Source organism: Carettochelys insculpta, unplaced genomic scaffold (assembly GCF_033958435.1).
Source record: "Carettochelys insculpta isolate YL-2023 unplaced genomic scaffold, ASM3395843v1 scaffold_0040, whole genome shotgun sequence".
Classification (NCBI taxonomy): domain Eukaryota; kingdom Metazoa; phylum Chordata; order Testudines; family Carettochelyidae; genus Carettochelys; species Carettochelys insculpta.
Genome location: NW_027439077.1, coordinates 147,362 through 262,703, shown reverse-complemented (window position 1 = coordinate 262,703; position 115,342 = coordinate 147,362). Strand labels below are relative to the sequence as shown.

At 61.6% G+C, this 115,342-nt stretch overlaps 4 protein-coding genes across 8 annotated transcripts; 2 read left to right on the top strand and 2 right to left on the bottom strand.

The window, feature by feature from the left end:
• Positions 1-3,519: 3,519 nt before the first annotated feature.
• Positions 3,520-25,656, bottom strand: GUCY2D (guanylate cyclase 2D, retinal). The gene is made up of 20 exons (XM_074983164.1): positions 24,817-25,656; positions 24,184-24,763; positions 21,037-21,338; positions 19,588-19,942; positions 18,069-18,153; positions 16,072-16,168; positions 15,366-15,473; positions 14,383-14,466; positions 10,735-10,815; positions 9,845-10,021; positions 8,752-8,908; positions 8,488-8,637; positions 8,240-8,388; positions 6,930-7,093; positions 6,647-6,839; positions 6,286-6,460; positions 5,801-5,899; positions 5,574-5,668; positions 5,042-5,127; positions 3,520-3,607 (listed from the first exon to the last, which is right to left on the bottom strand). Exons 1-20 carry the CDS (start codon positions 25,654-25,656, stop codon positions 3,520-3,522), a joined length of 4,065 nt encoding a protein of 1,354 aa, XP_074839265.1.
• Positions 25,657-51,994: 26,338 nt separating this feature from the next.
• Positions 51,995-90,846, bottom strand: CNTROB (centrobin, centriole duplication and spindle assembly protein). 4 transcript variants are annotated; one of them, XM_074983169.1, is made up of 20 exons: positions 90,812-90,846; positions 70,568-70,648; positions 69,824-70,199; positions 68,748-68,826; positions 68,059-68,224; positions 67,308-67,424; positions 64,351-64,467; positions 62,914-63,012; positions 62,262-62,447; positions 60,934-61,080; positions 60,268-60,401; positions 60,065-60,190; positions 58,863-59,040; positions 56,942-57,272; positions 55,816-55,973; positions 55,604-55,697; positions 54,484-54,648; positions 54,235-54,370; positions 52,426-52,513; positions 51,995-52,303 (listed from the first exon to the last, which is right to left on the bottom strand). In XM_074983169.1, exons 3-20 carry the CDS (start codon positions 70,185-70,187, stop codon positions 52,166-52,168), a joined length of 2,823 nt encoding a protein of 940 aa, XP_074839270.1. In that variant the 5' UTR covers positions 70,188-70,199; positions 70,568-70,648; positions 90,812-90,846; the 3' UTR covers positions 51,995-52,165. The 4 variants fall into 4 exon arrangements, with proteins under 4 accessions (XP_074839270.1, XP_074839271.1, XP_074839267.1 ...); XM_074983170.1 differs by lacking the exon at positions 90,812-90,846 and adding an exon at positions 83,954-84,019; XM_074983166.1 differs by lacking the exon at positions 90,812-90,846 and adding an exon at positions 72,035-72,057.
• On the top strand, positions 72,106-76,184 carry TRAPPC1 (trafficking protein particle complex subunit 1). Of its 2 annotated transcripts, XR_012643221.1 has the most exons (6): positions 72,106-72,163; positions 73,284-73,382; positions 73,592-73,662; positions 73,951-74,089; positions 74,755-74,940; positions 76,043-76,184. XR_012643221.1 is itself a non-coding variant. In XM_074983171.1 (5 exons), the coding sequence occupies exons 2-5, from the start codon at positions 73,284-73,286 to the stop codon at positions 74,881-74,883; spliced, it is 438 nt and encodes a 145-aa protein (XP_074839272.1). In that variant the 5' UTR covers positions 72,106-72,163; the 3' UTR covers positions 74,884-75,391. The 2 variants fall into 2 exon arrangements, 1 of the variants encoding a protein (XP_074839272.1); XM_074983171.1 differs by lacking the exon at positions 76,043-76,184 and having other exon boundaries at positions 74,755-75,391.
• KCNAB3 (potassium voltage-gated channel subfamily A regulatory beta subunit 3) lies at positions 81,113-93,211 on the top strand. Its single transcript, XM_074983172.1, is given in 14 exon segments — positions 81,113-81,435; positions 82,455-82,498; positions 82,611-82,648; positions 82,759-82,838; positions 83,537-83,581; positions 83,685-83,729; positions 84,101-84,144; positions 84,318-84,404; positions 86,666-86,751; positions 86,947-87,067; positions 87,529-87,653; positions 90,806-90,926; positions 91,053-91,141; positions 91,536-93,211. Coding segments are annotated over 14 exon segments (1,257 nt in total). The 5' UTR covers positions 81,113-81,193; the 3' UTR covers positions 91,626-93,211.
• Positions 93,212-115,342: the final 22,131 nt, after the last annotated feature.

Sequence of the window (115,342 nt, the reverse complement as noted above, 5' to 3'; positions counted from 1 at the left end):
TCAATCAGCTCCCCAGGCCAGGCCGTTCCCTCCCCCGCGCCCCCGAGACAAGCGTCCCGGGCCTTTAAGAATTGGCCAAGTGTGAGTCATCCCTTTAAGACCAACGTTTTCTGGTCTGCAGACAAGTCGTGGCCCAGGGCCTCAACTATCATCAGAAATGCCAGTAAGATGAGGATGGATGCTCACCGGCCGCCCCTTTAAGAGATGGTTGCTCATCAGCCATCCCTTTAAGAAATGCAGGTGAGAAGATGGCCGCTCACCGGCCACCCCTTGAAGAGATGGTTGCTCATCAGCCATCCCTTTAAGAAATGCAGGTGAGAAGATGGCCGCTCACCGGCCGCCCCTTTAAGAGGTGGCTGCTCAACAGCCATCCCTTTAAGAAATGCAGGTGAGAAGAAGATGGCCGCTCACCAGCCTTCCCTTTAAGAGATGGATGATCACCAGCCATCCCTTTAAGAACCTTTCCTTTTTTCATCGGCGCACAAATATTCACCAAGTACATCAGAAATGCAGGTGTCATGAAGACGGCCACTCACCAGCCTCCCCTTTAAGAGCTGGCTGATCACCAGCCATCCCTTTAAGAGTCTTTCCTTTTCTGTCCACAGCCAAAATATTCAAGTACGTAAAAAAATGGCGGGCAAAGATAGCTGCTCACAGGCCCTCCCTTTAAGAGAGCCATGCTCACCAGCCAACCCTTTAAGAAACTTTCCTTTTTGTCAATCTATGGCCAAATATACACCAAGTACCTCACAAATGCGGCTGAGATAAAGATGCCGCCCCTTTAAGAGCTGGACGATCCCAAGAATCCCTTTAAGGAACCATTTTTCTTTTGTTTTGTTTTTTTTGGTCTGACTAGAAACAACTGTGTTCCAAGCAAATCAAATGACCATGAAAAATGCACCTGGGGACTGCAACGAGTCGCCGGCCATCCCTTTAACAGCAAAGCAAATCTTCAACTATAAAAATGACCATCCCTTTAAGAAATATTTTGCCTCCTGCCCCAGTAGATAATGCATCCAATCACAGGCTATCCCTTTAAGATTTTATTTTTGTCTGCACAAAAATATTCACACAGTCTATTAGAGCTGATCTGAAAGGCCATCCCTTTAAGATTTTTTTATTTGTCCACTGAAAAATACTCCCCCTGGTTTATCACAGCCAATTGGCAATGCCATCCCTTTAAGATTTTATTTTTGCCTGCAGAAAAATATTCACCCCATCTATCAGGGCTGATAGGAAAGGCCGTCCCTTTAAGATTTTATTTTGGTCTGCAGAAAAATATTCACCCCGTCTATCAGCACCCACCAGAAATGCAGCTCAGACCGCTGGCGGGAAAGGCCATCCCTTTAAGAATTTTTCCGGCCTGCAGCTAAATATTGACCGGTGCTTATGGCCCAACAGTGGCCACCCCTTTAAGAAACTGTTTCTGCTGCTAAATATGGCTCGAGTGCAAGGGCTGCTGGGATGGGAACTCCTTGACTGTCTGCCGAGAAATATGAGCAGAGTCGTTCCACGGCAGTCAATAGATATTTATTTTTGTCCACAGACAAATATGAACCAAGCCCGGCTGGGCTGGTGTTTTCTCCCCATGTCCTGGCCAGTGGCTAGCGAAACTGTGTGGGTCAGGGGATCCCTGGGTCTCAAGCGGGGCAGACAACATGGAGGGAGGGTGGGAGCTGGTGCCCCTAGAGGGGCCAGGCCCTGCCCCATTCCCTGCCCCCTGAGCCAACCAGTCCTGCCCTGGCCGGGGGGAGCCGGCGCCCCTAGAGGGGCCAGGCCCTGCCCCCTGAGCCAGTGGGGAGTGCGTGGAATGTCACCCCATCACTGCCCCCTGGGGGCATTAGTCCCAACTGACAACAATTGGGGGAGTGAAGAAATGACCTGCCCCGTTGCCTCCCCACTCATTTTTACCCTCCGTGGGTGGACTAAATTTTTACGTGCCCCAACGGGGCCACCCGAGATTCCAGCTTACAGGGGACACCACCACCTTCCCCCTGCCTCCTTGCAGAGGCTCAGTCTGTACCCCTTCCCTCCCTGCCCCACCAGAACGGTTGTGACTCGCTGGTCCCAGCAGCCCCTGCGCATTAGAAGGAAAGAATATGTATTCCCAGGCTGGCCAGAGTCCCACAATGCACTGCTTTCTCAAGGAGACGCCCAGAAGTTCCTCCACAATCCCACAATGCACCGCTTTCTCAAGGAGATGCCCAGAAGTTCCTCCAGAATCCCACAATGCACCGCTTTCTCAAGGAGATGCCCAGAAGTTCCTCCAGAATCCCACAATGCACCGCTTTCTCAAGGAGACGCCCAGAAGTTCCTCCAGAGTTCCACAATGCACCGCTTTCTCAAGGAGATGCCCAGAAGTTCCTCCAGAGTCCCACAATGCACTTCTTTCTCAAGGAGACGCCCAGAAGTTCCTCCAGAATCCCACAATGCACCCCTTTACCGAGGAGATGCCCAGAAGTTCCTCCAAAGTCCCATAATGCACCTCTTTCTCAAGAAGATGCTCAGAAGTTCCTCCGAAGTCCCACAATGCACCTCTTTCTCTAGTAGATGCACAGAAGTTTCTCCAACATCCCATAATGCACCTGGTTCTGTAATTGGAAGTGCCTGGAAGTTCCTGGGTTGGCCAGAGTCCCAGAATGCCCCTGGCTGTTTGGCGGCAAAGCAAACACTAATTCCCTGATCAGGGCCACAATCCCAGAATGCACCTGGGCAGGCGGGGCCAGCATCCAGGAGAGTCCATTTCTGATGACCAATGCCAGGTGTCCACCTGGCACGACCCCCATCCTTCTCCTGTGGGGTGGAAGACAAATTTGTGCCTGCCCCGTGGCAGAAAGGCCCACAGGGATTGGCCAGGACATGTCAGGTGGTGTCAGCCTCATCCCATTGGCTGTATGAGGGGAGGGGGAGGGGAGGCAGAATTAATCATGTCTCTCTGTCTCTCAAACCAGCATCCCACCATCGTGTTTTACTGGGGAGATGCTCTAGGCCACATCTCTATGGTTAAAAAGTGCTGGAGGACTCCAAATGCAACAGCCCTAGGTTAAGCCTAAGATGCTCCCCTGGGCCCCGCCCACCACCATAGAGACAGGGCCAAGGTTCTGGCTAATGTGTTGGGCAGAGTGGCTCCAGGTCGGTGGCTGCTCTAGGCCACGTCTCTATGGTTAAAGAGTGCTGGAGGACTCTCATTCCCATAAAGGCACAGCCCTTACCCCTCCCAGGATCACAGAGACAGGGCCAAGGCTCTGGGAAGCATGGTGGGCAGAGTGGCTCCAGGTCGGTGGCTGCTCTAGGCCACGTCTCTATGGTTAAAGAGCGCTGGAGGACTCCACATGCAAAAGTTGGGGACAACCCTGAGCTAACTGGGGACCATAGAGCTGAGCAGCTCAGTGCTCAGATGGTGAAGGGGAGGAGCCTTGGGTAGCCCCACCCTGTAAGGGGCGGGGCCAGAGCTCCCAGCCCGCCTGGTTTCAGCCTCACCTCTGCACAGCCCGGCTTCCCTCTCCCTGGCTGCCCCGACTACTTGTTCTGCCCGGACCGAGCCTTCTCCAGCTTCCTCCGCCGATCCTGCGGGATCTCGTCCAGGCTGAGGCCGTGGTTACTGGCCCTGTGGGAGCAATAGCATGAGCGCCCCCCTGCTCTAACCACCAGCCCCCACTGCCCTCCCAGCGCCGGGAGAGAACCCAGGAGTCCTGGCTCCCACCCCCTGCTCTAACCACCAGCCCCCACTGCCCTCCCAGCGCTGGAGAGAGAACCCAGGAGTCCTGGCTCCCACCCCCTGCTCTAACCACCAGCCCCCACTGCCCTCCCAGCACCAGGGAGAGAACCCAGGAGTCCTGGCTCCCGGCCCCTGCTCTAACCACCAGCCCCCACTGCCCTCCCAGCGCTGGAGAGAGAACCCAGGAGTCCTGGCTCCCAGCCCCTGCTCTAACCACCAGCCCCCACTGCCCTCCCAGCACCAGGGAGAGAACCCAGGAGTCCTGGCTCCCGGCCCCCTGCTCTAACCACCAGCCCCCACTGCCCCCCAGCGCCGGGGAGAGAACCCAGGAGTCCTGGCTCCAACCCCCTGCTCTAACCACCAGCCCCCACTGCCCTCCCAGCGCCGGGGAGAGAACCCAGGAGTCCTGGCTCCCGGCCCCTGCTCTAACCACCAGCCCCCACTGCCCTCCCAGCGCCAGGAGAGAACCCAGGAGTCCTGGCTCCCGGCCCCCTGCTCTAACCACCAGCCCCCACTGCCCCCCAGCGCCGGGGAGAGAACCCAGGAGTCCTGGCTCCAACCCCCTGCTCTAACCACCAGCCCCCACTGCCCTCCCAGCGCCGGGGAGAGAACCCAGGAGTCCTGGCTCCCGGCCCCTGCTCTAACCACCAGCCCCCACTGCCCTCCCAGCACCAGGGAGAGAACCCAGGAGTCCTGGCTCCCGGCCCCCTGCTCTAACCACCAGCCCCCACTGCCCCCCAGCGCCGGGGAGAGAACCCAGGAGTCCTGGCTCCAACCCCCTGCTCTAACCACCAGCCCCCACTGCCCTCCCAGCGCCGGGGAGAGAACCCAGGAGTCCTGGCTCCCAGCCCCTGCTCTAACCACCAGCCCCCACTGCCCTCCCAGCGCCGGGGAGAGAACCCAGGAGTCCTGGCTCCCACCCCCTGCTCTCACCACCAGCCCCCACTGCCCTCCCAGCACCGGGGAGAGAACCCAGGAGTCCTGGCTCCCACCCCCTGCTCTGACCACCAGCCCCCACTACCCTCCCAGCGCCGGGGAGAGAACCCAGGAGTCCTGGCTCCCAGCCCCTGCTCTAACCACCAGCCCCCACTGCCCTCCCAGCGCCGGGGAGAGAACCCAGGAGTCCTGGCTCCCACCCCCTGCTCTAACCACCAGCCCCCACTGCCCTCCCAGCGCCGGGGAGAGAACCCAGGAGTCCGGCTTCCTACCAGGGGACCGTCTCCCCCGAAGTCCCTGGCTGCTCGATTCCTCTCCCCTGGGGTCCCCTCTAGATATGCTGTCAGTGTCCAGGCGCGGGGGGCTCCAGGCCAGTGGGGTTCTTACCCTGGCTGCAGGTCGGGGGGCGTGGGGATGGGTTTATTGAATCCGTCTCGTCCCACCAGCCAGTACGTGTCTTCTACGCCTTTTCCCTGCGACAGAGTTGGTGAGCAGGGGGCTGTGGGGCCGGAGTGAGGGGCACCGGCAGGGCTGGGGGGTCAGAGTGTAGGGCTGTGGGTCAGGGCGTGGTGCTGGGGCCGTGGGTCGGGAGTGAGGGGCACCGGCAGAGCTATGGGGCAGGGGCTGTGGGATAGGAGTGAGGGGCCCCAGCAGGGCTGTGGGTCAGGAGTGAGCAGCAGTGGCCGGGCTGGGGGGCCGGAGTGAGGGGCACCGGCAGGGCTGTGGGGCAGGGGCCGTGGGTCAGGAATGAGCAGCTCCGGCCGGGCTGTGGGGCTGGAGTGAGAGACCCCAGCAGGGCTGTGGGTCGGGCTGTGGGGCTGGGGCCATGGGTTGGGAGTGAGCGGCTCCGGCCAGGCTGTGGGGCTGGAGTGAGGGGCACCGGCAGGGCTGTGGGGCAGGGGCTGTGGGTCGCCGGTACCTTAAGCTCCGTCTTGCCCCGAATGTCCAGCCTGAAGCCTTCCTTCAGCGCGTGGAGGATGTTGACCGTAGTGACGTTGACGTGGATGCGGTAAGCTGGGAGTGGGGCGAGGGGGTGAGCACCCCGAATCTCCAAGCCCCACCCCCACCCCTCCCCCTCGGACCGCACCCGGGGCCTCTCCCTCCCTCCCGCCCTCAGGCCACGCCCGCTGAGGGGCCCGGACTCACGAAGGCCGGTGGACTCCATGCGAGAGGCGGTGTTGACGGTATCCCCGAAGAGACAGTACCGGGGCATGGTGAGCCCCACAACGCCAGCCACGCAGGGCCCTGCCGGGAGAGGGTGAGTCACGGACGGACGGGGAGTGTGACAGGTACGGCCAAGGCACCGGAGTCTGCAGAGAGCCTGCGCCCATTGCTCTGACGGGGATGGAGAGGTGCCCTCTGCCTCCCAGTGGGGAGTTAACTCCCAGCCCCACTGTGGGGGGAGCCCCACCAGGTGGGTTTGTGGGGGTAGCACTGCAGCCCTGGGGATAGCACCCCTGTCCCCACTCAGTTGGGCAACCCAGGGGAAAGACTGAGATCCCACTGCTGACACCAAAAGTCGGGGGGGACTCCTTGTGGGAGGGATGCAGGACCCAGGGATGCTCCAGAAGGGGGCACGGAGGAATAAGGGACATGACCATGGTGAAAGGGCGGAGGCCCCACCCACTTACCGGAGTGGAGGCCGATACGGATGCGGACGGGCACCTCGGGCATATGTCGCATGCGGAAGGAGCCGACGGCGCTCAGGATGTCCAGGGACATGTTGGCGATCTCCCCCGCGTGGCGATTCCCGTTCCTCTTCGGCAGCCCCGAGGCCACCATGTAGGCGTCCCCGATGGTCTCCACCTGCCGGGGAGGGGTCAGAAATGGAGGCGGTTCCCCCGAACACCCCGAATCCCTGGATGGATCCTTGACCCCCCTCTTCCGCCGCCGCCGCCGGCTTGGGCAACCCTGCAGTGTCATCAAGAGCCCCGTCCCGCCAGCCGGCGCCCCCGTCCGCCCCCCAACTCGGTGACCCCCAACGGCCGGCACCTTGTAGACGTCGTGGGAGCCGATAATGGCGTCGAAGAGGGTGTAGAGGTCGTTCAGGAGGTCGACCACCTCGATGGGCTCGCTCATCGCCGAGATGGTGGTGAAGCCCACGATGTCGCTGAAGTACAGGGTCACCTCCTCGAAATATTCCGGCTCCACCGGCGTGCCCATCTTCAGCGCCTCCGCCACCGACCTGGGCCACCGGGAGGCGGCGTCAGTGGGGCTGGGAGGCCCGGGTTCCTGGCTGCCCCACCCCGCCCGGCAACCCCCGGCCCCGACTCACGGCGGCAGCATCTGGGTGAGGAGCCTGTCCGTCTTCTGCTTCTCGACCTCCAGCTCCTCCGTCCGCTCCCGGATGAGGTCCTCCAGGTTGCTGGAGTACTGCTCCAGCATACGCAGCATGGAGTCGATGATATTGGTCTTCCGGCCCTTGTTGATGTTCTTGAACTGCCGGGGACGGGAGCACCGCGTGAGACGGAGCCGCCCGGCTCCGGCGCCCCCTCGCCGCTGGCTCCGGCATCTCTGCTCTCCGGGGGGGAAGTGGTTCTGGTGAGCTCGCCCCCATCCCCACCGGCTCCGGCATCTCTGAGCCCCACCGGCCCTGCCTCCGGCACACCCAGGTCTTATCAGCTCTGGCTCCAGCCTCTCCACTACCCATGGGCTCCAGCATCTCTGAGCGCCATTGTCTGGCTCTGATCTGGGGACGCGGCTGGTCCCTTTGGGGCTCGAAGAGCCTGGGTGGATCTGGCGTGGGTCTGGGGTCAGATCTGAGGGATACATTGACCTGGGGATGGGGATGGGGCTGGTCCCTTTGGGGCTGGAAGAACCTGGGTGGATCTGGCGTGGGGTTTGGGGTCAGGTCTGAGGGACACGTTGACCTGGGGACGGGGCTGGTCCCTTTGGGACTGGAGGAACCTGGGTGGATCTGGCGTGGGGTTTGGGTCAGATCTGAGGGATACGTAGACCTGGGGACGGAGCTGGTACCTTTGGGACTGGAAGAACCTGGGTGGATCTGGCAGGGGTTTGGGGTCAGATCTGAGGGATACGTTGACCTGGGGATGTGGCTGGTCCCGTTGGGGCTGGAAGAACCTGGGTGGATCTGGCGTGGGGTTTGGGTCAGATCTGAGAGATACGTTGACTTGGGGACGGGGCTGGTCCCGTTGGGGCTGGAAGAACCTGGGTGGATCTGGCGTGGGTTTGGGTCAGATCTGAGGGATACGTTGACCTGGGGACGGGGCTGGTCCCGTTGGGGCTGGAAGAACCTGGGTGGATCTGGTGTGAGTTTGGGCTCAGATCTGAGGGATACGTTGACCTGGGGACGCGGCTGGTCCCTTTGGGGCTGGAAGAAGTTGGGCTGATGGGCTGAGATGGGTTTCCATAACCTCCCGCCTGGGTAAGGAGGGGACGGGAGGTGGCCCAGGAGAACCGGTGTGACTCTAGCTGGCCAGCACGCCCAGACGTGGTGCTTAGGACGGGTTTGGTGCCTGAGCGTTGGGGACCCCCAGGCTGGGCTGTCGGTGGCCCCGGTTTGGCCCTCCCAGCTGTGCCCAGGAACGCCCCGACCCGGCTCCGGCTCCCACCACCTCCCGGCACCTGGTCGAAGATCTGGTCGATGGTCGGCCGCCGCTCGGGCTGCTCCCCCCAGCACTGCTTCATCAGCTGGATGCACTCTATGGGCGCCTGGTCGACCGAGACGGAGGGCCGGCACAGCGGGGGCGGCTTCTCCACCTTCCGGATGATCTCTGCCCAACGGAGGGGGGAACCCGACGTCACCTCCGGCCTCCCCCCTAGGGGTCGGAAGTGGGGGGCCCGGTCCCGCCCCCCCCCGCCAGCCCCGGTACCTTCGGCCGGCATGTCCAGCATGCAGTAGGGGGCGTTACGGCAGATGACTTCTTGCATGATGATGGCAACGCTGAAGACGTCTCCGCGGAAGGTCCCCTTGCGCTCCAGGGCCGGGTCACGGAGCAGCTCGGGCGCCGTCCACAACCGCTCTGGGGCCGGGAGGAAGAGCCGGCTCAGGCCCCCTGAGGTTCTCCCCACGCCACGCAGCCTCCAGCCCGTGTTCCTCCCCGCCCACACCCCGGCCGCTCCCTCCCCGGCCTCACCCTCCGGCTTGAGGGCCTGGCGTGGTATCCTCTGGACTTCCAGCAGCTCGTTGTAGCCGTGGTCCGTCACCTTCAGCACAAAGCGCCCGTCCACCACGCAGTTGCGCGACTTCAGCCGCCCGTGCACCACCTCCCGGTGGTGGAGGTACTTCATGCCCTGGGGAGACGGGGGCCGCAAGGCTCAGCACCCCAGGGTTTGCAGGCAGAGGGGGAGGCGCTCAGCACGCCAGGGTTTGCAGGCTGGGGGAGGCGCTCAGCACCCCAGGGTTTGCAGGCAGAGGGGGAGGCGCTCAGCACCCCAGGGTTTGCAGGCGGGGGGGAGGCACTCAGCACCCCAGGGTTTGCAGCCTGGGGGGGCGCTCAGCACCCCAGGGTTTGCAGGCAGGGGGAGGTGCTCAGCACCCCAGGGTTTGCAGGCAGAGGGGGAGGCGCTCAGCACCCCAGGGTTTGCAGGCGGGGGGGAGGCACTCAGCACCCCAGGGTTTGCAGGCAGGAGGAGGCGCTCAGCACCCCAGGGTTTGCGGGCAGGGAGAGGCACTCAGCACCCCAGGATTTGCAGGCACAGGGGGAGGCGCTCAGCACCCCAGGGTTTGCAGGCAGGAGGAGGCGCTCAGCACCCCAGGGTTTGCGGGCAGGGAGAGGCGCTCAGCACCCCAGGATTTGCAGGCACAGGGGGAGGCACTCAGCACCCCTGGATTTGCAGGCACAGGAGGAGGCGCTCAGCACCCCAGGATTTGCAGGCACAGGGGGAGGCGCTCAGCACCTCAGGGTTTGCAGGCTGGGGGAGGTGCTCAGCACCCCAGGATTTGCAGGCACAGGGGGAGGTGCTCAGCACCCCAGGATTTGCAGGCACAGGGGGAGGTGCTCAGCACCCCAGGGTTTGCAGGCAGGAGGAGGCGCTCAGCACCCCAGGGTTTGCGGGCAGGGAGAGGCGCTCAGCACCCCAGGATTTGCAGGCTGGGGGAGGCGCTCAGCACCCCAGGATTTGCAGGCACAGGGGGAGGCGCTCAGCACCCCAGGGTTTGCAGGCTGGGGGAGGCGCTCAGCACCCCAGGGTTTGCAGGCTGGGGGGCAGCTCCCGCCCCGGCCTCACCTTGATGAGGTCGAGCAGCAGGGACGACTTGAACATCCAGTCCAGCTTCATGTCCTCGTTGCGGAGCAGGTCCTCCAGGCTGCCGCGGCTGCAATGCTCCGAGATGATGGCGAAGACCCCGCAGTCGTAGAAGAAGCCCAGGAAGAGGTTCACGTTCTCGTGCCGCAGGTCCCGGAGCTGGGAGGGAGAAGAGGCGAGAGCCCCATGGGCAGCCCAGGGCGTGAACCAGGTGTCACCTCCGGTGGCCGGGCAGGGGACTGCAGCTGGCGCGTCCCACACCGACCAGTGGTGACACCTGGTGGCCGGGCCGGGGACTGCAGGTGGCGCGTCCCACACCGGAGCAGTGGTGACACCTGGTGGCTGGGCAGAGGTGACACATGGAACATCCCACACCGGAGCAGTGGTGACACCTGGTGGCCAGGCAGGGGACTGCAGCTGGTGCGTCCCACACTGGAGCAGTGGTGACACCTGGTGGCCGGGGAGAAGGTGACATATGGCACATCCCACACCGGAGCAGTGGTGACACCTGGTGGCTGGGCAGAGGTGACACATGGAACATCCCACACCGGAGCAGTGGTGACACCTGGTGGCCGGGCAGGGGACTGCAGCTGGCGCGTCCCACACCAGAGCAGTGGTGACACCTGGTGGCCGGGCAGAGGGTGACACATGGCACATCCCACAAGGGAGCAGTGGTGACACCCAGTGGCCGGGCAGGGGACTGCAGCTGGCACATCCCACACCAGAACAGTGGTGACACCTGGTGGCCGGGCAGGGGACTGCAGGTGGCGCATCCCACACCAGAGCAGTGGTAACAGCCAGTGGCCAGGCAGGGGACTTCTCCCTGCATGTCAGAGCAGCCAGGACACCCACTGACCTCTGGTCACCCTCACCTTGCAGAAGGTGGTTTTGGTGGCTGGCTTGATGTCCGTGTGTTTCTCTCCAGGGAACTTCTTCAGCCACACCCAGTCGCCCTAGGGGAGGAGAGGGAACAGCAGCCCCGTAACACCACGGCCCAGGGAGACTGACGTTCCCACCGCCCGCCGGCGCAGGGAATGGACCGAAACTAGATTTACACTCCATCAGCTATTGTTTCAGAAGCTGGGGATGCACCAGTCTGGTCTCACGCCTCCCAGCAGGCCTCTGGAAGTGTCCAGCATGGAGGACGGGTCTTCCCTGTTCTCGACCCTAAAGATGCCTTAATTCCCACAGCTGGGGAGAGAACCTAGGAGTCCTGGCTCCCAGCCCAAACCACCAGCCCCTGCTGCCCTCCCAGAGCCAGGAGAGAACCCAGGAGTCCTGGCTCTTAGCTCTAACCACCCGCCCCCACTGCCCTCCGAGCGCCAGGGAGAGAACCCAAGAGTCCTGGCTCCCGGCCCCCTGCTCTAACCACCAGCCCCCACTGGCCTCCCAGCGCCGGGGAGAGAACCCAGGAGTCCTGGCTTGCTGCTCTCACCACCAAAGCCAAGGCTGGTCTGCATTCAGCACCAAAGCTTTCAGGAAAGACAATCCTCTCTTTTTCCACACCACAAGCAAAGATGGCACCGGGGTTGGAGGGGGAGGACACGGGGTGGGGCGAGGGATGGTGGAGAGGGAGGGTGCTCCCCAGCTGGCTGAGACCTCTCTGAATTCTCCCTCGGCTGTGGAAAGCCGAGCCCACAAATACCCCCCTGCAGCCAGTCGCTCCAGGGGGGTACGGTTTACATGGGGCTGTTTCCCATCTCTGGACCCCTCTGTTGGTCTCCCCCAGGGAGAGGAAGTGGGAAAATTGCTCCCCAAAGCAGCTTTCCATCCCCAGAGGCCGTTTCCACCACCCCAACATTTTGGGCCTCGATTCTGGTAAAGTTTCGTTCAAAAAACAAAGGAGGGCAGAAAGGTCCCGTTTCGGAGCCAGACGGGGGTGGGGGTGGGGGAAGGGGGGCGTGCGCTGTTTCAAAACTCCTTTTCGTGTTCGAAACGTACTTGAGCGCAAACGGGAATTCCGGGAAGGAAGGGACAGAGAGATTCAGATTGAGTGACATGGTTGTGAATGGCGCATTTACTTAAAAGGCTCTGTGATGGGGAGGACGAAGCCCCGAGGCCCTCTCCAGGGGGCCAGAAGTTTTACTGCACCCAGTGCCCGGGAGAGGAGCAGACAAGGAGGTCCTCCAGGGAGGATAGAGGGGCTGTTTTGGCAGAAGCAAATCACGCCAATATAAAAGAAGCTCCTGGGCTACACCCAGGCAGTTCCCTCAGGAGCTCAACCAAGGCAGATCCCTATTCTGAGCGAAAAGTTTAATTAAATGTCTCTGAATGAAATAGTTAAATGGTTCCGAACGTTTAATTAAACGGCTCTGAACAAAATGGTTACTTAATTAAATGTTTCATTCAGAGCCATTTAAGTAAACATTTCTTTCAGAGACATTTAATTAAACGTTTCATTCAGAGCCGTTTAATTAAACGTTTCGTTCAGAGCCATTTAAACGGCTCTGAACGAAACAGTTAAATGTCTCTGTCTGAAACATTTAATTAAATGGCTGTGAACGAAACGTTTAATTAAAACAGCTCTGAATGAAACGTTTAATTAAATGGCTCTGAACGAAACGTTTAATTAAATGGCTCTGAACTAAACGTTTAATTAAACGGCTCTGAACGAAATAGTTAAATGTCTCTGTCTGAAACGTTTAATTAAATGGCTGTGAACGAAACGTTTAATTAAAACAGCTCTGAACGAAACGTTTAATTAAAACAGCTCTGAACAAAACATTTAATTAAACAACTCTGAATGAAACGTTTAATTAAGCAGCTCTGAACAAAACGTTTAAACAAACGGCTCAGAACGAAACATTTAATTAAACGGCTCTGAACGAAACGTTTAATTAAACGACTCTCTGATGGGGTGGATGAAGCCCCGACGCCCCCTGCAGGAGGCCAAAGATCTCACCACATCCTGTGCCAGCAAGAGGAGCAGACAAGAGGTCCTCCAAGGACGATAGAGTGGCCATCTCAGTGGTAGAAATCAGAGCCCAACAGGCCGATATAAAAGAGACTGCTGGGGTAGTGCCAAGCATTTCCCTTCAGGAGCTCAGCCTGGACAGATCCCTATTCTGAATTAAACATTTAATTAAACGGCTGTGAACTGAATGTTTAATTAAACAGCTCGGAAGGAAACGTTTGAATGCCTCAAGATGGAAGACATACAGCCAAAGCCAAATCTTTTTTTGGAGTTGTGTTTGACAAACACACACAAACACACACCACAACCACCCCAAGTGCTGACTTTTTTGCAGGTTCACAATGTTCTCTGTCTTCCTCCAAATTTCAGGTCATTTCCCCCTCACCCCAAAAATACCTAAAAATAATATTTTTTTGGCTTGACAGAAAAATCCACCAGCATGATTTAAAACTCCCTGATTCACCAGAGTATTGTGTGAAGAATTTAGCTGCCAAAATACCCCTCGGACGGAGCTGGAACACCACCCTTCCTGCGACTGAATCCACGCAGGACAGATCCACCTGTTACATCAGGGCCTTGCGACCCCAACAACCAGACCCGCTTGTGGTGTGGGGGGTGAGGGAACGGGGCCGGGCCGGCAGCCTGAGCGAATCTGCATACTCACTCCAATTTCTTAACGAGGCATGTTGGGGGAAACCGAGTCATGGGCCAACTCACCCAGGGTCCCAACACAGAGCCAAGGAGAGGCCCCAGGAGTTTGCTAATAGAACCAAGAAAAGCTGATTTGTTTTGTGGTAAGAAAGGCCGAAATTCTAAACCCCCCTTAGAGCCGGTGGACAAGAGGCCGTGAAAATGGGGGGTGAAATTTTGTTACATTCAGGGGCTGGGACAAATCTCCCCCTCACCTGCTGAAATTTCTCCGGCAGCTGCCGGCTGGGGTGACGGGCTACTCTGTCCCGGGGGGGTGATTTTAAGTCGGGGGAAGCTCTGGCTGTAAAAACCCAGGACTTGCTGCGTCAGGAGCTGTACAATTCGGACGGAGGTGGTGGGAAATTCCCCAATCTGGCCACTAGCGGAAGACAAGGAATCTTCCCTCCCCAAGCCTCAGTGCGGCCTCCTAGAGAGGACATTGAGCAAGGAGGCCAGCGTTCTCACTAACTTTTTCCACCGGTGGGTGGAATAAATTTTGTTGTGTGTGTGTCAAGGCGGCGGTTCGAACCCTGGCGGAGACCCCGGCCCAGAGCTCGGGCAGAGTCCATCCAACGCCCATCCCAGCAGGACCAGCGTTCCCCATAAGAGATGGGGAAGATTTGCCCCGGGCTACACCCAGGTCCGTACAGCACCTAGCACGGCAGGGCCACGATCTCAGCACTCCACACGCCAATGGTGAGACCGGCTCCCACCCCTCTGCGGCGCCCCCTGCAGGGCGGCGCCGGGAGAAATTCTCAGCCCGTTCACCAACATCCACACACCCAGCTGGGAGGGGGGAAGGGGGTTTCCGCCCTCTGCAGGGCCAGGCGGGGAGGGAGGGGGCAGATCTGGGGCCGGGAGGGGGAGGGGACGTGGTAGCCCAAAGGCAGCCTCCCGGCCGCCTTTGGCCGCTTACCTGCATGGCCGCCACTAGCCCTTGGTTGTTAAACAAAAGGAGAAGGAAAGGAATATGCCTGTTGCGTTTGTGACTGTCATCTCCCTACGGAGAGCAGGAAGCAGCTGTCAATCACGCAAGGGGAGGGGGCTCCCCGAAAGCCGGCGGAACGGGGGGCAGAGCGGGGGGGAGGGGAGAAGGGCAGCGGGGGAGCTGGGGACGGGAAGGGAGCCAAGGTGCCCGGGGGAGGTGGCTGAATGTCTCGGGGTGATGGGCAGAGCCATCTTAGGCAGCAAAGCCCAGGCAGATACTTACCTGGGGTATTTATCCAGGGATGGGTATTTACCCAGAAAGGGGTATGTTCCTGGCAGAAGTTGCCCTGGGTTATCTACCCATTGGAGGTAACTCCCAGGGTATTTACCATGGGATGGGTATTTACCCAGAAAGGGGAATCTACCTGGCAGAGAGTGTCTTGGTTATCTACCCATTGGAGGCAACTCCCAGGGTATTTACCCAGGGATGGTAATTTACCCAGAAAGGGGAATCTACCTGGCAGAGAGCGCCCTGGGTTATTTACCCACTGGAGGCAATTCCCAGGGTATTTACCTGGCACGGGGTTCCCTGGGGTATTTAACCATTGGAAGCCATTCCCGCAGTATTTACCCAGGGATGGGTATTTACCCAAAAGGGGATATTTCCCTGGCAGAGATTGCCCTGAGGTATTTACCCATTGAAGGCAACCCCCATGGTATTAACCCAGAAAAGGTGCCTCCCCAGCAGAGGGAGCAGGCAGTGACTCCCAAGGGAGTATTTATGCAGGAAAGCATTTTTACCCAGAGAAGGGTATTTACCCAGCAGAGGGTGCTCTGGGTTATCCACCCAGTGGAGGCAATGCCCAGGGGTATTTGTCTGGCAGGGGTGGGAGCCCTGGGGCCCACCCTTTGCCCCGCGAGCCACCGGCCACGCCCAGCACAGAGCGGGGGGGGCACCAGGGGGCAGGTTACCTCGGCCACGGCCACATTTGTGTTGTCGGGGGCAGCGGCCACACTTTTGACGCTCCGCATGTCCGAGACGCTCTTCCCCGCCAGGCTGGTGCGGCTGTCGTCCATCCTCTGCCAGGGCCGACGGGCAGAGCGTTAGCAGGAGGGCCCCCCCCCTTCGGCACTTCTGGTCCTGAGACCTCTGACCCCAGACTCCTGGCTCCAGCCTGGCCACCCGCAGAGCCCCCATTGGCTTGCTGCCATCTCGGGTGTGACCTTTGACCCCCGACCTCTAGGGTGTGACCTCTGACCCCCCAAATCGGTGACCCTCTGACCTCCAGGGTGTGTCCTCTGACCCCCCCAGGCTGTGACCCTCTGACCTCTAGGGTGTGACCTTTGACCCCCCCAAGACTGTGACCTTCTGACCTCTAGGGTGTGACCTTTGACCCCCCCAAGACTGTGACCTTCTGACCTCTAGGGTGTTACCCCGGACCCCCAAGGCTGTGACCTCTGACCCTCACTCTCAAGGTGTGGTGTCTGACTCCAAGGATGTCTCCCCCAACCCTCAAAGTTGTGTCCCCCACCACCACCTCGGGTATGACCTCTGACCTTCCCACGTGTGACCCCCGACCTCTAGGTTGTGACCCAACGGGCATAACATCGACAGCTTTCTTCTACAGCTCCCACTCGGGGTCCCACCCTTCCCCCCCCAACCCCGAGAGCCTCTTACTTTCTTGCTGCTCTGGGTGTTGATGAAAGTCAAGTCCTCCATCGTCAGGATGATCTTGTTGGGTCCCTTCATGAGCTGGGCATGGAGGAGCCGGCGCCTGGGGGGTGTGGAAATAAAGACATGGGCTGCAGGGCCTTGGAGCTGCCCAATCCCAACGGCCGAGAGAGGCTGGTGGGGGGGACACATTAGAATCATAGAACTCTAGAGCAGGAAGGAACGTCAAGGGGTCATCCCCAGCCCTCATGGCAGGACCAGGCACCATCCAGACCATCCCCGATAGATGTCCATCCAACCTGCTCTTCAATATCTCCAGCAATGGAGATCCCACAACCTCCCCAGGCAATTTACTCCAGTGTTTAACACCCCCCCGCTCCCCGACAGATAGGAAGTTTTCTTCACCTCCAACCTCAACCTCCCTCGCTGCAGCTTAAACCCATTGCTTTGACCTGTCCTCAGAGGCCCAGGAGAACCATTTTTCCCCCGCCTCCTTGTGACCCTCTTTGAGATGCTTGAAAACCGCCATCACGTCCCCTCTCGGCCTTCTCTTTTCCCAACTAAACAAGCCCCGTTCCTTCAATCGTTCATCATCACTCATGTTCTCCAGAACTTCCATCCTTCTTCTTGCTCTTCTCTGGACCTGCTCTGGTTTCTCCCCATCTTTCCTAAAACACGGCGGGACGCGAGACTAACCATCGCGCAGCTGAGCAGAACGACTTCTCCCGAAATGTAGGGCTTGGCATTTGTCCTTATTAAACTTCGTCCTGCTGACTTCAGACCCTTTCTCCGCCTTGCCCAGATCTTTTTGAACTCTTGCCCCAGCCTACAAGGTGCATGCAACTCCCCTCAGCTTGGGCTATCCCCCTCCTCACTGGGCACAGGAGGGTGGAGACCCGGCAATGCCCTACAATCCATGAAATGGGGGAATTGAGGGAGTTAGTAGGGACAGCTGCCAATGACACCACTGGCTGACACCATTAGCCCCCAGCAGGAAGGGCCAGCATCCAGCATGGCCGCCAACAACACCACTAGCCCCCAGCAGGAAGGGCCAGCATCCAACATGGCCGCCAATGACGCCATTAGCCCCCAGCAGGAAAGGCCAGGATCCAACATGGCCGCCAGTGATGCCACTAGCCCCCAGCAGGAAGGGCCAGGATCCAACATGGCCGCCAGTGATGCCACTAGCCCCCAGCAGAAAGTTCCGGGATCCAAAATGGCCACCAATGACACCACTAGCCCCCAGCAGGAAAGGCCAGGATACAACATGGTCACCAATGACACCACTAGCCCCCAGCAGGAAGGGCCAGGATCCAACATGGCCGCCAATGACACCACTAGCCCCCAGCAGGAAGTGCCGGGATCCAACATGGCCACCAATGACACCATTAGCCCCTAGCAGGAAGTGCCGGGATCCAACATGGCCACCAATGACACCACTAGCCCCCAGCAGGAAGTGCCAGGATCCAACATTGCTGCCAACGACACCATTAGCCCCCCCAGGAAGTGCTGGGATCCAATATGGCTGCCAATGACACCACTAGCCCCCAGCAGGAAGTGCTGGGATACAACATGGCCGCCAATGACACCACTAGCCCCCAGCAGGACGGGCTGGGATACAACATGGCCACCAACGACACCATTAGCCCAGGATCCAACATGGCCGCCAACGACACCACTAGCCCCCAGCAGGAAGTGCCGGGATCCAACATGGCCACCAATGACACCACTAGCCCCCAGCAGGAAGTGCTGGGATCCAACATGGCCGCCAATGACACCACTAGCCCCCAGCAGGAAGGGCTGGGATACAACATGGCCACCAATGACACCATTAGCCCCCAGCAGGAAGTGCCAGGATCCAACATGGCCGCCAACGAGGCCATGATCTCACCACAGAATCAGCCAGGATCCAACATGGCGGCCAGCATGGCCAATAACCCCCAATGGGCCAGGCCAGGGGCTCTAACATGGCCGCCGGCGGCCCCGCCAGTCCCGGCACTCACCTGACGTAGTAAGCAAGAGCCGTCCCCGCCAGGACCAAGCCGGAAACCAAGACGAAAAGGAGGAGGATGGAGCTGGGGTCCACTCCTATGGGGCAGAGGGAGACAGTGGGGCAGGGAGTGTAGCAGCCCCAGCCCCACTCAGGATCCGCCCTCCTCCTGAAACCCACATGGGAGAGCCCCCATGCCCCCTTTCCCTCCACCCACCCCCTTCCCAAAAGGACACCCCTCCCTTTGCTCCACCCCACGGACGGAAGGCAGGTGGGGCAGGGGGAGGAGATTCTCTGCCGACTGGCCTCAGACTCAAGTGGTCGTGATAATTCAGGGTCGGGAGCCCAACCGGGATGTCCCATCGAGCATCGAACTGGGCAGATCCAGGACCCTCCTGGGGCGGGAACAGTATGGGGTCTATGACGCACAGGGGAGGGGGCTCTGCGCCCGGCCCCCAAAGATCACCTCGAAAGCAAAACAACCCGTCTGTGGCGTTCTTTGCATGGAAATGGACGGGCAGGCACGCCTGGGGCCAGCCGGATGGACGGACAAATGGGTAGATGAGACGGAGGGGTGGATGTGTGGGTGGATGCATGGACAGATGGACAGACAGGTGAGTGGATGGATGGATGGATGGACAGATGGACAGACAGGTGAGTGGATGGATGGACGGGTGTGTGGATGGATGGATGGATGGACAGATGGACAGACAGGTGAGTGGATGGATGGATGGATGGACAGATGGACAGACAGGTGGGTGGATGGATGGATGGATGGACAGATGGACAGACAGGTGTGTGGATGGATGGATGGGTGTGTGGATGGATGGACGGATGGACGGACGGGTGAGTGGATGGATGGACGGGTGTGTGGATGGATGGATGGACAGATGGACAGACAGGTGGGTGGAAGGATGGACGGACAGGTGAGTGGATGGATGGACAGGTGTGTGGATGGATGGATGGATGGACAGATGGACAGACAGGTGTGTGGATGGATGGACGGGTGTGTGGATGGATGGACAGATGGACAGACAGGTGAGTGTGTGGATGGATGGATGGATGGACCGACTGATGGACAGGTGAGTATGTGGATGGACAGACCAACGGACAGGTGATCGTGCATTGCAATGGGTGGATGGCTGGGTGGAAGGGCTTGCGTGGGAACAGAGGGACGGACAGATGGGTGGATAAGCATGCAGGGGGATGACTGGATGGACAGACATGTGTGTGGGGATGGATGGACGGACAGACAGATGTGTGGGTGCATGTGGGGACGGATGGATGGACAGAAGGACAAATGGGTGGGTAGATGGGGACAGATGGATGCACAGACAGCTGGGTGGATGGGGGGCAGGTGGGGACGGATGGACGGGTGTGTGCGGTGATGGGCAGGCGAACATGAGGACAGATAGATGGACAGGAGGGTGAGTGGGCAGGTGTGTGTGGGGCTAGGCGGACGGACAGGCGGACGGACAAGACACCTACAAGAAGGATACGTGGGGAGCCGGCAGACAGAGGCAATCGCTCACCCCCAGAGCAGATAGTAGTTGGGTCAAACCAGCAGCCTGAGTCAGTGCTGGGTCTGGCGCTGTGGGGCCAGTGGATGGCGTGGCCCACGAGGTGCAGCCCCTCGAGCCCCGTGGCCACAGTGTAGGTGGGCCAGAGCCGGTTCCCCTTGCCATCGGTGTCCAGGATAATGTAGCTCACCACGGGCTCGCCGTCCGGGTCGGCCGCCAGCGGTTGGCAGAAGCCCTCCAGCTGGAAGTCCCGGGCGTGCTCGGCAATGCTGGAACCCATCACCCAGCGGCCGGCCTGCCGCGTGCGCTCCACCGCGTGGGCCAGGTAGTAGATGGAGTTGTAGATGGTGCCGAAGAGTGGGTGCACCTGGGGGGCAAGTGGCGAGTGATGTTGGGGTGGTGGGAGTGGGGGGAGGGGGTCAAGTCTTGGCTCGCCCTCTCCAGTTGGCCACTGGTCTTGTATCCCCATTGGCCATGGCTGGGCACCAACTGACTCTCCCTTGGCCAACACTACTCTCTTCCTCTTCCCCATTGGCCAGGGTGTGCATCAGCTGACCCGTTGGCCAACACTGTTTTCCTTGTGACTCCCCATTGGCCAAGGACTGGCACCTCCATCTCACCTCCCCATTGGCCAGGGCCAAACAACTCCTTCCTACCTCCCCATTGGCCATGGATGGGCACCTCCATCCCACCATCCCATTGATCATGGCTAGAGACCTCCATCCCAACCTCCCCATTGGCCATGGCTGGGAACCAACCAACACTCCCTTGGCCAACTCTACCCCCTTCATCTTCCTTATTGGCCGTGGCTGGAGACCTCCATCCCAACCTCCCCTTCAGCCATGGATGGGCTGTTCCATCCCACCTCCACATTGGCCATAGCCAGACAACTCCCTCCTACCTCCCCATTGGCCATGGCTGGGTACCTCCATTCCACCATCCCATTGGTCATGGCTAAAGACCTCCAACCCGCCTCCACTTTGGCCATGGAAAGGCACCTCCTTCCCTTCATCTAAGCCATTGGCCGTGGCTAGGCACATCAACCCAGCTCCCCATTGGCTATGGACGGGCATCTTCATCCCCCCTCCCCATTGCACATGGCTGGGAACTAACCCACTCTATCTCGGCCAACTCTACTCCCTTCCTCTTCCCCATTGGCCATGGCTGGAGACCTCCATCCCAACCTCCCCGTTGGCCATGGCTGGAGACCGCCATCCCAACCTCCCCGTTGGTCATGGCTGGGAACCGACGCTACCTTGGCCAACTCTACTCCCTTCCTCTTCCCCATTGGCCATGGCTGGAGACCTCCATCCCAACCTCCCCATTGGCCCTTAGATGGGTACCTCCATCCCATGTTCCCGTTGGCCACAATTTTACTGCCCAGCTTCCCTGTGGGGCATGGCCCCATCCCCTCCACCTTTCCGCCCGGGTGAAGACCACCTCCCCGCAGCCGGGCCTCACCTGAGCGGGGTCCAGGTGAACCGGCAGCTCGTGCGCCTGCTGGGCCTCGCGGAAGGCCTCGCGGAAGTTGCGCCCGGGGGCGTCGACGGTGACGGTGAGCACGGCGTCGTAGGCCAGCCGCAGCTTGGTGTTGTTGGCCAGCACGGGGTAGGGGGTCCGGCGGTAGGGCAGGCTGTAGCTCAGGGCGTCGTAGGGGATGAAGACGAAGGAGCCGTCGGTCATGCGCAGGTCTTCTGCCTTCTCCAGCAGGACCTGCTGTTCCTGCCCCCCCAGCAGCACCGAGTGCATGCACATGACCACCACTGCGGGGGGTGGGGCAAGAGGAAGGCACCAAGACGGAGGTGAGAGTGGGGGGCAGAGTCAGCAGACCTCACCGCCCCTCCCCCCATGGCTGGAGATGGGGTTGCCTCCTTCCACCAGGACACCCTCCGCACCTCTCTATCACCCTCAGCTCCCATCCTTCCACTCACCCCCACACGCCACTCCCTACCTCTCCCTCCATTTACCCAGCCCCACACCTCTCTATCCACCCACCCCGCCACAGCTCCCTCTCTCTCCCTTCATCTATCTGTTCATGCCCCCAACCTCTCCGTCTGCACCCCCAACCCCCTTCCACCTCTGCATCCGCCCCCCATCTCTCACGCTGTGCATCCCTCCACACCCACCCTTCCACCCGCCCCCACACCGCTCCATCTGTCCATCCACCCACCCCCACACCTCTCCAGCCATCCACCTACTCCACACCTCTCCATCTGTCCATCCACCTACCCCCACACCTCTCCAGCCATCCACCCCCCGCCACACCTCTCCATCTGTCCATCCACCCACCCCCACACCTCTCCAGCCATCCACCCAAGCCCACACCACTCCATCTGTCCATCCACCCACCCCCACACCTCTCCAGCCGTCCACCCACCCCCACACCTCTCCATCTGTCCATCCACCCACCCCCACACCTCTCCATATGTCCATCCACCCACCCCCACACTGCTCCATCTGTCCAGACAGCCAGCCCCACACCGCTCCACCCATCCACCTACCCCCACACCACTCCATCTGTCCATCCCCTACCCCCACACTTCTCCATCTGTTCATCCACCCAGCCCCACACCGCTCCACCCATCCACCTACCCCTATTCATCTCCATCTGGCCATCCACCCACCCCCACACCTCTCCAGCCATCCACCCAGCCCCACACCGCTCCATCTGGCCATCTCCCTCCCCCACATCTCTCCATCTGTCCTTTCACCTTCCCCCACACCTGTCCATCCACCCACCCACCCCCACACCTCTTCACCCATCCACCCACCCAGACACCTCTCCATCTGTCCATCCACCCAGCCCCACACCTCCCCATCCATCCATACACCCCCCACACCCAGCCCCCTCACACACCGCTCTGTCTGTCCATCTACACCTCCCAGCCCTATCAATCCATCCCTCCATGGATAGAATCACAGACCCCCTGGGCGGGACGGGACCTCAGGAGGTCGTCGGGTCCAGCCCCCTGCCCAAAGTAGGACCAACCCGACTCCATCGTCCCAGCCAGGGCTTGGGCCAGCTGCACCTCTAGGGCTGGAGATCCCCCCACCGCTCTGGGGAACCCGTCCCAGTGCTTTGCCGCCCTCTTGGAGAAAGAGTTTTCGCTAATATCCAACCTCCACCTCCCCCACCGCGACGTGAGCCCATCGCTCCTCGTCCTGCCCCCCGGCACCCCCGAGAACAGCCTCCCCCTGGCCTCGTCAGAGCCCCTGCAGGGAGGTGAAGGCTGCCAGCAAACCCCCCTCGCTCTTCTCTTCTGCCAACTCACCACGCCCCAGTCCCTCGGCCTCTCCTCGCCGGCCACCTGCTCCAGCCCCCGGCGCATTTTGGTTGCCCTCCGCCGGCCCCTCTCCAACGCACCCACGTCCCTTCTGCACTGGGGGGCCCAGAACCGGACACAACCCTCCAGCCGGGGCCTCCCCAGTGCCGAGTAGAGGGGACCAATCACTTCTCTAGCGCTGCTGGAAATGCTCCGCCTGACGCAGCCCAATGCGCCGGTCGCCTTCTTGGCTACAAGGCCCCACTGGGGGCTCCTCTCCGGCCTCTCGCCCACTGCGACCCCCAGGGCCTTTTCTGCTGCCCGGCTCCTTAGCCAGCCTGGAACAAGGCTTGGGATTCTCCCGTCCCGCGGGCAGGGCTCTGCTGAACCTCATCCACTTTCTCTCGGCCCCATCCTCCAATTTCTCTCGGTCAATCTGGACCCTGTCCCGACCCTCCAAGGCATTTGCCGAGGGCGCCATCCATCCCCTCGTCCAGGTCGTTAATGAAGATGTTGAACAATACCAGCCCCAGGCCCAAGCCATGGGGCTCTCCGGTGGAAAATCGACCACCCAGCAGACACGGAGCCATTGACCAATACCCGTTGGGCCCGACCGTCTAGCTAGCTTCCGAGCCATCTTAGAGCCCCTGTACCCAATCCATACTTCCCTAACTTATGGGGAAGGGATCCCTAGCTCTGTGCACCCCCCATGCCTCCCCAGCCCTCCCACTACGCACCTATCTCCATCCGGGCCCCTGGCTGGCAGTTCGTTCACACCTCCCCAGCACAGATGGGCCCAGACCGGCACTCCGAGTTTTCCCCGTTCTCTAGCGCGCTGCCTCGGCCCTGGATGTCTCCCAGGGATGGGGCATTCTCCCACCTTTAGAGGGTGAGCCCCCCTGCCTCATCCACTCCCAGGGGTTTTTGGGGTCCCTGGAGATTCTGTCTGAATTTGTGCAGTTCAGCTACGCCCCTGCTCTAACCACCAGCCCCCACTGCCCTCCCAGCGCCGGGGAGAGAACCCAGGAGTCCTGGCTCCCACCCCCTGCTCTAACCACCAGCCCCCACTGCCCTCCAAGCGCCGGGGAGAGAACCCAGGAGTCCTGGCTCCCAGCCCCCCTGCTCTAACCACCAGCCCCCACTGCCCTCCCAGCACTGGGGAGAGAACCCAGGAGTCCTGGCTCCCAGCCCCGCTGCTCTAACCACCAGCCCCCACTGCCCTCCAAGCGCCGGGGAGAGAACCCAGGAGTCCTGGCTCCCGGCCCCTGCTCTAACCACCAGCCCCCACTGCCCTCCCAGCGCCAGGGAGAGAACCCAGGGGTCCTGGCTCCCCCTACCTCCGTACCTCTGACGTTATGAGCCCTCTGCACCCACCGCAGGGCTTTGCGAGCTCCTTCTTCCCCCTCTTCCACAGCGGTCACCACCCGGACGGGCAATCCCAGGCCGCTCAGGGCGCCGGCCAGCTCCCGCCCCGCCTCCACCCACAGCTCCTGCTGGGACGTAAGCACGGCCACGTGGGCCCAGTGGAAGTATTTCAGGATGGCGTAGAGCACGGCCGACGCCGGCGGCAGGGGCCGGATGAAGGTCTCCCATCTCTCCGTCTCCACCTCGCCGCCCGGGCAGGCCCAGGACGCGACCGGCTTGTTCCAGGCTTGGCCGAGAAGCCCAGCCGGCCCGCACAGAGCTGGGTTGAGCGGCCCCACCATGCCCAAGGCGTAGCGCTCGGCGTTCACCAATCCCACCAGCGCCTGGCTCGTGCGACACTCCTCGTGCAAGACAACGTAGTCGAACCAGTAGCCCCGGTTCACCGCCGGGTCCTTGTTGAGCCGCGCCACGGCCAGCTGGGCGGCCGTCTCCGGCAGAGCCCGGGCCAGCAGGGGGTCGCAGCTCCAGGGGCCCATCACCCCGACCTTGAAGGTGGTCCCCTGGACGCAGACCAGCCAGCAGAGCAGGAGAAGGCCGAGGAGAGGAAGCCAACGCGGCCGGCGGCCCCACCTGGGGTGGTGGGAAAAGTGGAAGAGGAACCGGAGAGGGGACATGGCGCCACGGAGGCGGGAGGGGACTGGCACAGCGTCCGGGGGCTCTTCAGTCCGTCGGGCTCCGGGGCGCAGATAGGCGAGGAGAAAGGAGGCCGGACGGCCGGACGGACATCACGGTGGGCCGGGCGCCGGAGCAGCCTGGGAACGGTGCGGCTGGAAGAGAGGGGAGACGGGGGGTCAGAGCGGGGTTGGGAGCCAGGACGCCTGGCCATATTGTCGCTAAGGGCCGCCGCGTTGTTAACCGGGGTGGCCATATTGTTGCTAAGGGCCACCCTGTTGTTAACTGTGGCAGCCATATTGTCGCTAAGGGCCGCCCTGTTGTTAACTGTGGCAGCCATATTGTCGCTAAGGGCCGCCGCGTTGTTAACTGTGGCAGCCATATTGTCGCTAAGGGCCACCCTGTTGTTAACTGTGGCAGCCATATTGTCCCTAAGGGCCGCCCTGTTGTTAACTGTGGCAGCCATATTGTCGCTAAGGGCCGCTGCATTGTTAACCGGGGTGGCCATATTGTCGCTAAGGGCCGCCCTGTTGTTAACTGTGGCAGCCATATTGTCGCTAAGGGCCGCCGCGTCGTTAACCGGGGCAGCCATATTGTCGCTAAGGGCCGCCGCGTCGTTAACTGGGGCAGCCATATTGTCGCTAAGGGCCACCCTGTTGTTAACTGTGGAGGCCATATTGTCCCTAAGGGCCACAATGTTGTTAACCGTGGTGGCCATATTGATGCTAAGGGCTGCCGTGTTGTTAACTGTGGCGGCCACATTGTTTCTAAGGGCCGCCATGTTGCCCACCATGGCAGCCATATTGTCAACATACCAGCCGTGACATCGCCAGCGGGAGCCATATTCTTAACTTAGGCCACAACATGGACGGGAAAGGGAGTTGTGCCATTTATGGCTAGGCCTTGCAGTGACGATACCTGTACCGTCTCCACGCCAGTGATAGAGCCACTATTAGTGGCCATGCTGGAAACAGTGGCGGCCATATTGTGAACCGTCACCCTGGTGTTAACAACAGCGGCCACATTGTCAAGCGTCAGCCTATCATTAACAACAGCGGCCATATTGAGAACCGGCGACCTATTGTTAACAACAGTGGTCAAATTGAGAACCGTCGACCTATTATTAACAACAGCTGACATATAGTGAACCTTCGACCTCTTGTTAACAGCGGCCATCATATGAGTTGTCGACCTATTGTTTACAACAGCGGCCATATTGTGAACCGTCGACCTATTGTTAACAGCTGCCATATAGGGAACCTTCAACCTATTGTTATCAACAGTGGCGATATTGCAAATTTTCGACCTATTGTCAACAAGGGCGGCCATATTGCGAACAGTCGACATTTGGTTAGCCGCGGTGGCTGTGCTGCCAGCCGTATTGCCAGTAAACAGGCACCATATCGCCAACCACAACCACCATGTCCGTGACCGTGGGCCCGACCGTGGGCCCAAGATGACACTGTCACCCAGACAGTTGTGATCCCACCATGTTTTCCAGCATGGGGGGGCCAGGACCAGGCTGCTGCGCCTTCCAAAGAGGCGTCCCATGACCGTGAACCCCCCCCCACCGTCGCCTTCCAGCCCCACAGCCGTGGGGCCCTGCAGAGCACAAGTTGACGGCAGTGGGGGAGGTCAGCTGTCCTGGCCTAAATCCATCCGATCTCCTCAGCTGGTATTAGCCCAATCACGGCTCTGTGTGCTGCCCGTCACCTCTGTAAACCTGCCCCCCGCCCCTCCCCGATGAACTAAGTGGGGATTAACCCTTTGGCCCCAGCTGCCCGGTTGCATTAAGGGGGGGGCCGTCCGAAGGCTCAGCCGCCACGTGTGGGGCTCACCTGCAGCAGCCCCAGCCTGCATGTGGTCGGCCCCACGTGGAGGGGCCTGGTTGGGTGGCAGTGGGCAAGCTGGGGCAGATGGGTGGAAGAGGGGGGCAGCTGGGGAGTTCAGTGGAGACTTGGGGCCCTGGGCAGCTCTGGGCCTAAGTATGGAGCAGCAAATTGCAGAGGGAGGGGCGGGCACCCGCCAGGGGGAGCTCTCCCCGGCAGGTAGGGCTGGCTCCAGAGCAGCGCCAGGGGGTGCTGTGGGGCAGGGAGTGGGGCAGGGGCCCAGCAGAAGACGTTCTTCCCTGGCAGGCAGGGCTGGCCCCAGGGGGTGCTGTGGGGGAGGGAGTGGGGTGGGGGCGTGTCAGGGGTCCTCTCCCCTGGCAGGCAGGGCTGGTCCCAGTGTGGCGCTGAGGGGTGCTGTGGGGCAGAGGCCCAGCGGGGGGAGGGGCTCTCCCCTGGCAAGTGAGGGGTGAAGTTGCTCCTTACAGCAGAAATCTGAAACCTGCCTAGAGAAACCCCACAGCCGAGCTGCCCCCTGTGCGACAGAGGAGGACATAACCCCATGTCTCCCCCACGGTCCCCACCCTGTTGACCTGGGGATGGCCCTTCCTTCCGAGCCCCCAACCAGCTGGCAAGAGGATTCTCAGCATCTTCTCCACCCTTTGGCCGCCCTGCCCAGTGTCCAAGACGCAAACCCACATGCACAAACAGGGCCGGGAACCACCCAGTTAAGAAACCTTCCTGACCCTTGTGGCTGTCAGGCCCTGAAGCATGAGCATGGGGAACACAAAACATTAAACTGGTGGGGGAAAAATACCCTGATCTGTTGTGTAAAACCACCGCTCAGTCCAGTCCAGTCCAGCTACCCTCCCTCAGCAAGGTGCTACCCCAGCAGCCAGGCACTGTACCCACCCACCCCCAGGGCCTCATTTGAGCTGCCGCTGGAGCTGGTCCTGCCGGAGTTGCACCACCCGGAGCTGTGTGAGCCCTGAGAGCTGTGCCTTCCAAGCCAGCTGCCCGAATGAGCATACTGGGCATGGAGGAATTAGAAAGAAATTGCTGATAGACACCACAAGCAGGTCAGAAGTCTTGGCTGTTCCTTGGCAAACAAAGGGACTTGCTCCTGCAGGGAGCTTGCCTTGGTGTGAGGGAAGAGTGTGTGAACGGGGTCGTGAACAACGGACTCAGTCCCTGAAGCTGGGCTGGCTGGGTGACCAGCAATGCCTGGATGGCCAGAGAATAATAGGAGCTGAGCCCCACAAAAGGATCCACCCGTCAAGAGACGATCAAAATCCCATCAACAGATAGCAGATGAATTATGGGTCATACAGCATCTTAGGGCAGTGGGACAGGACAAGGATGGGCTCTAGGACCAGGTTTGTTCAAGATCTTTATTAATGCCCTGGATGAGGGGCTGGATGGCACCCTCAGCAAATTTGCAGCTGACACTAAGCTAGGGGGAAGAGGCAGATATGTTGGAGGATTGGGAGAGGGTCCAAAGTGACTGAGATAAACTGGAGGATTGGGCCAAGAGAAATCAGATGAGGTTCAACAAGAACCAGTGCAGAGTCCTGCCTGGGGGACGGAAGAATCCCAAGCGTTGTTCCAAGCTGGGGCCTGACGGCAGAAAAGGACCTGGGGGTCGCGGCGGGTGAGAGGCTGGAGAGGAGCCACCAGTGGGGCCTTGTAGCCGAGAAGGCGACCGGCGCATTGGGCTGCGTCAGGCGAAGCATTTCCAGCAGCGCTAGAGAAGTGATTGGTCCCCTCTCCTCGGCACTGGGGAGGCCCCAGCTGGAGGGTTGTGTCCGGTTCTGGGCCCCCCAGTGCAGACGGGACGTGGGTGCGTTGGAGAGGGGCCGGCGGAGGGCAACCAAAATGCGCGGGGGGCTGGAGCAGGTGGCCGGCGAGGAGAGGCCGAGGGACTGGGGCGTGGTGAGTTGGCAGAAGAGAAGAGCGAGGGGGGTTTGATGGCCGCCTTCACCTCCCTGCAGGGGCTCTGACGAGGCCGGGGGGAGGCTGTTCTCGGGGGTGCCGGGGGGCAGGACAAGGAGCGATGGGCTCACGTCGCGGTGGGGGAGGTGGAGGTTGGAGATTAGAAGAAACTCTCCCCCCAGGAGGGCGGTGAGGCACTGGGACGGGTTCCCCAGGGTGGCGGTGGGATCTCCATTCCCCGACGTCCCAGCTTGCCCAAGTCCTGGCTGGGACGATGGAGCTGGGATTGACCCTGCTTTAGGCAGGGGGGCTGGACTCGAAGACCTCCTGAGGTCCCTCCCAGCCCTGGGATTTGATGATTGCAGCCAATGAGTTTGAAGAGGCATGAGGAGCTGGGTTTTGTCAGTAGCGATCCCATGCTCCGAACAGCTGCAGGACTGAACCTAGAGTTCCACAGCCAGACACCCCCCAGTCTACGGTTGGTTGTAAGTTTCCCCTTGTAGCCTGTGGCTTTTGCAGTGCCATGGTGTAGTCGTTAATCCTTAAATGGAGTTAATCAAGGGGGAGGGGAGGGGAGCGCCCTTATCCTTTATCATCAGGTGTTTCCTTGTTATCTCTTGCTTCTTTCACCTTTGCAGGTGTTCGCCTCTCTCCAAGGTCGTCAGCTCTGCTAATTTGTTTAGTCCTGGGTGCTGGGGGATAGCTTTGATTGTCTGCAAGTTTCTCGAGGCTTCCTGACCACTTGGGGATTCATGATAGCCGTCAGGCCTCTCCTGAACACCCCACACGGTAACCAGATGGGGTCCGGACGTCTGTTCTGCTCCCTTCGGCGTGGATAACCTTTGGCTGTGTGCGTGTGCTCTCTTTGGAATACAGCGTAGGCTCTGCGGTTAGCTCACTCCTCAGTCTTCCAAGAGGTACAAAGGCACCGGAACCAGGTTTACTGACACCGATGCGCGGCCTGTCGCCTCCCGGGTGCTTGGGTTAGGTGCCGGTGGTTTTACACTCGCGCACGCATAAGCCACAACGATGGACTCAGTAGGATCCGATGATGTTATGCAGAAAATACAGACAGGATCTTTTTAGGGGACAAGGCAGTATGCCACTTTTATTATAAGAGTAATTAATACCTATCTACATACCCTTTATCCACACCCCCCCCCCAAATGATCTGAAGCTGCTGCATAATTACGAGGCCTGAGTTGGCAGCTTGGGTTCGTCGCTTGTGGTGGCTAACTGGCCGAGAAAGCCAGGCACAAGGAAGAGCCGGTTCCCTGTTGGGCACGACCGATGCTCTTTGATGTTGCAGGCAGAATGTTACCCGGAGGTCCTCCCTCCTCACCCCTTCTTTTCTAGGACACAGGCTAGATGTCAGCCTATGGCTCCTGCTGTGGCAGGCTGCCTCAGAGTCACGTCCAGACATGACTTTCCCACTTGTCCTTAGTGGGACCTTGTTCTTTTGTCTTCGGGGTGAATCTTTTCTCACCTTCAGGGCGTTGTCTGCACTTCTTCAGCCACTGGCGTCTGATCTCCAGGACAAGCTGGCGTCCGAGGATCAATCGTACATACCATACATACCCCATCCACACATCTAACACGATGCTACAATTCACACCCTAGTCACTTAACTAGGCCAGGGTTCAGCCCCAAGAAAGCTTACGGAATTTGTACAAATATAAACAGATACAAATGAATAATCAAATATGACTAATTAACTTTCTCTAATTAACCCTACAATGAGCAGGAATGTCCCCGGACTGGACACCGCAGTCCCGACGGCGTACGCTTTTATACCCAGGTGCAAAGAAATGACTTGTGCATACGTATTCCAGGCGCCTCCCCTCGTTGTAATATGTCAACACACCTTGACGTTAAGTAGATACCATCCATTACCTCATACATCTCCATTCCTGTGAGCCACATCTGCCTACCTCACAGGAATGGAAATGTACAGGGTAATGGAGACGTTTTCAGTTAACCCAGGGTCGTTCAGGCCTCTTGTTATCACCCACACCATCCCGCCCTTCAACACCGAAGGGTTTTAAAGAGAGAAGACAACAGAATCTGACCCTACTTAGATTGCAACATGGCCAAGAAGCAAGACCTCAGCTACGTTTGTGCAAGCCTGGAAGATTGACCCGGAATATGGTGGCGCATCTGGTAGGGATACACAAAAATCAGCCACTCCCGGGGTCACAGTTGACCCCTGTACTCCTCATGAGACGCTCGGAGAAAGGGGGGTCAATGGGAGAAACTCTCCCGGCGACCTGGTTCAATAAGGACGGCCAAGAAAGCCGAATGCAGGTACGTTGATTCCAGTTATGCTCTTGCCTTAGCTAGAACTGCGTACCTGCAGTCGACTTACTTTGCCTAGTGTAGACACACCCCTAATTTGCAATGCCAACAGGAAGCAAGACCTTAGAGCAACGCTTGGGATGAAACCATGTCCTAAGAGACAAGAGATGACCAGAAGACGTCAATGACGTTCAAAGCCAGAGAAGAAAGTCAGGGACGGAAGAAGCAAGATCTAGGCTACGTCTATGCAAGCCTGGAAGATTGACCCGGAATATGGTCGTGCATCTGGCAGGGATCCACAAAATCAGCCTCCCAGGGTCACATTGTAGCTTCTATGATGAGGTAACAGGCTCTGTGGACATGGGGAAGGCAGTGGATGTGATATACCTTGACTTCAGCAAGGCTTTTGATACGGTCTCCCACAACATTCTTGTCCATAAGTTGAGGAAATACGGATTGGATCCTTGGACTATAAGATGGTTAGAAAGCTGGCTTGATGGTCGGGCCCAACGGCTAGTGGTCAATGGCTCAATGTCTGGGTGGCAGTCTGTTTCAAGCGGAGTGCTGCAAGGCTCAGTTCTGGGGCCGGTGTTATTCAGCATCTTTATTAATGACCTGGATGAGGGACTGGGTTGCACCCTCAGCAAGTTTGCGGATGACACAAAACTAGGGGGAGAGGAAGATACGTTGGAGGGTAGAGAGAGAATCCGGAGGGACCTGGATAAATTGGAGGATGGGGCCGAAAGAAATCTGATGCGGTTCAATAAGGAGAAGTGCAGAGTCCTGCACCTGGGGCGGAAGAATCCCAAACTTTGTTACAGGCTGGGGACCGACTGGCTCAGCAGCAGTACGACGGAAAGGGACCTGGTGGATGAAAGGCTGGATATGAGTAAACAGTGGGCCCTTGTAGCCAGGAAGGCTAACGGCGTATTGGGGCGCACCAGGAGGAGCATTTCGAGCAGATCTAGAGAAGTGGTTATTCCTCTTTATTCGGCACTGGGGAGGCCACATCTGGAATATTGTGTCCAGTTTTGGGCCACCCAGTATAAAAAGGACGTGGATTCGCTGGAGCAGGTTCAGCGAAGGGCAACAAAAATGATTCAGGGGCTGGAGCACAAGACCGATGAGGGGAGGCTGAGGGATTTGGGCTTGTTTAGTTTACAGAAGAGAAGACTGAGGGGTGATTTAATAGCAGCCTTCAACTTCCTGAAGGGGAGCTCTAAAGAGGATGGCGAGAGGCTGTTCTCAGTGGTGTCAGATGGCAGAATGTGATGGGGTTCTGGGGTCCCCCAAGCTCTGCACCCTGTCCGCAGGCAGGAGAGTCTCTCACTCAGCAGGAGAACAGCGGGTTTATTAGCTGACAGGACACAGCATCGTACAGAGGAGTCAGTGCAGCAGGCAGAGACAGCCAGTCCAATCCATGTTGGGGAGAGGAGGCGCCGAGGGGCCCCCAGAGCTGGGGCCTGGCCCCCTCCTTTGTCTCTCTCTCCCTCAGCCCAGACTCACCACTTCCCAACTCCCAGTTCCAGTTCAAACCCCTCAGGCTCCACCTCCTCCTTTGTCTGCAGTACAAAGGTGTTACCTGGTCGTCAGGGTTACCCTCAGCAGGAGCCTCACACCCTCTGTGAGTCACTCACATACACACAGGTATCCCCCACTCCATCACATCTCTCCCCCCTTCCAGACCGAACTGAGTGGGGTCACTCAACTGGTGACCTGGGGAAGTTCGGGGCTCTCCCCTTGTGACAGGGCATTGGCTGTACCCTCTGTTCTCCCCTCGATGTGCACCACCTCCACGTCATAGTCCTGCTGGGGGAGGCTCCAAGTCAGGAGCTTGGTCTTGGCCCTTTTCATGTGATGCAGCCGGGCAAGTCCCTTTAGTTCCCTTGGGTTGGTTGGTCTCGCTGCTTCGGCTCCGGTCCGTCAGCCACGTTCTCAAGTCGGGCGGGCAGAGCCCATACAGATGCTGCAGCACCAACAGATTAAACAGGTCTTTTGTGGTCTGGGTCCTGCCCCATCTGACCACCAGCCCATACAGCTGCTCCAGCCAATGTTTGGAATTCAGTTACAGTCCAGTAACGGAAGGTACAAATGCTTCCACCCTTGGCATTTAGCCAGACCACCACAATGGCTGTGTGCCTCAGTTTCCCCTTTCATGCCACACAATAGGTTTGGAATGTTTTTTCTTATGTCAGAGGTTGCAAGACTAGTTACAGGGAACAATGGTGACATTTTAGAGTTACAGACTCCTTCAACATACAATTTATGCTTCTACATTAATGTCATTATGTTACATGGCTCTTTCCAAACATTCAGTACATGGTACAATTCTACAGCTTCTGGTAGCAGCACCCCTTGGTTACAGCAGTCAGCGTGAGTAACAGAACAAACCCCATTGCAACTGTACATTTACGTTGCTCTTTGGTAGACCACAACTTTTGTGTAACCTTCTTGAGAATCTGGTATTTTGGGGATAAATGGCTGAGGCCTTTCTTAGCACCATCAAGTTCTAATCTTCTCCCTTGCTCCCTGGGGTGGAAATCTGATCTCTCTGGCTGTGCCCTCCCTTCTAACAAGAGCTGGGCCATTGATGATCTCAGGGAGACGGCCCCCTTCCAGCCAGTCTGGAAATTTGCAAACCAAAATGCTTTTTGAGAGTTGTTTTGTGAGTCCCAGACGCAGAATCCACATGAAGGAATTCCTGTTTATCCCTTACTGGCCCACCAGGCCCACAGCATTTTTGTCCTTTTATCTCCAACTTCTGCCTCCCCGTGGAATCAGAATTGGAGTTCAGTGTGAGAATATAAGTGTTTTTAGCATCTGGAGATGGGGAATTGCTGGCGCTCTCCTGCATCCTACAGAGACTGACTGTGCAGCTGTTTTATTTGGTTCTCACAGGGCTGCTCACATTCCCTGATAGTTTTTACTTTACTTGCACCAACTTCCAATTCCTGAGAAACTTTTACACTGCCTGCTTTGGACCCTTCCAGAGCACAGCCAGTGTTTCATACTCAGGCAGGTCCTGGCCATCAGGAGCTGAAACAAACTTCTCCCCAGTCAAAGGGCTGATCTGGCTCTTACAGACAAGCACCTTTCCTGTTCACTCTCCTTCACCTCACTCCCATTTTCTGCAGTCCCCACAGACGGGTCAGGAAAAGTTTCAGGGAAATTCTCTTCCTTAAGAGCTTCCCCAAACAATAACTCACCCCTGTCTGCCTCCACAGGGGCACTGTTCCCTTGAGCCACAACCAGCTCCTGGGTTTCACCTACACCCAGGATCACATCTGGCCCATCAGGCAGATTCCCACGTAATCCCCCTCCAGGCAGACAGCCAGTACCACCGGACAGAAGGTCAGGGTCCCTTTCCTCCCTTCTGCTACCAGCTCCTTTATCTTCATCACTCAGCGTAACTCCATTGCCCGTCTGTTCTTGTGTCCTGGCGAGAGGATGACTCTGGTAGGACAGAGTCCTCTCACCCCCTCCCAATAACACCTCAGCATCAGGCAAAGAACAAGTACCAGAATCGTCTGGTCTCTGGGATTCCCTGATGATCCTAACTGGATCAGACCGAGTTAAAGCATCATCCCCCCTGAGAGACACAGAGGTAGGCCCACTTCCCATCTGGGCTTCAGCTGCCCTCAGATCCAGCTCTGGGACCTTGGCTCCATCTCGAGCCCCCACAGGCTCAGGCAAAGGATTCACTTCCCCAGAAGCAGAAGCACTTTTCTTGCACCAAGGACCAGTGTCCTTAGCAGGGACACCACTGCCCATCCCAGAGCCATTCCCTCTGCTCCAGCCCCCATGGCTGGATTCAGAGACACACCTGGAATGCTCTTTCCTGGTGGATCCTTCTCCAGCCACCCCAGGATGGGGAATCTTCCTCAGACAATGGGCTAGTTTCCTCATTGGCACCTTTTCCAAACGCAGGCTCTGCTCTCTCCCCAGGCTGCTGCTGCTGCTGTTTAACACAGACAGACAATGGGAGACACTCTCTCCTTTGTCCCAGCCCCCGGGCTGGTCTCCACACACACACAGAAGGTGAAGCAGCTTCTCTCACAGACAACTTGCCATTCCCAGTGGATCAGCTGCTTTCCTGCACAGACACACAGGCACCTTCCTTGGCCCAGGCCTGGAAAACTCTTCGCAGGTCTGTCTTGGCCACTAGTAGATGATGGGTTGGAATCGCTCCTTCCCTCCTCGAGCTGTGGCAGGCCACTTGGTTCAGAGCTCCAGGCAGTCCAGGGTTCCCTGCCCCGATCCGGGCTCACCTCTGCAGGATTCTCCTTAACCCTCAGCTCCGCCACTGCACATCCACGCTGCCTTGTCCAGCTCCTTTAATCTCGATTCGGTTTCCAGGTGCTGCCACTTCACAGCGGAGTTGCTCAGCGTGGTTGCAGGCTCTTAGGCTGATGCCCTCTGCACCCCACGATTCCTGGAAGAATCCCTTCAGTGTGCCAGGCTCCTTGCGGGTCACAAGCTGCCCAGGGTTAGGCCGTAGGCCCCTCTGCCCTCTGGGACCGACTCCAACAGACTCTCAGAGGAACCCCTTCTTCAGTGTGACACCCGCTCTCAAGGACCATGAGCACACTGTCTTGGGAAGAACTCATTCAGCGTCAGCCTCCTCAGGGGTCACTTGTTCCTGGGGGTTGGGCTCTCGGCCCCTCCACCTTCTGGGACCGACTCCAACAGATTCCCAGGGGTAACCCCTCCTTGGGTGTGACACCCCCTCTCGAGGACCACGACCGCAGTTGCTTGGGTTCGGCCGCAGGCCCCTCCGCCTTGGGGAACTGCACCTCACTGCCCTTCAGCACACCTGGGTCTCGCAGGCCCCACTTCTTCCAGGGCCCCGGTCACTTACTGCTGGATGCTCCATCCTCGGGGTGCAGAACATCCCACTCCTGACACCAGTGTGATGGGGTTCTGGGGTCCCCCAAGCTCTGCACCCTGTCCGCAGGCAGGAGTGACTCTCACTCAGCAGGAGAACAGCGGGTTTATTAGCCGACAGGACACAGCATCGTACAGAGGAGTCAGTGCAGCAGGCAGAGACAGCCAATCCAATCCATGTTGGGGAGAGGAGGCGCCGAGGGGCCCCCAGAGCTGGGGCCTGGCCCCCTCCTTTGTCTCTCTCTCCCTCAGCCCAGACTCACCACTTCCCAACTCCCAGTTCCAGTTCAAACCCCTCAGGCTCCACCTCCTCCTTTGTCTGCAGTACAAAGGTGTTACCTGGTCGTCAGGGTTACCCTCAGCAGGAGCCTCACACCCTCTGTGAGTCACTCACATACACACAGGTATCCCCCACTCCATCACACAGAACAAGGAGCAATGGGCTGAAGTTGAAGAGTGAGAGGTGCAGGTTGGATATTAGGAAAAACTACTTCCCCAGGAGGGTGGTGAAGCACTGGAATGTGTTGCCTAGAGAGGTGGTGGATTCTCCATCCCTGGAGGTTTTTAAGTCCCAGCTGGACAAGGTCCTGGCTGGGATGACTAAGTGGGGTTTGATCCTGCTTGAAGCAAGGGGCTGGACTTGACGACCTCCTGAGGTCCCTTCCAGCCCTATGATTCTGTGATTCTGTGATGGCCAAGCCACCCTCTCCGAAAACCATCCTCCAGCAGAGCCCGTCACGCACTTCCATGGAGCCCCGCAGGAAAACACAAACGAGGAAGACCTCGACCAACGTGGAGATGATCTCCTGGGAAGGAAGGACAACTGGGGTGCTCCTGGGGTCAGCTAGAAGTTTTGTCCAGAAACAAAGTCGATGAGGCTCGTAGATGACCTATGCTCACCTGGAGTGCAAGGGTTTAAGTGAAGTCAGTCATAGTCTCTTCCTGCCGTAACAATGAGTTACACGCTTATCCACGTACCTGATGCGTATCTAACAATGGCACAGGCTGTTACTCTCTGCTAATCGTGAAGGGTGGCTATCAAGGGGGAACAGCCACATGCAGAACTCAGAAGCAAAACGTTACATGGGCCTTATGACCTTCATTTTCTTGTGAAAAACCTCTGGAATCCTAAATCGATGGGAACCCAGACTAACGTCAGGTTATTCAGCTCCAGTGTCAAAGCAGTCCTGCTCTATGGGGCAGAAACAACAAAAAGGACTGTCAAAAAAAAAAAAAAAATCCAGAGGCTGATCAATAACCCACCTCCGGAAAATCCTCCGTACCCACCAGCCGTACCTCAACAACAACCGAGACCCGTGGCGACCTGCTTGCCAACTTCCTGCCAAAGAAGGAATCAGGGAGAGAAAATGGGGATGGTTTGGCCGGTGCCTTTAGAAAACCAACCACCACCATCACAAGGCGAGGCTGAAGTTGGAACCCACCAGGAAAAGACGGTGCCCAAGGAACTTCTAGCAGAGAGACCTGAAGGCAGACACTTAAAAGATGGGATACGCCTGGAAAAGATCGCCCAGGATGGGACGTTGATGACACCTATACTCCAAGATGTGGGAGTAGGAGAGGGTTAACTACGACTACCTTTCTTGTAATTGTGTTCTTACATGAACGCTAAAATACCACAATTTCGGCGACACCACATCCTGACTCTCACGGGCAGATGTGGTTGCTGCATCTCAAAAACCACCTCTTGATGTAGGAAACAGTTCAGAAAAAGGCAACGGAAACGACAAGGGGTTGGGAACGGGTGTCCGAGGAGAAGAGGTTTCGGCTCAGAGAAGAGGAGGTGAAGAGGAGATAGGACAGAGGTCTATAAAATCGTGACCGGTGCGGAAAAAGTAAGGAAAAGTGATAGAGTTCTTCCCCTAATGTAAAAACGAGGGGTCACCCCATGAAATTAATGGGGAGTAGCTTTGAACCAAACAAAAAGAGGTATTTCTTCATGCAGTAGTAGGCATCCTTCAGTCTGCATAGACTATGGATCGTGCCCTTTAAAGTTTCAGTTGAGGGCTTCATTTACAGCGTCTACTGTGACTACGAAGACCCACACGAGAGTGACAGTCCTTGCTGCATCTCTTGCAGAGGTGCTGGGTGTCTGGCAAGTCCTTATTGTGGTTTCTGTGCGCTCGCTTCTCCTCTGCTAGCTGTCTGATCCTCACCTCGCCCTTCTGAAGGCCCTTGTGGAACCCCTGCCTCCATCTGCTGCGGTCGTCTGCTAGTTCTTCCCAGTTGTCCAGCTCGACGTCTACCTCTCTGAGGTCTCTCTTGCAGACATCTTTGTAGCGCAACTGGGGGCGTCCGGGAGGTCTTTTGCCAGAGGCTAGCTCACCATACAGGATGTCTTTTGGGATCCTTCCATCGTTCATCCTGTGGACATGGCCAAGCCAGCGGAGCCGACGCTGCCTGAGGAGGGTGTGCATGGTTGGGACTCCAGCTTGCTCGAGGACGCCGGTGTTGGTCACCCTGTCCTTCCACGATATTCCAAGGATGCGCCTGAGGCGGCGCAAGTGGAAGACGTTCAGCCTCTTTTCCTGGCGGGCATACAGGGTCCAAGTCTCGCTGCCGTAAAGGAGGGTGCTGAGGATGCAGGCTCTGTAGACTTGCATTTTGGTGTGAGTGTACAGCTTGTTGTTATTCCACACTCTTGCTGAGTCTGGACAGAGTTGTGGCCGCTTTTCCGATCCTCCTATTTAGCTCAGTGTCCAACGACAGCGTATCAGTGATGGTGGACCCGAGGTAAACGAACTCGTGGATGACCTCTAACGTATAGTTGTCAATGCTGATTGACGGGGATTCAGCAACATCCTGACCAAATACGTTCGTCTGCTTTAGGCTGATGGAAAGCCCAAAGTCCTTGCACGCTTTGGAGAACCGATCCAGCAGTTTTTGAAGCTGGTCTTCTGTGTGTGACACTACAGCAGCACCGTCTGCGAACAGCATGTCTCTGATGAGGACTTCTCGCACCTTAGAGTTAGCTTTCAGCCTTGCAAGGTTAAACAGTTTCCCATCATTCTTCACGCAACCCACAGTCAACCAGTGGAACTCCTCGCCAGAGGAGGCTGCGAACACCAGGACTTTTACAGGAAGAAGAGCGAGATAAATTCAAGGAGGACAGGTCCATCAGTAGCTCTGAGCCAAAATGGCCTGGGAGGGCGTCCCTAGCCTCTGTTTGCAGGTGCTGAGAATGGTAATGTGGGTATTACGTCTTACGCATCTGATAAAGAAGGGATTGACATCTGTATTACCCATAAATGTCTTATACGTCTCCACAGCTCCTTCCCTCCTCCACTCCTCACCCAGCACTAAGCCAACAGCAGAGGAGCCCTTTTTTTTTACAGCTGGTCTCCATTGGTTGTTCATTGGCTCCAGGGTATGTTGCAGACCGACTGCACTGGGGTTTGCCAGCACCAGCCCTGCGACAGCCAAGTGGGGAATAAGTGGGTTGCTCTGGGTTGACGTCGGACACGGTTATGGGGGCAGGGGTGGAGCTTGAGACCCTTCAACCAAGTTCCAGGGAGCTGGGCAGAGGGGTCCTCACAGGTGACATTAGCTCCCAATGGGTCGACTTGAAGAGGTGCTGACTGCCTCAAAACAGCTCTGGAGATGTCCAGATGAAGGGCCCTCCTGCGGTGACTTGTGAAGGGCCATCATCGATGGTCTGCCCCAGGATCCTGCACCCATACGTACCACCATGCGCGTTGGTCCATCCAGCCCAGGATGCGGTCTTCCGACAGAGCAGTGATCCATAACCCGTTGACCATTCTCATCACCTGCAAACAGAGGCTAGGGATGCCCTCCCAGCCCGTTCTGGCTCATAGCCACCGATGGACTTGTCCTCCAGGAATTTAGCTAGCTCTTTTTCGAACCCTGTTACAGCCCTGGTCTTCACAACCTCCTCCAGCGAGGAGTTCCCCAGGTTGACTGCACATTTCACGGAAAAATACGTCCTTAGCTGCGTCTACACGTGCACGCTACTTCGAAGTAGCGGCACCAACTTCGAAATAGCGCCCATCGCGTCTACACGCGTCGGGCGCTATTTCGAAGTTAACTTCGACGTTAGGCGGCGAGACGTCGAAGTCGCTAACCTCATGAGGAGATAGGAATAGCGCCCTACTTCGACGTTCAACGTCGAAGTAGGGACCGTGTAGACGATCCGCGTCCCGCAATGTCGAAATTGCTGGGTCCTCCATGGCGGCCATCAGCTGGGGGGTTGAGCGATGCTCTCTCTCCAGCCCCTGCGGGGCTCTATGGTCACCGTGGGCAGCAGCCCTTAGCCCAGGGCTTCTGGCTGCTTCTGCGGCAGCTGGGGATCTATGCTGCAGGCACAGGGTCTGCAACCAGTTGTCAGCTCTGTGTATCTTGTGTTGTTTAGTGCAACTGTGTCTGGGAGGGGCCCTTTAAGGGAGCGGCTGGCTGTTGAGTCCGCCCTGTGACCCTGTCTGCAGCTGTGCCTGGCATCCCTATTTCGATGTGTGCTACTTTGACGTGTAGACGTTCCCTCGCTGCGCCTATTTCGATGTTGGGCTGAGCAACATCGAAGTTGAACATCGACGTTGCCGGCCCTGGAGGACGTGTAGACGTTATTCATCGAAATAGTCTATTTCGATGTTGGCTGCACGTGTAGACGTAGCCCTTCTGTTTGTTTTTAACCTGCTGCCTACTCCTTTTAGTTGAGGAGCCCTCGTTCTTACGTTACGGGAATCACTTTTCCTTAGTCACTTTTTCCACACCCTTCATGATTTCCTACACCTCTAGCCTACCCTCCCTCCATCTCCCCTTGCCTAAGCTAGGGGGAGAGGTATATAGATTGGAGGGTAGAGATAGGGTCCAGAGTGACCTGGATAAATTGGAGGACGGGGCCAAAAGAAATCTGACGCGGTTCAACAAGGAGAAGTGCAGAGTCCTGCACCTGGGGCGGAAGAATCCCAAACATTGTTACAGGCTGGGGAGCGACTGGCTCAGCAGCGGTACGACGGAAAGGGACCGAGGGGTGCTGGAGGATGAAAGGCTGGATGTGAGTAAACAGTGGGCCCTTGTCGCCAAGAAGGCTAACGGCGTATTGGGGGGCATTAGGAGGAGCATTTTGTGCAGATCTAGAGAAGTGGTTGTTCCCCTCTATTCGGCACTGGGGAGGCCACAGCTGGAATACTGTGTCCAGTTCTGGGCCCCCCAGTATAAAAAGGACGTGGATTTGCTGGAGCAGGTTCAGCGAAGGGCAACAAAAATGATTCAGGGGCTGGAGCACAAGACCGATGAGGAGAAGCTGAGGGATTTGGGCTTGTTTAGTTTGCAGAAGAGAAGACTGAGGGGTGATTTAATAGCAGCCTTCAACTTCCTGAAGGGGAGCTCTAAAGAGACTGGCGAGAGGCTGTTCTCGGTGGTGACAGACGGCAGAACAAGGAGCAATGGGCTGAAGTTGAAGAGGGAGAGGTGCAGGTTGGGTATCAGGAAAAACTCCTTCCCCAGGCGGGTGGTGAAGCACTGGAATGCGTTGCCCAGAGAGGTGGTGGATTCTCCATCCCTGGCGGTGTTTAAGTCCCAGCTGGACAAGGCCCTGGCCGGGATGACTTAGTGGGGGTTGCTCCTGCTTGAAGCAGGGGCTGGACTAGACGACCTTCTGAGGTCCCTTCCGGCCCCGGGATGCTACAATAAGCTGCGAAGTCCCCATCTTTTTAACCTCTCTTCGTAACGGCTCGTTTGGACCCTATGCACGACCGCAGGGATGTTCTCAAGCATGGGCGAATGAACGCACCTTGCGTTTTCACCGGCCGTTTTGACCCTCCGTCCCCCAGTTGAAGGAGATCCGGGAGTTGCCCTCCACCTATGTTCTTAACAGTGGTCGCTCACCACAGCCACCGAGAAATCCCGGAGGGGTGCAGCTGATCGATCCCACTCCCAAGCTGCAGGGTGGGTCACCGTGCGGGCGTGGTAGCAACCCCGAGGGATGGGCTTTCACGGCCAAGACCGATGAAGGAACGCCAGACCTCCACGAAGGACGTAGGAGTCCCGTCCCGGCATCACCTCTCCCCCGAGAGCCTCCAAGTTACGGCATTTCCAGGGGGCCAGAGCTGGCCTGAGCTTTCCCTCGGTGAGGAATACCGGGCCAAGCCAGGCATTTCTACGGCCCTTCGGCTCTTGGGCAGGTCACTGGGCGTCCGCTCGGGAGCCCCTCAAGGCACAGCCAAGGCATTGGGAATTCAGGGGGCCGGGTGCGGAGGGCCAAGGAGCCCAGGAATGCCGTGGGCCCGGAGGGCAGAGAGGAGAAGGCGGGGCCGCAGGACAGAGCCTTTGCCGAGGCGGTATTGAGTGTTTCGGCTTCAGTGATTGATGGACGGACAGACGAAGAGGAGCAGGAGGAAGGCTGGACAGCCAGAGGGACAGAGAGACGGACGTACAAGAGAAACGCGGGGACAGACGGAGAACAAGAAGCGAGGGAGACGGCTGGACAGAGACGGGCGGAGAGAGAGGTCTGTGTGTGGCGGGGGTGGTTGGATGGATGGACGGACGGACGGATGGAGAAAGAGGTGTATGGAGACGGGCAGACGGGTGGAGACGGAGGCGTTGGGGGGCACGGAGGGACAGACTGGGGGATGGAGCAAGAGGTGGGGGGACAGGCGGATGGATGGATGGGGACAGTGGAGTGTGGGGGGTGGACAGACAGACAGACGGGTGGATGGAGAAAGAGGTAGTGGGGGGGCAGACAGGCGGCGTCTGGGGGGACGGAGTCTGTGGGGGACGGACAGGAGGTGTCTGGGGGTGGGACAGATGTGCCCGGCAGGCACATGGGGCACGGCCAGCCGGGCAGAGGGGGGTGTACAAGGCCGGCCGGGACGAGCAGGGGATGGATGGGGCGAGGTCGGCCCCATGGGGCACAGCTCACCCACCCCTGCTCCTTTGCCTTGGCCCCGATTAGAGCTGGGCCCTGTGGAGAACCAGCCCCTTGGGCCTCTTCCCCACCCCATGGCTGCCCCACTGCACCCAGCCCCCTGCAGCCAGGTGGGCGCCGGCTGCCCCATTCAGTCGCCATGCCCCTGGCCGCCAAGGGAGCAGGCCCCTCCCACCCCAACACAGCCCCCCAGGTGGGGGGTCCTGCCCCACGCACCCCGGCACCCCTCTGTCTGTGGGGGGGGCACAGAGGCACCCTAAGGGAAGGGAGATTGTACCTGTGGCAGCCACAGTGTGCGCCCATCCAGCCAAGGGACCCACACACACACCCCCTATCCAGCCAAGGGACCCACACACACACCCCCTATCCAGCCAAGGGACCCACACTCACACCCCCGTCCAGCCAGGGGACCCACACTCACACCCCCGTCCAGCCAGGGGACCCACACAACCCCATCCAGCCAGGGGACCCCTGCCACTCACAGACCCTACAGAGCCAGGAGAGACCCCCCCCCCCCACACACACACAATCGAACCAGGACAGACAACACACACCCCCTACAGAGCCAGGACAGAAACACACACACACACACACCCTACAGAGCCAGGACAGAAACACACACACACACACACACCCTACAGAGCCAAGACAGACAGACAGACAGACACACACCCCCTACAGAGCCAGGGCAGAGACACAAACACACACACACACGCGCGTGCCCACATCTCTTTGCCAAGTCAGACACCTCCCCCCACAGAGCCAGGACACACACACATACACACACACACACACAACCTACAGAGCCAGGGCAAAGACACACACACACACACGCTCACACCTCTTTGCCAAGTCAGACACACACCCCCACAGAGCCAGGGGACACACACACACACACACGCTCACACCTCTTTGCCAAGTCAGACACACACACACACACACACACACACTCACAGAGCCAGGACACTGCCGGATGCCAGAGCCGTCTGCCCACCACAAGGTGTTCACCTCGGCCGGCGACACCAAGACCTCCGCCCATAAGCTGCCTGTGCGCCCTTTCTGTGCCTGCCACCACTCCGCTGTGCCATTCATCTCCGAACTCACGCCCGGCGAGCCCTCCCGGGTCTCTCCCTGCGGTACCCGGCTTCTGCCGGATGGGCCGGGAAGGGAGCAGGGGGCACGATCCCGGGGGCTGTTCTGGGCAAAGACACCGGTTGTCAACACACTTGAGGGGACCGTGGGAAACTTGGCCACACCCGCGAGAAGCCGTCATCCAGCTAACCAACATGGCGCCGGATTACGGAGGGTGCCGGACGAGAGAATGCCGGATTAGAGAGGTCCCACCTGTGGTTAACAGCGGGTCGGATAACAGGGATGATCTAGACGGTACTTGGTTCTGCTGTGAGGGACGGGGACTGGATTGGACTTGACCTCTTCCTGCTCTGTCGTTCCACGATTAAGTCAGAGACGGAGATCAAAGACTGACCGAGGAGTTAGAAAACCAACCTCCCGGTTCTATCGTTCTACGATGAATTTGGAGAAAGAGAACAAAGAACGATTGAAGAGCTAGAAAACCATCTTACTTGTTCTATTGTTATGTGATTAATTTGGAGCAGGAGATCAAAGAACAATTGAAAAGCTAGAAAACCTACTTACTTGTTCTATTGTTGTACGATTAACTTGGAGAGAGAGATCAAAGAACACGGAAGAGTTAGAAAACCAACTTTCTCATTCTGTTGTCTACGATTAAGTTGGAGACGATCACAGAACGACTGAGAAGTTAGAAAACCAACCTCCCCGTTCTATCGTTCTACGATTAATTTGGAGATAGAAATCAAAGAACGGTTGAGCAAGAAAACCAACCTCCCCATTCTATTGTTCTAATTCGGAGAAGATCAAAGAACAACTGCAGAGTTAAAAAACCAACTTTCTCATTCTATTGTCCAATGATTAATTTGGAGATGGAGATGAAAGCACGATTGAGGAGTTAGCAAACCAACCTCCCCGTTCTACTGTTCTAATTTGGAGAAGATCAAAGAACGATTGAAGAGGTACAAAACCAACTTTCTCGTTCTATTGTCCAATGATTAAATTTGGAGACAGAGATCAAAGAACAATTGAGGAGTTAGAAAACCAACCTCCCCGTTCTATCGTTCTATGATTAATTTGGAGGAGGAGCTCAAAGAACAATTGAAGAGTTAAAAAAACAACTTACTCGTTCTATTGTTCTATGATTAATTTGGAGATGGAGACCAAAGATCGACTGAGGAGTTGGGAAACCAACCTCCATGTTCTATTGATCTACGATTAATTTGGAGACAGGGATCAAAAATGATTGAAGAGCTAGAAAACCAACCTGCCCGTTCTGCTGTTCTACAATTAATTTGGAGATGGAGATCGAAGATCGATTGAGGAGTTAGAAAACCAACCTCCCCGTTCTATCATTTTACGATTAATTTGGAGGAAATCAAAGAACGATTGAAGAGTTAAAAAAACGACTTTCTCGTTCTATTGTTCTATGATTAATTCGGAGACAGAGATCAAAGATTGACTGAGGAGTTAGAAAACCAACCTCCCCGTTTTGTTGTTCTACGATTAATTTGGAGATGGAAATCAAAGAACGGTTGAGCTAGAAAACCAACCTCCCCATTCTATTGTTCTACGATTAATTTGGAGATGGAAATCAAAGAACGGTTGAGCTAGAAAACCAACCTCCCCATTCTGTTGTTCTACAATTAATTTGGAGATGGAAATCAAAGAATGGTTGAGCTAGAAAACCAGCCTCCCCGTTCTATTGTTCTAATTCGGAGAAGATCAAAGAACAACTGCAGAGTTAAAAAACCAACTTTCTCATTCTATTGTCCAATGATTAATTTGGAGATGGAGATGAAAGAACGATTGAGGAGTTAGCAAACCAAACTCCCCGTTCTACTGTTCTAATTTGGAGAAGATCAAAGAACGATTGAAGAGGTACAAAACCAACTTTCTCGTTCTATTGTCCAATGATTAAATTTGGAGACAGAGATCAAAGAACAATTGAGGAGTTAGAAAACCAACCTCCATGTTCTATTGTTCTACAATTAATTTGGAGATGGAAATGAAAGAATGATTGAGTTAGAAAACCAAACCTCCCCGTTCTATTGTTCTACGATGAATTCGGAAATGGAGATCAAAGAACAATTGAGGAGTTAGAACAATAGAATGGGGAGGTTGGTTTTCTAACTCCTCAATTGTTCTTTGATCTCCATTTCCGAATTCATCGTAGAACAATAGAACGGGGAGGTTGGTTTTCTACAATTAATTCAGAGATTGAGATCAAAGAACAATTGAGGAGTTAGAAAACCAACCTCCCTGTTCTATTGTTCTATGGTTAATTTGGAGATGGAGGTGAAAGAACGTTTGAGGAGTTAGAAAACCAACTTTCTCGTTCTATTGTTCTACGGTTCATTTTGGAGATGGAGGTAAAGAACGATTGAAAAGTTAGAAAACCAACCTTGGTCCTGATAACCTCCAGAGAGAGGCGTTTACAAAGTGACCCGATCCCAGCCTCTAACGCCTACTGTCAGAGACAAACATTTCATCCTGCTGCGAAAGGGTGGGTGGAGCCAATGGACAGGAGTTCACCCTAGACACGTTCAAGATGGAAATTAAAGAGCCAAACGTTTAACCCGGAACGTAATTAGTGATGGAGGAGAATTTTCACGCATCGCTGCTGAGTCTGCATTCTGGGAGAGGTTTATGAATCCAGCTGGGATGTGGGTTTTTTTTCCCCGGGAGGTGTGGCTGGAAAAATCATCCAACAGCTGCTCTCCAGCCTGCCTTGCGGTGTTGGTAAGTGACGGGTATCTCCTCTACCAGGAAGACCAACGATCTGGAGAAGCCATCAGCCCCCTGTTACTGGACTCCTAGGGCTGGAAGGGACCCTGGGAGGTCGTTGGGTCTCACCTTGATGAGACGTCCAACTCAAGCCACCCGCACCTCTCTAGTTGACCGAGGATGGCCCTGCTCAGTTGGGGGCAGGACGCTGCGTGAAGAAAAAACGTCTTTTGGTTCGTTTTAAATGGGCCGCGCACTCGTTTCATGGGGCGGCCCCTTGCTCTCACATCTGTGCAAACCTCTGCACAAACTCCTGGAGAAAAACGTGCAAATTCTCACACACCTGCGCAACCTCTGGTGGTGACTGCTGCAGGAAAGTGTTGCACATCTGTGCAAACCTCTGCACAAACTCCTGGAGAAAAACGTGCAAATTCTCACACTCCTGTGTAACCCTCTGGGGTGACTCCTGGAGGAAAGTGTGCAAATTTTTGCACATCACTGCAAACCTCTGCACTGACTCCTGGAGAAAAACGTGCAAATTCTCACACTCCTGTGTAACCCTCTGGGGTGACTCCTGGAGGAAAGTGTGCAAATTTTTGCACATCTGTGCAAACCTCTGCAGTGACTCCTGGAGAAAAACGTGTACATCGCATACATCCTGTGGCTTATGTGGTACACAATCCCTCCCAAAAAGTGATATGCACAACGGTTATGGGCATGCACAAGCAGTGGTGCACAATCACACACACACACAGGGTCAGTGACCCACAAATCGCACCTCACACGTCCCCGCGACAGGTAGAGGACTCAGTCAGGGGCCTCCGGCGTGGGTCACAGAGCTGCTTCTGGCATGCCCCGCCCCCTCCATGCTACGGTATCCGATTGGCTGATGCCCCCTCCCTCCCTCACACATGCGCACACACACACTGCTGCCCTGAAAGCCAATGGCAGCAGGGGATGCACAAGGGGTGCGTAAGACCAGCTGCAGGTGCCTACTCAGCCCCAGCGTGACCAGAGACCCTACAATAAACACACCTGCTGACCCAGCCCCAGCGCTGCCAGAGACCCTACAATAATACATCCAGCCATCCCGCCAGAGACCCTACAATAACACATCTGCCCATCCAGCCAGAGACCCTACAATAACACACCCGCCCATCCCGCCACAGACCCTAATAATACACCCACCCATCCCGCCAGAGACCCTACAATAACACACCTGTCCACCCTTCCGGAGACCCTACAATAACACACCTGTCCATCCCGCCAGAGACCCTACAATAACACACCCGCTCACCTGGCCCCAGCATCTCCAGAGACCCTACAATAACACACCCGCCCACCCCACCAGAGACCCTACAATAACACACCCGGCCCCAGCGCCCGCAGAGACCCGCACACGAAGCCCCTTGGGACACTTTCCCCAGTAGCGATTTGCTCTGCTGTGGGGCCAGCTGTGAGCTCCATGGGGGGCCCGGCAGAGGGCTTGGCAGGGTGCATCGGCCCCCTCCGGCCTTCTGGGGCTGGACAGGCCCTTGGGGCCATGTATCCACTCCCAACACACACCCTACCAATGCCCCTCCTTCAGTCCCCAGCCCTGGCCCCCTAAGTCCCTCCCAGCAGGGCAGGCCTGGGGGCGGCCGCCTCCCCAGCAGAGAGACAGGGGCGCTGTTAATGGGTCTGAGCATTTAATCCTGCGTGGGCCAGGCTGCACCCGGCTGCACACCCCTAGGGCCCCCACACTGCCCTCCCAGCGCCAGGGAGAGAACCCAGGAGTCCTGGCTCCCAGCCCCCCATGCTCTAACCACCAGCCCCCACTGCCCTCCCAGCGCCAGGGAGAGAACCCAGGAGTCCTGGCTCCCGGCCCCCTGCTCTAACCACCAGCCCCCACTGCCCTCCCAGCGCCGGGGAGAGAACCCAGGAGTCCTGGCTCCCACCCCCTGCTCTAACCACCAGCCCCCACTGCCCTCCCAGCGCCAGGGAGAGAACCCAGGAGTCCTGGCTCCCAGCCCCTGCTCTACCCACCAGTCCCCACTGCCCTCCCAGCACCAGGGAGAGAACCCAAGAGTCCTGGTTCCCAGCCCCCCATGCTCTAACCACCAGCCCTCACTGCCCTCCCAGCACCAGGGAGAGAACCCAGGAGTCCTGGCTCCCACCCCCTGCTCTGACCACCAGCCCCGACTGCCCTCCCAGGGCCAGGGAGAGAACCCAGGAGTCCTGGCTCTCAGCCAGCCCCCACTTTGGCCCACGCACCTCTGACTCCTTGCTGCAATTCCTTACCTGGCTTGGGGTCCCCAGCGGCCCACAGCTGACCGTCCCAAATATCCCAGATCCCAGATGTGGGGTACGGAGAAATCCCCCAATAGTTGAGCAAAGAAATATCAGCCAGTGTGGGGACAATGACGCTGCTGGTCCTTGGGGAGTCTCCAGGTTTAAGGGGTGCCACTGCCACAGGGCTCCGGGTCCCCCCAACACTGGCCTCTGGGTGTGGGGTCCCCCCGTACTGGCCGGGCCCCCCGAGAATGGCAGGTCTGCGCAATGCCTGTGAACAGGGCCGCCAGGTCCCGGTGCCGGCAGCAAGATTGGGGGGGGGAGTTTAACCCCTGTAATCCTCACCCTGTGTCTTTGCCAAGCTAATCAGCTTATGGGTCCTGGGGGTCAGGGAGCCGGCACGGGCTGGGGCAGAATAGGGGCTGGCCGTGTCCCAGCCCAGGCAGGCAGACAGTGCTGGGGACGCGGGGAGAGCGGGCGTCCAGGGAACGAGTGGGGGGGGTGCAGGGTACAGGAGGGAGGTGACCTGTGTAGTAGTGTAGACAGTCACCTGCCGTCTGGCTGAATGGAAGCGTGGGGCAGGTTGTGCGTTGGGTGTGGGAGCAGTGGTTGAGTTTTGGGCATGTGAGGCACAGCCAATTGTGTGTGTGTGGTGGGGGGCGTAGAGGTTGTGTGCGCATGCCCTGAGGGGTGTTGGGTGTGCTTGTGGGTACAGGTTGTGTGTTTGGTGCATGTGAAAGTTATGCATTGTGTATAGTGGTTGTGTGTGTGTGGAGGTTGCAGGTTGAAGGTGTGTACCTGAACAAGTGAAGAGACTGTGTATAGAAGTTGTGGTCTACTCCGTGTATAAGTTGCGTGTTGAGGATGTGTGTGTTGAGATTGCATATTGTGTGTGTTGGGGGTGCATTGTGTGCGTGTGAAGATTGCATCTTGTGTGTTGGGTGTGTAGAAGCTGAGAGTTGAGGGTGTATCCACGGGCAAGTAGAGAGGTTGTGTGTTTAGAAGTTGTGTGTTGAGGGTGTGAGCATGCACATGTGTAGAGGTTGTGTGTTGGGAGTATGCACAGAAGCTGTTTATTGAGGGTGTGTGCGTACACGTGGAGGTTGTGTGTGTTGAGTGTATAGGATCCGTGTTCAGAGTGTATGTGTAGTGGTTGTGTGTTGAAGGTGTGTGAGTAGAGATTGCATATTGTGTGTGTTGGGGTGTATGTTTTGTGTGTGTGTGTGTGTGTGGATTGTATATGTTGGGGTGTATGTTGTGTGTGTGTGAAGATTGTGTGTGTGTTGGGGTGTATGTTGTGCATGTGTGAAGATTGTGTGTGTGTGTTGGGGTGTATGGTGTGTGTGTGAAGATTACGTGTGTGTTGCGGTGTATGTTGTGTGTGTATGTGTGTGTGTGAAGATTGTGTGTGTGTTGGGATGTATGTTGTGTGTGTGAAGACTGTGTGTGTGTTGGGGTGTATAGTGTGTGTGTGTGTGAAGATTGTGTGTGTGTTGGGGTGTATGGTGTCTGTGTGTGTGAAGATTACGTGTGTTGGGGGTGATGTTGTGTGTGTGTGAAGATTGTGTGTGTTGGGGGTGTATGTTGTGTGTGTGTGAAGATTGTGTGTGTGTTGGGGTGTATGTTGTGTGTGTGTGTGTTGGGGTGTATGGTGTGTGTGTGAAGATTACGTGTGTGTTGCGGTGTATGTTGTGTGTGTATGTGTGTGTGAAGATTGTGTGTGTGTTGGGATGTATGTTGTGTGTGTGAAGACTGTGTGTGTGTTGGGGTGTATAGTGTGTGTGTGTGTGTGTGTGTGAAGATTGTGTGTGTGTTGGGGTGTATGGTGTCTGTGTGTGTGAAGATTACGTGTGTGTTGGGGGTGTATGTTGTGTGTGTGTGAAGATTGTGTGTGTGTTGCAGTGTATGTTGTGTGTGTGTGTGTGTTGGGGTGTATGTTGTGTGTGTGAAGACTGTGTGTGTGTTGGGGTGTATGGTGTGTGTGTGTGAAGATGTGTGTGTCTTGGGGTGTATGTTGTGTGTGTGTGTGTGTGTGTGTGTGAAGATTACGTGTGTGTTGGGGGTGTATGGTGTGTGTGTGTGTGTGTGTGTGTGTGTGTGAAGATTATGCGTGTGTTGGGGTGTATATTGTGTATGTGTGTGTGTGTGAAGATTGTGTGTGTGTGAAGATTGCATCTTGTGTGTTGGGTGTGTAGAAGCTGAGAGCTGAGGGTGTGTGCATGGGCACGCAGAGAGGTTGTGTGTTTAGAAGTTGTGTGTGTATCGGCTGTGTGTTGAGAGCTCGGGCACGCACCCGGGTAGAGGTTGTGCGTTGTGAGTATGCACAGAAGTTGCGTCGCGAGGGTGCACGCACACACGTGGCGGTTGTGTGGAGTGTACAGGGTGCGTGTTCCGAGCGGATGTGTAGCGGTGGTGTGTCGAGAGGGGGTGTGCATGTGCGTTGGGGTTGTCCGTTTGTTGCCCTCCCCTGGGACAGTCGGGCAGGAGGCGACTCCACGCCCACAGCAGAAGACCCTGAGTGCCGGCTCTGGGAGGAACCTCTGGCAGGGCCGCGAGGTGGGGCAGCTTCCCATGGGGCAAGAGAAGAAGCGATATGGGGCACGGGGTGGCTCCGAATCTTCCCCTGTGGGCCCCCAAACACCTCCACGACTTCCGGGTGCCCCCAGTCGAACCCTCCCCGGGTGATGGGGGGGCGGAAATTCCCAAGCCGGGACTTGCTGTGCGTTCCCTAACCTCCGCGCCACCAAAAATCTGGTGGCTGGGGAAGCACCCCAAAAAAAGGACCCTGGGGTGCCGCTCCCCGCCCCGCTGGCGATGGGGTAGTTGGGGGGTGGGGGGGGCAGCAAGGCCCCTCCCCCAACTCAAGGCGGCTCAGGCTTGTATAAGCCGCGTTCGCGCTAAAGCAGCTTAGAGCTAATCGTGGCAGCTTGATCACCCCACGCCAGCGGGGGGGTGGCAGATGGCAGCGCCCGGCCGGGTGGGGGGCGGGGGGGCGGTTGTGGGGGGGGCAGGGGACGTCCCCCGAAATCTGAGCTCTGCCACTCATTTGACGTGACCCACTCCTCAGCTGGGAGGGATCCAGGGGGAAGACGGGCCTACGGATTGGATCCGGGACGGCGGGGAAGAAGCCCTGACGCCGGGGTAGATGGGCCCCGCCCCTGCCGAGCCACCAATCACAGCGCAGGAGCCGGGCCTGCTGCAAAACCAACTCTTCTTTATTTTGGGGAAAAAATAACCAACTGAGCCCCCAGGGGACGGCGGGGGGGGGGCGAACCTGATCACTCAGACCAACGCAACCAGTTAGCACCAAACAACGGGGGAACTGGGGGGCAGGGTGTGCCCAGGGCCAGCAGGGGAACCCCACTTCACCTCCACACGCCACCCGCCTTGCTGGGGCGGGCAGTGAAGTGGGGGGGCTGGGCCCCCTTTCTGCTGCCCCGGGTGTGGCCGTGGGTCCTGTCCAGGCCGGGCCGGGTGCTGGACGGGCGCCGGGAGGGAGCCACCTGTGAAAGAGACCGGGGGAGGATGAGTGGTTGGCAGTAGAGCCTCAGGGTGCCCTATCCCCTAGCACCTGACAAGGCCAATGCCCGGCCCCATAGCCCCCAATGCCCCCAGGCAGACTCACTTCCCTTCGACTGGCCTCGGGCAGCCGGGAGTCAAGGGTCCTGCGTGCGGCCGGGTTCACGTGGCTTCTGTCGTCCTTAACGTCGGGCCTGGGGAGCAACAAAGCAAACCCAGGAGTCCGGGCTCCCAGCCCCCTGCTCTGACCACCAGCCCCCACTGCCCTCCCAGCGCCGGGGAGAGAACCCAGGAGTCCTGGCTCCCGGCCCCCTGCTCTAACCACCAGCCCCCACTGCCCTCCCAGCGCCGGGGAGAGAACCCAGGAGTCCTGGCTCCCGGCCCCCTGCTCTAACCACCAGCCCCCACTGCCCTCCCAGCGCCGGGGAGAGAACCCAGGAGTCCTGGCTCCCACCCACTGCTCTAACCACCAGCCCCCACTGCCCTCCCAGAGCCGAGGAGAGAACCCAGGAGTCCTGGCTCCCGCCCCCCTGCTCTAACCACCAGCCCCCACTGCCCTCCCAGCGCCGGGGAGAGAACCCAGGAGTCCTGGCTCCCGGCCCCCTGCTCTAACCACCAGCCCCCACTGCCCTCCCAGCGCCGGGGAGAGAACCCAGGAGTCCCGGCTCCCACCCCCTGCTCTAACCACCAGCCCCCACTGCCCTCCCAGCGCCAGAGAGAGAACCCAGGAGTCCTGGCTCCCACCCCTGCTCTAACCACCAGCCCCCACTGCCCTCCCAGAGCTGGGGAGAGAACCCAGGAGTCCTGGCTCCCACCCCCTGCTCTGACCACCAGCCCCCACTGCCCTCCCAGCGCCGAGGAGAGAACCCAGGAGTCCTGGCTCCCACCCACTGCTCTAACCACCAGCCCCCACTGCCCTCCCAGCACCGAGGAGAGAACCCAGGAGTCCTGGCTCCCGGCCCCCTGCTCTAACCACCAGCCCCCACTGCCCTCCCAGCGCCGGGGAGAGAACCCAGGAGTCCCGGCTCCCACCCCCTGCTCTAACCACCAGCCCCCACTGCCCTCCCAGCACCAGAGAGAGAACCCAGGAGTCCTGGCTCCCACCCCCTGCTCTAACCACCAGCCCCCACTGCCCTCCCAGCGCCGGGGAGAGAACCCAGGAGTCCCGGCTCCCACCCCTGCTCTAACCACCAGCTCCCACTGCCCTCCCAGCACCAGAGAGAGAACCCAGGAGTCCTGGCTCCCACCCCCTGCTCTAACCACCAGCCCCCACTGCCCTCCCAGCGCCGGGGAGAGAACCCAGGAGTCCCGGCTCCCACCCCCTGCTCTAACCACCAGCCCCCACTGCCCTCCCAGCACCAGAGAGAGAACCCAGGAGTCCTGGCTCCCACCCCCTGCTCTAACCACCAGCCCCCACTGCCCTCCCAGCGCCGGGGAGAGAACCCAGGAGTCCCGGCTCCCACCCCTGCTCTAACCACCAGCTCCCACTGCCCTCCCAGCACCAGAGAGAGAACCCAGGAGTCCTGGCTCCCGGCCCCCTGCTCTAACCACCAGCCCCCACTGCCCTCCCAGCGCCGGGGAGAGAACCCAGGAGTCCCGGCTCCCACCCCCTGCTCTAACCACCAGCCCCCACTGCCCTCCCAGCACCAGAGAGAGAACCCAGGAGTCCTGGCTCCCACCCCCTGCTCTAACCACCAGCCCCCACTGCCCTCCCAGCACCAGAGAGAGAACCCAGGAGTCCTGGCTCCCACCCCCTGCTCTAACCACCAGCCCCCACTGCCCTCCCAGTGCCAGGGAGAGAACCCAGGCGTCCTGGCTCCCACCCCCTCTGCATACCCTAAGACGGGGGGATGCTACAGCTCCCAGCATGCACCGGGAAGAGCGGTGCCGGGGGCAGACGCTGCGCCAGCCTTACCCGCTGCTCTCGCCGGGGCGCAGGTGGGAACGGGGCTCCTCAGGGGGGGCCCCCTCGCGGCCCTTGGCCTGGTAGAGCTGCAGCAGGCGGGAGACCTCAGCCAGCTGCTGGGGGGACAGGGAGGCCCCCTCACCCCCTGCGCGGAGAAACGGGGTGAGCCAGGGCGGCGCTAGGGGGCGCCGGGGGGGGCAGGGAGTTGGGCGGGGGCCCAGCAGGAGGCGCCGTGGGGCAGCGGGAGGCGGGTCTCACCAACGGGGCGCCGGGAGGGGCTGGCTGGATCCAGGCTCCGGAGGCCGCAGCTGTTTTTGCTGAGGGCCACTTTGGTCTTGTGCACGGCCGCGCTGGGGGGCCCGCGCTGGGGGGCAGAGGCTCGGAGCATCTCCCATGGCGCCGTGGTGCCCTCCCTGGCCGAGCCTGCGGGCAGAGGGCAGAGGGCTGGGAGGTGACTGGATCCCCACATGAAACCACCCCCGTTCGACCTTTGCACCGGCTCTCGTGCAAAGCGACCCCCGTTCGACCTTTGCACCGGCTCTCGTGCAAAGCGACCCCCGTTCGACCTTCGCACCGGCTCTCGTGCAAAGCGACCCCCGTTCGACATTCACACGGGCTCTCGTGCAAAGCGACCCCCGTTCGACCTTCGCACCGGCTCTCGTGCAAAGCGACCCCCGTTCGACCTTTGCACCGACTCTCGTGCAAAGCGACCCCCGTTCGACATTCGCACCGGCTCTCCTGCAAAGCGACCCCCGTTCGACCTTTGCACCGGCTCTCGTGCAAAGCGACCCCCGTTCGACCTTTGCACCGGCTCTCGTGCAAAGCGACCCCCGTTCGACATTCGCACCAGCTCTCGTGCAAAGCGACCCCCGTTCGACCTTTGCACCGGCTCTCCTGCAAAGCGACCCCCGTTCGACCTTTGCACCGGCTTTTCCGCAGAGCGACCCCCGTTCGACCTTTGCACCGGCTCTCGTGCAAAGCGACCCCCATTCGACCTTTGCACCGGCTTTTCCGCAGAGCGACCCCCGTTCGACCTTTGCACCGGCTCTCGTGCAAAGCGACCCCCGTTCGACCTTTGCACCGGCTTTTCCGCAAAGCAACTCCTGCTTGACCTTTGCACCAGCTCTCGTGCAAAGCGACCCCCATTGGACCTTTCCACCGGCTCTCGTGCAAGGCGACCACCGTTCAACCTTTGCACCAGGTCTCGTGCAAAGCGACCCCCGTTTGACCTTTGCACCAGCTCTCGTGCAAGGCGACCCCCATTCGAGCTTTGCACCGGCTCTCAGGCAGAATTGGGCTAGGGCAGGCCCCACGGCAGTGAGGGGGCTGTTCACTGACACCCCCCTATAAAAACAGAATGTCCACCTCCCTCCCTTACCTGAGTGGGTGTCGGGCAGTGCCGTGGGGTGGGCCGAGCTGTCAGCCACTGGCCTCTCCGGCCTCTGTGGGTCGCCTGACGCCTGATCCAGGAGCTAAAAGATGGGGGAACAGGGTATCAACCGGGTACCCCCACCCAGCCCCCTAACCACCCCCCACCTCCCATCTCCCAGCCCCCTAACAAACCCCCACCCCCCATCACCCGGCTCCTACCAGTGCCATGTAGTACTGCAGCTCTGGGGGCAGCTGCCCCGGGGGCGCCCGCCCTCCGCGCTCGGAGCTGCTGGTCGGGGGGGTCTCACCGTCGCTGGACCCCCCCTCGTCCTCGGGGAAAGGGCGCTCCACCAGCTGGCCGGGGTGTGAGCTCAGCCCTCGGGTGGGGGGAAAGGGGTCAGAGCAGCCCAGGCTGGGGCCCCTCTGGCCCCACACCCTCAGGTGCCAGCCCCAACGTCCCAGGGAGCAGGGCGGGGGGCCAGCAGGGGGCACCCTCCCCTGGCAAGTAGGGCTGGCCCCAGGAGGCGCCATGGGGCAGGGAGCAGGGCTGAACTAGGGGGCACCGTGGGGCAGGGAGAGGGACACCGCTGTAGCTGCCCTGGGGCAGTGCAAGGGGGCGCCGTGGGGCAAGGAGCAGGGTGGGGGCCCAGCAAGGGGCGTGCCCTCCCCTGGCAGGCAGGGCTGCCCCAGGAGGCGCCATGGGCAAGGGAGCGGGGCGGGGGCCCAGCCAAGGGGTGTGCTCTCCCCTGGCAGGCAGGGCTGGCCCCAGGGAGCGCCATGGGGCAGGGAGCAGGGCTGAGTTAGGGGGCGCCATGGGGCAAGGAGCAGGGTGGGGGCCCAGCAAGGGGCGTACCCTCCCCTGGCAGGCAGGGCTGGGCCCAGGAGGTGCCATGGGGCAGGGAGCAGGGTTGAGTTAGGGGGCGCCGTGGGGCAGAGAGCAGGACACTGCCATGGGGCAGTGCAAGGGGGCGCCGTGGGGCAAGGAGCAGGGTGGGGGCCCAGCAAGGGGCGTGCCCTCCCCTGGCAGGCAGGGCTGCCCCAGGAGGCGCCATGGGGAAGGGAGCGGGGCGGGGGCCCAGCCAAGGGGTGTGCTCTCCCCTGGCAGGCAGGGCTGGCCCCAGGGAGCGCCATGGGGCAGGGAGCAGGGCTGAGTTAGGGGGCGCCATGGGGCAAGGAGCAGGGTGGGGGCCCAGCAAGGGGCGTACCCTCCCCTGGCAGGCAGGGCTGGGCCCAGGAGGTGCCATGGGGCAGGGAGCAGGGTTGAGTTAGGGGGCGCCGTGGGGCAGAGAGCAGGACACTGCCGTGGGGCAGTGCAAGGGGGCGCCGTGGGGCAGCGGAGAGTTACCTGTCCCTGCAGTTTCTTCCAGCTGGGGCTCCAGCGGACAGAAGGCTGACGGGCTGAGCACGCCGTGGGTCAGGAGCTGAGAGAGCTCGGCCGAGACGCGCCCGCTGGGCCCCACGGACAGGAGCCGATCTGGGCCCCACGGTGCCGCCTGGGAGCTACGCTGGGTGACGGGCTGCAGGGGGACGGCTGGGGCCACCGCCCAGGCGCCCCCTTCGCCATCCCCGGCCCCACGGGGGTCACCCTGCCAGCTCTCCTGTGGGGCGGGTGGGGCCGGGCTAGGGGGCTGCCCCAGACGCTCTGGTTCCGAGTGCGGAACAGCAGTGGTAGGAGGCTGGAGGGGAAAGAGATCAGGTCACATGTCGGTCAGGCAGTGAAGCAGGACTCCTGGGTTCTCTCCCCGGCGCTGGGAGGGCAGTGGGGGCTGGTGGTTAGAGCAGCGGCTGGGAGCCAGGACTCCTGGGTTCTCTCCCTGGCGCTGGGAGGGCAGTGGGGGCTGGTGGGTAGAGCAGGGGGTGGGAGCCAGGACTCCTGGGTTCTCTCCCCGGCGCTGGGAGGGCAGTGGGGGCTGGTGGTTAGAGCAGGGGGTGGGAGCCAGGACTCCTGGGTTCTCTCCCCGGCGCTGGGAGGGTAGTGGGGGCTGGTGGGTAGAGCAGGGGGTGGGAGCCAGGACTCCTGGGTTCTCTCCCCGGCGCTGGGAGGGCAGTGGGGGCTGGTGGTTAGAGCAGGGGGTGGGAGCCAGGACTCCTGGGTTCTCTCCCCGGTGCTGGGAGGGCAGTGGGGGCTGGTGGGTAGAGCAGGGGGCGGGAGCCAGGACTCCTGGGTTCTCTCCCCGGCGCTGGGAGGGCAGTGGGGGCTGGTGGTTAGAGCAGGGGGCGGGAGCCAGGACTCCTGGGTTCTCTCCCTGGCGCTGGGAGGGCAGTGGGGGCTGGTGGTCAGAGCAGGGGCGGGAGCCAGGACTCCTGGGTTCTCTCCCCGGCGCTGGGAGGGCAGTGGGGGCTGGTGGTTAGAGCAGGGGGTGGGAGCCAGGACTCCTGGGTTCTCTCCCCGGCGCTGGGAGGGCAGTGGGGGCTGGTGGTTAGAGCAGGGGGTGGGAGCCAGGACTCCTGGGTTCTCTCCCCAGCGCTGGGAGGGCAGTGGGGGCTGGTGGTCAGAGCAGGGGCCGGGAGCCAGGACTACTGGGTTCTCTCCCCGGTGCTGGGAGGGCAGTGGGGGCTGGTGGTCAGAGCAGGGGCCGGGAGCCAGGACTCCTGGGTTCTCTCCCCGGCGCTGGGAGGGCAGTGGGGGCTGGTGGTTAGAGCAGGGGGCGGGAGCCAGGACTCCTGGGTTCTCTCCCCGGCGCTGGGAGGGCAGTGGGGGCTGGTGGTTAGAGCAGGGGGCGGGAGCCAGGACTCCTGGGTTCTCTCCCCGGCACTGGGAGGGCAGTGGGAGCTGGTGGTTAGAGCAGGGGGTGGGAGCCAGGACTCCTGGGTTCTCTTCCCGGCGCTGGGAGGGCAGTGGGGGCTGCTGGTTAGAGCAGGGGGGTGGGAGCCAGGACTCCTGGCTTCTCTCCCCGGCGCTGGGAGGGCAGTGGGGGCTGGTGGTTAGAGCAGGGGGTGGGAGCCAGGACTCCTGGGTTCTCTCCCGGGCTCTGGGAGGGCAGTGGGGGCTGGTGGGTAGAGCAGGGGGTGGGAGCCAGGACTCCTGGGTTCTCTCCCGGGCTCTGGGAGGGCAGTGGGGGCTGGTGGGTAGAGCAGGGGGTGGGAGCCAGGACTCCTGGGTTCTCTGCCCGGCGCTGGGAGGGCAGTGGGGGCTGGTGGGTAGAGCAGGGGGTGGGAGCCAGGACTCCTGGGTTCTCTGCCCGGCGCTGGGAGGGCAGTGGGGGCTGGTGGGTAGAGCAGGGGGTGGGAGCCAGGACTCCTGGGTTCTCTCCCCTGGCCCTCACCTGGGGGGGGCCCTTGGCTGGAGTCTGGGGGGAGGCGTCTCCGCTCAGCAATCGCAGGGCCTCGTTCCAATGCGACTGCATCATGGCCTGGAGCCGCGACACCAGGTCGGCCCGTTGAGCCTCCAGCCGACACTTGCCAGCCTGCAGCTCCCACGCTGCCTCCTCCTGCTGGGCCAGGCTGCAGGGAGCCGGAGTGTCAGGGAGCCGGACGCACCCCAGAGGTGGGCGCATCTCGGCACCAGGCAAGGGGTTCCCGTGTCCCCACCCGCCCCACCCCAGAGGTGGGCACATCTCGGCACCGGGCAAGGGGTCTCCGTGTCCCCGGCCGCCCCGCCCCAGAGGTGGGCACATCTTGGGGCCGGGTGAGGGGTCCCCGTGTCCCCGCCCGCCCCGCCCCAGAGGTGGGCACATCTCGGCACCGGGCAAGGGGTCTCCGTGTCCCCGGCCGCCCCGCCCCAGAGGTGGGCACATCTTGGGGCCGGGTGAGGGGTCCCTGTGTCCCCGGCCGCCCCGCCCCAGAGGTGGGCACATCTTGGTGCCAGGCAAGGGGTCCCCGTGTTGCCAGCCGCTCTGCCCCAGAGGTGGGCGCATCTCGGCGCCAGGCGAGGGGTCCCCGTGTCCCCGCCCGCCCCGCCCCAGAGGTGGGCGCATCTCGGGGCCGGGAGAGGGGTCCCCGTGTCACTGTCCGCCCCGCCCCAGAGGTGGGCGCATCTTGGCACCAGGAGAGGGGTCCCCGTGTCACTGTCCGCCCCGCCCCAGAGGTGGGCACATCTTGGTGCCAGGCGAGGGGTCCCCGTGTCGCCGGCCGCTCTGCCCCAGAGGTGGGCGCATCTTGGCACCAGGAGAGGGGTCCCCGTGTCACTGTCCGCCCCGCCCCAGAGGTGGGCACATCTTGGTGCCAGGCGAGGGGTCCCCGTGTCGCCGGCCGCTCTGCCCCAGAGGTGGGCACATCTTGGTGCCAGGCGAGGGGTCCCCGTGTCGCCGGCCGCTCTGCCCCAGAGGTGGGCACATCTTGGTGCCAGGCGAGGGGTCCCCGTGTCGCCGGCCGCTCTGCCCCAGAGGTGGGCACATCTTGGTGCCAGGAGAGGGGTCCCCGTGTCACTGTCCGCCCCGCCCCAGAGGTGGGCACATCTTGGTGCCAGGCAAGGGGTCCCCGTGTCACCGGCCGCTCTGCCCCAGAGGTGGGCGCATCTCGGGCGTACCGCAGCTCGTAGTCCTCCAGCAGGCGTCGGTGCCGCTCCTCCCGGTCCGCCAGCTCGGCCCCGAACTGCGCCAGCTGATTGGCCAGCTCCCGCTCGTGGTGCCGGCTCAGCTCCAGCAGCTGCTTCCTGGGGAGGGGCGGGAGGCCGGGCTGAGCACGGCCGGGGGGGCGCAGGCGCTGGCGGGGGGCAGGGGCCGGGCGTACCTGTGCTGTTCCCGCATGGCGCCCATTTGCTGCAGGGTCTCGTCCTGCGCCCGAGCCACCCGCTCCGTCACCTGCTGCTCCAGCGTCACCCGCAGCTCCGCCTCCAGCTGGGCCTTCTGGGCCTCGCAGCGCGCCTGCCGGGACCCCGTTCCCTGCCCCTGAGCCGGGGGAGCCGGCGCCCTAGAGGGGCCAGGCCCTGCCCCATTCCCACCCCCTGAGCCAGCCAGTCCTGCCCTGGGCCGGGGGGAGCCGGCGCCCCAGAGGGGCCAGGCCCTGACCCATTCCCTGCCCCGGAGCCGGCCAGTCCTGCCCTGGGCCGGGGGGAGCCGGCGCCCCAGAGGGGCCAGGCCCTGCCCCATTCCCACCCCCTGAGCCAGCCAGTCCTGCCCTGGGCCGGGGGGAGCCGGCACCCCTAGAGGGGCCAGGCCCTGCCCCATTCCCACCCCCTGAGCCAGCCAGTCCTGCCCTGGGCCGGGGGACCTGGCGCCCCTAGAGGGGCCAGGCCCTGCCCCATTCCCTGCCCCTGAGCCAGCCAGTCCTGCCCTGGGCTGGGGGAACTGGCGCCCCTAGAGGGGCCAGGCCCTGCCCCATTCCCTGCCCCTGAGCCAGCCAGTCCTGCCCTGGGCCGGGGGGAGCCGGTGCCCCTAGAGGGCCAGGCCCCGGTACCTTCACCAAGGTGATTTCCATTTGCAGCCCATCTCGTTCCCTGCGCGCCGCCTCCAGCTCGCTCTCCAGGCGCTGGGCGTCAGCCTGCACGGAGGCCAGGAGCTGCTGGGCTTCTGCTGCGCGATGGGTCTCCTGCTGCACGGCCGCCTGGGGGAAGGAGGGCCGGAGAAGCCCCCGCGCTAACCACTGTCCCACGCTGCCTGCGCCCAGCGGGGAGAGAACCCAGGAGTCCTGGCTCCCACCCCCCTGCTCTGACCACCACCCCCCACTGCCCTCCCAGCGCTGGGGAGAGAACCCAGGAGTCCTGGCTCCCACCCCCCTGCTCTGACCACCAGCCCCCACTGCCCTCCCAGCGCCGGGAAGAGAACCCAGGAGTCCTGGCTCCCGCCCCCTGCTCTAACCACCAGCCCCCACTGCCCTCCCAGCGCCGGGGAGAGAACCCAGGAGTCCTGGCTCCCACCCCCTGCTCCAACCACCAGCCCCCACTGCCCTCCCAGCGCCGGGGAGAGAACCCAGGAGTCCTGGCTCTCACGCCCTGCTCTAACCACCAGCCCCCACTGCCCTCCCAGCACCGGGGAGAGAACCCAGGAGTCCTGGCTCCCACCCCCTGCTCTAACCACCAGCCCCCACTGCCCTCCCAGCGCCGGGGAGAGAACCCAGCAGTCCTGGCTCCCACCCCCTGCTCCAACCACCAGCCCCCACTGCCCTCCCAGCGCCGGGGAGAGAACCCAGGAGTCCTGGCTCCCAACCCCCTGCTCTAACCACCAGCCCCCACTGCCCTCCCAGCGCCGGGGAGAGAACCCAGGAGTCCTGGCTCCCACCCCCTGCTCTAACCACCAGCCCCCACTGCCCTCCCAGCACCGGGGAGAGAACCCAGGAGTCCTGGCTCCCACCCCCTGCTCCAACCACCAGCCCCCACTGCCCTCCCAGCGCCGGGGAGAGAACCCAGGAGTCCTGGCTCCCACCCCCTGCTCTAACCACCAGCCCCCACTGCCCTCCCAGCGCCGGGGAGAGAACCCAGGAGTCCTGGCTCCCACCCCCCTGCTCTGACCACCAGCCCCCACTGCCCTCCCAGCGCCGGGGAGAGAACCCAGGAGTCCTGGCTCCCACCCCCCTGCTCTGACCACCACCCCCCACTGCCCTCCCAGCGCCGGGGAGAGAACCCAGGCGTGCTGGTTCTAACTGGGGACACGTCGCAGAGATTGTGCAGGGCGCGACAAGCCCCGGGCAGATCCAGGCCAGCTGCGGGAAGGGGGCGGGGCCGCGGGAAGGGGGGCGGGGCCGCGGGAAGGGGGCGGGGCCGCGGGAAGGGGGGCGGGGCCTCTCACCTTCTCCCGCTCCAGCTGCCCGGCGCTCTCCTCCCGCAAGGCCTGGCAGCGCCGCTCCAGCTGCCGCTCCCGCTGGGCCCAGCCCGCCTTCTGCTCCTCCAGCGTGGCCCGCAGGGCCTCCAGCTGGCGCTGCCCCTGCTCCCGGGCCGCCTCCAGGCTTCGCCGCAGCTCCGCCTTCTCCTCCTGCTGCAGGGGGAACGGGGGATCAGGGGGCCCCACGGCCCATAATGGACCAGGTGTGGGTCCGGGGGCAGCAGGGCATGCTGGGAGTTGTAGTCCTGGGAGCACCAGCACCTGGCTGTAGGGGCAGCAGGGCATGCTGGGAGTTGTAGTCTTCGGGGCTCAAGCCACCAACTCCAAGGCTCAGCAAAGGATGCTGGGAGCTTGAGTGCCTTGAACTCACGGGATCAAGGACTGCAAGGCATGCTGGGAGTTGCAGTCCCTTGAGCGTTGAGCCAAAGGACTGCAAAGCATGCTGGGAGTTGCAGTCCCTTGAGCATACAGCCTAAGGACTGCAAGGCATGCTGGGAGTTGTAGTCCCTTGAGCACAGAAGCTAAGCACAGCAAGGCATGCTGGGAGCTGCACCCGGACTCACACCCCTGCCCCCCAACCTGGCCGTGGGGCTCCGGGGGGGTCGGGAGAGACGCTCACCAGATCCGCCACCTCCTGGCGCAGCCGGCCGGCTGCCTGCCGCTCCTCCCGCTGCCCCTCAACCGCCTCCTCCAGCCGCCGCTCCAGCTCCGCCGCCCTCTGAGGGGAGACACGCCGGGGTTAAGGGGTGCTGGGCCCCCCGGCCGCTCACACCCCCCCCCGGCCAGGCCGCTCCCCCTCCGGCACCCGCGCCGGGCCGCTCACCCCCCCTGCCCGCTCCCCGCCCGGCCGCTCCCGGCCACTCAACCCCTGCCCGCTCCCCACCCGGCCGCTGCCCCTCCGGCGCCCGCCCCCGGCCGCTCACCCCCTGCCCGCTCCCCTCCCGGCCGCTCCCCCTCCGGCGCCAGCCCCCGGCCGCTCAACCCCTACCCGCTCCCCTCCCGGCCGCTCCCCCTCCGGCGCCCGCCCCCGGCCGCTCAACCCCTGCCCGCTCCCCCCCCGGCCGCTGCCCCTCCGGCGCCCGCCCCCGGCCGCTCAACCCCTACCCGCTCCCCCCCCGGCCGCTCCCCCTCCGGCGCCCGCCCCCGGCCGCTCAACCCCTGCCCGCTCCCCGCCCCGGCTGCTCCCCCTCCGGCGCCCGCCCCCGGCCGCTCAACCCCTGCCCGCTCCCCGCCCAGCCGCTCCCGGCCACTCAACCCCTGCCCACTCCACTCCCGGCCGCTCCCCCTCCAGCGCCCGCCCCCGGCCGCTCACCCCCTGCCCGCTCCCCTCCCGGCCGCTCTCCCTCCGGCGCCCGCCCCCAGCCGCTCAACCCCTGCCCGCTCCCCCCCCGGCCGCTCCCCCTCCAGCGCCCGCCCCCGGCCGCTCAACCCCTGCCCGCTCCCCTCCCGGCCGCTCTCCCTCCGGCGCCCGCCCCCGGCCGCTCAACCCCTGCCCGCTCCCCCCCCGGCCGCTCCCCCTCCAGCGCCCGCCCCCGGCCGCTCAACCCCTGCCCGCTCCCCTCCCGGCCGCTCTCCCTCCGGCGCCCGCCCCCAGCCGCTCAACCCCTGCCCGCTCCCCTCCCGGCCGCTCCCCCTCCAGCGCCCGCCCCCGGCCGCTCACCCCCTGCCCGCTCCCCTCCCGGCCGCTCCCCCTCCAGCGCCCGCCCCCGGCCGCTCAACCCCTGCCCGCTCCCCCTCCGGCGCCCGCCCCCGGCCGCTCAACCCCTGCCCACTCCACTCCCGGCCGCTCCCCCTCCAGCGCCCGCCCCCGGCCGCTCAACCCCTGCCCGCTCCCCTCCCGGCCGCGCCCCCTCCGGCGCCCGCCCCCCCTCCGGCGCCCGCCCCCAGCCGCTCACCCCCTGCCTGCTCCCCTCCCGGCCGCTCCCCCTCTGGCGCCCGCCCCCGGCCGCTCAACCCCTGCCCGCTCCCCTCCCGGCCGCTCCCCCTCCAGCGCCCGCTGGCTGCTCCCCCTCCAGTCGCTCCACCCCAGCCGCTCCGGCGCCCCCCGGCCGCTCACCTCCCGCTGCTCGCTCAGCGCCCGCTCAGCCGCCTCCGCCTGGGCCCGCAGCCCCCCCAGCTGCTCCGTCCGCTCCGCCTCCTGCCGCCGCCAGCCCTCCACCACCTTGGCCAGCGTCTGGGGGGAGAAAGGGGGCAGGCACAGCCGGGCAGAGCCCCTCACTCCCGCCCCACAGCCCCTGCATCCCCAGCCCTGCCAGTCCCCTCGCTCCCACCCCACAGCCCCTGCATCCCCCGGCCCTGCCGGTCCCCTCGCTCCCACCCCCACAGCCCCTGCATCCCCCGGCCTTGCCGGTCCCCTCGCTCCCACCCCCACAGCCCCTGCATCCCCCAGCCCTGCCGGTCCCCTCGCTCCCGCCCCACAGCCCCTGCACCCCCCAGCCCTGCCGGTCCCCTCACTCCTAACCCCACAGCCCCTGCATCCCCCAGCCCTGCCGGTCCCCTCACTCCCACCCCCACAGCCCCTGCACCCCCCAGCCCTGCCGGTCCCCTCGCTCCCGCCCCACAGCCCCTGCACCCCCCAGCCCTGCCGGTCCCCTCACTCCCACCCCCACAGCCCCTGCACCCCCCAGCCCTGCCGGTCCCCTCGCTCCCGCCCCACAGCCCCTGCACCCCCCAGCCCTGCCGGTCCCCTCACTCCCACCCCCACAGCCCCTGCACCCCCCGGCCCTGCCGGTCCCCTCGCTCCCGCCCCCACAGCCCCTGCATCCCCCAGCCCTGCCGGTCCCCTCGCTCCCACCCCCACAGCCCCTGCATCCCCAGCCCTGCCAGTCCCCTCACTCCCACCCCCACAGCCCCTGCATCCCCAGCCCTGCCGGTCCCCTCACTCCCGCCCCACAGCCCCTGCATCCCCAGCCCTGCCGGTCCCCTCACTCCCGCCCCACAGCCCCTGCATCCCCCGGCCCTGCCGGTCCCCTCGCTCCCACCCCCACAGCCCCTGCATCCCCCAGCCCTGCCGGTCCCCTCGCTCCCGCCCCACAGCCCCTGCACCCCCCAGCCCTGCCGGTCCCCTCGCTCCCGCCCCACAGCCCCTGCACCCCCCAGCCCTGCCGGTCCCCTCGCTCCCGCCCCACAGCCCCTGCATCCCCCAGCCCTGCCGGTCCCCTCGCTCCCGCCCCACAGTCCCTGTACCCCCAGCCCTGCCGGTCCCCTCAGTCCCACCCCACAGTCCCTGCACCCCCCAGCCCTGCCGGTCCCCTCAGTCCCACCCCACAGCCCCTGCATCCCCCGGCCCTGCCGGTCCCCTCACTCCTACCCCCACAGCTCCTGCACCCCCCAGCCCTGCCGGTCCCCTCACTCCCGCCCCCACAGCCCCTGCATCCCCCAGCCCTGCCGGTCCCCTCACTCCCGCCCCCACAGCCCCTGCATCCCCCGGCCCTGCCGGTCCCCTCACTCCTACCCCCACAGCTCCTGCATCCCCCAGCCCTGCCGGTCCCCTCACTCCCGCCCCCACAGCTCCTGCATCCCCAGCCCTGCCGGTCCCCTCACTCCCGCCCCACAGTCCCTGTACCCCCAGCCCTGCCGGTCCCCTCAGTCCCACCCCACAGCCCCTGCATCCCCCGGCCCTGCCGGTCCCCTCACTCCTACCCCCACAGCTCCTGCACCCCCCAGCCCTGCCGGTCCCCTCACTCCCGCCCCCACAGCTCCTGCATCCCCAGCCCTGCCGGTCCCCTCACTCCCGCCCCACAGTCCCTGTACCCCCAGCCCTGCCGGTCCCCTCAGTCCCACCCCACAGCCCCTGCATCCCCCGGCCCTGCCGGTCCCCTCACTCCTACCCCCACAGCCCCTGCATCCCCCGGCCCTGCCGGTCCCCTCGCTCCCGCCCCACAGTCCCTGTACCCCCAGCCCTGCCGGTCCCCTCAGTCCCACCCCACAGCCCCTGCATCCCCCGGCCCTGCCGGTCCCCTCACTCCTACCCCCACAGCTCCTGCACCCCCCAGCCCTGCCGGTCCCCTCACTCCCGCCCCCACAGCCCCTGCATCCCCCAGCCCTGCCGGTCCCCTCGCTCCCGCCCCACAGCCCCTGCATCCCCCGGCCCTGCCGGTCCCCTCGCTCCCACCCCCACAGCCCCTGCATCCCCCAGCCCTGCCGGTCCCCTCGCTCCCGCCCCACAGCCCCTGCACCCCCCAGCCCTGCCGGTCCCCTCGCTCCCGCCCCACAGCCCCTGCACCCCCCAGCCCTGCCGGTCCCCTCGCTCCCGCCCCACAGCCCCTGCATCCCCCAGCCCTGCCGGTCCCCTCACTCCCGCCCCCACAGCCCCTGCATCCCCCAGCCCTGCCGGTCCCCTCACTCCCGCCCCCACAGCCCCTGCATCCCCCGGCCCTGCCGGTCCCCTCACTCCTACCCCCACAGCTCCTGCACCCCCCAGCCCTGCCGGTCCCCTCACTCCCGCCCCCACAGCCCCTGCATCCCCAGCCCTGCCGGTCCCCTCACTCCCGCCCCACAGTCCCTGTACCCCCAGCCCTGCCGGTCCCCTCAGTCCCACCCCACAGCCCCTGCATCCCCCGGCCCTGCCGGTCCCCTCACTCCTACCCCCACAGCCCCTGCATCCCCCGGCCCTGCCGGTCCCCTCGCTCCCGCCCCACAGTCCCTGTACCCCCAGCCCTGCCGGTCCCCTCAGTCCCACCCCACAGCCCCTGCATCCCCCGGCCCTGCCGGTCCCCTCACTCCTACCCCCACAGCTCCTGCACCCCCCAGCCCTGCCGGTCCCCTCACTCCCGCCCCCACAGCCCCTGCATCCCCCAGCCCTGCCGGTCCCCTCACTCCCACCCCCACAGCTCCTGCACCCCCCAGCCCTGCCGGTCCCCTCACTCCCGCCTCACATCTCCTCTCCCCCAGCCCTGCCGGTCCCCTCACTCCCGCCTCACAGCTCCTGTCCCCCAGCCCTGCCGGTCCCCTCACTCCCGCCTCACATCTCCTCTCCCCCAGCCCTGCCGGTGCGCCTCTCCCGCCTCGCACCTTGTCTAGCTGCTCGATCATACTGTCCTTTTTCATGTCGGCGGAGATGGCCGCAGCCAGCTGCTGCTGAAGTTCCAGGGCCCGGTTCTGCAGGGCGTGAAGGTGCCGCTCACAGTGCTGGAAGGAAAACGGGGGTTCAGTACGCGGGGGGGGGGGGGGCAGACACCCAGCTCCGCCTGGCTGACGCCACAGCCTCAGGCAGAGCTCATTGCAAACCGCCTCGATCCAAGCCCCGGGAGAAGCTGGAGAATCACCGAAGGGCCAGCAGTACGGGGCACAGGACACACGCTAAAGCTGGACTCAGTACTTTGTGCAAAAGGCACTTGTAGGAAGCTGTTGCCTAGATGAGAGCAGAGTAAGACTGGGGGCTACAGCAGGGGGCTGGGAGCCAGGACTCCTGGGTTCTCTCCCCGGCGCTGGGAAGGCAGTGGGGGCTGGTGGTGAGAGTAGGGGCTGGGAGCCAGGACTCCTAGGTTCTCTCCCTGCCGCTGGGAGGGCTGTGGGGGCTGGTGGTTAGAGCAGGGGGCCGGGAGCCAGGACTCCTGGGTTCTCTCCCCAGGGCAGTGGGGGCTGGTGGTTAGAGCAGGGGCTGGGAGCCAGGACTCCTGGGTTCTCTCCCTGGCGCTGGGAGGGCAGTGGGGACTGGTGGTTAGAGCAGGGGGCCGGGAGCCAGGACTCCTGGGTTCCCTCCCCGGCACTAGACTGTGTACGCACTTTTACCCACTCACATAGGGGGATACCTGCCCCTCACCTTCCTGCGGCCCCGCTCCTTGGCCAGCGCCTCTTTCAGCTGCAGGGGGTCAGAAACGGGCGCAGGCTCAAGTGGGGCACCCAGGCGCAGGCTGCTGTAGCGGGGAAATAGCTCCTCCAGGCCGCACACCGAGGCAGGCGGGGACAACTCCTGCAGAGGCCTGGCACTGCAACAGGGCACAGGGCCACCGGTGACACAGGGACCCCTCGCCCGGCGCCGAGATGCGCCCACCTCTGGGGTAAGGCGGCCGGGGACACGGGGACCCCTCGCCCAGCACCGAGATGCGCCCACCTCTGGGGCGGGGCGGCTGGTGACACAGGGACCCCTCGCCCGGTGCCGAGATGCGCCCACCTCTGGGGCGGGGCAGCCGGGGACACAGGGACCCCTCGCCCGGCACCGAGATGCGCCCACCTCTGGGGCGGGGCGGCCGGGGACACAGGGACCCCTCGCCCGGCACCGAGATGCGTCCAGCTCTGGGGCGGGGCGGCCGGTGACATGGGGACCCCTCGCCCGGCACTGAGATGCGCCCACTTCTGGGGCGGGGCGGCTGGTGACACAGGGACCCCTCGCCCGGCACCGAGATGCGTCCAGCTCTGGGGCGGGGCGGCCGGTGACACGGGGACCCCTCGCCCGGCACTGAGATGCGCCCAGTTCTGGGGCGGGGCGGTTGGTGCCCCCCCAGCACTCACATGAGCAGGGCAGTGGTGCTGTCGCTCTCAAAGGAATCGTCGTCCTTCTGCTCCTTTGCCCCCAGCGTGAAGGGGTCGCCTGGCACAGAGAGGGGGACTGCTACTAAGTGACACCCTGAACCACCCCACGAGCTGTGCCCCCGACACACATCCCCGATGGTCTCTCCCGGTCTCTAGGAGGGCAGTGGGGGCTGGTGGTTAGAGCAGGGGGGCGGGAGCCAGGACTCCTGGGTTCTCTCCCCGGCACTGGGAGGGCAGTGGGGGCTGGTGGGTAGAGCAGGGGCCGGGAGCCAGGACTCCTGGGTTCTCTCCCCGGCGCTGGGAGGGCAGTGGGGGCTGGTGGTTAGAGCAGGGGGTGGGAGCCAGGACTCCTGGGTTCTCTCCCCGGCGCTGGGAGGGCAGTGGGGGCTGGTGGGTAGAGCAGGGGGTGGGAGCCAGGACTCCTGGGTTCTCTAGGACCATTCTAGGGGGAAGCCCCTCACGTGCTCGCTCTGCAGGCACTGCCAGAGCGCCCCCTGCTGGCCATGTTCCGCCTTGACATGCTGGGAAGAGGAGGGGGAGAGACGGACGGATCCGTGGGGAGACGCCCACAACCGGGGGAGCAGCACGGGAGCAATAGAGAAACTTCACTGACGAGAGGCAGCCTAGTGAGTCCTGGGGTGAGATGCGCCCACCTCTGGGGCGGGGCGGCCGGTGACACAGGGACTCCTCGCCCAGCGCCGAGATGCACCCACCTCTGGGGCAGGGCAGCCGGTGACACGGGGACCCCTCGCCTGGTGCCGAGATGCACCCAGCTCTGGGGTGGGGTGGCCAGTGACACAGGGACCTGGCGCTGAGATGTGCCCACCTCTGGGGCAGGGTGGCCGGTGACACAGGGACCCCTCACCCAGTGCCGAGATGTGCCCACCTCTGGGGCGGGGGGGCTGGTGACACAGGGACCCCTCGCCCAGTGCCGAGATGCGCCCACCTCTGGGGCGGGGTGGCCGGTGACACAGGGACCCCTCGCCCGGCGCCAAGATGCGCCCACCTCTGGGGCGGGGCTCCCTTTACCCCAGAGGGGAAGGGGGCTGGCTCACCGGGGGGCAGCTGGCGCGAGTCCTGCAGCATGGTACGTAAGCGGGCCCGGACGCTCTCCATGTCGGCTACGTGCCTGGATTCTCCGCTTGCCGGCCGGCGGGCGCTGGCCTCCACCCCGGCCGACAGCGTGCGGCTCAGCTCCTCGGCCAGCGTGTCCAGCTCCGCCGGCGGCAGCTGGGCCCTGGCGTCCCGTTCGGCCTCCCGGCTGCGGCGCAGGGAGTCGTAGAGGCGGGCCGTGGCGTCGGAGCCGAAGGGCCGGGCCGGCGTGGCCGGGGCGGTGAGCGGGAGGGGCTCCATGTCACTCAGCAGGTCCTCGCTGCGCAGGGAGGCATCCAGCCCCAGGCAGGGGCCCTGCTCCGCCATCGGGGTCCGTGCCTGAGGGAGGGCAGAGCCCCAGGGGCCGTGGAGGCAGCCGAGCACCGGGCGAGTCCCCCGTGGGCCGGCGGTATAGGGGCCCTGACACACACAGCCACAGGCTCACATCATGTCAGGAATCCCCCCCAGACGTAGGCAGTACAGGGACCCTGACGCACAGCCACACACTCACATCATGTCAGGAATCCCCCCAGCTGTGGGCAGTACAGGGGCCCTGACACACAGCACAACAGCCTCTCCCGACACTCCTGTACTCTTCTCTTCCTTGGCCACGTGACTCCTGCCCAGCCAGCAGGCGGGACCCAGGCTGGGGACAAGCCCCGAGGGGGGACCCGCCATGGGGCGGCCCAGCAGGCAGTGGGGCTCACCTGTGGGGGGGTGGGGCCAGGCCCCTCACGCCACGACAACAGCAGCTGGGGGGCGCTCAGGGCTGGGGCTTGGCATGGACCCTGTGGGGGGGAGACCAGAGCAGTTAGGGGGGGCCTAGTGGGGGCAGCTTCACTGGGCCCCCCAAGGGACTCCCCCTCCCCACTCACGGGTTCCCTGGGCCCCTTCTCCATAGGGCTCACCCTGCCCCACACCCGTCGTTCGCGTCTTCCCCAGGGGTCTTCTGCACACCCCCAGGGATCACCCCAGCCCTGCCCCCCAGGGCTCTCACCTCATCCCCCCAGGGGAACTCCAGCCCTGCCCCCCTGGGGTCACATAACCCCCCCAGGCTCTCCCCCCCAGGAGTCACCCCACACCCCCGGGCTCTTCCCCCGGCAGGGGTCACCCCCAGCCCAGCCCCCCAGGGTCACCCCACACCGCCAGGCTCTACCCTGCAGGGGTCACCCTCAGCCCAGCCCCCCAGGGTCATCCCACGCCCCCAGGCTCTCCCCTGCAGGGGTCACCCTCAGCCCAGCACCCCAGGGTCACCCCACCCCCCAGGCTTGTCCCCCACCAGGGGTCAACCCCAGCCCAGCCCCCCAGGGTCACCCCACCCCCCGAGCTCTTCCCCTGAGGCATCACCCCTGGCCCAGCCCCCAGGCTCACCCCACCACCCCAGGCTCACCCCCCCAAGGGGTCACCCCCAGCCCAGCCCCCCAGGGTCACCCACCCCCCCAGGCTCTCCCCACAAGGGCTGTCCTCCTCCCCCACCGTCTGCCCCACCTCACCCCCAACTGCTCCTCAAGCCCCGCCCCCTTCCACTCAACTTCCAGCCCCGCCCCCTGCTCCTCCCGCCCAAAGTTCCAGCCCCGCCCCCTGCTCCTCCCGCCCAAAGTTCCAGTCCCGCCCCCTGCTCCTCCCGCCCAAAGTTCCAGTCCCGCCCCCTGCTCCTCCCCAGCCCCGCCCCCTGCTCCTCCCGCCCAACTTCCAGTCCCGCCCCCTGCTCCTCCCGCCCAACGTTCCACTCCCGCCCCCTGCTCCTCCCCAGCCCCGCCCCCGGCTCCTCCCGCCCAACTTCCACTCCCGCCCCCTGCTCCTCCCCAGCCCCGCCCCCGGCTCCTCCCGCCCAACTTCCAGTCCCGCCCCCTGCTCCTCCCCAGCCCCGCCCCCGGCTCCTCCCGCCCAACCTTCCAGCCCCGCCCCGTCTCTTTCAACGTTCGAGCCCCGCTCCGTGGCTCCTCCCCAGCCCCGCCCCCTTCCCTCCCAACGTTCCAGCCCCGCCCCCTCACTTCCAACGTTCTAGCCCCGCCCCCGGCTCCTCCCCCGTCCTTTCCAGCCCCGCCCCTGGGTCCTCCCTAGCCCCGCCCCCTCCCGCGCATCACTCCCCGCCCTCACGGCCGCTCACCGGCCCCTCCGCGCGCGTTCCCGCTCCTCCCCCGCCCCCGCCCCCGCCCCCGCCCGCCGGGCACCTGGGCGCGAGGCGGCCGCCGCCATCTTGGTGCGGGGCGGAAGCGGAAGCGGAAGCTGTGGCGCGGGGCGGAAGTGAAGCGCTCGGGGGCGGAGCCGGAGCCGGAGCCGGGGCTGGTGGTGGGGCCGGGGTGAGGGGGAGCTCAGGCCAGGGGGGAGCTGAGGGCGGGGGGAACCGGGCACCCGGGGGGGATGAGGGCGGGGGGAGGGGCTCACGGCGGTGGGGGAGGGGGGGGGCTGAGGGAGGGGGGATGGGGGGACCCGGGGGGGTCTCAGGGCGGTGGGGGAGGGGGGACCCGGGGGGTCTCAGGGCAGGGGGATCGGGGGGGGGACCCGGGGGGTCTCAGGGCGGTGGGGGAGGGGGGACCCGGGGGGGGCTGAGGGCAGGGGGATCGGGGGGGGACCCGGGGGGTCTCAGGGTGGTGGGGGAGGGGGATCCCGGGGGGGGCTGAGGGAGGGGGGATGGGGGGAACCCGGGGGTCTCAGGGTGGTGGGGGAAGGGGGACCTGGGGGGGGCTGAGGGCAGGGGGATTGGGAGGGGGGACCCGGGGGGTTGAGAGCAGGGGGATCGGGGGGGGGGACGACCCGGGGGGTCTCAGGGCGGTGGGGGAGGGGGGACCCGGGGGGGCTGAGGGCAGGGGGATCGGGGGGGGGGACGACCCGGGGGGTCTCAGGGCGGTGGGGGAGGGGGGACCCGGGGGGGCTGAGGACAGGGGGATCGGGGGGGGGGACGACCCGGGGGGGTCTCAGGGCGGTGGGGGAGGGGGGACCCGGGGGGGCTGAGGACAGGGGGATCGGGGGGGGGGACCCAGGGGGTCTCAGGGCGGTGGGGGAGGGGGGACCCGGGGGGGGCTGAGGGCAGGGGGATCGGGGGGGGACCCGGGGGGGTCTCAGGGTGGTGGGGGAGGGGGATCCCGGGGGGGGCTGAGGGAGGGGGGATGGGGGGGACCCGGGGGGTCTCAGGGCGGTGGGGGAGGGGGGACCCGGGGGGGCTGAGGGCAGGGGGATCGGGGGGGGGGACGACCCGGGGGGTCTCAGGGCGGTGGGGGAGGGGGGACCCGGGGGGGCTGAGGGCAGGGGGATCGGGGGGGGACCCAGGGGGTCTCAGGGCGGTGGGGGAGGGGGGACCCGGGGGGGGCTGAGGGCAGGGGGATCGGGGGGGGACCCGGGGGGGGTCTCAGGGTGGTGGGAGAGGGGGGACCGAGAGGGGCTCAGGGCGGCCTCCCCATAACTCCCCCTCCTCTCCCCCAGATGACGGTGCACAACCTGTACCTCTTTGACCGCGACGGCGGCTGCCTCCACTACGCCGAGTGGCAGCGCAAGAAACAGGCCGGGATCTCCAAGGAGGAGGTGGGGACCCCCCCCCTTCGCCCCCCCCCCACCCTGCCCATGGGGGGAGGGGGCGACCCTCAGCCCCACTGCCAGCCGCTCCCCCCCCCCCCGCCTCTCCTCCCCCTCCCCGGAGCGGAATAATTCTCCCCCCCCAGGGCAGGAGGCTATGGGGGGGCTGGGGGGGGCGCCAGGACCCTCACGCTGCCCCCCGCCTTCGCCCCCCCCAGGAATTCAAGCTGATGTACGGGATGCTGTTTTCCATGCGCTCCTTCGTGGCCAAGATGAGCCCGGTGGACATGTATCCTTCCGCCCGCCGGTGGGGGGCGGGGGCGGCCTCTCAGGGGTGCAGGACAGGCCGGGGGGGGTGGGGAGGGCTCCAAGCCAGATGGTCACAGAGTCGGGGCACCCCCCCCCCACCAGCCCCCTTTCCTGGAATCTCCCCTCACCATTCGGCTCTGCTGCCATGCCCAGGGAACCCAACCTGCACACGCCCCAGGCTGACACGCTGCCGGGGGGAGGGGGGGGCGCAGCGGGAATCCGTGGGGGGGGGGATGTCGGCGCCCCCGCATACGCCTTAGCCCCGCAGGAAGGAGGGGTTCCTGGCCTTCCAGACCACCAAGTACAAGCTGCACTACTACGAGACCCCCACCGGCCTCAAGGTCGTCATGAACACGGACCTGGGGGTCGGGAACATCCGAGACGTTCTGCACCATATCTACAGCAATGTGAGTCCAGCACCGCACAGGGGGGGTGGGGGACAGTGGTGAGAGCGGGGGGCTGGGAGCCAGGACTCCTGGGTTCTCTCCCCGGCGCTGGGAGGGCAGTGGGGGCTGGTGGTTAGAGCGGGGGGGGGAGCCAGGACTCCTGGGTTCTCTCCCCGGCGCTGGGAGGGCAGTGGGGGCTGGTGGGTAGAGCAGGGGGTGGGAGCCAGGACTCCTGGGTTGTCTCCCCGGTGCTGGGAGGGCAGTGGGGGCTGGCGGTTAGAGCAGGGGCCGGGAGCCAGGACTCCTGGGTTCTCTACCCAGCGCTGGGAGGGCAGTGGGGGCTGGTGGGTAGAGCAGGGGTGGGAGCCAGGACTCCTGGGTTCTCTCCCCAGCGCTGGGAGGGCAGTGGGGGCTGGTGGGTAGAGCAGGGGTGGGAGCCAGGACTCCTGGGTTCTCTCCCCAGCGCTGGGAGGGCAGTGGGGGCTGGTGTTTAGAGCAGGGGGCGGGAGCCAGGACTCCTGGGTTCTCCCCCAGGCACTGGGAGGGCAGTGGGGGCTGGTGGTTAGAGCAGGGGGCGGGAGCCAGGACTCCTGGGTTCTCTCCCTGCTGCTGGGAGGGCAGTGGGGGCTGGTGGGTAGAGCAGGGGCTGGGAGCCAGGACTCCTGGGTTCTCTTCCACCCCCACAGATCTACGTGGAGTACGTGGTGAAGAACCCCCTCTGCAGCCTGAATGAGCCCATCAAGAGTGAGCTGTTCTGCAGCAAGCTGGACAGTTTCATCCGGGGGCTGCCTTTTTTCTCGGCCCGGGCTGGCTGAGCACCCAGACCCACTCCCTGCTGGGCCCAGCCTGGCCCCCTGCTGGACACCCCATGGGTGGGTTGTTTGGCGGGTGGGGCAGGGGCTGGCTGCCTGGGGCGGGGGGCAGAGAATGGTGGTTAGAGCAGGGGGGGTGAGAGCCAGGACTCCTGGGTTCTCTCCCTGGCGCTGGGAGGGCAGTGGGGGCTGGTGGTTAGAGCAGGGGAGGGGGCTGGGAGCCAGGACTCCTGGGTTCTCTTGAGGCCTCTCTACCCTCCCAGCGCTGGGGAGAGAACCCAGGAGTCCTGGCTCTCAGCCCCCTGCTCTAACCACTCTGTCTGACTACCCTCCTAGCTGTGGGGATGCAACCCAGGCGTCCTGGCTTGCAGGCTACCCCTGTTTCTTTGGGCACTCGGGGGGTGTCTACAGCCCCTCAGGAACTGTTGTCGATTGAGCTGGTACCGGGGGCTCTGGGCAGGTCCCAGTCCTGGGTCGTGGTCTCCTCAGTGAATTAAAACATTGTGATCAGCTTCTGGCTTTCTTTCTTCATTGCCTGCAGCCTGCCCCCCCCAGGAGCTGGTGTGGGGCAGGGTGGGGCGAGAGAGACTGACCCCCAGCCCGGGGGCAGGACTGGCCGGCTCAGGGGGTGGGAATGGGGCACGGCCTGCCCCCTCTAGGGGCGCCGGCTCCCCCTGGCCTAGGGCAGGACTGGCTGGCTCAGGGGCAGGGAATGGGGCAGGGCCTGGCCCCTCTAGGGGCGCCGGCTCCCCCCGGCCCAGGGCAGGACTGGCTGGCTCAGGGGGACAGGCCTGTCTCCACCAGCATTAAAAAGCAGCACCCGCTAACCCTGCAGTAGAGCATCTGCTGGGATAATTCCTCTAATCGCTTGCCAGGGCACTCAGATATCAGGCCGGGTGCTGTCAAGGCAGTGCGGGCTGGTGGTTAGAGCAGGGGTGGCTGGCAGCCAGGACTCCTGGGTTCTCTCCCTGGCGCTGGAGGGCAGCGGGGGCTGGTGGTTAGAGCAGGGGCCGGGAGCCAGGACTCATAAGTGATTTATCTCCTGCCATCCGTCTCCTGCCCTTGTTCTGAAGGCTGGGGCACCATACTTTACCCCTGGCTAATAGCCATTTATGGACCTAACCTGCAAAAATTTATCAAGCTCTTTTTTAAACCCTAATAGAGTCCTGGCCTTCACAGCCTCCTCCGGCGAGGAGTTCCACAGGTTGACTGTGCGCTGTGTGAAGAAAAGTTTCCTTTTATTAGTTTTGAACCTGCTACCCAGCAATTTCATTTGGTGTCCCCTAGTTCTTGTATTATGGGAAAAGGTAAATAATTTTTCTATGTTCACTTTCTCCACACCATTCATGATTTTATATACCTCTATCATATCGCCCCTCAATCGCCTCTTTTCCAGACTGAAAAGTCCCAGTCTCTCTCGCCTCTCCCCATATGGGACCCGTTCCAAGCCCCCTAATCATCTTAGTCGCCCTTTTCTGTACCTTTTCTAATGCCAATATATCTTTTTTGAGGTGAGGAGAGCACATCTGCACGTAGTAATCCTGGGTTCTCTCCCCGGCGCTGGGAGGGCAGTGGGGGCTGGTGGGTAGAGCAGGGGTGGGAGCCAGGACTCCTGGGTTCTCTCCCCGGCGCTGGGAGGGCAGTGGGGGCTGGTGGGTAGAGCAGGGGTGGGAGCCAGGACTCCTGGGTTCTCCTGGGCGCTGGGAGGGCAGTGGGGGCTGGTGGGTAGAGCAGGGGCCGGGAGCCAGGACTCCTGGGTTCTCTCTCTGGCCTGTCTCCAGATCCCCATGATGCCGCGGGAGGTGGGTATAATGTGGTGCCAGGTGGTGTGGGCGGCGTGATGGATATCAACTTTTTGTGTGAAGTGGGTGGTTTAATTCCTTAAAAGCCCCAGGGCAGCTGGCCAGCTGCATTAACAGCTTGCAGCCCATGGGTCGGCCTTGGCCTGCAGGAGCTGGCCCAGCGGTCTGGCACTCTGGGGGCCTATTGATAGCAAGCGCAGGGTGAGTGCTGGGGGCCCTGCTCCCTCCCAGCCGTAATGCACCAGCCCCCACTGCCCTCCCAGCGCCGGGGAGAGAACCCAGGAGTCCCGGCTCCCACCCCCTGCTCTAACCACCAGCCCCCACTGCCCTCCCAGCACCGGGGAGAGAACCCAGGAGTCCCGGCTCCCACCCCCTGCTCTAACCACCAGCCCCCACTGCCCTCCCAGCGCTAGGGAGAGAACCCAGGAGTCCTGGCTCCCGGCCCCCCTGCTCTAACCACCAGCCCCCACTGCCCTCTCAGCACCAGGGAGAGAACCCAGGAGTCCTGGCTCCCACCCCCTGCTCTAACCACCAGCCCCCACTGCCCTCCCAGCGCCGGGGAGAGAACCCAGGAGTCCTGGCTCCCGGCCCCCTGCTCTTACCACCAGGCCCCACTGCCCTCCCAGCGCCGGGGAGAGAACCCAGGAGCCCCCCTTCACCCTTGGCTCTGAGCCAGCCTAGGCCTCTGGCCTCCTGTTCCTGTAAGCAGCTTAGATAATCTGGTCTCCCCTGGGAGCTGCTGTCTTGGTGATTCGGGGGCAGGGGGCTGTGCTTTCTGTGGGTCCCAGAGGCTGAGTTCCCCTCCTAGCGGTAGGTCACACACGGGGCAGGAGAGGTTCACAACGTGCTGGTGGTTGAGGGAGACTGGTGAAAATCACAGATCTCCGGCAAGAATCGGGCTGCCCTTGAAAAATCCTCGGCCTCATGAAAAATCACATGCCTCTTGTGGGAATTGGGCCGCTCATGAAAATGCTAGTAGTCTCTTGTGAAAAATGACAGGGTTCTTGTGAGAATCGGGCTGCTTGTGAAAAATCGTCAATCTCTTGTGAAAAATTATATGCCTCATGTGAGAATCACCAGTCTCTTGTGAGAATCGGGCCACTTGTGAAAACACCAGCAGTCTCTTGTGAAAAATGACAGTTCTCTTGGGAGAATCGGGCTGCTTGTGAAAAATCATCCCTCTCTTGTGAGGCTGTCTCTGGGAATCCCCAGTCTCTTGTGAGAATCGTAGCCTGCTTGTGAAAATCGTTGGTTTTTCTTGAAAATCACCAGCCTCTTGCAAGACTCGGGGGCTGCCTCTGAAAAGTCATCACTCGTGAAAATCGCAGGCTTCTTGTGAAAGCCCCAGGCCTCGTCTGAGAATCACCAGTTACTCGTGAGCATCCGAGCTCGCTTGTTTAATTCATTGGGTTCTCCTGGAAATCTCCAGCCTCTTGCGACATGAAGGGGCGGCGTGTGAAAAATCATCAGTCCCTTGTGAAAATCACAGGCCTCTTGTGCAAGTCAGAGCCCACTCACGAAAACCCGCTTCTGAGAATCGCCAGTACCTTGGGAGCATCAGAGCCTGCTGGTGAAAATCATTGGCTTGCCCTGGAAATCACCAGCCTCTTTGAACCACCAGGGACCGCTCGTGAAACCCCATTGGTCTCTTGTGAAAATCACAGGCCTCTGCTGAGAATCAGAGTGCCCTTGGTGCAAATATGGGCCTCTTCTGAGAATCACCAGGCTCCTGTGAGACCTGGGTGGGGGTGGGGGAAAGCCCTCGTGAAAACCACTGGCCTCTTGTGAAAAGCCTCCAGGCTCTTGTGAGAAGCAGGCCCGGCTCACAAGGGCCACGGAGGCCAGGGGCGGGGGGTAGGGAATCTGTTGTGGCTGGTGAAACCTGGCTGCCCCGTCCCGTGGTGCCAGCTGCCCGGGCGTGCCCAGGCAGGCAGGTCAGTTCAGCTAGGAGGGACCCGATGGGTCCGGGGTGGGGGGCCCAAGGGGGGAATCCCCCGCCCTGTCCGGGGAGGCGGGATTAATGAGGAGGCGGGGAGTCCTGGGGTGAGCAGGAGGGCAGGCTGGCAGCTGGCCGGCCCCCTGCCTTGCGGGTTAAGCCGGCGCTCCCCGGGGCGGGGGCTGGAAGGGAGAATGTGAGACGGCACGGAAGGTGCAAACACATCGGGGCCGTGCGAGGCGGGGATGAAGCACAGTAGAGGCGCACGCCCCGAGCCCAGCCCACACCAGGCCATGTTCACCAGCTCCTCGCGAGGCACCGCAGGGCGCGGCGGGGCAGGGGCCAAGCTGAACGCGGACGACCTCTACGGGCTGCCGGCCGCCAAGAAGGGCAAAGCCGGCCGGGGCGAGGGTGGGCGGCGGCGCAGCCACGGCGGCGCGGGGAGCCGGGATGGGCCGGTGCTCACGCCCAGCCAGCTGCTGGAGGCGGCCCGGCGACTTCTGGAGCGCCGTCGGCTGGAGAGCTACTTGTTGGAGGCTGGGTTGTCGGCAGAGGAGCTGCAAGGCCCACGCAGCGGCATGGGCTACAGGTAGGGGGCGCTGGCGAGGGGGACACTGGGGCATGGGGGGGACGACCAGGAGGGGAAATCCCTGAGGGGCCACCAGATATTTCTCCAGCCTGCAACAAGCTGGTGGCTGGCCATTAAGGATGCCTGTTTCACCTTAACTGTGCCCCGGCCTATGCGTTTTCATGCCACCCATCCCTGGGTGGGTTTTGACCCTCCAGATCCCCCAACTCAGACCCACTCTGAGGGAGTGGGTCCCTGTACTAGGTTGTAATCCTCCTACACAGACGAGAGCCGTGGGGCTGACCCGTGGCAGGGGGTCTAGGCCTGGAAAGCAGCATAGGCCGATTAGGAATCCAGGCGCCCAGCTTGTGAGCCTCAGGGCTGTGTGGGGCATGGGGGAGCCAGGACTCCTGGGTTCTCTCCCCGGTGCTGGGAGGGCAGTGGGGGCTGGCGGTTAGAGCAGGGGGTGGGAGCCAGGACTCCTGGGTTCTCTCCGTGGTGTAGGGCAGAGAATTACTGGGGAGATGGCGCCACCCTGTGGCCACAGGAGAACTGGCAATTGTTCTACCAGCCCTGGGGAGAGACAGTTGGCCCCCCACAAGCAGTGGGTACGCAGTTGGCCGGGCCCCACACTTTGACCCCATTGTCTACCCACAAACTCTGGGTTGTGCTCGCCCTCCCCTGCTCTAACCACCAGCCCCCACTGCCCTCCCAGCGCCGGGGAGAGAACCCAGGAGTCCTGGCTCCCGGCCCCTGCTCTAACCACCAGCCCCCACTGCCCTCCCAGCGCTGGGGAGAGAACCCAGGAGTCCTGGCTCCCGGCCCCTGCTGTCACCACCAGCCCCCGCTGCCCTCCCAGCGCCAGGGAGAGAACCCAGGAGTCCTGGCTCCCGGCCCCTGCTCTAACCACCAGCCCCCACTGCCCTCCCAGCGCTGGGGAGAGAACCCAGGAGTCCTGGCTCCCGCCCCCTGCTCTCACCACCAGCCCCCACTGCCCTCCCAGCGCCGGGGAGAGAACCCAGGAGTCCTGGCTCCCGCCCCCTGCTCTCACCACCAGCCCCCACTGCCCTCCCAGCGCCGGGGAGAGAACCCAGGAGTCCTGGCTCCCACCCCTGCTCTAACCACCAGCCCCCACTGCCCTCCCAGCGCCAGGGAGAGAACCCAGGAGTCCTGGCTCCCGCCCCCTGCTCTCACCACCAGCCCCCACTGCCCTCCCAGCGCCGGGGAGAGAACCCAGGAGTCCTGGCTCCCACCCCTGCTCTAACCACCAGCCCCCACTGCCCTCCCAGCGCCAGGGAGAGAACCCAGGAGTCCTGGCTCCCGCCCCCTGCTCTCACCACCAGCCCCCACTGCCCTCCCAGCGCCGGGGAGAGAACCCAGGAGTCCTGGCTCCCGCCCCCTGCTCTCACCACCAGCCCCCACTGCCCTCCCAGCGCCGGGGAGAGAACCCAGGAGTCCTGGCTCCCGCCCCCTGCTCTCACCACCAGCCCCCACTGCCCTCCCAGCGCCGGGGAGAGAACCCAGGAGTCCTGGCTCCCACCCCTGCTCTAACCACCAGCCCCCACTGCCCTCCCAGCGCCAGGGAGAGAACCCAGGAGTCCTGGCTCCCACCCCCCTGCTCTCACCACCAGCCCCCACTGCCCTCCCAGCGCCGGGGAGAGAACCCAGGAGTCCTGGCTCCTTCCCCTCCCCGCGCCACAAATCCTTCTGCTTCCCTCCCACCATCCCTTGCCCTGGACCAGTGGGCGGAGCCTGTTATGTTAATGAGACTGAACCAGCTCCGCATCGCGCGGCGGACCCTCCGGGACTGTGGGGGGGCGGGGACCCACTCTCTGGCCTCTCCTTTCCTCTGTTTCCCCCCACCCCCCACCCCGCACCCCCCACATCCCCCATCCCAGCCCTGCTGCGCCCCCCCCGCTTCCCGTGAGCCCCCCTCCGGGCAGAAAAGCGGGGGGGGGGACTGCAGTCACCCTAAGGTTAAGCGCCAGCACCCCCGGGGTCCCAGCCATGCAGGTGTCTATCGCTTGTACGGAGCAGAACCTGCGTAGCCGTAGCACCGAGGAGCGGCTCTGCGCGGGGGGCCGAGGGGCGCCGGCTCCCGGGGGGCCGAGCAATGGGGGGCACCAGCCCCCCAAGGGCGTCCGTGGGCTGGCGGCTGCCGGGGGGCTGCGGGCTCACGGCCAGAACGTGCCCCACATCGCCTTCCTGCTGCGGGAGTCCACGGGGCTGGCGACTGGGATGAAGTACAGGTAAGGGGTCTGGGAGCCCGGCGCTGGGAGGGCAGTGGGGGCTGGTGGGTAGAGCAGGGGGCCGGGAGCCAGGACTCCTGGGTTCTCCCCAGTGCTGGGAGGGCAGTGGGGGCTGGTGGTTAGAGCAGGGGGCGGGAGCCAGGACTCCTGGGTTCTCTCCCCGGCACTGGGAGGGCAGTGGGGGCTGGTGGTTAGAGCAGGGGCCGGGAGCCAGGACTCCTGGGTTCTCTCCCCAGTGCTGGGAGGGCAGTGGGGGCTGGTGGTTAGAGCAGGGGGCTGGGAGCCAGGACTTCTGGGTTCTCTCCCCGGCGCTGGGAGGGCAGTGGGGGCTGGTGGTTAGAGCAGGGGGTGGGAGCCAGGACTCCTGGGTTCTCTCCCCGGCACTGGGAGGGCAGTGGGGGCTGGTGGTTAGAGCAGGGGCCGGGAGCCAGGACTCCTGGGTTCTCCCCAGCGCTGGGAGGGCAGTGGGGGCTGAGAGCCAGGACTCCTGGGTTCTCTCCCTGGCTCTGGGAGGGCAGTGGGGACTGGTGCTTAGAGCAGGGGGGGCTGGGAGCCAGGACTCCTGGGTTCTCTGCTCCCGTGTCTGGCTGAGTGTCCTTTGCTGTGGTCGGTGCCTCAGTTTCCCCTCACTACCCCAGCTGGCAAGGCCTGGCTCTCTTCCCTGGGGCCAGCCTGGCAGCCGCTGCCTCTGCATCCAGCAGCCCGGAACAGCCGCAGTCACTGGGAAGGGACTATAAATAGCTGCAAGTTTGGGACCCAGCCAGTGACCAGGACGTGGGCTCACCCCGGGAGTTGGCCACCAAGTACCACCCTGTGCCGAGATGTGCCCACCTCTGGGGCAGGGCGGCCAGCAATACAGGGACCTCTCACCTGGCTCTGTGATGCACCCACCTCTGGGGCAGGGTGGTCGGTGACAGGGGGACCCCTCGCCCAGTGCCGAGATGCGCCCAGCTCTGGGGCAGGGCGGCCAGTAACACGTGACCCTTTCCCCTCGCATTCTGCTCTATTTTTTTTTCCAGAAATCTAGGTAAATCTGGGCTGCGTGTGTCCTGCCTTGGTCTGGGTGAGTGTCTGGGTCGTGGAACTGGGAGGGCCTGGAGTGTGGGGTAGGGGGTATATGGGGTCCTGCTGTCCCCCATCTGTGGCTGATGTTGCTGTTTTCCCTCCCACCGTAGGCACCTGGGTAACGTTTGGTTCCCAGATCTCGGATGAGGTAAGCCGGGCAGTTGTGAGCTACAGTCTGGAGGTAGGCGTGGCGGGTCTGCAGTGGGGAGATGGGGGGCCCTGGTCTGACTCTACTCTCTTTGCCTCCCCTGCCCCCAGACAGCGGAGAACGTGCTGACCATCGCCTACGAGAGTGGGGTGAACCTCTTCGACACGGCCGAGGTCTACGCTTCCGGCAAGTAGGTGTCCCCTGTCCCAGCAGAGGTGGGAACCCAGGAGTCCTGGCTCCCGGCCCCCTGCTCTAACCACCAGCCCCCACTGCCCTCCCACCAACGGGGAGAGAACCCAGGAGTCTTGGCTCCTGCCCCCTGCTCTAACCACCAGCCCCCACTGCCCTCCCACCAACAGGGAGAGAACCCAGGAGTCTTGGCTCCCGGCCCCCTGCTCTAACCACCAGCCCCCACTGCCCTCCCACCAACGGGGAGAGAACCCAGGAGTCTTGGCTCCCACCCCTGCTCTAACCACCAGCCCCCACTGCCCTCCCAGCGCCTGGGAGAGAACCCAGGAGTCCTGGCTCCCGGCCCCCTGCTCTAACCACCAGCCCCCACTGCCCTCCCAGTGCCAGGGAGAGAACCCAGGAGTCCTGGCTCCCGCCCCCTGCTCTAACCACCAGCCCCCACTGCCCTCCCAGCGCCGGGGAGAGAACCCAGGAGTCCTGGCTCCCGGCCCCTGCTCTAACCACCAGCCCCCACTGCCCTCCCAGCGCCGGGGAGAGAACCCAGGAGTCCTGGCTCCCGGCCCCCCCTGCTCTACCCACCAGCCGCCACTGCCCTCCCAGCGCCTGGGAGAGAACCCAGGAGTCCTGCCCAGGGAGGCCTGTGCTCTGGGGAAAGGGAGACTCAGGCTTGTATATCTCTATTTTCTCTCTTCTTTTCAGGGCAGAAAAAACCCTGGGCAACATCCTGCGAAGCAAAGGCTGGAGGTAAGTGGTGCTGTAGGGCAGAGAGTTGGGGGGCACAGCCAGTGGGGCTTGTCTGGGGTCCCCCCCCGTCTGCCTGACTAACCAGCCCCCTTTGTTCTTGCAGGAGGTCCAGCTACGTTGTCACCACCAAGATCTACTGGGGTGGCCAGTGAGTACCCAGAATGCTATGGGGCAGGGAATGGGGCAGAGCCTGGCCCCTCTAGGGGCTCCCCCCAGCCCAGGGCAGGACTGGCTGGCTCAGGGGCAGGGAATGGGGCAGGGCCTGGTCCCTCTAGGGCTGCCGGTTCCCCTGGCCCAGGGCAGGACTGGCTGGCTCAGGGGCAGGGCCTGGACCCCCCAGGACGTGCCAGCTCCTATCTGGCTCATATTTACCAACGAGACGAGTTTGCCAGTTGTCAGTCCACCTTGTCGGGTTGGGTTGGGCTGGTCCGGCCCTGGGCCCAAGGTTGGTTGGTGGGGGGGTCAGGGCCCCTTGGGGGCTTTCGGGCCCCCCCCATCTGTGCCCCTCTTCCTCCCCAGGGCGGAGACGGAGCGAGGCCTTTCCCGGAAACACATCATCGAAGGTGAGATCCAGGCGGGGTCGGCTTGAGTGGGGCAGGTCGGGGGGACTGAATGGGTCAGGGGCGGGGGAGACAGCGTGAGGGGCCGGCAGCATTCGGGGCCTCCGGCTGGGGTGGGGTGGGGGGGTCGCTGGCTGTCTCCCCCACCCCCGTTACCCTGCTCCCTGCCCCCCCAGGTCTGAAGGGGTCACTGGACCGGCTCCAGTTAGACTACGTCGATATCGTCTTTGCCAATCGCATGGATGCCAACAGCCCCATGGAAGGTAAACCCAGCCCCACCCTTTTGTTCTCCAAGCTCCACCCCCTTCCTCTCCCCCGGGCGCCGCCCCCCCCGGCGCCCACATCCCTGGCCCGTGTCTCCCCCTCGCCCTGGTGGAGCTTGTTGGGGGGCTGTGGGGAGCCCCCGTCCCCCTTTCACCTCTGTCTGCTTTCCCCCTTTCACAGAGTATGACCCAAGTTTCCGCCTCCTGCTACTGGAAGGTACTGGAGAGATCCCCCTGGGTCCCCCCCCACAGACCACTCCCCCTGTAGTCCATGTATTACAAACCCAATAGCCCCAGCCCTGTAGAGACCTGCCCCATAGCACCCTATCGCCTCCCTGACCCACATTGTCCCACCCTTGTAGGGTAGAGAAACATGCTTCCCCCCCCACCCCACAGGACTTGGGGGGCAGAGGGGGGATAAGAAACTATGTGTCAGTGCAGAGAAGTGTTACGTTTGTGGGGGTGGAGATGGGGATGAACCGTCATCAGTAGGGTCCAGAGTGAACGACACCCTCTCCCCGGCTCAATGGCACTGAGCCCATGTCTGTCAGCATGATTAAGGTGGACTTGCCCATCAATAGGCACCAGGGTTAACATTCCTATAGATATCACTGCCAGCAGGTGAGAGGCTGGACGGAGCCATGGGTCAGGCTGAAACGAGCCCTCGGTGGGGTTTAAAGTAAAGGCTCTCTTATAACTGGGAGTCTGGAGCACACGGCTAACAGTCATCAATAGTGTTCAGAGTTAACGTCACGAGCTTGGAAGTGGGTCACGTTTCTGTTGGGGTCTAGAGTGAACGCCTGCCCTTAGATACAGGCTGGTGATTAGGTATGGCAGTTGTTGCCCTATAGGCAGAGCTTGCTGCCCCCATTGGTAGGGTTCAGAGTTAACACCACAATTGTAAGGTGTAGCGTATCATCGGTAGGGTTCAGAGTTAACACCACGGTTGTAAGCCATGGGCTATCCTCAGTGGGGTTCAGAGTTATCATCAGTAGGGTTACCATTAGTAGGGTTCAGAGTTAACACCAACCTTGTAAGCCATAGCTTATAATCAGTAGTGTTCAGACTTAACCCACCGAGCATAAGTCACAGTTTATCATCAGTAGGAGTCAGAGTTAACACAACAAGCGTATGCCATAGCTTATCATCAGTAGGGTTCAGAGTTAACGTTGAGCTTGTAAGCCATACCTTATCATCAGTAGGTTTCAAAGTTAAAACAACGAGCGTAAGTCATAGCTTATCATCACTAAAGTTCACAGTTAACATGACAAGTGTACACCAGAGTTTATCATCACTAGCGTTCAGAGTTAACACCAAGCTTGTAAGCCGTAGCTTATCATCACTAGGGTTCAGAGTTAACACGAGACGTGTAAGCCGTAGCCTATCATCGGTAGGGTTCAGAGTTAACACGACAAGCGTAAGCTGTAGCTTATCAGTAGGGTTCAGAGTTAACACGAGAAGCATAAGCCACAGCCTATCGTCGGTACGGTTCAGAGTTAACGCGAGAAGCGTAAGCCGCAGCCTATCGTCAGTAGGGTTCAGAGCTAACGCGAGGAGCGTAAGCCGCAGCCTATCGTCGGTAGGGTTCAGAATTATCGCGAGCAGCGTAAGCCGCAGCCTATCGTCGGTAGGGTTCAGAGTTAATGCGAGAAGCGTAAGCCGCAGCCTATCGTCGGTAGGGTTCAGAGTTAACGCGAGAAGCGTAAGCCGCAGCCTGTAATTGGTAGGGTTCAGAGTTAACATGACAAGCAAAGGCCATAGCCTATCATCAGTAGGGTTCAGAGTTAACACGAGACGTGTAAACCGTAGCCTATCGTCGGTAGGGTTCAGAGCTAACACGACCAGCGTAAGCTGTAGCTTATCAGTAGGGTTCAGAGTTAACGCGAGAAGTGTAAGCCGTAGCCTATCATCGGTAGGGTTCAGAGTTAACAAGACGAGCGTAAGCCGTAGCCTATCGTGGGTAGGGTTCAGAGTTAACGCAAGAAGCGTAAGCCGTAGCCTATCTTCGGTAGGGTTCAGAGTTAACACGACAAGCGTAAGCTGAAGCCTATCATCGGTAGGGTTCAGAGTTTGGTAGGGTTCAGAGTGAACGCGAGGAGCGTAAGCCGCAGCCTATCGTCGGTAGGGTTCAGAGCTAATGCGAGAAGCGTAAGCCGCAGCCTATCGTCAGTAGCGTCTGGCACCTGAGTGGGGCTCAGGTCCTGAGTTTTAAGCAGGCTGTGGGGGGCCCTCGGCTGATCCATCTCCCCTCTTTCCCCCAGAGATTGTGCGGGCCATGACCTACGTCATCAACCAGGGCATGGCCATGTACTGGGGCACCTCGCGCTGGAGCCCCACGGAAATCATGGTGAGTGAACCCCGCCGGGTGGCGGGGGGGCCAGGGCTTGTTACACCCCCCCAAGCCCTGCCGGGACCTTGATCCCCTTGTTACACCCCCCTAAGCCCTGCCAGGACCTAGATCCCCTTGTTACCTGCCCCCCACCCGGCTGACGCCCTGGGAGGCTGTCCCCCTGCCCGTCTCACCCCCCGCCTGTGCCCGCAGGAGGCGTACTCGGTGGCCCGGCAGTTCAACCTCATCCCGCCGGTGTGCGAGCAGGCCGAGTACCACATGTTCCACCGGGACAAGGTCGAGGCACAGCTCCCAGAGCTCTACCACAAAATCGGTGGGTGCCTGCCGCGGGGAGGGTGGCTCCATGGGGCAGGGCATTGGGGGAGTGGATGGGGGCAGGGGATCTAGGGGGCAGGGGGTGGGAGGAGGGGGGATCCATGGAGCGGGAGGAGGGGGGATCCATGGAGCGGGGTCTTGGGGGCAGGGGATCTAGGGGGCAGGGGGGTGGGAGGAGGGGGGATCCATGGGGCGGGGCCTTGGGGGAGCAGATAGGGGGCCGGGGGTGGCAGGAGGGGGGGATCCATGGGGCGGGGCCTTGGGGGCAGGGGATCTAGGGGGCAGGGGGTGGGAGGAGTGGGGATCCGTGGGGCGGGCTGTTGGGGGGCAGAGGGGACCTGTGTGGCAGGGGCTGTAAGGGTAAGGGAGGAGGCTGAAGGGGGATTTGTGGGGTAGGAGGGAGGAGGCTTGGGGGCAGGACGCTCCCTGGCGGGGACCTGATCTCTGCTCCCCCCCCAGGGGTGGGCGCCGTCACCTGGTCCCCCCTGGCCTGTGGCCTGATCACTGGCAAGTACGAGGAGCGAGTCCCCGAGAACTGCCGGCGGCCATCAAGGTAGGGGGGCTCCCCGTCAGGCTCCCTCCCCGTTCCCTGCCAGGACCTGCCCTACTTTTCCCCACCCCGTTACCCTGCCGGGACCTTGATTCCCTTCTGCCCCCCCCACACCCTGCCGGGACCTTGATCCCCTTGTTACCTCCCCCCACGCCCTGCCGGGACCTTGATCCCCTTGTTACCCCCCCCACGCCCTGCTGGGACCTTGATCCCCTTGTTACCTCCCCCCCACGCCCTGCCGGGACCTTGATCCCCTTGTTACCTCCTCCCCCCACGCCCTGCCGGGACCTTGATCCCCTTGTTACCTCCCCACCCCCACGCCCTGCCGGGACCTTGATCCCCTTGTTACCTCCCCACCCCCACGCCCTGCCGGGACCTTGATCCCCTTGTTACCTCCCCGCCCCACGCCCTGCTGGGACCTTGATCCCCTTGTTACCTCCCCACCCCCACGCCCTGCCGGGACCTTGATCCCCTTGTTACCTCCCCGCCCCACGCCCTGCCGGGACCTTGATCCCCTTGTTACCTCCCCCCCCACGCCCTGCTGGGACCTTGATCCCTTGTTACCTCCCCCCCCACGCCCTGCCAGGACCTTGATCCCCTTGTACCACCCCCCCCCCCACGCCCTGCCGGGACCTTGATCCCCTTGTACCACCCCCCCCCCCACGCCCTGCCGGGACCTTGATCCCCTTGTTACCTCCCCCGCCACGCCCTGCCGGGACCTTGATCCACTTGTTACCATCCCCCCCCAACGCCCTGCCGGGACCTTGATCCCCTTGTTACCTCCCCCCCCACGCCCTGCCGGGACCTTGATCCCCTTGTACCACCCCCCACACCCCCTGCCGGGACCTTGATCCCCTTGTTACCTCCCCCGCCACGCCCTGCCGGGACCTTGATCCACTTGTACCACCCCCCACACGCCCTGCCGGGACCTTGATCCCCTTGTTACCTCCCCCCCCACGCCCTGCCGGGACCTTGATCCCCTTGTACCACCTCCCCGCACGCCCTGCCGGGACCTTGATCCCCTTGTTACCTCCCCCCCCACGCCCTGCCGGGACCTTGATCCCCTTGTACCACCCCCCCCACGCCCTGCCGGGACCTTGATCCCCTTGTTACCTCCCCCCACACGCCCTGCCGGGACCTTGATCCCCTTCAACCCCGCCCCCCACACCCTGCCGGGACCTTGATCCCCTTGTTACCACCCCCCCCCACGCCCTGCCGGGACCTTGATCCCCTTGTTACCCCCGCCAAGCCCTGCCGGGACCTTGATCCCCTTGTTACCTCCCTCCCCACGCCCTGCCGGGACCTTGAACCCCTTGCTACCCCCCCCACACCCTGCCGGGACCTTGATCCACTTGTACCACCCCTGCCCCACGCCCTGCCGGGACCTTGATCCCCTTGTTACCTCCCCCCCCACGCCCTGCCGGGACCTTGATCCCCTTGTACCACCCCCCCCGCACGCCCTGCCGGGACCTTGATCCCCTTGTTACCTCCCCCCCCCGCACGCCCTGCCGGGACCTTGATCCCCTTGTACCACCCCCCCCCCCCCGCACGCCCTGCCGGGACCTTGATCCCCTTGTACCACCCCCCCCCACGCCCTGCCGGGACCTTGATCCCCTTGTTACCTCCCCCCCCACGCCCTGCCGGGACCTTGATCCCCTTGTTACCTCCCCCCCCCACGCCATGCCGGGACCTTGATCCCCTTGTACCACCCCCCACACGCCCTGCCGGGACCTTGATCCCCTTGTTACCTCCCCCACACGCCCTGCCGGGACCTTGATCCCCTTGTTACCTCCCCCCCCCACGCCCTGCCGGGACCTTGATCCCCTTGTTACCTCCTCCCCCCACGCCCTGCCGAGACCTTGATCCCCTTGTTACCTCCCCCCCCCACGCCCTGCCGGGACCTTGATCCCCTTGTTACCTCCCCCGCCCCACGCCCTGCCGGGACCTTGATCCCCTTGTTACCACCCCCCACACGCCCTGCCGGGACCTTGATCCCCTTGTTACCTCCACCCACCACGCCCTGCCGGGACCTTGATCCACTTGTACCACCCCCCACACGCCCTGCCGGGACCTTGATCCCCTTGTTACCTCCCCCCCCACGCCCTGCCGGGACCTTGATCCCCTTGTACCACCTCCCCGCACGCCCTGCCGGGACCTTGATCCCCTTGTTACCTCCCCCCCACGCCCTGCCGGGACCTTGATCCCCTTGTTACCTCCCCCCCCACGCCCTGCCGGGACCTTGATCCACTTGTACCACCCCCCACATGCCCTGCCGGGACCTTGATCCCCTTGTTACTTCCCCCCCACGCCCTGCCGGGACCTTGATCCCCTTGTTACCTCCCCCCACACGCCCTGCTGGGACCTTGATTTCCTTGTACCACCCCCCCCAACGCCCTGCCGGGACCTTGATCCCCTTGTTACCCCCACCAAGCCCTGCCGGGACCTTGATCCCCTTGTTACCTCCCCCCACGCCCTGCCGGGACCTTAATCCACTTGTACCACCCCCCCACACGCCCTGCCGGGACCTTGATCCCCTTGTTACCTCCCCCCCACGCCCTGCCGGGACCTTGATCCCCTTGTACCACCCCCCCCCACGCCCTGCCTGGACCTTGATCCCCTTGTTACCACCCCCCCCACGCCCTGCCGGGACCTTGATCCCCTTGTTACCACCCCCCCCCACGCCCTGCCGGGACCTTGATCCCCTTGTACCACCCCCCCCACGCCCTGCCGGGACCTTGATCCCCTTGTACCACCCCCCCCCACGCCCTGCCTGGACCTTGATCCCCTTGTTACCACCCCCCCCACGCCCTGCCGGGACCTTGATCCCCTTGTTACCACCCCCCCCACGCCCTGCCGGGACCTTGATCCCCTTGTTACCACCCCCCCCACGCCCTGCCGGGACCTTGATCCCCTTGTACCACCCCCCACACGCCCTGCCGGGACCTTGATCCCCTTGTTACCTCCCCCCCCACGCCCTGCCGGGACCTTGATCCCCTTGTACCACCCCCCACGCCCTGCCAGGACCTTGATCCCCTTGTACCACCCCCCACATGCCCTGCCGGGACCTTGATCCCCTTCTACCCTCCCCCCCCCACGCCCTGCTGGGACCTTGATCCCCTTTTACCACCCCCCCCACGCCCTGCCGGGACCCGGCCCCCCACCCGGCTGACGCCCGGCTCCCCGCAGGGCTACCAGTGGCTGAAGGAACGGCTGCAGAGCGAGGACGGCCGGCGACAACAGGCCAAGGTCAAGGAGCTGCACCCCATCACCCAGCGGCTGGGGTGCTCCCTGGCCCAGCTGGCCATCGGTGAGCGGGTCGGGGGGGGGGCTGCCGTGGGGCAGAGAGCGGGATGGGGGGCCAGGCAGGGGGCGCCCGAGGACTGACCGCCACCGACCGAACCCCCCCCCCCCACCCCCGGTTTCTGCCCCCCAGCCTGGTGCCTGCGCTCGGAGGGCGTCAGCTCCGTCCTGCTGGGGGTCTCCAGCGCCGATCAGCTGATCGAAAACCTCGGGGCCATCCAGGTGAGCGATTTTTCCCCCACCCCGCCAGGCCCTCCCGGACTCCTGGGTTCTCTCCTGGGGGCAGTGGGGGCTGGTGGTTAGAGCAGGGGGTGGGAGCCAGGACTCCTGGGTTCTCTCCCCGGCGCTGGGAGGGCAGTGGGGGCTGGTGGGTAGAGCAGGGGGTGGGAGCCCGGACTCCTGGGTTCTCTCCCCGGCGCTGGGAGGGCAGTGGGGGCTGGTGGTTAGAGCAGGGGGCCGGGAGCCAGGACTCCTGGGTTCTCTCCCCGGCGCTGGGAGGGCAGTGGGGGCTGGTGGTTAGAGCAGGGGGCCGGGAGCCAGGACTCCTGGGTTCTGTGCTGGCGGGGGAGGGGCTTGGGCTCGGGCTCGGGGGTCTCACCTCCCACTTTCTCACCAGGTGCTGCCCCAGCTGACCCCACCCATCATCCAAGAAATTGATGCCCTCCTGGGGAACAAGCCCAATACGAAAAAAGAGTCCCGGGCGTAGGGACACGTCGGCGCCCGGGACAGTGCACGCCTGTGTCCCACCGGACTGCCCATCCCTCCGCCCGTGGGGGAGGGGGAGGGGGAGGGGGAGGAGCATCCACTTCACGCATGACCCCGCCCCCCTGTATCCTTCCGCTGTGAGGGGGTGGAGCCAGATCCCTCCGCCTCCCCCTGCCCACCTGCCCCCCAGGGCTGCTGCATGAGCTCAGGAACTGGCGGGAGACAAGGCCCCGCCCTCCTCGCCGGCCGCTTCACCTCCCGTCAGATCCACGCTCCCGTTTTTTAAAGGGCCGGCGCGGCCTAGCATGGCGTTTAATTAATCCTTTTAACGAGCCCTCGTTAATTAGCAGCCCGCTCCCTTGCTCGGCCGCCCTTCCTTGAGCAGGCGCTATCGGGCGGGGGAGGATGGGGCCCACGAGGGCCTCCCCTCACCCCGCCCCCCCCCAGGGAACTATTTTTCATTCCTGGTGGTGGAGGGATACAGATTGACACCCCAGAAGCTTCTCTTCCCCCCTCCAATCAGCCAGTGCTGGCTCTTTCTATAGCAATAACGCTCCAGCGAGGGGCGGGGTGCGGGGGGGGGGACTGCCCCCCCCATCCAGGACCCCCCCTCCCCTCGTGCTATCGCTCAATGCCGGCTTGTGGACGGACAGACGGACCGGGATGGACAGAAGGTCCCCGTCGGGTTGGAGGACTCTGTGCACAGGCAGAAACGGCGCCTGGACGAACCCCAAATAAAAGAGGGGGCCCCCCTCAGCTGACAGGCAGCTGGAGTTCAGTCGAGGCGGTGACGTGCCCCGGAGGTGGGCGCATCTCAGTACCGGGCGAGGGGTCCCCACGTCACCGGCCGCCCCGACCCAAAGGTGGGCTGTCTCAGCGCCGGTCGAGGGGTCCCCGTGTCACCAGCCGCCCCACCCCAGAGCTGGGCGCATCTCGGCGCCGGGCGAGGGGTCCCCGTATCGCTGGCCACCCCATCCCAGAGGTGGGCGCATATCGGTGCCGACAGAGGGGTCCCTGTGTCCCCGGCCACCCCGCCCCAGAGGTGGGCGCATCTCGGCACTGGGAGAGGGGTTGCCGGCCGCCCCACCCCAGAGCTGGGCGCATCTCGGCGCCGGGCAAGGGGTCCCCGAGTCGCTGGCCACCCCCATCCCAGAGGTGGGCGCATATCGGTGCCGAGAGAGGGGTCCCCGTGTCCCCGGCCCCCCCCCCCAGAGGTGGGCGCATCTCGGCACTGGGAGAGGGGTTGCCGGCCGCCCCACCCCAGAGGTGGGCACATCTCGGTGCCGGGAGAGGGGTCCCCGTGTTCCAGGCCGCCCCACCCCAGAGGCGGGCGCATCGCTGCCCTGACCCGGGTGTGACCTCCCTGCAGCTTAGGGAAACATCTGCCGAGTGCGGCTGTAATTCGACCTGTACCACAGCCCCCCAGCTCCCTGGGGGGCCGCTCTGCAGGCAGTTGCCCCACGGCTGACCTGGCCTCTGGGTCCCGGCATCAGAGCCCTGGGAACCTGCAATACTCCAATAGCCGGAAGGGGCGTGTTGTCCAGGGGTCTCCACCGCAGGGGTTGGCAAAGTGGGGGGGGTACAAAAACCAAAGACCCAAGGGTGGGGGCTGGTGGTTAGAGCAGGGGGCTGGGAGCCAGGACTCCTGGGTTCTCTCCCCGGTGATGGGAGGGCAGTGGGGGCTGGTGGTTAGAGCAGGGGGTGGGAGCCAGGACTCCTGGGTTCTCTCCCCGGCACTGGGAGGGCAGTGGGGGCTGGTGGTTAGAGCAGGGGTGGGAGCCAGGACTCCTGGGTTCTCTCCCCGGCGCTGGGAGGGCAGTGGGGGCTGGTGGTTAGAGCAGGGGTGGGAGCCAGGACTCCTGGGTTCTCTCCCCGGCGCTGGGAGGGCAGTGGGGGCTGGTGGTTACAGCAGGGGGTGGGAGCCAGGACTCCTGGGTTCTCTCCCCAGCACTGGAGGGCAGTGGGGGCTGGTGGTGAGAGCAGGGGGTGGGAGCCAGGACTCCTGGGTTCTCTCCCTGGCGCTGGGAGGGCAGTGGGGGCTGGTGGTTAGAGCAGGGGCCGGGAGCCAGGACTCCTGGGTTCTCTCCCTGGCGCTGGGAGGGCAGTGGGGGCTGGTGGTGAGAGCAGGGCCGGGAGCCAGGACTCCTGGGTTCTCTCCCCGGCGCTGGGAGGGCAGTGGGGGCTGGTGGTTAGAGCAGGGGTGGGAGCCAGGACTCCTGGGTTCTCTCCCCGGCGCTGGGAGGGCAGTGGGGGCTGGTGGTTAGAGCAGGGGTGGGAGCCAGGACTCCTGGGTTCTCTCCCTGGCGCTGGGAGGGCAGTGGGGGCTGGTGGTTAGAGCAGGGGTGGGAGCCAGGACTCCTGGGTTCTCTCCCCGGCGCTGGGAGGGCAGTGGGGGCTGGTGGTTAGAGCAGGGGGTGGGAGCCAGGACTCCTGGGTTCTCTCCCCGGCACTGGGAGGGCGGTGGGGGCTGGTGGTTAGAGCAGGAGTGGGAGCCAGGACTCCTGGGTTCTCTCCCTGGTGCTGGGAGGGCAGTGGGGGCTGGTGGTTAGAGCAGGGGCCGGGAGCCAGGACTCCTGGGTTCTCTCCCCAGCACTGGGAGGGCAGTGGGGGCTGGTGGTTAGAGCAGGGGCCGGGAGCCAGGACTCCTGGGTTCTCTCCCTGGCGCTGGGAGGGCAGTGGGGGCTGGTGGTGAGAGCAGGGCCGGGAGCCAGGACTGCTGGGTTGTCTCTCTCTCTCTGGCTCTGGGCAGGCATGTGGGGCTCAGGCAGGGCTGGGGGGCTGCGTCCATGCCCCCGGGAACATGCTGTGGGGTATTGCAGGTGGTCGTCTTCCCACCTCTCTGTGACCCGCCCCCCAGCCACTCCCCGTCCTGCTGAAGGTTGAAGTGTGAACCAGACAATAAACCAATCAAAGAACAAACCATCTGCAGGGCCCCATCTTCGGACACATGGGGGGAAGCAGGGGCTAAGGGGGTCCCTTCATCACTGGCCACCCCCCCCCATGTGGGCGCACCTCGGGGCCAGGCCCCATGTCACCGGCCACCTCACCCCAGAGCTGGGCGCATCTCGGCGCCGGGCGAGGGGTCCCCGTGTTCCCGGCCGCCCTGCCCCAGAGCTGGGCGCATCTCGGCGCCGGGCGAGGGGTCCCCGTGTTCCCGGCCGCCCTGCCCCAGAGCTGGGCGCATCTCGGCGCCGGGCGAGGGGTCCCCGTGTTCCCGGCCGCCCTGCCCCAGAGCTGGGCGCATCACGGCGCCGGGTGAGGGGTCCCCGTGTTCCCGGCCGCCCTGCCCCAGAGCTGGGCGCATCTTGGTGCCGCGTGAGGGGTCCCCGTGTTCCCGGCCACCCTGCCCCAGAGCTGGGTGCATCTTGGCGCCGCGTGAGGGGTCCCCGTGTTCCCGGCCACCCTGCCCCAGAGCTGGGCGCATCTTGGCGCCGCGTGAGGGGTCCCCGTGTTCCCGGCCACCCTGCCCCAGAGCTGGGCGCATCTTGGCGCTGGGCGAGGGGTCCCCGTGTTCCCGGCCGCCCTGCCCCAGGTTACTGCCAGACACTGGGCATGGAGAGGGTCTCGGCCAAGACCGACATGCAGCACATCAGGCCTTGGCAGGGACCTCAGCGGCTGGAAAAGTCCCAACCGATGATGCTGAGTCATCGGCTACGGAGTCAGGTGAGTGGGCAGTGGGCGCCTGACCCCTTCCCAGCTCTAGGACAAAGGGTCTGGGGCCAGGAGCCAGGACTCCTGCGTTCTCTCCCCGGCGCTGGGAGGGCAGTGGGGGCTGGTGGTTAGAGCAGGGGGCTGGGAGCCAGGACTCCTGGGTTCTCTCCCCAGCGCTAGGAGGGCAGCGGGGGCTGGTGGTTAGAGCAGGGGGTGGGAGCCAGGACTCCTGGGTTCTCTCCCAGCAGTGGGAGGGCAGTGGGGGCTGGTGGTTAGAGCAGGGGGTGGGAGCCAGGACTCCTGGGTTCTCTCCCAGCACTGGGAGGGCAGTGGGGGCTGGTGGTTGGAGCAGGGGGCTGGGAGCCAGGACTCCTGGGTTCTCTCCCCAGCGCTAGGAGGGCAGTGGGGGCTGGTGGTTAGAGCAGGGGGCTGGGAGCCAGGACTCCTGGGTTCTCTTCCCGGCGCTGGGAGGGCAGCGGGGGCTGGTGGTTAGAGCAGGGGGCTGGGAGCCAGGACTCCTGGGTTCTCTCCCAGCACTGGGAGGGCAGTGGGGGCTGGTGGTTAGAGCAGGGGGCTGGGAGCCAGGACTCCTGGGTTCTCTCCCAGCACTGGGAGGGCAGTGGGGGCTGGGGGCCAGAGCTGGTGGGGACAAAAGCCAGGCCCGTTGGTGACTCTCAGCACATCTTTCTCAAAACCCAACATGTTTTGAGCAATTCAGACTAGAAGAGTTACACCCCCAGGTGCCCCCCACCTCTCCCCTCCCCGAGCCCCAGTGCCGACGTGAGGCGCAGCGGCCTGGCCCTGGGCAGCTCTCTGCCACCTGCCTTTCCCTCCGGCTAGTAGCTCACCTGTCCTGTCCTGGGGCCGATGAATAGAGACTGCAAACCGCTCGGCTCACAAACCAGTGACTCTAAGGTTCACTCCGGAGTCACTCGAGTCGGTCCATTGGAGTCAATGGGTGGATTCCCACCTCACTCGCTCATAGATCAATCTGGAGTCACTTCGCTTGGGTCAATGGGCCAGTTTCCCCTCACTCCAGAGTTAATCCAGAGTCATGTTGCTTGGGTCAATGAACCAGTACCCCCTCACTCTGGAGTCACGCTGCTGGGGTCAACGGCCCAGTTACGCCTTACTCCTGAGTCAATCCGGAGTCACTCCACTTGGGTCAGCGGGCCAATTCCCTGTCACTCCAGAGTCAATCCGGAGTCACCCGCTTGGGTCAGCGGGCCGATTCCCTGTCACTCCAGAGTCAATCCGGAGTCACTCCGCTTGGGTCAGCAGGCCAATTCCCTGTCACTCCAGAGTCAATCCGGAGTCGCTCCGCTCGGGTCAGCGGGCCAATTCCCTGTCACTCCTGAGTCAATCCGGAGTCACCCGGTTGGGTCAGCGGGCCAATTCCCTGTCACTCCAGAGTCAATCCGGAGTCGCTCCGCTCGGGTCAGCGGGCCGATTCCCTGTCACTCCAGAGTCAATCCGGAGTCACTCCGCTTGGGTCAGCAGGCCAATTCCCTGTCACTCCAGAGTCAATCCAGAGTCACCCGGTTGGGTCAGCGGGCCGATTCCCTGTCGCTTCAGAGTCAATCTGGAGTCGCTCCACTCGGGTCAGCGGGCCGATTCCCTGTCGCTCCAGAGTCAATCCGAAGTCACTCCGCTTGGGTCAGCAGGCCAATTCCCTGTCACTCCAGAGTCAATCCGGAGTCACTCTGCTTGGGTCAGCAGGCCAATTCCCTGTCACTCCAGAGTCAATCCGGAGTCCCCCGCTTGGGTCAGCAGGCCAATTCCCTGTCACTCCAGAGTCAATCCGGAGTCACTCTGCTTGGGTCAGCGGGCCGATTCCCTGTCACTCCAAAGTCAATACGGAGTCACTCCGCTTGGGTCAGCAGGCCAATTCCCTGTCACTCCAGAGTCAATCTGGAGTCACCCGCTTGGGTCAGCGGGCCGATTCCCTGTCGCTCCAGAGTCAATCCGGAGTCACCCGCTTGGGTCAGCGGGCCGATTCCCTGTCACTCCAGAGTCAATCCGGAGTCACTCTGCTTGGGTCAGCGGGCCAATTCCCTGTCACTCCAGAGTCAATCTGGAGTCACCCGCTTGGGTCAGCGGGCCAATTCCCTGTCACTCCAGAGTCAATCCAGAGTCACCCGGTTGGGTCAGCGGGCCGATTCCCTGTCGCTCCAGAGTCAATCTGGAGTCGCTCCGCTCGGGTCAGCGGGCCGATTCCCTGTCGCTCCAGAGTCAATCCGGAGTCACTCCGCTTGGGTCAGCGGGCCGATTCCCTGTCACTCCAGAGTCAATCCGGAGTCACCCGCTTGGGTCAGCGGACCGATTCCCTGTCGCTCCAGAGTCAATCTGGAGTCACTCCGCTTGGGTCAGCAGGCCAATTCCCTGTCACTCCAGAGTCAATCCAGAGTCACCCGGTTGGGTCAGCGGGCCGATTCCCTGTCGCTCCAGAGTCAATCTGGAGTCGCTCCGCTCGGGTCAGCGGGCCGATTCCCTGTCGCTCCAGAGTCAATCCGGAGTCACTCCGCTTGGGTCAGCAGGCCGATTCCCTGTCACTCCAGAGTCAATCCAGAGTCCCCCGCTTCGGTCAGCAGGCCAATTCCCTGTCACTCCAGAGTCAATCTGGAGTCACTCTGCTTGGGTCAGCGGGCCGATTCCCTGTCACTCCAGAGTCAATCCGGAGTCACTCCACTTGGGTCAGCAGGCCAATTCCCTGTCACTCCAGAGTCAATCTGGAGTCACCCGCTTGGGTCAGCGAGCCGATTCCCTGTCGCTCCAGAGTCAATCCGGCGTCATTCCACTTGGGTCAACAGGCCTATCCCCTGTCAATCTGGAGTCACTCCTCTTCACCCCCAGGCACTGCCTGTTGGAAAAGTACCACCAGCAGGGCGATCAGGCAGGCCCACAATAATTAGCCAAGTGTGAAATTTCACGCTTCCTGAGCTAAGCCTCCTGACCGATGGAGGCTGGCCTGCCAGGTGGCCCTGCCAATCTGATTCACGCGCCCAAGGCCAGAGACGTGGGTGAGGGGCCGTGCCTCAGTTTCCCCACCTGTTTGGCTAATCTTTGGAGCGCAGTTGGCTGCTCGGCCTGGGACTGCTCAGCCCCTCGCCCAACGGGGGGGACCCGTGGAGCTACCTTAAGCTTGTGTGTGTTTCACAAATCCGGTGGCGCTGGCACCCTAGAGGGGCTGGAGGGGGGAAATGGGTCACCAGCACAGCTGGGGGGTTGGTTGGCTGTGGGGAAATTCCCTCGGTTCCCTTTCCTGCGTCACAGTCCCGGCCCTGCACCCGAGGGCAGCAATCCCGGGAAAAGTGGCTGCCGGGACACTGCTCGACCTGGCAGAAGCTGGCACAGCGCCCACAGCTGGGAAGTCCTCTGCAGAGACGGCGCCCCTAGAGGGGCCAGGCCCTGCCCCATTCCCACCCCCTGAGCCAGCCAGTCCTGCCCTGGGCCGGGGGAGCTGGTACCCCTAGAGGGACCAGGCCCTGCCCCTGAGCCAGCCAGTCCTGCCCTGGGCCAGGGGAGCCGGCGCCCCAAGAGGGACCAGGCCCTGCCCCATTCCCACTCCCTGAGCCAGCCAGTCCTGCCCTGGGAGCCGGTGCCCCTAGAGGGACCAGGCCCTGCCCCATTCCCACCCCCCGAGCCAGCCAGTCCTGCCCTGGGCCGGGGGAGCTGATACCCCAAGAGGGGCCAGACCCTGCCCCATTCCCTGCACCCTGAGCCGGCCAGTCCTGCCCTGGGCCAGGGGAGCCAGCACCCCTAGAGGGACCAGGCCCTGCCCCATTCCCACCCCCTGAGCCGGCCAGTCCTGCCCTGGGAGCCGGCGCCCCTAGAGGGACCAGGCCCTGCCCCATTCCAACCCCCTGAGCCAGCCAGTCCTGTCCTGGGCCGGGGGAGCCGGCGCCCCTAGAGGGACCAGGCCCTGCCCCATTCCCTGCCCCTGAGCCAGCCAGTCCTGCCCTGGGCTGGGGGGAGCCGGCGCCCGTAGAGGGGCCAGGCCCTGCCCCATTCCCACCCCCTGAGCCGGCCAGTCCTGCCCTGGGCCGGGGGAGCCGGCGCCAAGCCCTGCCCCATTCAGGAGGGGGTTGAGAACACAACACTGACCAGGCAGGCAGCTGCTGTGTTCATTTACACGCTGGGGCTGACTCGCTCGTGGAAGAGGCGGGTGTGAATCAGGAGTCAGGAAATCTGGCATATGGGGGGGACACAGCCCCCCCGGGTAACTCCCCCTCCTTCCACATTTGCCCCAGGATCCCCCCCCCCCCCCACGCTTTGCATGACCCCCATTTGCCCCCACCCAACTCAGTTTAGGTGCCAACCTGCTGCTGGGTCAGACCCCGGAGCACAGCAGGGCCGAGAGTCACCGGAGAAGGGTGCGGGCAGACAGGCTGGTCCAGGGCACGTGAGCGCTGGAAAGGAAAGCAGGGGAGAGGGATGGGGCAGGAAACCCACATCGCCAGCCCCCAGGCCCAGCCCCTCCTGTCTGCTCCCAGCCCCCACGGAGAGAACCCAGGAGTCCTGGCTCCCGGCCCCTGCTCTGACCACCAGCCCCCACTGCCCTCCCAGCGCTGCGGAGAGAACCCAGGAGTCCTGGCTCCCGGCCCCTGCTCTAACCACCAGCCCCCACTGCCCTCCCAGTGCCGGGGAGAGAACCCGGGAGTCCTGGCTCCCACCCCCCCTGCTCTAACCACCAGCCCCCACTGCCCTCCCAGCGCCGGGGAGAGAACCCAGGAGTCCTGGCTCCCGGCCCCCTGCTCTAACCGCCAGCCCCCACTGCCCTCCCAGCGCCAGGGAGAGAACCCAGGAGTCCTGCTCTAACCACCAGCCCCCACTGCCCTCCCAGCGCCGGGGAGAGAACCCAGGAGTCCTGGCTCCCACCCCTGCTCTAACCACCAGCCCCCACTGCCCTCCCAGCGCCGGGGAGAGAACCCAGGAGTCCTGGCTCCCGCCCCCTGCTCTACCCACCAGCCCCCACTGCCCTCCCAGCGCCAGGGAGAGAACCCAGGAGTCCTGGCTCCCACCCCCCTGCTCTACCCACCAGCCCCCACTGCCCTCCCAGCGCCAGGGAGAGAACCCAGGAGTCCTGCTCTAACCACCAGCCCCCACTGCCCTCCCAGCGCCGGGGAGAGAACCCAGGAGTCCTGGCTCCCACCCCTGCTCTAACCGCCAGCCCCCACTGCCCTCCCAGCGCCGGGGAGAGAACCCAGGAGTCCTGGCTCCCGCCCCCTGCTCTAACCACCAGCCCCCACTGCCCTCCCAGCGCCGGGGAGAGAACCCAGGAGTCCTGGCTCCCACCCCCCTGCTCTACCCACCAGCCCCCACTGCCCTCCCAGCGCCAGGGAGAGAACCCAGGAGTCCTGCTCTAACCACCAGCCCCCACTGCCCTCCCAGCGCCGGGGAGAGAACCCAGGAGTCCTGGCTCCCACCCCTGCTCTAACCGCCAGCCCCCACTGCCCTCCCAGCGCCGGGGAGAGAACCCAGGAGTCCTGGCTCCCGCCCCCTGCTCTACCCACCAGCCCCCACTGCCCTCCCAGCGCCGGGGAGAGAACCCAGGAGTCCTGGCTCCCGGCCCCCTGCTCTACCCACCAGCCCCCACTGCCCTCCCAGCGCCGGGGAGAGAACCCAGAAGTCCTGGCTCCCGCCCCCTGCTCTAACCACCAGCCCCCACTGCCCTCCCAGCGCCGGGGAGAGAACCCAGGAGTCCTGGCTCCCGCCCCCTGCTCTAACCACCAGCCCCCACTGCCCTCCCAGCGCCGGGGAGAGAACCCAGGAGTCCTGGCTCCCACCTCCTGCTCTACCCACCAGCCCCCACTGCCCTCCCAGCGCCGGGGAGAGAACCCAGGAGTCCTGGCTCCCACCTCCTGCTCTACCCACCAGCCCCCACTGCCCTCCCAGCGCTGGGGAGAGAACCCAGGAGTCCTGGCTCCCACCCCCTGCTCTAACCACCCGCCCCACTGCCCTCCCAGCGCTGGGGAGAGAACCCAGGAGTCCGAGCTCCCCTCCCCCCAGGGGGGCGTGTCCAGGCGGAGGGGGCGTGGCCAGAACGCCGCTGTAGCCGCCGCGCACAGCCGTTGGGCGTTCGAACGCCCCGCCCCCGCCCCCCCGCGTGCGGCCCCTAGCACGAGCCCGACGACGGGCGGTCGCGCGCGGGGCGGGGGGGAAGGAGGAGGAGGCGGGGGCGGGGGCCCGGCAGTGACGTGGATGAGAGGCGGGGCCGGCGCGCGGGAGCGAGCAGCCGGCCTCGCGCGCGCTCCCACCGCCCCGTCCCCTCCCGCGGCGGTTCAACGGTCTGCGCGCGTGACGTCACGTCGCCCCCCCCCCGAGTTTTCCCTCACTCTGTGGGGGGGGGTGTGGCACCCCCTCCCCTATGGGTTTAGGGGGGTGACGTCATCTTCCCCCCTCCACCCAGAATCCCCCCCTTCCACTCCTATGACGTCGAGGAGGCTGTGACGTCAAGTACCACCCCCCTCAGTAGCCCCCCTCAGGGATGACGTCACCTAACCCCCCTCAGCAGCCCCCCCGGTGTGGGGGGGTGACATCACATGCCCCCCCGTCCATGGTGTGTGGGGAGGGTGACATGAAGTGGCCCCCCCACACCCAACCTGTCCCCCTCTCCTCTTGGTGTGGGTGGTGACGTCGTGACCCCCCTCACATGCTGCCTCTCGGGGGGGGGGGTGTGATATCAAGTTGCTCCCCCCCCCCGCATGACCCCACCTAGCGGTGTGGGGGGAGGGGGTGATGTCATTTCCTCCCTCAGCTCCCCCTCTGGAAGGTGTACCTGTGTGTGGGGGGAGGGGTGTGATGTCAGGTTGCTCCCCACCCCCCCACTGCACCCCCCCTCCTGTGTGTGGGGGAGGGGGTGGTGTCATTTTCTCCCTCAGCTCCCCCTCTGGAAGGTGTACCTGTGTGTGGGGGGAGGGGTGTGATGTCAGGTTGCTCCCCACCCCCCCACTGCACCCCCCCTCCTGTGTGGGGGGGAGGGGGTGGTGTCATTTTCTCCCTCAGCACCCCCTCTGGAAGGTGTACCTGTGTGTGGGGGGGGGGCATGTCATGTTGCTCCCCACCCCCCACTGCCCCCCCTCAAATGTGTGTGCTGGGGGGGTGGGGTTTGATGTCAAGTCACATCTCCCTCCATGCACGACCCCCACCCCAGAAACGTGGGGAGGGGGTCAAGTCGCTCCCCCTTCAGCTCATGTCCCATTCCTAGAGGTGTGGGGGGCGTCATCAAGTTGTTTTCTCTCTCCCCAGTGTGCGTCACCCCAGATGTGTGGGTGAGGTGACAGTCCCCCCTTCCAGCCCCCCCGCCGTGGTGGTTTATGTCATCAGCTGGGTGACATCATTTTCTGTCCTTGGCAGTAGAGTGTGGGTTCTAATGCGGGGTGGCGGCGGGGGGGGGGAGGTTGGGGACCAGGATGCCTGGGTTCCATCCTCAACTCTGGGAAGGAAGTGGGGGTCTAGCTGGTTCCGGCAAAATCGGGGGGAGGGGGGTGGATATCAGGCATGGGTACCTGCCCCTCCTTTTCCCCCTCTAACACGGGACCAGGTAAATATTTTTGAGACAGGGTCGCGTGGGCAGAGGTGGGGCGGGGGGGGGCGCGTCACGGTATCGTTTGCCGATCTCTGCCTGCGCTCGCAGCTGAGATTGCTTCCAGCAGCCTCCAGTGCCGAGATGAAGGACCTCGCGCTCCTGACCTGCTACGTCACGTGAGGCTCCGAGGGCTTCACGCAAGACCTGCATCTGACAGCTCAGCGAAAGGCTCTGCAAACTCGGGGGAGCCCAGCTCCCCTCCAGGCTGGTAACGACTGACAAACTGTCTGCTCTCGTTAGAGTCTCCTCAGCTCCACGGAGCTCGACCATCCTCATTAACCCGCGCAGAAAGATGTGCGAGTCCCCTGGGACTGTTATGGTCGCCCTGCGACCTTGATGTGTCAGTGCTTTTCTCCATTGCAAGCAGTAAGACTTGCTGGGGGGGGCTGTCGGATCGAATCCACGGCTGGGAAACAGAGGTGTCCCTTCTTGTGGTTCTCTGACCACCTGTCACCCCGAGCTCTCCTGCCTGGTCAGTTTGGAGGCTGGCATCCCACCAGCTAGCCTGGTCCTGACGTCTGCAGTCCCTGAGTTGCGTACATGCCCAACTTTCCCCCTCCGCCTCGTTCTGCCGTATAAAATGCCAGCAATGCAGCTGACCGACCGACCTGCCAGCAGAGACTGCAAATATCTCTGGTGAAAAGCCTCGTACGGGCCAAACATGAACCTTAAGTGTTAACAGATTCGGACCAGGAAGTTAAGTTGGTGTCTAACAAACTAGTTAAAAATACCCTCAAATTCATGACCTCTTTCTCTGCGAATCCCAATGAAAAGCCTATTGCTTTGGTGGCGTTGCCATAGTAGTAGGCATCCTTCAGTCTGCATAGACTATGGATCGCGCCCTTTATAGGTTCAACTGAGGACTTCATTTACAGCATCTACTGTGACTATGAAGACCCACACGAGAGTGACAGTCCTTGCTGCATCTCTTGCAAATGTGGTGGGTGTCTGGCAAGTCCTTATTGTGGTTTCCGCGCGCTCGCTTCTCCTCTGCTCGCTGTCTGATCCTCATCTCGCCCTCCTGAAGGCCCTCGTGTAACCCCTGCCTCCATCTGCTGTGGTCGTCTGCTAGTTCTTCCCAGTTGTCCAGCTCGATGTCTACCTCTCTGAGGTCTCTCTTGCAGACATCTTTGTAGCTCAACTGGGGGCGTCCGGGAGGTCTTTTGCCAGAGGCTAGCTCACCATACAGGATGTCTTTTGGGATCCTTCCATCATTCATCCTGTCCTTGGCAGTGGAGCGTGGGTTGGCGTTGCCAACCTTTCTGTGTTATCGTCCCACGAGTTAGTAGCTAGATCTGCCGGCAGAATGCCTGGCTGGCCCTGCAGTGCCGTGTGTGACTGTTGTGTGAGGAGAACGCTTCAGCTGTCCCTGGGCTTCTCTTGCCAAAGACGCTGGCTTTTTTGGTGCACTCTGCTCTTGTAGCATTTCTGTGAAATGAATTTAAAAACTGCAGGGTTTGGAATAGGGAATCTCCGTCATCTTAGGGTTTTGTCTTTTACTATGTCACCGTTGTAACTTTATTTTTAATTTTACTAAAACCAGATAGCTATTGATTTGGCTACCTCGCTCTCTTTTCTGGCAGGGGAGAGATTACTTGGGAAGGAAGGCCGGCCGATGATTAGTACAGAGAATCGGAACTCCTGGGTTTTATCCCTAACTCTGGATCTGAAGAAGTGGATCTGTCCCATGAAAGCTCATCACTTAATGGCTGCGTCTACACGTGCACGCTACTTCGAAGTAGCGGCAGTAACTTCGAAATAGCGCCCGTCACGTCTACACGTGTTGGGCGCTATTTCGAAGTTGAAATCGACGTTAGGCGGCGAGACGTCGAAGTCGCTAACCCCATGAGCGGATGGGAATAGCGCCCTACTTCGACGTTCAACATCGAAGTAGGGACGTGTAGACGATCCGCGTCCCGCAACATCGAAATAGCGGGGTCCTCCATGGCGGCCATCAGCTGGGGGGGTTGAGAGATACTCTCTCTCCAGCCCTTGCGGGGCTCTGTGGTCACCGTGGGCAGCAGCCCTTAGCCCAGGGCTTCTGGCTGCTGCTGCTGCAGCTGGGGGTCCGTGCTGCATATACAGGGTCTGCAACTAGTTGTTGGCTCTGTGTATCTTGCACTGTTTAATGAAAGTGTGTCTGGGAGGGGCCCTTTAAGGGAGCGGCTTGCTGTTGAGTCCTCCCTGTGACCCTGTCTGCAGCTGTGCCTGGCTCCCTTATTTCGATGTGTGCTACTTTGCCGTGTAGACGTTCCCTCGTTGTGCCTATTTCGATGTTGGGCTGAGCAACGTCGAAGTTGAACATCGACGTTGCCAGCCCTGGAGGACGTGTAGACGTTATTCATCGAAATAGCCTATTTCGATGTCGCAACATCGAAATAAGCTATTTCGAAGTTGGGTGCACGTGTAGACGTAGCCAATATGTTGTTTTGTAGCCTTTAAAGTGCTACATGACTGCTTTTTTTATTTTCTGGCTTAGGGAATGATCTCTAGTGGTTGAAGCCAGGAGGGGGTTATCTTTTAAGTCCTGGTGCAGAGCTGGGTTCTTGCCTTATCCTGAGTGATGCATAACCTCAAATGTCATTGATTTGGGACGTGTTTCTGCCACCGTCACTTGGCAAAACAATGTCCTAACCGAGTCCTGCTGGTTGCTCCTGTGTCTGTGTAGTTTTAAGACGGTGTGTGGTTTCTCTCCCCGCCGTAATCCAACACACTCCTATCTAGGTAGCTCAGAAATCTTCTCTGTCTCACACAGCTGCCTCTGGTGTTCCACATTCCTTGAGGCCATCCACCAATTGGTCTCATCACCATTGTTGTGCCATGGTTTTGTGCCCTACTCTGGGCTGTAGGTTTTCATTTCCTGCCACCAGTCACTCTTTAAAGTGGGTCCTTTAAACTCCATGTGGATTTAGCTGCACCTTTACGAATTAGCCACATCGTAGAGAAATTACTACCTGTCTTGGCCTGGCCTAGGGGTGAGAGGGTATGACTAAGGCTTTGCTAGCTAACCACTCTCATTAAATACCCAGATGTTTATCTGGCAAAAATTTAATAACCAATTCTACGGCCATCAGACCTATATAACACAATCCATAGAATTTCTCTGTATTGCCGCCTGTATAAATCAAGACTGGATTTTTTTTTACTTGCTCTAGTTTAATCTTGACCAACGTGACTCTCTGTTGTTTGGCCTGTCCTCTAGAAGACAACTCAATCTGCGGTAACCTGGATTTACCCTACTTGAGGGTGAAGCTATAAAGAACACACTCATTAAAATGCAAGTCTTCAGTAGAATTATGAAAATAGAGGGGTGGAGGAGGTGGTTTTTGTTTTGTTTTGTTTTTGCTGCCTGTTAAAATATGGGGCCAGGGTGCAGAATAATTTTAGGTGGAAATAAGAATTTTTGGAACTCTGAATTGAACAGCGAAGAAAAACCCTTAGGTCAAGAAAATGTTGAATTTAACTCAAAATATAACACTGACTTTGTGATTTACAGGCCTGATGACCGGTGGCGGGGAGGTGAAGACATTGGGGAGGGGTTGCCCACTCCCCACCGATTAACCCCTTCTGCCTGAAGACCTGTCTTTTCTAGGAGTGCTGAGCCAGCCCCGGCACCCCCACACACACTTTGCCCATGGGCCTGTGGAAGCTGTGGGCTTCCCTGGTGATTTAGCCAGTCTGACTTGAAGTAATGTTTGAAGCTAAGTCGAGAAAACGGCTGGACAAAATGTGTCGGGAGTTTGTTGTATTCTGGAGTCTTTCTCACAGAAGCTTTCACAAATTTGTCTCGTTCGCCGCTGTTTTGTCAACCCTCATAGGCAACTTTCTGCTTTGGCCAAAAATTTCAGCTGAAAAAGTTCACCCTGCTCTTGTAGTGATGGTTTGGCATCTACAGGAGCCAGCTATGCATGATGCCGGGCTAACCCAATTCAGCTTGACAGAGTGACACCAAGGAGGCAGATTGTAATGTGGCTGGTCCCTGGAGACCTCCTATCTTGCGAATGGGCCTTTCTGGCTTTTTATTGGCTGTGGCAGGTTGCACTTTTTGTGCCTGACAGAAAACAAAGTCATGAGTAAAAATAAACAGAGGTGGGTGGACTTTCCTTTTTCGAAAAAAAGAATGACCCAGTTTGGGGAGCTTGAGAAGTGGACTTTTTTTTCCCCGCCTTTGCCTTGCCTTTCTCAGAAGAAGGTGTAAGTGGGTTTAAGGCCGGAAGGGGTTGTCAGGTCACACCTAGTCATTTTCACCCAAAAGAGGAAGACCTCGGACAGCATGGAGATCTGCTGAGATTGATGGACAGCTGGAGTACTCAAGGGGTCAGCTAGAAGTTTTGTCCTGTGATCTAGTGAAGCGGAGGAGATGTGTAGCTGACCTATGCTCCATCCAGAGTACCAGGGTTTAAGTCAAGTCACTGCCACGTGAAGACCAAAGCACGTCCAGCTCAGGATGGCAAGAGAACAGGAGACGGCCCGTTGCCTGTAAAATCCAGGTCCCCTGCAATGGCGGGGAGTTGGCAAGGAGCAATACGCTCAAGTAACCCAGATAAACGTAGGATTAAATTGCTGAGATTAGGTTGTGGCTTCTCCATCACTGGAGATATTTAAGGGCAGGTTAGGTAGACTTCTAACAGGGATGTATCTAGACCGTGCTTGGTCGTGTCATAAGGGCAGTGGCCTGGACTCAATGACCTCGTGAGGTCCCTTCCATTTCTAGGGTTCTAGGGTTCATTCCCCCATGCTGCAGAAGATGCCTCCCAGCATGCACAGGGTCCATATGATCTGTGAGCAAATTCCTTCCCAAACCTGATGACCCAACCGCTAGCCAGACAGAGGATTCTGTGGCCAATGGTTAATGCTTCAGAGGAAGACGGTGACCAGCTCAAGGGAAGAAAACGGCTGCTTCTGTAGATTTTCATGCCTCAACTGGCTTTCTTCAACATCCATCAGCAGGGCCTCCTAAACAGAGAAGTTATTTTTAACCAAACAAAGAATATAGGCTACCTTTATGTGATGTGGGGGATTTTCCAGGAAAGGAATGACTGAAAAATATATGTGGAAAGTGGTGGATAATCGGGTGAACCATCAATTCCCAACGCAAAGCCGTGACCCCAAGGGCTAATGCAATGCTTGGAGGTATAAACAGGAGCAGCGTGAGCAGAAGCAGAGAGGTTATTTTACTGGTGCAACTGCTGGATTGCTGACTTCAGGTCTGGCGTCCACAATTACAGAACAATGTTGCTAAATTGGAGACAGTTCAGAGCCACGAGAACGTTGAATGAAATTTAGATTGATCCTAAACTAGGGGGACAGGTAGATACACTGGAGGGACAGAGTGACCTAGATAAATTGGAGGACTGAGCTAAAAGAAATCGGATGAGATTCAACAAGGACCGATGCAGAGTCCTGCCTGTGGAGCGGAAGAATCCCAAGCGTTGTTACAGGCTGGGGACCGACTGCCTAAGGGGCCGGGCAGCAGAAAAGGACCTGGGGATTGCAGTGAGTGAGAGGCTGAATGTGAGCCAACAGTGGGTCCTTGTAGCCAAAAAAGTTAGCGGCGTATTGGGGTGCATAAGGAGGACCATTGCCAGCAGATCTAGAGAAGCCGTTATTCCCCTCTATTTGGCACTGGTGCAACCACATCTGGAGTGTTACACCCAGTTCTGGGTCCCCCAGCACAGAAAGGATGTGGGTGCATTGGAGATGGTCCAGCGGAGGGCAACATAAATTATTAGGGGGCTGGAGCATGTGACCTACGAGAAGCTGAGGGCTTTGGGCTTATTTAGTTTGCAGAAGAGAAGAGTGAGAGGCAGTTGGATAACAGCCTTCAAACTCCCTGGAGCGGGCTCTAAAGAGGACGGAGAGAGGCTGTTCTCAGGGGTGAGGGATGGCAGAACAAGGAGCGAGGGTCTCATGTTGCAGGTCTAGGTTGGATATTAGGAAGAATTATTTCGCAAGGAGGGTGGTGAAGCCCTGGAATGGGTTCCCTAGGGATGTAGTGGGATCTCCATCCCTAGAGATTTTTAAGTCCAAGCTTGACAAAGCCCTGGCTGGGATGATGGAGTTGGGTTGGTCCTTCTTTGGGCGGGGGGCTGGACTCAATGACCTCCTGAGGTCTCTTCCAGACCCAGGAGTCTATGATTCTGTGAATGAGTAGAGTAGAAAGCCAGCTTTAGGGTGCAAGATTCAAGGAGCTCAAACCATGTAGTTTAACAAAGAGGAGACCGGGGTGACTTGACTTGTTAGGAACTATGTACAGGGGGCAACAAATTCTTCAGTCTTGTGGAGAAAGCTTGGACACGGCTGAAAACCGAAGCTAGACTAATTCCGACTGGAAACAAAGTGTAACGTTTTCAGAGGGAGAGTGGTTAACCATAGGAGCAACCTACCACCGTTTTTTCTATCACTGAATTTTTAAAATCAAGAGTCCGTGTCCTTCTAACTTCCATTGAATTCGGGGTGAGTGAGGAGCTTCGCTACCTTTTGAGGCACAGCACCTATGTTTCAGTGACTTCCAACAAGGCTGAGAATCCTAAAAGGTCCCTTCTAAAATGTTCAGAAGTTCATTGTGCTCAGAGGCTCGGCCAGCTGTCCTGGGTGGAGAGAAGAGTGTTGAACGGTAAGCTATTAAAATCCACCCGTGCGGCACCGTGTGACATGCATAAAAGTGGTACGTGCATAAAAGAGCAGTGTAACTAGGTCAGATGTGGTTGGGTTTCATCTCTCCAAAGCTAAGCAGAGGGAAATGGAGCTGCCTGCAATCCGCAATATTTCCATCTCTTGGGTCCCTTATCATTCCAACATGGATCCATAGAGCAGAACACCAGCCAGAACCACTGTGGTCATGTTCTGCATCCCAGGATGGATTTTGAGGGATGGGGGAGACCAGACCACAGCTTCTGGGCTATATTTGACGTCTTTCGATTTCAAATCAGAGAGGTGCCTTTCAAGGAGCTCTGATGCACCCTAGCATCATTAATCCTATAATTCAATTAAGGCCGAGCAATGTTTGAAATCATAGCTTCGCAGGCTCTGCCGACTCCCAAGATCCACCCCAAGAAAAGCTTTGGCAGTGAGCCCCAGAAAGGCACATTATTTGGGCTATTTTCAGATCATCTGGAGCCATCCCCCAACTAGGAGTAAATAAGTATTCGAGTACAAACAGATAGGAACGTGAGAGCTTGAAGGACGTTTCAAAGTGAGAGAAATGACACGTTTAACAAACTTTTCCCAGCTCCTCAGTGTCTAAGAATAGCTAGCACTGTCTGCTTCCTCTGCCCCTTTCTTCAGGGGCTGCTGAGGAAGATAGTTCTGTTTGTTGCCTCGAGCCGGCAGTGAAAGGTATTATGGGATGAATCTTCTTTCCATCAACACAGCTCATCCCAGCTTTTGACCCAAATTTTCCGGTTCAAATGTCGCTCCTCAAATCCACGTTTAAGTCCTGCAAGGCGGTGGCTGCTGCTGGCCTCTGAACGCCAGACTTGTCGTCTGTGAGGCCAGTTGTGACCTTGAATGTACTTGCGTGCCCAAAATGTTGACTTTTTGCCTTCATTTCAGATTTCTCCATCTGTAATACGCAGGTACCTGGCAGCAGTAATTCGAGGATTAATTGGGAAAGCATAAATTATCCCATACTGTGTCCCACTGCAAAAACTCAGAAGAATGTGGAAGAACGCCAAAGTGAGATAATCCATCCCTCACGGCTCCCTTTTGGGAGAGTTTCGTTTTCAACCCAAAAGCACAAGGAGTAAGATCTCCGATGACATTACAACTGCAAATGCTAACCAACTCTGGAGCCCTGGATGAATGGTGCGTTCCTTTTGTGAATCATGCCGTGGTTCAGGGCTTAGTTCGTACCTGAAGTTTCGAGGCTGTTCAGAACAAAAGTTCTAGAGTGGAGAGCTACCCTGAACGTAACCAATGAAGCAGTAGTTCCTGCATCTGCTTCTGATTCCATTGCTCTGAGGCTATGTCTACACTTCTGGGGAGACTGACCCCGATCTTCCGGAGTTCGATTTAACTCTTCTGGTGAGGATGGCGCAAAATCAGCCTCTCTGGGGTTGGCCATCAGTCCCTGTGCTCCTTGACTTCCCGTTGACCTTGCTCAAAGAGGACAATCAGGTACATTGATTCTAGCTATGTAGCTAGAATTGCATATCTGAAATCGACTTACCAACTAATGTAGACCAAGTGTCAGATTGGAGAACTTTCCTAGTCATGTCAAACAGCCTCAGAGTTTGGGCTTATGCACAACTTTGAAAAATTCAGAATTTTTTCAAAACCAAAAAACAACTTTTTTCAGTTTGAAGTTATTCATGAAATTGTAGCTAATTACAAGGCAAACTTTTCAAAACAAACAATGTGGCTGGAATGGAAATGAAACAATTGAAAAATGTATGAATGTGTGAGGTTTACCTGAAGCAATTTTTGCGGGGGATATGGCACTTTTCAGTTTATGAAAGTATTCAAATTTTGGGGGGCTTTCCTCCTGAAATTGGGACTAGAACATTTAAAAACTCTCCCAAACGTTTCACAGGACAGAAAAACTACTTCCCACCCTGCTCTTAAAATTGCATATTAACTTGATAATTTTGGCTGGGGTTCATCAAAACTCAGAGCGAACCTCAAATTAAAAAATAAACTCCTCTGATTCTTACCAGTCATGTTTCCCAGATGCATTCCTCTAAAGCTTTGGCCCCTGTTGGAAGACAGGATACCGGGATGCAAGACTGATGAGGAATTTACAAGTACCTAAAAGAGTGTTACAAGGAGGAGGGAGAAAAAATTGTTCTCCTTGGCCTCTGAGGATAGGACAAGGAGCAGTGGGCTTAAATTGCAGTAAGGGAGGTTGAAGTTGGACTTTAGGAAAACTTCCTAACTGTCAGGGTGATTAAACACTGCAATAAATTTCCAGTGTTTCTATTGTGAATCTTATCTAGCCGTCTTTATAAGCGCCCCAAATCTTTGCTAAACGTTTTGCTTTTGTGAAATAGAATGGATCCCTCTCCTATTCAGAGCTTACTTTCTTCTTATCCTGCTTTAGGCAGTGGGGCTGGATTTGATGACCTCCTGAGGTCCCTTCCAGCCCTAGGATTCTATAAGACGTATTGGAAGCTGGAATTATGTAATAAAATCTAGGCCAGCGATGGAGCAGCTAAGCTGCTGATTTTTAGCGGAGTCAGGCATGTGTCTAAACATCCGATGCATCTATATTGGTAAATACCCAAGAATATTTTAAAGGATATTGGCGCTTATCTCATTCTATTTCAAAGTATTGGGCTGCAGAATCAAGGCAGCACAGAATCAGTTCATCTCTGCCACCTAGTGGGTAAGTGGACGTTGCTAAAATCTGCTTTTTGAGTTATTTTTGTATTTCTTAGTTCCTAAACCAAAATCATCTGACCTCCTTTAACACAGGTGTAAAAGCTGCCCTGAATTAATTCCTATCTGGACAGGAGCAGGTTTTCCAGGAAAAACAGCTGATCTTGACTCAAGAATCACTGGTGATGAAGCATCAACATTTTCATGCCTCTTAGGCGACGCTTCACCAATTGATTCATCTCCTTCTTCGACGGTGAACACCAGAACTGGACACAAGTGCATCAGTGATCGTACTGGTGCTGAGGACGGATGCGTGTGTGAAGCTGGGGCTCAGACTCAAGGATCTCAGGCAGAATCTGGGTGAACGGTTGAAGCCGGATCTGCTCAGCTACCTGGACCCCAGTCTTGTTTTCAGGCTTCAGCCACCTCCAGCAGGCATCCTGCAGCTGCTGGGCGACGTGTTGGGATCAGGCTTCTGGTTGGCAGAAAGTCTCTTCTGAGATGTCGATGGCATCCAGGAGTGTAGCCTTGACCTGGGCATAGTCCTGAGCGGCCACAGCTTCCACAGCCCGGTACGCAATCTGAGCAACCCCTGTGAAGTATGGTGCTAAGATGGCTTCCCACTGCCCTTGGGTCCACTGGGCTACAGTGGTCACCTGCTCAGACATCTCCAGGAATGCCTCTGGGTCCTCCCCCGGGCCAATCTTTGTGAGCTTGATTGGTATCGGCGCAGGTTCTGGCGGGTCCTGCAGGGCTCTGTTCCCCAAGTAGCTGTTGTCGCTGCTGGGCCATCCGTGGGAGCAGTAGCTGCTGACTGGCTGGCATGTTGCTTCACCGTCAACTTCACCAAGGACTCCATTGGGTGTCGGTTGGTCACACTGGCTGGGTCCGTGGCCATCACAGTAGGACGGGGAGGTCTAGGCCCATGTTCTCCACCATGTGCAAGTGGTTCCCCCTGATGGCAGGGTGGCCTATTGGCTGGGAGCGTTGTGGAGCAGTGAGGCCCAGGGTGTAGGTCTGCAGCCCACACCTAAGTGCTGTGGTCTTAGTTCAGGGCATGGCCCCAAGAGTCTAGCTTCTCCTCTGCACTGGGGGGCCCAGAACTGGACGCAACCCTCCAGCTGTGGCCTCCCCAGTGCCGAGTAGAGGGGAACAACCACTTCTCTAGCGCTGCTGGAAATGCTCCTCTGGACGCAGCCCAATGTGCCGGTCGCCTTCTCGGCTACAAGGCCCCACTGGTGGCTCCTCTCTGGCCTCTCACCCACCGCGACCACCAGGGCCTTTTCTGCCACCCGGCTCCTTAGCCAGTCGGGCCCCAGCCTGGAACAATGCTTGGGATTCTTCCTTCCCAAGTGCAGGACTCTGCGCGTGTCCTAGTTGAACCGCATCAGATTTCTTTTGGCCCAATCCTTCAATTTGTCTAGGTCACACTGGACCACCTGCTCGGGGTGATCTTTGTTAGCGTCTGGTCCCAACTGTGGTGAAGTTAGTTGCCTTGTGGGGATTTTCGTGGATTCAGTATTGCTGCATGTGATTTTTTTTTTGTGGTCCAACAGTAAACCCTGTGTGTGTGTGCCTCAGTTTCCCCAGGCTCCGCACCAAATACGTAGTTCCGTGGTGGCCGGCACGCTAGCCACATGTGGCTATTTGGCTGGTTGATTTGAACAATAAATATATTTTCAGAATAACGTGGCCGGTCCGGTTCAGAACTGATTGGACACCCTGCGGTGAACTGATGGGAATTTCGGGTGTGACGGCGGCTGCCCCAGGTGGATGGTTCTGACTGTTTCTGGTTTCTTGCGCTGACAAGTTTGTACTACGCTACATCCCTATGGACCACCAAACCTCCTGTTCCACCTGCTGAGTGAGTCGAATCTGACTGCAGATGAGGGCATTGTGCCTGGTGCCTCCCCTGTACGTCATTAACACCAACTCCTTTCGGGAAGTGACATTTAAAAAGTTCCTTGGGGTGAAATTTGGAGCTGCAATGTGGCTGAAGCGAAGCTGAAGAGTTGGACCATAATAATCTGTAGTTCTTTTCTGGCTTTTTTTCTTCAGTGAATCTGACATCCCTTTACCAAGCAGATCAGTGTAATCGGACCAGATTCTCAAAGGCTCTGAGTTCCCATCAATTCGTCTTCCTCGCCACGAGGGAGGTCTGACCCCGGGTGGCTTGATCCCAGTCGAATCTGCTATTTGTGAAGCTAATTGAATCGTGCGCAAACTCGTGACTTCCAAACGCACCTATACCAACATTCAGGGTGGTTAACCACTGGAATAAATTGTCAAGGGAGCTTGTGGAACCTCCATCACTGCAGACGTTGAAGAGCAGGTTAGATAGACAGCTGTCGGAGATGGTCTAGACGGTGCTTGGTCCTACTGCAAGGGCCAGGCACAGAACTCCACAACCTCTCGAGGTCTCTTCCACTTCTAGTATTCTACAGTTCTATACTTGAGCAAAAGTACAAAGGTATTACCTCTTGATTGTGCTCAAGTCACCTGAAGTATCCATAGACTTCATAGGATGGCTACTTCTTCACTTCTGCATATTTCATAGAATCACAGAACAATAGAGCTGGAAGAGACCTGAAAAAGCCATCGAGTCCAGCCCCCTGCCCTCGGCAGGACCAAACCCATCGGATCAGCCCCACCAGGGCTTTGTCGAGGTGAGACTTAAACACCTCCAGGGATGGAGGCTCCACTACTTCCCTGGGTCGACCATTCCAATGCTTCACCACCCTCCTCGTGAAAAAGTTTTTCCTATTGTTCAACCCGGACCTTCCCAACCGCAACTTGAGACCATTGTTCCATGTTCTGCCATCCGGGACCACTGTGAGCAGCCTCTCTCCAGCCTCTTTGCAACCTCCCTTCAGTAAGTTGAAGGCTGTTATCAAGTCCTCCCCTCAGTCTTCTCTTCTGCAGACCAAACAGTCCCAATTCCCTCAACCTTTCTTCATATGCTCCAGCCCCATAATTATTTTGGTCACCCTCCGCTGGACCCTCTCCAGTGTATCCACATCCTTCCTACAATCGGGGGCCCAGAACTGGACACAGTACTCCAGATGCAGCCTCACCAAAGCCAAATAAAGAGGAACAATCACTTCTCTGGATCTACTGGCAACGCTCCTCTTGATGCAACCTAATATGCCATTAGCTTTCTT

Excerpts from the sequence above, each read along its gene's own strand:
- GUCY2D (XM_074983164.1), bottom strand. The coding sequence starts at position 25,656 with ATGGCGGCCCTTAGAAACAATGTGGCCGCCACAGTTAACAACACGGCA. Across the intron at positions 10,022-10,734 it reads CCAAAACCACCTTCTGCAAG|CTCCGGGACCTGCGGCACGA; the intron begins GTGAGGGTGACC and ends TCTCCCTCCCAG. Across the intron at positions 8,638-8,751 it reads CCAGGCCCTCAAGCCGGAGG|AGCGGTTGTGGACGGCGCCC; the intron begins GTGAGGCCGGGG and ends TCCCGGCCCCAG.
- CNTROB (XM_074983169.1), bottom strand. The coding sequence starts at position 70,187 with ATGGCGGAGCAGGGCCCCTGCCTGGGGCTGGATGCCTCCCTGCGCAGC. Across the intron at positions 60,402-60,933 it reads TGGAAATCACCTTGGTGAAG|GCGCGCTGCGAGGCCCAGAA; the intron begins GTACCGGGGCCT and ends GGGTCCCGGCAG. Across the intron at positions 60,191-60,267 it reads GCCATGCGGGAACAGCACAG|GAAGCAGCTGCTGGAGCTGA; the intron begins GTACGCCCGGCC and ends GCCCCTCCCCAG.
- TRAPPC1 (XM_074983171.1), top strand. The coding sequence starts at position 73,284 with ATGACGGTGCACAACCTGTACCTCTTTGACCGCGACGGCGGCTGCCTC. Across the intron at positions 73,663-73,950 it reads AAGATGAGCCCGGTGGACAT|GAAGGAGGGGTTCCTGGCCT; the intron begins GTATCCTTCCGC and ends TTAGCCCCGCAG. Across the intron at positions 74,090-74,754 it reads TGCACCATATCTACAGCAAT|ATCTACGTGGAGTACGTGGT; the intron begins GTGAGTCCAGCA and ends CCACCCCCACAG.